The 144,179-nt window shown below is 39.0% G+C and overlaps 1 protein-coding gene across 3 annotated transcripts; it reads left to right on the forward strand.

Moving 5' to 3' along the window:
• Window positions 1-42,273: 42,273 nt before the first annotated feature.
• CTSC (cathepsin C) lies at window positions 42,274-83,476 on the forward strand. Of its 3 annotated transcripts, XM_082628473.1 has the most exons (7): window positions 42,274-42,476; window positions 44,709-44,854; window positions 62,501-62,667; window positions 65,933-66,088; window positions 68,564-68,679; window positions 75,222-75,353; window positions 82,523-83,476. In XM_082628473.1, the coding sequence occupies exons 1-7, from the start codon at window positions 42,305-42,307 to the stop codon at window positions 83,023-83,025; spliced, it is 1,392 nt and encodes a 463-aa protein (XP_082484599.1). In that variant the 5' UTR covers window positions 42,274-42,304; the 3' UTR covers window positions 83,026-83,476. The 3 variants fall into 3 exon arrangements, with proteins under 3 accessions (XP_082484599.1, XP_082484601.1, XP_082484600.1); XM_082628475.1 differs by lacking the exons at window positions 62,501-62,667; window positions 65,933-66,088; window positions 68,564-68,679; window positions 75,222-75,353; window positions 82,523-83,476 and adding exons at window positions 50,045-50,129; window positions 51,809-51,834 and having other exon boundaries at window positions 42,300-42,476; XM_082628474.1 differs by lacking the exons at window positions 62,501-62,667; window positions 65,933-66,088; window positions 68,564-68,679; window positions 75,222-75,353; window positions 82,523-83,476 and adding an exon at window positions 50,045-50,158 and having other exon boundaries at window positions 42,300-42,476.
• Window positions 83,477-144,179: the final 60,703 nt, after the last annotated feature.

Below are 144,179 nucleotides of genomic sequence, written 5' to 3' on the forward strand. Positions count from 1 at the left end.
AAAATGAGAAGACAGAAAAACACACAGCAGGAGAAGGAGCAAGATAAAAACCCACCAGACCTAACAAATGAAGAGGTAATAGGCAGTCTACCTGAAAAAGAATTCAGAATAATGATGGTAAAGATGATCCAAGATTCTATTTCCCAGATCCAAAATCTTGGAAATAGAATAGACAAAATGCAAGAAACAGTTAACAAGGACCTAGAAGAACTAAAGATGAATCAAACATCGATTAAAAACACAATACATGAAATAAAAAATACTCTAGATGGGATCAATAGCAGAATAACTGAGGCAGAAGAATGGATAAGTGAGGTGGAAGATAAAATAGTGGAAATAACTGCTGCAGAGCAAAATAAAGAAAAAAGAATGAAAAGAACAGAGGACAGTCTCAGAGACCTCTGGGACAACATTAAACGCACCAACATTCGAATTATAGGGGTTCCAGAAGAAGAAGAGAAAAAGAAAGGGACTGAGAAAATATTTGAAGAGATTATAGTTGAAAACTTCCCTAATATGGGAAAAGAAATAGTTAATCAAGTCCAGGAGGCACAGAGAGTCCCATACAGAATAAATCCAAGGAGAAATACGCCAAGACACATATTAATCAAACTGTCAAAAATTAAACACAAAGAAATCATATTAAAAGCAGCAAGGCAAAAACAACAAATAACACACAAGGGAATCCCCATCAGGATAACAGCTGATCTCTCAGCAGAAACTCTACAAGCCAGAAGGGAGTGGCAGGACATACTTAAAGTGATGAAGGAGAAAAACCTGCAACCAAGATTACTCTACCCAGCAAGGATCTCATTCAGATTTGATGGAGAAATTAAAACGTTTACAGACAAGCAAAAGCTGAGAGAGTTCAGCACCACCAAACCAGCTTTACAACAAATGCTAAAGGAACTTCTCTAGGCAAGAAACACAACAGAAGTAAAAGACCTACAATAATGAACCCAAAACAATTAAGAAAATGGGAATAGGAACATACATATCGATAATTACCTTAAATGTAAATGGACTAAATGCTCCCACCAAAAGACACAGAGTGGCTGAATGGATACAAAAACAAGACCCATATATATGCTGTCTACAAGAGACCCACTTCAGACCTAGAGACACATACAGACTGAAAGTAAGGGGATGGAAAAAGATATTCCATGCAAATGGAAACCAAAAGAAAGCTGGAGTAGCAATTCTCATATCAGACAAAATAGACTTTAAAATAAGGACTACTAGAAGAGACAAAGAAGGACACTACATAATGATCAAGGGATCGATCCAAGAAGAAGATATAACAATTGTAAATATTTATGCACCAAACATAGGAGCACCTCAATACATAAGGCAAATACTAACAGCCATAAAAGGAGAAATCGACAGTAACACAATCATAGTAGGGGACTTTAACACCCCACTTTCACCAATGGACAGATCATCCAAAATGAAAATAAATAAGGAAACACAAGCTTTAAATGATACATTAAACAAGATGGACTTAATTGATATTTATAGGACATTCCATCCAAAAACAACAGAATACACATTTTTCTCAAGTGCTCATGGAACATTCTCCAGGATAGATCATATCTTGGGTCACAAAGCAAGCCTTGGTAAATTTAAGAAAATTGAAATTGTATCAAGTATCTTTTCCGACCACAATGCTATGAGACTAGATATCAATTACAGGAAAAGAGCTGTAAAAAATACAAACACATGGAGGCTAAACAATACACTACTTAATAACGAAGTGATCACTGAAGAAATCAAAGAGGAAATTAAAAAATACCTAGAAACAAATGACAATGGAGACACGACGACCCAAAACCTATGGGATGCAGCAAAAGCAGTTCTAAGAGGGAAGTTTATAGCAATACAATCCCACCTTAAGAAACAGGAAACATCTCGAATAAACAACCTAACCTTGCACCTAAAGCAATTAGAGAAAGAAGAACAAAAACATCCCAAAGTTAGCAGAAGGAAAGAAATCATAAAAATCAGATCAGAAATAAATGAAAAAGAAATGAAGGAAACGATAGCAAAGATCAATAAAACTAAAAGCTGGTTCTTTGAGAAGATAAACAAAATTGATAAACCATTAGCCAGACTCATCAAGAAAAAAAGGGAGAAGACTCAAATCAATAGAATTAGAAATGAAAAAGGAGAAGTAACAACTGACACTGCAGAAATACAAAAGATCATGAGAGATTACTATAAGCAACTCTATGCCAACAAAATGGACAACCTGGAAGAAATGGACAAATTCTTAGAAATGCACAACCTGCCGAGACTGAATCAGGAAGAAATAGAAAATATGAACAGACCAATCACAAGCACTGAAATTGAAACTGTGATAAAAAATCTTCCAACAAACAAAAGCCCAGGACCAGATGGCTTCACAGGCGAATTCTATCAAGCATTTAGAGAAGAGCTAACACCTATCCTTCTGAAACTCTTCCAAAATATAGCAGAGGGAGGAACACTCCCAAACTCATTCTACGAGGCCACCATCACCTTGATACCAAAACCAGGCAAGGATGTCACAAAGAAAGAAAACTACAGGCCAATATCACTGATGAACATAGATGCAAAAATCCTCAACAAAATACTAGCAAACAGAATCCAACAGCACATTAAAAGGATCATACACCATGATCAAGTGGGGTTTATTCCAGGAATGCAAGGATTCTTCAATATACGCAAATCAATCAACGTGATACACCATATTAACAAATTGAAGGAGAAAAACCATATGATCATCTCAATAGATGCAGAGAAAGCTTTCGACAAAATTCAACACCCATTTATGATAAAAACCCTGCAGAAAGTAGGCATAGAGGGAACTTTCCTCAACATAATAAAGGCCATATATGACAAACCCACAGCCAGCATCGTCCTCAATGGTGAAAAACTGAAACCATTTCCACTAAGATCAGGAACAAGACAAGGTTGCCCACTCTCACCACTCTTATTCAACCTAGTTTTGGAAGTTTTAGCCACAGCAATCAGAGAAGAAAAGGAAATAAAAGGAATCCAAATTGGAAAAGAAGAAGTAAAGCTGTCACTGTTTGCAGATGACATGATACTATACATAGAGAATCCTAAAGATGCTACCAGAAAACTACTAGAGTTAATCAATGAATTTGGTAAAGTTGCAGGATACAAAATTAATGCACAGAAATCTCTGGCATTCCTATATACTGATGATGAAAAATCTGAAAGTGAAATCAAGGAAACACTCCCATTTACCATTGCAACAAAAAGAATAAAATATCTAGGAATAAACCTACCTAAGGAGACAAAAGACCTGTATGCAGAAAATTATAAGACACTGATGAAAGAAATTAAAGATGATACAAATAGATGGAGAGATGTACCATGTTCTTGGATTGGAAGAATCAACATTGTGAAAATGACTCTACTACCCAAAGCAATCTACAGGTTCAATGCAATCCCTATCAAACTACCACTGGCATTTTTCACAGAACTAGAACAAAAAATTTCACAATTTGTATGGAAACACAAAAGACCCCGAATAGCCAAAGCAATCTTGAGAACGAAAAATGGAGCTGGAGGAATCAGGCTCCCTGACTTCAGACTATACTACAAAGCTACAGTAATCAAGACAGTATGGTACTGGCACAAAAACAGAAAGATAGATCAATGGAACAGGATAGAAAGCCCAGAGTTAAACCCACGGACATATGGTCACCTTATCTTTGATAAAGGAGGCAGGAATGTTCAGTGGAGAAAGGACAGTCTCTTCAATAAGTGGTGCTGGGAAAACTGGTTAGGGACATGTAAAGTATGAGATTAGATCACTCCCTAACACCATACACAAAAATAAGCTCAAAATGGATTAAAGACCTAAATGTAAGGCCAGACACTATCAAACTCTTAGAGGAAAACATAGGCAGAACACTCTATGACATAAATCATAGCAAGATCCTTTTTGACCCACCTCCTAGAGAAATGGAAATAAAGACAAAAATAAACACATGGGACCTAATGAAACTTAAAAGCTTTTGCACAGCAAAGGAAACCATAAACAAGACCAAAAGACAACCCTCAGAATGGGAGAAAATATTTGCAAATGAAGCAACTGACAAAGGATTAATCTCCAAAATTTATAAGCAGCTCATGCAGCTCAATAACAAAAAAACAAACAACCCAATCCAAAAATGGGCAGAAGACCTAAATAGACATTTCTCCACAGAAGATATACAGACTGCCAACAAACACATGAAAGGATGCTCAACATCTTTACTCATTAGAGAAATGCAAATCAAAACTACAATGAGATATCATCTCACACCAGTCAGAATGGCCATCATCAAAAAATCTAGAAACAATAAATGCTGGAGAGGGTGTGGAAAAAAGGGAACACTCTTGCACTGCTGGTGGGAATGCGAATTGGTACAGCCGCTATGGAGAACGGTATGGAGGTTCCTTAAAAAACTACAAATAGAACTACCATATGACCCAGCAATCCCACTACTGGGCATATACCCTGAGAAAACCATAATTCAAAAAGAGACATGTACCAAAATGTTCATAGCAGCCCTATTTACAATAGCCCGGAGATGGAAACAACCTAAGTGTCCATCATCGGATGAATGGATAAAGAAGATGTGGCACATATATACAATGGAATATTACTCAGCCATAAAAAGAAATGAAATTGAGCTATTTGTAATGAGGTGGATAGACCTAGAGTCTGTCATACAGAGTGAAGTAAGTCAGAAAGAGAAAGACAAATACTGTATGCTAACACATATATATGGAATTTAAGAAAAAAAAATGTCATGAAGAACATAGGGGTAAGACAGGAATAAAGACACAGACCTACTAGAGAATGGACTTGAGGATATGGGGAGGGGGAAGGGTAAGCTGTGACAAAGTGAAAGAGCGGCATGGACATATATACACTACCAAACGTGAGGTAGATAGCTAGTGGGAAGCAGCCGCATAGCACAGGGAGATCAGCTCGGTACTTTGTGACCGCCTGGAGGGGTGGGATAGGGAGGGTGGGAGGGAGACGCAAAAGGGAGGGGATATGGAAACATATGTATATGTATAACTGATTAAATTTGTTATAAAGCAAAAAAATAAAATAAGTTTAAAAAAAATAAAAAAATAAAAAAATAAAAAAATAAAAAAAATAAAAAAAAAGAAATCACTGTACCAAAAAAAAAAAAAAAAAAAAAAAACAAAAATCACATATATACTGGCCTCCCACTTCACCTCTTTGGTGTTACAGTCCTCAGAGCTTTATGAAAGACTGCTTTCCAGGTTATAATCCTCAGGTTGGTGCAAATAAAATTTTCCATTTCTTTCTTAGGTGCTATTGATTAAATTTTCATCAACATTCTCATTCTCCCACCTCTCTCAATATCCCTGACCGTTTTTTTCTACCTAATTCATATCCATTCTTTGAGTGTCAGTCTAAATATCATTTCCTCAAGGAAATGTTCCTTAGCTCATCTGATAAAGTTAGAGTCCCTTTTTGTAAGCAGTCATAACACCCTGCTTCTACATAGCAGATATCAAATTTTAATTACATAATCTTTACTTAATGTTTATTTTTTCTGCTATATTCTAAAGCTTCATGAGGGCAGGAATAATTTTTGTTTTACTTCTGTATATCCAGGGCCTAGTAAACTGTCTTGTTCATAATGGAGGTTCAATAAACAGTTCTGTAACAAATGAGCAAATTAAATGAAGATATAAAGACAATAAGCAATGTGATAAGCTAAAAGCAGAGAAGATAAAAACTTTTAGGATTCATAAAAGTATAGGTATATATATATAGGTATATATATATATATATATATATATATATATATATATATATATATATATATATATAATGTGATAGTACAGTTTTCAGCCAGGGCTTAGCTGTTAGATAAGTCTTTAAACTACGTGCTATAAGGAATTCACTAATTTGAGCAAAATCAATTAAACACCAAATCTGTAATATACATTTGAGAAGGTACTAAAAGTGTAAGAAACAAAATAATAGTTCCATATATCAAGAGCTTACTGCTTATCAGGTTATCCATGCATTACCTTATACAGAGATGAATAAGACATGATACCAGCCTGAAAGGAGAAATGGTAATGGGCAACGCAAATAATTATCTCTAAATTAATGTGTAAACATTATCTCTAATTTAGGATAGAAGTAATTACAGTGAGTTTTAGAAAACAGAGAGCATGGGAGAGATTAGTTCTGTCTGGTAGGAACAAGGAGAGATTCAAAGAGGTGGTATTAAGCTAGGCCTTGAGTTCAGAGGGTAGATAAGACAGAGAGTATAATTAAGGGTATTTTTGAGAAAAGTTGCCTGAAAAAAAGCATGAAGGTTTGAGAGTGGTTGGCATATTTCAGGAATGAATGAGTAGTCTGTTGCAAAAGGAAAGAGAATGGGGAAATGTTACAAGATAAAGGAGGAAAAATAAAATTGGGGTCAGATTATGGAAGTCTTAGCATATGCTGCTAAAGAGTATGGACTTAGGGCTTCCCTGGTGGCACAGTGGTTAAGAATCTGCCTGCCAATGCAGGGGACACGGGTTCAAGCCCTGGTCCGGGAAGAGCTCACATACCACAGAGCAACTAAGCCCATTAGCCACAACTACTGAACCCATGTGCCTAGAGCCCAGCTCCGCAACAACAGAAGCCACTGCAATGAGAAGCCTGTGCACCACAATGAAGAGTAGCCCCCACTTGCCACAAATAGAGAAAGCCCACGCACAGCAAGGAAGACCCAACACAGCCAAAAATAAATAAATAAATAATAAAAATAAATAAATAAAAAGAGAGTATGGACTTGACAACATTCCATAAACTGTGTGGAGACTTCTAAAGTTTCTTTAAGTGAAAGACTGAGTGAGATCAAATTTACGTTTTAGAAAGAGCTTCTTCCCCTTTGATCCAAGTCCTTGTGATGACTAAAAGCTTAAGAGGAGATCCCAATCAGAAAAAGGCTGGAATTGGTTAGGAACCACCACGGGTTTATATGCATGATAAATATCACATGATTTTGGCATTCGAAGACAGCTAATTCCACACTAATCTTTCACTCACATATCTGCACAAAGATCACGACTACCCTCAGCAATACTACCTCCACAAATCAAGAGTAAATATACAGTCATATATCCTCTCCCTTTCTCATATTGAAGAAGTCAGTATTCCAAGGTTCACAACTGTTAATAAATGTATTATTTTTCATGTCTATATTCCCTATAGAATTGTAAAATCTTAAAAGATAGAATACAAATTTTGCATAATTTGAGCACATAAAATGAAATTAATATTTTCTCCTTAGATTTTTTGTTTTTAAAAAAAAAACATGTTTTTAAAATATTCAAGCAACCCGTTAGTTGCTTACCCCACTCGCCATTGAAAAGTAACAATGACACTTGCTTTAATGTATTATCATATTTTTTTATGCATAGACAGACATACCCACATATTTTCTTTGAGAAATAAGTTTGCCAGATCATGCATATTTTTAGCAATCTAACCATTTTTTAATTCAACAGACTATCATGGATAGTCAAGTTAATATTTGTAAATCTGACATATACTTCTATAAATAACTATAAAATTATACAGTTTAAACATATAAATATACTATATAAATATAAACAAACTATTTTTCAATTAATGGACATCGAACTGGGTTTCTAACTATTAACTTAAAAATTACACTGCAATAAATATTATTTGACTATATTTGCACACTTTCAAGTATTCACTCACATGCTCATAATCACTACTCTTAGCATTGTGTCTGCCTTTTAAATTTTGATTTTTCCAAATCACTCTTCAAAACAGGTATATATCACTACCACAAAAGGTTTAATGGACTGCCCATATTGCTACCTGTGCTGTCCCACATGGGAGCCACTAGCCACATGTAGTTGCTTAAATTTAAATTAAATAGAATTAAAACTTCAATTCTAAGTCACACTAGCCATTTTAAGTGATCAATAACCATTTGTGGTAATTGGCTGCCATATCAGACATCACAGATGGAGACCATTTCAATCATCACAGAAGGTTCTATTGGATAGTGCCACTCAAAACAGTTAACATTGGATATTATAGATCTTTATATTTTGGGCAATATAATAAATTTAATAAGGTCTCATTTTTAATTTTATGTTTTTATTCAAATTACAAGCATTTAAAATGTGTTAATGATTATATTTCTTTTAGTAAGTGGCTGTTCATAGTCTTTCTCCATTTTCCTATAGGATTATTTGACTTTTATTATTAATATGCAAGATAGTTACTAAATAACAATATATCAGAGCAAGAATAATTTAAATAATATTACAGTGACATTATTTGACCCATAAAAAGGTTTTTGCTCCATAATAAGTGATAAATTATATATCTATTCATCAAAATAATTTTCTAAAGATCTTACATCAAGCCTTGATTAATAAACTTGTGATTATAAACAGAAACAAAACTGCTTTTCTTAAAGGATTAAATACATCTTAAATAAGCTTAACTAGTTTTCCATAACTAGGAAGGCTTTATTGAATTGAAAGACAGAGAGGCTATATAAGTCCTCAAATATCTGGAAAAGGACCCTACAATAAAGATAATGTTGTACAACCCTCTCCCTCAAAATATAAGTAAATGTGTACCTCTGTCTGGTGTAGATGTAGAAGTGTAGAAAAAAATCAAAACATGAATAGGATTTTAATGCTTTAGTTTTGTTTTTGTTTGCTTTTTTTTTGGCTGTGCCACGAGGCATGTGGGATCTTAGTTCCCTGACCAGGGATCAAACCCGCACCCCCTGTGTTGGAAGCGCAGTCTTAGTCTTAACCACTGGACCGCCAGGGAAGTCCCAATGCTTTAGTTTTTTTCTTTTTTTAAATTTTCCTCTTACTACATTTATATTTTTATTAAAAAAATTTATTTATATTTTATTGCATATATATAATATACAATATTTATGTTATATATTTATAGTGTATATATATATACAACAAAATTTACTGTTTTAACCATTTTTAAGTGTACAGTTTTGTGGCATTAGGTACCAATGTTTTAGTTTTAATAATCAGAATTTTGTGCTAAGAGTTACTAACAGCTGGGTGGAAAACAAACAATAACAATTTCAACATTTCTACAGCACTTTATAATTTTCAAAGAATTTCACATAAATCACTCTTGAGCCAGAATAGACTAAATACAACAATTAAAGTTTTGGGAAAGCTTGAAAGTGCAGAGTTAGAAGGTTGAAAATTTAAGTTACAGAAAACAGAAAAGACTTTCTTGGAATCTTATCCTGGCCAACATGCAAGAAACAGAGGCTTGTTCTGATTGGTCCTAATAGCACTCAACAGAGGCAATGCCATCCAGGATGTCAAGGAGCAACTGAGCCTTCTAGTTCTGAAGGCTAGAAAAGCACCAGAAGCACTGGGGGTACTTCCCAAGGAAGTCAGGGGAGATGAGAAACGAGTCACAGTTTAAAAGAAAAGTTCAAGCCTGGGATCAGAAAGAATGGACAGTATAACCCAACATGGAAGCTATAAAGGTTTTTAGACCTGTAAAATAATAATGATGGTGATGATGATAATGATGATGATGACAGCCCCCTATGCTAGGTAGCCACACTTAATATTCACAACAATTTTATGAAAAATATAATAGCTTTGTCATTTTACAGAACTAGCTCAGAGGTGTAATACATTGCCAAAATCTAATCAGGAGCAGACCAGTGATTGTAATTAAAATCTTTTAACTTGAAGTTCTATGCCCATAACCACCACTCTCCTGCCTCTGGAGGAGTAAAGTAGGTTGGCATAACTTAATATTAACTTAATATCCTCAGGCACAACTGAAATGAGTGACAAGCCTGTCCTTTAATAAGTGAATATGCACAGTTTGAACTCCAAGATTCCGGATGCTGTTGGGAAGCAGTTTGAACCCTCTTCGGTGGACGTAAAAAAAACCCCATGGGTTCTGCAGAAGAGACGAGAAAGACCACACAGTCTAGGCTGTGGCCTCTGGCGGGGAGAAACCTGTTCTTCATTTAGGTGTTTTTCACGGGCAGAATGTGTGGCGCTTTGTGTAAGGAATGGAAGCTTCTATTTAGGGGTGATCTCAGCCTCTCCATTAAACTCATGCCTCCTCTTTGCCTTTGCTCCCCTCACATCAAGTACCTCATCAGTGCCTGGTCCTGTGTTCTTTTCATCCTTCTTGTTTCCACCAAAATGTAAAGGGAAATTTGGGGACATATGAGGGAAGAAGAATAACTTGATCCTACCTAAGGAGAACCAACTGAGGATGTCCAGGGTTGCGGTAACAACAATCAAGGAAAACTTGCAACACAGAGTTCATCCTCACTTGACTCCCGTACTTGGGTGGGGATGCATCTACTATCACAGTGAGATGGCATCACTCACTAGTGTTGCTTGACACCCTTGTTAACAGCCTGTCAAGTGAGTCCCAGATGTGAACCTAAGGCTTTATTTTCTCTGAATTTCCTCAAATATAAATTTGAGATATGTATCTAGCTGGAGATTTTGGAGGATTAAACATAATGATTATGTAATAATTATTCAAGTTCCTGAATTGAAAGAGGCAATTTAGAGTTCTTTTTTTTTTAAGTAGTAGTGAATCATATCCTCCTTATAAAATCTCTCTGAACTTACCTTTCTCGTTGGTAATATAAGGATACTAATACTGTAGTGTTATTGTGAGAATGAAAGTAGGTGTATATGCAAAGTGCTTGGTTAGTAGGAGATACACCAGAAGTAAAAGGTATCCATGTAACTGCCTTCTAGAGTAGACCATTCACTGAGAAAGGGTACATATATCCTAAATGCTCACCTATAGGGCAATAATTATGTCCATTTGAGACTTCTTTTTGATGGAATATTCAAAATAATAATTATTAAATTAGGTAATAAAATATGTTAGGGAAAATAATAGCAGATATGAGCTTTATGTAAGAGTGAAGAAAAACATGTGTGCAGACAGTCTGTTAGCTCCATGAGAGCAGAGATGTGTGTGTGTGTGTGTGTGTGTGTGTGTGTGTATAAGCAGAGATGTGTGTATTTGCACATATACTGTAGTTGTTTGGCAAAGTTCATGGCGTAGATAAAGTATTCAAATAATATATGTGGGGGGAATAAAGAAACATAGAGAAATTTTAAAAATTACTTTAAATGCATTAAGGTTGCAATTTTGCTTTAAATGTTTTCTTTGAGCTTACAATATAAAAGTTCAGGTGATAAAACCCATTGCCTCATAGAGTACTAGAGATAGTCCTCATTTAGAAGATTGCGGTGCATGCATCTCAGCTTCCCCTACCCTCCACCTCAAAGCAACGATTTTAAGAGCTTTCTGGTTATCTCAGACAGACAATTTATTTCTTTGTATATACAAACCTGAAATTACACATATTATTTTATCAGGTAACTTTTCATATCATGCATTATATCCACCTTTCCATGTCTATATGTAAAGCTCTATCTTATTCTTTTTTGAACAGCTCCAAAAATATCCATAGTACCCATTTTCCTTAATTTACTTAACCACTCTTCTATTACTCACCATTTCACTATTATAAGCAATGCTATAGTGAACCCATAACCCATGGAAGTGCAGTGTCAGAGCACTACATGTACTTAAAATTTTTATCAATATCGTCAATTGCTCTTAAGAAAGGCTATGTCCATTGTTGTGCCCATCAATAATGCAGCAAGGTACCTATTTTCCAACACCTTAACCCAAAGTGGATATGATCAGTCTCTTTATTACAATTTTATCACCTTTATAAGCAAAAATTGATCTCATTTTAATATGCATTTTGAATTAACTGGTAAAAATTAAACTATTTTTATTTCACTTAAACTGCTTATTCATATCTGTGGTTCATTTTTCTATTGGATTTTCTTTCATTATTAATGAAGAATATATATCTGTTCAAAAGGAAGATTGAAATGAAATCACTAAAGAGCCCTGTTAAATGTAAGTCTTTTCCCGGGAGAAATAAATCATTTACAGCTGGGGAGTAAAGAAAAGTCCAAAGGGGAGCAGACAAGATTCAATTTGACAATTATAGCAAGGGCTAGCTTTGCGCTTATTCCTTTCCTAAAAGCAGAGAAGCCCTCCTGTGCTTGAAAACAAGCAGAAAGCTGAGGATTGGACTGGGCTCTCAGTTTTCTACTGGGGAAGGAAGCTTCTACCAATGTTTCAGGTACTTCAGGTTGAAGAGATGTCAGTTCATCCACTCATTAGGTAATTGCTAGTTAATAGGGATACTACAGGACAAAACAGCTGTGACTTAGTCCTCAAAAGCTGGGGAGAAAGATAATTAGAATTCTTCTTTCCCTTTTTCCTTTTCTTCAGTAGAGGTTGGGGCATAAGGGCAGGTGGATGAATGAAGAGGAAAGGTGGACAGGGCTAAACATACAGACTGATAAATTTTGGGAAACTTGTCAGAGTGGGGAGGGACAAGATACAGAGCTGGTGAACATGTTTGGGTTATTAGCAAACATAACAATGGTAAAATGGTTTCTAAACTATAATTCTTTTATCTAGTTATTTTTAATTATTAATTACTTAGCAAAGTGATTCGAAAACAGTTCCTGAATTGTTTTTCTCTTATCTGGTTACATTTTCTTTGGGTTAAACATCCATGTTTTCCTCATCTCCATTCCAAAGATGCTGATGTTTGCATTCAAGAAGTAGACAACTCTTAAAACAGTATTAATCTACGTGGATGAATTAATTTGTCAGAAAAAAAACAATCGATGCTTGGTGCTTTCCATGCTTGGAAGAAATAAGCCTGTTTCTGTCTATCCCTAAAAATGTAAAATGTTTTAAAATGTCTTATAAATTACTAACATAAAATAAATTACTAAATTTAAAACTGTGATTTCAGCATACCAAAACTAAAAGAATAAACTTAGTCCAATTCTCTACTTTTAGAGAGAAGAAAGCAAGACACGAAAATTTAAAATCTTTTCCCATATAAAAACATCCTACTTCTTTCTTTCAAACCCTTCATTTGTACAAGAAAAGGTGAAGCAAAAGAAAAGAAATAAGTTAAAGGGAAATTCACATTGGGTTTGGGTGGCATGTATATTTTGATTGGGCACGTGAGAGTTTTGTCAGCATCTACAGAAACCATTTCCTCTTTTCTTTTTTTTTTTTTTTTTTTTTTTTTTCTTTTTGCGGTATGCGGGCCTCTCACTGTTGTGGCCTCTCCCGTTGCGGAGCACAGGCTCCGGATGCGCAGGCCCAGCGGCCATGGCTCACGGGCCCAGCCGCTCCGCGGCATATGGGATCCTCCCAGACCGGGGCACGAACCCGTATCCCCTGCATCGGCAGGCGGACTCTCAACCACTGCGCCACCAGGGAAGCCCCTCCTCTTTTCTTAAAGCCACTCCAGTGTCAGTTTACTCTTCCCCTGGATCACTACCCCACCTTCCAGAGCTGCTCAGCCCCTCTCACAGCCACAGTACACCCCTGTGAGCTTATGGGATCTACTGAGGTGGTACTTGCTCTCATTTCACAACAAAGAAAGTTAAAAATGACTCCACTCACCAAAAGGTGAGAGATCTTGCAGTTTTGGGAGCACTGCGAGACTGATTTTGAAGTTTTCCCTATGAAAGAGATACTTGTTAAATAACAGAAATATTTCTTAAACTGTTACAGATTCTCAAGGGATAATATGCAGAGAAATAGAAGCTCACAATAATGTTAGATAATGTTAGATTTTTCAGGTCTTGGAGGATAGGAAAGTTTAATTTCATTTTTATACAATAAAAATTTGGGTGCATAAGGCATGTGGTATAATGAAAGAGCATGAGAATTGGACACTGACCTGGATTGAATGCTTACCACTACTTACAAGCTAGGGGCTGTCTGCAAGGTGGTAACGTGTATATTGTTACACTTACTTCAGGTTTTTATGAGGACTGCATCTTTTAAAAATTAATACAAAATATCTGAATTAGCAGGTACTATCCTATTTGTGCTGAGACTCAAATAACAAAATTTCAAATGGCTGGAATTTTGTTAAGTCTTTATACAGGGAATTATCATTCCTAAATCTAATTCAGAGACTTTCATGATTACAAAATACTCTTTCCTGATTATCCTAAGCCACATCTGACTCACACAGAACAGTTAAGTCAAGGCAGACCCAGTGAAGCAGGGTGACTTAGCCAAGATCGCCAGCTAGATAGTAGTTAAGTTGGGCCTGAAATCTGGCTTTTTGCACTCCTGAGCAGAGAATACCAAAAGCTGCTTCTCAAAGATGGTATGCAATAGTCCTTTGAACCTTTTCAAATATAAAATAAACACTTTAAATAATTTTTAAAATGTCACTGACAACCTCCATTTCACCTCTATCTTATTAGCTGTACCTTTAGAGTTACTTGCTAAAGAACATACATTTTGGGACTTCCCTGGTGGTGCAGTGGTTAAGAATCCGCCTTCCAGTGCAGGAGACGTTGGGTTCGAGCCCTGGTCCAGGAAGATCCCACATGCCATGGAGCAACTAAGCCTGTGCGCCACAACTACTGAGCCTGTGCACCACAACTACTGAGGCTGCGCTCTAGAGCCTGCAAGCCACAACTACTGAAGCCCATGCGCCCTAGAATCCATGTGCCGCAACTACTGAGCCCACACACCACAACTACTGAAGCCTGTGTGCTCTAAGGCCTGTGTGCCACAACTACTGAGCCCGCATGCTGCAACTACTGAAGCCCACGCACCTAGAGCCTGTGCTCTGCAACAAGAGAAGCCACCACAATGAGAAGCCCATGCATTGCAACAAAGAGTAGCCCCCGCTTGCCGCAACTAGAGAAAGCCCACAGCAATGAAGACCCAACACAGCCAAAAAAGAAAAAACAAAACATTTTGACTAAACATTTCTATAAATTGCCTCAAAATTTGTATCTTATTAATCACAACAGGATCTATTAATACATACATATGAAAAAGAGCCATGCACATGAATATGTGACATATTACCTTTTCACATACATATTGATGCATTTTGCTCCCTACATCCCATCAAATAACTTCATATGATTTGTATTCGGAAATTATGGTAATACAGTTCTTCTTTTTTTTTTTTTTTTAAAGAACATGAGTTTGTTGCAGGCACAAAGGGCAGATTCTTGGAAGAAATATGAGGAAGGTCGATGCTGTTTATTTTGCTCCACTTCCCCTTTCCTCCTGTCTTGAGGGCTCCACACTTGAGGGCTCCACACTTGAGGGCTCTCCTGCTATGATGCTCTCTCTGCACTTTACCCAACTCTGAATCCCCTTTTCATCCCTTTTCCTAGTATCACTAAGGGGTTGTATAGGAAAAATAATCTTAGTCAACAGTGAAATTAGAAGTGATTTTAACATTTTTTTTGGTGGAGAGATTATGATTTAGGCATGTTTTGTTGTAGTTTTCAGAAATGTTTGCATATTAACCAGGGACAGTTCAATTCAATAGCCCTTTATTAAAACCTAGTCCAAGCCTGTATAGTACTAGTTATGGGTGTCCCTCCCCATATATGGAATAATAACATGACAGAATTTAAAGTAGACAAGAGATTAGATAGCCGACTAGTCTTGAACTGTCATTTAATAGAAACCGGAGCCCAGAGAAGTTGTTAGAACTAATTAGTGGCAGAAACTTCCCTAGATTGGCTAACACTTAAGGGTCACTATGTAGCCAACTTTCCATTTTTCACACTACTATGAGTATTATGTTCTTGTTATAATAATCTTTGCTGAAACAACACTAAGAGTTATTATCAGTTAAAATGATAAAAATAATGAAAATAACAGCTTTGAGGAGACAATTCTCCATGGCATTTCTATACATCTTGTGATAGATTACCTTTTCAAGATGGTTCTCTTGGCAAAAAGCCTTGGAAGCTAGAAATACTGTCTCCCTAGAGGCCGAAGAACAGACTTGTTTGCTGGCCAGGATAGTAAAGATGAGATGATTCCCTCTTCTTCCTGGAGACATTCCAGACAATAAAGATAATATCTTTCTTTGGAGGAGAGGTGAAGCTGATTTGCCAGTAACCCTACAAAAGATCAGGATATCCTCATCTGAGAGTCCCTCAGCTGTGATCCAGATCCACGGTGTGAGCAGTATTTACCTGGACCCACCCCTGCCCTGCCCCTGCTTCTTTTAGTACTACAAAATAAATTATAACAATTTAAAAATTATTATTACAAACTCTTCATAAACAGACTTTTATTAACTGTATGTATTTCCTAATAGCACACACTATACTTCTGCTCATCTCTGTATAGGCATTTTTTCCCTGATTTTCCTGTTACAGATGCACTTTAATATCTTTGTTCTTAATTTTTTCTGTATTTTGTAAGATTTTTGGCAGGATAGATATCCAGATATGAAACTGTTGAATCAAAGGCTAGAAATATTTTTTGAGATTCTTATTTCATGTTACCAAAACACTTTCCAAAATGTTTGAATCAATTTACATTCTCACTAGCCATGTCACACTGTGTTTTCATAACTACTTATCTTTCACTTCTTCCCCATCACTCATCATGATAGCTATTCTGAACTTTTCATACTTCCTCAAATTCTTCCTGCCTTTCTATATGTTTTCCCTATTACATAGAACGTTGCTGACATATACAACTCTTACCCTGGCGATCTCAGCTTATGTGTCATTTTCTCAGAGAATTCTTTCCTGACTCCCAAACTACCATGTACTACCATTACATCTGATACTTCCCTTTGTGATATGTATCCACATGTAGCTGTTTAATTTTTTCTTTCTTGGCTTGAATTTAAGCTCCAGGAAAGCAGCAGTCTCATTTGGCATGTTCTCCACTGAAGCCCTGGTGTTAGAACAGAGCTTGACACACAGTAAGCACTTAATAAATATTTCTTGAATCAATCTTTTCAAACTTCATAACAATCCAGTGAAGTTTCAAGGGAAGAATCACAGAGATAGTTTGAATTGATCTCCTCAAGATCACCACGTGAGGGGCTTCCCTGGTGGCGCAGCGGTTAAGAATCTGCCTGCCAATGCAGCAGACATGGGTTCGAGTCCTGGTCCAGGAAGATCCCACATGCCGCGGAGCAACTAAGCCTGTGTGCCACAACTACTGAGCCTGCACTCTAGAGCCCGCATGCCACAACTACTGAGCCCATGTGCCACAACTACTGAAGACCACGTGCCTAGAGCCTGTGCTCCACAACGAGAAGCCACCACAATGAGAAGCCTGCGCACCGCAACGAAGAGTAGCCCCCACTCGCCACAGCTAGAGAAAGCCCGCACATAGCAACGAAGACCCAACACAGCCAAAAATAAAATAAATAAATTTATTTAAAAAAAAAAAGATCACAACGTTGAGTTAGTGGCACAGATATAATCATAACCCAGCTTTCCTAGCTTCTGGCAGATATAGGAAATACAATCAATGCTTCAGGAAATTTCTGAATATTTTTATCATTAAAAATAACATATCTCAGGCTTCCCTGGTGGCGCAGTGGTTAAGAGTCCACCTGCCGATGCAGGGGACACAGGTTTGTGCCCCGGTCCGGGAAGATCCCACATGCCGCGGAGCGGCTAGGCCCGTGAGCCATGGCCACTGAGTCTGCGCGTCTGGACCCTGTGCTCCGCAACAGAAGAGGCCACAACAGTGAGAGGCCCGCATACCGCAAAAAAAAAAAACCAAAAACCAAAAACCAAAAAAAAACCATATCTCATGCAAATTGAGATCTTAATTAGAGATAATCATAGAGATTCTCTAAATATATTACTGTCTCTGTAGAGATGTTATCATAATACCTCTGAATCAATTATTTCCCTGTTAATGGATTCAGCTGAACCAAATCATGAATTATATATAGAGGGAACAATTGTTTTCCTGGTCTTCTAGGGAGCCAGAATGTTGAACTTAACATTGTACAGGAAATGAAATTATACTTTCTTTTTGACTTCGAGACATGTCATGTGAATCATGTGCAAATGACCTTTTTTTTATTAGCTCTTGCAATTATGCAACAGGTCTGCTGTTTATAGCCTAAGTTTTTCAAAGAAAAATCAATAAAGAAATTCAAACATGGCACAATAATTCCTGTTTATTCCTACTTATTCAGGTTCTAAGCAACTAGAAAGTTCAAAGTGTGGTAATGCATCTGCTTCCTTTTATAAGGATATGCAAATGATAGCTTGATATGAGAAATTTATTTTTTAAGGCAACTCTCAGCATGTGCCACATTGTGGTATAATGGAACAGGACAGGTTCAAGATACTACTCAATCTATATCTTAGAACCACAAAATATGAGCCAATGCTTGTAGTAATGTCCATCAGGAATGGCCATGCTGCAGTCTCAGGTAGCTCTCAGTTCTCTAGAGGGTTTCAGGACTGTCAACTCCAGGTTTCTGATCAGTTTTGCAAAGAGCTGGGGTCTCTGCCCTGAACCCAAGAAACAGAACACCAATTTGGCATGTGGTCCTGGAAGGAGAAGCTAAAATTGGTTCTGACTTGGGGATGGTTGATGCAAAAACTCATTCTTCAAATTTTAGACACTCAAAATTTCCTCTTCCTCGCTTTCAACATAGTATTAACTTGCTTGGTCCTCCTTCTGATTCTCTTAATTTTTCCTTCATGAACTCCTGTTCTTTAGCTTAGCCCTTACATTTTTGCTAATTGTTAAACTGTCTCCAGCCTCTTCCCTCCACTTTCTCCTGTGTTCTACGGGCTTGCTTTGGGTGACCTCTACTCCCACATCAACTCTCATTTATTTGGTGAGGACTAATAAAAACTGTATTCAGCCAATACCTAAAGTAGTCTGAATACCCCTGCAGCTATTCTCATTGTCTGTCTATGCCATGAATAGAGTAGATGCTCAATAAATATCTGTTTTATTGATCTGAATGACTGAATGACCCCTTCCCAGAGTAAGCAATATTTCCAGCTTATCACTAGATATCTCCATTCTGACATCCCACAGGTACTTGAAATACTTGTCTCCATGTGTCTTTACTCTCTTCCCAAAACACCTACTCTACCATCATTTCCTCTTACTTCATGGCTGCAACACTAGTACCATGTTGAATATATATTTATTAAATAAATACAGTTTCTATAGTTAAAGAAGTATTATGGTTTTTATTTATGGACTATTTATTCAGAATATCCCCTCAAGTCTGCATATAAGTAAGGTTGTGTGGTACAGTGGGAAGAACTGGGCACTGGGACTCAGACATACTTTGGGAATCAGCCAAGCTTTCTAGCTCAGCCACTTAACATGTATGACATTTACCATGATACTTAATCTCTCTTTTCTAAATACCTTTTCATTTCTAAAATGAAGTGAATAATACCTACCTTATGTGCAGCTGTAGGGAACAGACAGTGTGAACATGTACATAGTGTCTACACATAGTAGACATTCAATAAATGGTAACTTATCATAACAAGTAATTACATCTGCACATTTTGCCTCTCTCCATGTCCTCACTTTTCATTAGTTCACTACTAATACTTGTCAGTATTCTGTATTTACACTGTTGAGAAGGTCTGTTAAAATCATAAAAATCAGGGAGGAAAAAATATATTAAATGAAAAGCCTAAAGCACCTAATAGCAGTGTGAATTTGCATTTCAAGCATTCTCTCCCTCTAAACTTAATCTTAACTAGGTCTTGGAACAAGACAACACCCAGAGAGGCAAGTAGGAAAAGGTACTTTTGAGGTTGCAGGCCTAAGTAGAATTTCTAGAGGACAAGGCTATTGTGGGACATCTATGAATAGGCAAAAAGCATAGGTTTCAAAGTAGATAAAATATGCTTACATGGAAATGTACCAAATAACAATGCAATTAAAATATTAAGAACAAAACAGATAAATGAGAAGTTTATTAGAATAAAGTTACCTTGAGATATTTCAATTGATCTTTTAGAATTGAAAGATGTAATAGACAAAAAATTAAGCATGGTCATAGAGCAACTTAATCACTTTGAATGTATATCAAAGTTCTTTTGAGTAGAGAAAATGTAATTTTTAAATGTTTCTTTTATAAAACTCAGCCATGCATTAAGCCAGAAAGACATTATTAATAAAATTTTAAATGCTGATATTATACATGCCATATTCTTCAAACATAATCTAATAAAAAGAAGAAAACAAACTAATATAACTAGGTAAAATAAGAAATGAACCCCTAAATAACCTATGGAATCAACTGGAAATCAAACCTAAATTATAAACTCTTTAACTTACAAAGATAAAAAAAAAGTATGTCATGTAATAACTTCTGGGATACAGTTAAAGCTTGCCTTAGAAGAAAACTGTGAGGCTAATACACCTTTATTATTAAAGGAAAAGACTGAAAAGTAGGTGCTAAGTACTCATACTAACAAAATTAAGAAAAGAAAAATAAAATGAACCAGATAAAGTAGGATCAAAAAGTTTTTCCAAATAAAAGATGAAATCAGTTAAACAATAAACAAAGATGTTCCGATGGATGAATATATCCAAAATTGGTTACTTGAAAGTAATATCCGAAATTTAATTTCACTGAATGCTCCATTAAGTTAAAAAAATAGTAGAGAGGAGATTGGTTCAAGATGTCAGAGTAGAAGGACATGTACTCACTCCCTCTTGCGAGAGAACTGGAATCACAAATAACTGCTGAACGATCATCAACAGGAAGACACTGGAACTCACCAAAAAAGATACCCCACATCCAAAGACAAAGGAGAAGCCACAGCGAGATGGTAGGAGGGGTGCAATCACAATAAAATCAAATCCCATGACTGCTGGGTGGGTGACTCACAAACTGGAGAACACTTATACCACAGAAGTCTACCCACTGGAGTGAAGACCCACGTCAGGCTTCCCAACCTGGGGGTCTGGCAACGGAAGGAGGAATCCCCAGAGAATCAGACTTTGAAGCCCAGTGGGATTTGATTGCGAGACTTCAACAGGACTGGGGGAAACAGAGACGCCACTCTTGGAGGGCACACACAAAGTCTTGTGTGCACCAGGACCCAGGGGGAAGGAGCAGTGACCCCATAGGAGACTGAACCAGACCTACCTGCCAGTGTTGGAGGGTCTCCTGCAGAGGCAGGGGGTGGCTGTGGCTCACCATGGGGACAAGGACACTGGCAGCAGCAGTTCTGGGAAGTATTCCTTGGCGTGAGCTCTCCTGGAGTCTGCCATTAGCCCCACCAAAGAGCCTGTAGGCTGCAGTGCTGGGTCACGTCAGGCTAAACAACCAACAAGGAGGGAAGACAGCCCCACCCATCAGCAGACAAGAGGATTAAAGTTTTACTGAGCTCTGCCCACCAGAGCAATACCCACCAATCCCTCCCATCAGGAAGCTTGCACAACCCTCTTAGGTAGCCTCAACCACCAGAGGGCAGACAGCAGAAGCAAGAAGTACTACAATCTTGCAGCCTGCAGCATGAAAACCACAATCACAGAAAGATATACAAAATGAAAAGGCAGACGATTATGTCCCACATGAAGGAACAAGATAAAACCCCAGAAAAACAACTAAATGAAGTGGAGATAGGCAACTTTCCAGAAAAAGAATTCAGAATAATGATAGTGAAGATGATCCAGGACCCTGGAAAAAGAATGGAGGCTAAGATCAAGAAGATGCAAGAAATGTTTAACAAAGACCTAGAAGGATTAAAGAACAAACAAACAGAGACGAACAATACAATAACTGAAATGCAAACTACACTAGAAGGAATCAATAGCAGAATAACTGAGGCAGAAGAACGGATAAGTGACCTGTAAGACAGAATGGTGGAAATCACTATCGCAGAACAGAATAAAAAAAAAAAGAATGAAAAGAAATGAAGACAGTCTCAGAGACCTCTGGGACAAAATTAAACACAACAACATTCGCATTATAGGAGTCCCAGCAGGAGAAGAGAGAGAGAAAGGACCCAAGAAAATATTTGAAGAGATTATAGTCAAAAACTTCCCTAACATGGGAAAGGAAATAGCCACCCAAGTCCAGGAAGCACAGAGAGTCCCAGGCAGGATAAACCCAAGGAGAAACAGGCCAAGATACATAGTAATCAAATTGACAAAAATTAAAGAAAAATTATTGAAAGCAACAAGGGAAAAATGACAAATGACATACAAGGGAACCCCCATAAGGTTAACAGCTGATCTTTCAGCAGAAACTCTGCAAGCCAGAAGGGCGTGGCATGATATATTTAAAGCAATGAAAGGGAAGAACCTGCAACCAAGAATACTCTACCCAGCAAGGCTCTCATTCAGATTTAACAGAGAAATGAAAAGCTTTACAGGCAAGCAAAAGCTAAGAGAATTCAGCACTAGCAGACAAGCCTTGCAACAAATGCTAAAGGAACTCCTCTAGGCAGGAAAGAGACTAGCAACTTAAAACAACCTTGTACATATATAGATTGCTATATCGAAACCTCATGGGAAAAGCAAACCCCAAAACTACAAAAGATACACACACAAAAAAGAAAAAGCAACCCAAACACAACACTAAAGATGGTCATCAAACCACAAGAGAAGAGAACAAAAGAAGAAGGAAAGAAAAAAGATCTAAAAAAAAAAAAAACCCAAAGCAATTAAGAAAATGGCAATAGGAACACACATATTGATAATTACCTTAAATGTAAATGGATTAAATGCGTCAACCAAAAGACACAGACTGGCTGAATGGATACGAAGACAAGACCCATATATATGCTGTCTACAAGAAACCCACCTCAGACCTAGGGACACATACAAACTGAAAGTGAGGGGATGGAAGAAGGTATTCCATGCAAATGGAAATCAAAAGAAAGCTGGAGTAGCATAGTCATATCAGAAAAAAACAGACTTAAAAATAAAGACTGTTACAGGAGACAAAGAAGGACACTACATAATAATCAAGGGACCAATCCAAGCAGAAGATATAACAATTGTAAACATAATATGCACCCAACACAGGAGCACCTCAGTACATAAGGCAAACACTAACAGGCATAAACGGAGAAATCTACAGTAACACAATGACAGTGGGGGACTTTAACACCCCACTTTCATCAATGGACAGATCAGCCAGCCAGAAAATCAATAAGGAAGCACAGGCCTTAGATGACACATTAGACCAGATGGACTTAATTGATATTTATAGAGCACTCCATCCAAAAGCAGAATACACATTCTTCTCAAGTGCACACGGAATGTTCTCCAAGACTGACCACATCCTGGGCCACAAAGCAAGCCTCAGTAAATTTAAGAAAATTGAAGTAATATCAAGCATCTTTTCCAACCACAATGCTATGAGATTAGAAATAAACTACAAGAAAAAAAACTGTAAAAAATGCAAACAAGTGGAGGATAAACAATATGCTACTAAATAACCAATGGATCACTGAAGAAATCAAAGAGGAAGTCAAAAAATACCTGGAGACAAATGAAAATGAAAGCACAACAATCCAAAACCTATGTAATACAGCAAAAGCAGTTCTAAGATGAAAGTTTATAGCAATACAATCTTACCTCAGGAAACAAGAAAAACCTCAAATAAACAACCTAACCTTACACCTAAAGCAACTAGAGAACAAAGAACAAATAAAAACTAAAGTTAGTAGAAGGAAAGAAATCATAAAGATCAGAGCAGAAATAAATGAAATAGAGACAAAGAAGACAATAGCAAAGATCAATGAAACTAAAAGCTGGTTCTTTGAAAAGATAAATAAAATTGATAAACCTTTAACCAGACTCATCAAGAAAAAAAGGGAGAGGACTCAAATCAATAAAATTAGAAATGAAAAAGGAGAAGTTACAACTGACACCACAGAAATACAAAGGATCATAAGAGACTACTATATGCAAATGTATGCCAATAAAATGGACAACCTGAAAGAAAAGAACATGTTCTTAGAAAGGTACAGTCTCCTAAGACTGAACCAAGAAGAATTAGAAAATATGAAGAGACTAATCACAAGCACCGAAATTGAAACTGAAATTTTAAAACTCCCAACAAACAAAAGTCCAGGACATGATGGCTTCACAGGTGAATTCTATCAAACATTTAGAGAAGAGCTAACACCCATCCTTCTGAAACTGTTCCAAAATTTGCAGAGGAAGGAAAACTCCCAAGCTCATTCTATGAGGCCACCATCATCCTGATACAAAAACCAGACAATAATACCACAAAAAAAATTACAGACCAATATCACTGATGAACATAGACACAAAAATCCTCAACAAAATACTAGCAATTCAAATCCAGTAATTCATTAAAAGGATCATACACCATGATCAACTGGGATTTATCCCAGAGATGCAGGGATTTTTCAATATCTGCAAATCAATCAGTGTGATACATCACATCAACAACTTGAAGAATAAAACCATATGGTCGTCTCAATAGATGCACAAAAAGCTTTTGACAAAATTCAACACCCATTGATGATAAAAACTCTCCAGAAAGTGGGCACAGAGGGAACCTACCTCAACATAATAAAGGCCATATACAACAAACCTACAGCTAGCATCATACTCAACAGTGAACAGTTGAAAGCATTTCCTCTAAGATCAGGAACAAGACAAGGATGCCCACTCCCACCACTTTTATTCAACATAGTTTTGGAAGTCCTAGCTATGGCAATCAGAGAAGAAAAAGAAATAAAAGGAATCCAAATTGGAAAAGAAGTAAAACTGTCACTGTTTGCAGATGACATGATACTATATATCGAAAATTGTAAAGACACTACCAGAAAACTACCAGAGCTCATCAATGGATTTGGTAAAGTTGCAGGCTACAAAACTAATACACAGAAATCTGTTGCATTAGGGGGACTTCTGGGTAAGATGGCGGAAGAGTAAGACGCGGAGATCACCTTCCTCCCCACGGATACACCAGAAATACAGCTACACGTGGAACAACTCCTACAGAACACCTACTGAACGCTGGCATAAGACCCCAGACCTCCCAAAAGGCAAGAAACTCCCCCACATACCTGGGTAGGGCAAAGCGGAGAGATCCCCACACAGAGGATCGGTGCCGAGCGGCACTCACCAGCCCGAGAGGCTTGTCTGCTCGCCCGCCGGGGCGCGCAGTGCTGGAAGCTGAGGCTCGGGCTTCGGTCAGAGCGCAGAGAGAGGGCTGGGGCTGGCGGCGAGAACTCAGCGTGAAGGGGGCTAATGTGCCACAGCTAGCCGGCAGGGAGTCCGGGAAAACTCTGGAGCTGCCGAAGAGGCAAGAGACTTTTTCTTCCCTCTTGGTTTCCTGGTGCGCGAGGAGAGGGGATTAAGAGCGCTGCTTAAAGGGGCTCCACAGACGGGCGCGAGTCGCGACTGAAAGCGCGGAGCCCAGTGACGGGCGTGGGACGCTGGGGCTGCTGCTGCTGCTGCCAAGAAGCCTGTGTGCGAGCGCAGGTCACTGCCCACACCGCCCTTCCGGGAGCCTGTGCAGCCCGCCACTGCCGGGGTCCCGGGATCCAGGGGCGGCTTCCCTGGGAGAACGCACGGCGCGCCTCGGGCTGGTGCAACGTCACGTCGACCTCTGCCGCTGCAGGCTCGCCCCGCACTCCATGCCCCTCCCTCCCGCCCGGCCTGAGTGAGCAAGAGTCCCCGAAGCGGCTGCTCCTTTAACCCTGTCCTGTCTGAGCGAAGAACAGACGCCCTCCGGCGACCTACACGCAGAGGCGGGGCCAAATCCAAAGCTGAGACCCAGGAGCTGTGAGAACAAAGAAGAGAAAGGGAAACCTCTCCCAGCAGCCTCAGAAGCAGCGGATTAAAGCTCCACAATCAACTTGATGTACCCTGCATCTGTGGAATACATGAATAGACAACACATTATCCCAAATTGAGGAGCCAGGAGTCAGTGCTGTGCCTCTGAGGTGGGAGAGCCAACTTCAGGACACTGGTCCACAAGAGACCTCCCAGCTCCACATAATATCAAACGGCAAAAATCTTCCAGAGATCTCCATCTCAACACCAGCACCCAGCTTCACTCAACGACCAGCAAGCTACAGTGCTGGACACCCTATGCCAAACAACTAGCAAGACAGGAACACAACGCCACCCATTAGCAGAGAGGTGGCCTAAAATCATAAAAAGTCCGCAGACACCCCAAAACACACCACCAGACGTGGACCTGCCCACCAGAAAGACAAGATCCAGCCTCATCCACCAGAACACAGGCACTAGTCCCCTCCACCAGGAAGCCTACACAACCCACTGAACCAACCTTAGCCACTGGGGACAGACACCAAAAACAACAGGAACTACGAACTGGCAGCCTGCAAAAAGGAGACCCCAAACACAGTAACATAAGCAAAATGAGAAGACAGAAAAACACACATCAGGAGAAGGAGCAAGATAAAAACCCACCAGATCTAACAAATGAAGAGGTAATAGGCAGTCTACCTGAAAAAGAATTCAGAATAATGATGGTAAAGATGATCCAAGATTCTATTTCCCAGATCCAAAATCTTGGAAATAGAATAGACAAAATGCAAGAAACAGTTAACAAGGACCTAGAAGAACTAAAGATGAATCAAGCATCGATTAAAAACACAATACATGAAATAAAAAATACTCTAGACGGGATCAATAGCAGAATAACTGAGGCAGAAGAACGGATAAGTGAGGTGGAAGATAAAATAGTGGAAATAACTGCTGCAGAGCAAAATAAAGAAAAAAGAATGAAAAGAACAGAGGACAGTCTCAGAGACCTCTGGGACAACATTAAACGCACCAACATTCGAATTATAGGGGTTCCAGAAGAAGAAGAGAAAAAGAAAGGGACTGAGAAAATATTTGAAGAGATTATAGTTGAAAACTTCCCTAATATGGGAAAGGAAATAGTTAATCAAGTCCAGGAGGCACAGAGAGTCCCATACAGAATAAATCCAAGGAGAAATACACCAAGACACATATTAATCAAACTGTCAAAAATTAAACACAAAGAAATCATATTAAAAGCAACAAGGGAAAAACAACAAATAACACACAAGGGAATCCCCATCAGGATAACAGCTGATCTCTCAGCAGAAACTCTACAAGCCACAAGGGAGTGGCAGGACATAATTAAAGTGATGAAGGAGAAAAACCTGCAACCAAGATTACTCTACCCAGCAAGGATCTCATTCAGATTTGATGGAGAAATTAAAACGTTTACAGACAAGCAAAAGCTGAGAGAGTTCAGCACCACCAAACCAGCTTTACAACAAATGCTAAAGGAACTTCTCTAGGCAAGAAACACAACAGAAGTAAAAGACCTACAATAACGACCCAAAACAATTAAGAAAATGGGAATAGGAACATACATATCGATAATTACCTTAATTGTAAATGGACTAAATGCTCCCACCAAAAGACACAGATTGGCTGAATGGATACAAAAACAAGACCCATATATATGCTGTCTACAAGAGACCCACTTCAGACCTAGAGACACATACAGACTGAAAGTGAGGGGATGGAAAAAGATATTCCATGCAAATGGAAACCAAAAGAAAGCTGGAGTAGCAATTCTCATATCAGACAAAATAGACTTTAAAATAAAGACTACTATAAGAGACAAAGAAGGACACTACCTAATGATCAAGGGATTGATCCAAGAAGAAGATATAACAATTGTAAATATTTATGCACCCAACATAGGAGCACCTCAATACATAAGGCAAATACTAACAGCCATAAAAGGAGAAATCGACAGTAACACAATCATAGTAGGGGACTTTAACACCCCACTTTCACCAATGGACAGATCATCCAAAATGAAAATAAATAAGGAAACACAAGCTTTAAATGATACATTAAACAAGATGGACTTAATTGATATTTATAGGACATTCCATCCAAAAACAACAGAATACACATTTTTCTCAAGTGCTCATGGAACATTCTCCAGGATAGATCATATCTTGGGTCACAAATCAAGCCTTGGTAAATTTAAGAAAATTGAAATTGTATCAAGTATCTTTTCCGACCACAATGCTATGAGACTAGATATCAATTACAGGAAAAGAGCTGTAAAAAATACAAACACATGGGGGCTAAACAATACACTACTTAATAACGAAGTGATCACTGAAGAAATCAAAGAGGAAATTAAAAAATACCTAGAAACAAATGACAATGGAGACACGACGACCCAAAACCTATGGGATGCAGCAAAGGCAGTTCTAAGAGGGAAGTTTATAGCAATACAATCCCACCTTAAGAAACAGGAAACATCTTGAATAAACAACCTAACCTTGCACCTAAAGCAATTAGAGAAAGAAGAACAAAAACATCCCAAAGTTAGCAGAAGGAAAGAAATCATAAAAATCAGATCAGAAATAAATGAAAAAGAAATGAAGGAAACGATAGCAAAGATCAATAAATCTAAAAGCTGGTTCTTTGAGAAGATAAACAAAATTGATAAACCATTAGCCAGACTCATCAAGAAAAAAAGGGAGAAGACTCAAATCAATAGAATTAGAAATGAAAAAGGAGAAGTAACAACTGACACTGCAGAAATACAAAAGATCATGAGAGATTACTATAAGCAACTCTATGCCAATAAAATGGAAAACCTGGAAGAAATGGACAAATTCTTAGAAATGCACAACCTGCCAAGACTGACTCAGGAAGAAATAGAAAATATGAACAGACCAATCACAAGCACTGAAATTGAAACTGTGATAAAAAATCTTCCAACAAACAAAAGCCCAGGACCAGATGGCTTCACAGGCGAATTCTATCAAGCTTTTAGAGAAGAGCTAATACCTATCCTTCTGAAACTCTTCCAAAATATAGCAGAGGGAGGAACACTCCCAAACTCATTCTATGAGGCCACCATCACCTTGATACCAAAACCAGACAAGGATGTCACAAAGAAAGAAAACTACAGGGCAATATCACTGATGAACATAGATGCAAAAATCCTCAACAAAATACTAGCAAACAGAATCCAACAGCACATTAAAAGGATCATACACCATGATCAAGTGGGGTTTATTCCAGGAATGCAAGGATTCTTCAATATACGCAAATCAATCAACGTGATACACCATATTAACAAATTGAAGGAGAAAAACCATATGATCATCTCAATAGATGCAGAGAAAGCTTTCGACAAAATTCAACACCCATTTATGATAAAAACCCTGCAGAAAGTAGGCATAGAGGGAACTTTCCTCAACATAATAAAGGCCATATATGACAAACCCACAGCCAGCATCGTCCTCAATGGTGAAAAACTGAAACCATTTCCACTAAGATCAGGAACTAGACAAGGTTGCCCACTCTCACCACTCTTATTCAACCTAGTTTTGGAAGTTTTAGCCACAGCAATCAGAGAAGAAAAGGAAATAAAAGGAATCCAAATTGGAAAAGAAGAAGTAAAGCTGTCACTGTTTGCAGATGACATGATACTATACATAGAGAATCCTAAAGATGCTACCAGAAAACTACTAGAGCTAATCAATGAATTTGGTAAAGTAGCAGGATACAAAATTAATGCACAGAAATCTCTGGCATTCCTATATACTAATGATGAAAAATCTGAAAGTGAAATCAAGGAAACACTCCCATTTACCATTGCAACAAAAAGAATAAAATATCTAGGAATAAACCTACCTAAGGAGACAAAAGACCTGTATGCAGAAAATTGTAAGACACTGATGAAAGAAATTAAAGATGATACAAATAGATGGAGAGATGTACCATGTTCTTGGATTGGAAGAATCAACATTGTTAAAATGACTCTACTACCCAAAGCAATCTACAGATTCAATGCAATCCCTATCAAACTACCACTGGCATTTTTCACAGAACTAGAACAAAAAATTTCACAATTTGTATGGAAACACAAAAGACCCCGAATAGCCAAAGCAATCTTGAGAACGAAAAATGGAGCTGGAGGAATCAGGCTCCCTGACTTCAGACTATACTACAAAGCTACAGTAATCAAGACAGTATGGTACTGGCACAAAAACAGAAAGATAGATCAATGGAACAGGATAGAAAGCCCAGAGATAAACCCACACACATATGGTCACCTTATCTTTGATAAAGGAGGCAGGAATGTACAGTGGAGAAAGGACAGTCTCTTCAATAAGTGGTGCTGGGAAAACTGGATAGGGACATGTAAAAGTATGAGATTAGATCACTCCCTAACACCATACACAAAAATAAGCTCAAAATGGATTAAAGACCTAAATGTAAGGCCAGACACTATCGAACTCTTAGAGGAAAACATAGGCAGAACACTCTATGACATAAATCACAGCAAGATCCTTTTTGACCCACCTCCTAGAGAAATGGAAATAAAGACAAAAATAAACACATGGGACCTAATGAGACTTAAAAGCTTTTGCACATCAAAGGAAACCATAAAGAAGACCAAAAGACAACCCTCAGAATGGGAGAAAATATTTGCAAATGAAACAACTGACAAAGGATTAATCTCCAAAATTTATAAGCAGCTCATGCAGCTCAATAGCAAAAAAACAAACAACCCAATCCAAAAATGGGCAGAAGACCTAAATAGACATTTCTCCACAGAACATATACAGACTGCCAACAAACACATGAAAGGATGCTCAACATCTTTACTCATTAGACAAATGCAAATCAAAACTACAATGAGATATCATCTCACACCAGTCAGAATGGCCATCATCAAAAGATCTAGAAACAATAAATGCTGGAGAGGGTGTGGAGAAAAGGGAACACTCTTGCACTGCTGGTGGGAATGTGAATTGGTACAGCCGCTATGGAGAACGGTATGGAGGTTCTTTAAAAAACTACAAATAGAACTACCATATGACCCAGCAATCCCACTACTAGGCATATACCCTGAGAAAACCATAATTCAAAAAGAGACATGTACCAAAATGTTCATAGCAGCCCTATTTACAATAGCCCGGAGATGGAAACAACCTAAGTGTCCATCATCGGATGAATGGATAAAGAAGATGTGGCACATATATACAATGGAATATTACTCAGCCATAAAAAGAAATGAAATTGAGCTATTTGTAATGAGGTGGATAGACCTAGAGTCTGTCATACAGAGTGAAGTAAGTCAGAAAGAGAAAGACAAATACTGTATGCTAACACATATATATGGAATTTAAGAAAAAAAAAATGTCATGAAGAACATAGGGGTAAGACAGGAATAAAGACACAGACCTACTAGAGAATGGACTTGAGGATATGGGGAGGGGGAAGGGTAAGCTGTGACAAAGTGAAAGAGTGGCATGGACATATATACACTACCAAACGTAAGGTAGATAGCTAGTGGGAAGCAGCCGCATAGCACAGGGAGATCAGCTCGGTGCTTTGTGACCGCCTGGAGGGGTGGGATAGGGAGGGTGGGAGGGAGAAGCAAAAGGGAGGGGATATGGAAACATATGTATATGTAAAACTGATTAAATTTGTTATAAAGCAAAAAATAAAAAAAAAAAATCTGTTGCATTACTATACACTAACAATGAAAGATCAGCAAGAGAAATTCAAGAAACAATCCCATTTACCACTGCATCAAAAAGAATAAAATACCTAGGAATAAACCTACTTAAGGAGACAAAAGACACGTACCCCGAAAAGTATAAGACGCTGATGAAAGAAATTGAAGAAGACACAAACAGATGGAAATATATACCATGTTCTTGGATTGGAAGAATAAATATTGTCAAAATGACTATACTACCCAAGGCAATCTACAGATTCAATGCAATTCCTATCAAATTACTAATGGCATTATTTACAGAACTAGAACAAAAAATCTTAAATTTGTATGGAGACACAAAAGACCCCGAATATCCAAAGCAATCTGGTGAAAGAAAAATGGACCTGGAGGAATCAGGCTCCCTGACTTCAGACTATACTACAAAGCTATAGTCATCAAAAGAGTATGGTACTGGCACAAAAATAGAACTATAGGTCAATGGGACAGGATAGAAAGCCCAGAAATAAACCCATGTACCAATGGTCAATTAATCTACGACAAAGTAGCAAGACTATACAATGGTGGAAAGATAGTCCCTTCAACAAATGGTGCTAGGAAAACTAGACAGCTACATGTAAAAAAACGAAATTAGATCATTCTTTAACACCATACACAAAAATAAGCTCAAAATGGATTAAAGACCTTAAATGTGAGACCAGACACTATAAACCTTCTAGAGGAAAACACAGGTAGAACACTCACTGACATAAATTGCAACAATATCTTTTCCAATCTGTCTCTCAGAGTAATGGAAATAAAAAAAAATAAACAAATGGAACCTAATTAAACTCAAAAGTTTTTGCACAGCAACGGAAACCATAAACAAAATGAAAAGACAACCCACAAATTGGGAGAAAATATTTGCAAATGATGTGACCGACAAGGGATTAGTCTCCAAAATTTATAAACAGCTCACGAGGGTTAATATCATCAAAACAAACAAACCAATCAAACAATGGGCAGAAGACCTAAATAGACATTTTTCCAAGGAAGACATAAGAATGGCCAAGAAGCACATGAAAAGATATTCAACATTGCTAATGATTAGAGAAATGCAAATCAAAACTACGAGATATCACCTCACACCAGTCAAAATGGCTATCATCAAAAAATCCACAAACAATAAATGCTGGAGAGAAGGGAACCCTCCTACACTGTTGCTGGGAATGTAAATTGGTACAGCCACTATGGAGAACAGATGGAGGTTCCTTAAAAAACTAAAAATAGAGCTATCATATGACACTGCAATCCCACTCCTGGGCATATGTCTGGAGAAAAACATGGTCTGAAAAGTTACATGCACCCCAATATTCATTGCATCACTGTTTACAATAGGCAAGACATGGAAGCAACCTAAATGTCTGTCGACAGAGGAATGGATAAAGAAGATGTGGTACATATATACAATGGTATATTACTCAGCCATAAAAAAAGAATGAAATAATACCATTTGCAGCAACATGGGTGAACCTAGAGATTGTCATACTGAGTGAAGTAAGTCAGACAGAGAAAGAGAAATATCATATGATATCACTTATATGTGGAATCTTTAATGATACAAATGAACGTATTTACAAAATAGAAATGGACTCACATACTTAGAGAATGGACTTATGATTACTAGGGGGGCAAGGGTGGAGAAAAGGGATAGTTAGAGAGTTTGGGACTGACATGTACACCCTGCTATATTTAAAAAGGATAACCAACAAGGACCTACTGTATAGCACAGGGAACTCTCCTCAGTGTTATGTGGCAGCCTGGCTAGGAGGGGAGTCTAGGGGAGAATGGACACATGTATATGTATGGTTGAGTTACTTTGCTGTGCACCTGAAACTATCACAACATTGTTAATCAGCTATACCCCAATATAAAATAAAAAGTTAAAAAAAATAGTAGAGGGGTAGCCAAAACATACAATTTTAAATTGATACAGTGGGAGCTGAGAAAAATATGAAAAAGAAGAACAGGAAGCAAACTTACTTTAAAATCAATCAGTAAAACAAAACAAAACAAAATATTCCAGTACTTACAGGAACTGAATATATTCAAATTTGGTGTTTAAATTTAGAGGGAAAATAAGGTTTATTTTATAAACAGCACTGCTACCATTGCCTAAATAAAAAGACCTGTATGATACCATATACAAAAGCAGACCTTAGGTGTTTCCAAGATACAAATTTAAAATTAAATGACAGTTATTTAAAACATTTCAACCAATTTAAAACAACTTAAAATATCAAAATTTAAATTTACAACAATTTAAAAGATTTAAAACAACTCAGGAAAGAAAGTAAGCTTATAAGGAAGGGACATGGTTGTCACTTTCCTATGGAAAGAAAAGCAGCTGTAAAAAGGATGTATATTCAAAAATTCTTACTGCAATATTGTTTGCAATGGCAAAAAATAATAATGCTAAAATACTTGGAAACAACCCAAATGCCCATTTAATAATACTCAGATTTGTCACATGCCTTAAGTATTGTTTAAAAACAAAATTCAACCTGTTAGGGAACTGTTGACAGAAATCACCTGCCTTGGCCAGGCCTGCTTGCCTGAGTTGTCTCAGGATAGGAGGTCCGGATAAGGAACACAGTGCTGTCGCTGAAAACTAATGGGAGAATTTGGGAGGGGCCAAAAGAGGGAGGAGATGACCAACCTCCCAGAGTCCTTCTCACTGGAATCCGTCTTGGCTGAGAGTTGCGCATGCCACCAGGTAGGACCCTGAGTCAAGCCAAATATAGGCCAAGCAAGATGACTGGCCAGAGACAACCCGGAAACTAACCCCATTACCATAACATCTGACTTCGAGTCATGTAGCAGAGCAGTTCTCTTGGGTTTCCTTATCCTGCTGCTCTGCGACGAGCCCCTTTCCAATAAAGTCTCTTGCTTTGTCAGCACATTTGTATCCTTGGACAATTCATTTCCCAGTGTTAGACAAAAGCCCACTCCTGAGCTCTGGAAGCAGTCCCCCTTCCTACAACAAACTGAGTAAATTTGAAGACCTGATTGGATTTAAGGATTCATGAATCTGGCAGCATCACATCTAGTAAATAGAAGAGAGCTCTGATAAGTGGCATAAAATGGAAGGCTTTTATAGAAAGGAGGGTCAGGCAAGAAAGTCACTAGCAAAAAAACACACACAAAAAAGGTTCAGGACTTCCCTGGTGGCACAGTGGTTGACAGTCTGCCTGCTGATGCAGGGGACGGGTTCGTGCCCCGGTCCGGGAAGATCCCACATGCCATGGAGCGGCTGGGCCCGTGAGCCATGGCCGCTGAGCCTGCGCGTCCGGAGCCTGTGCTCTGCAACGGGAGAGGCCACGACAGTGAGAGGCCCGCGTACAGAAAAAAAAAAAAAAAAAAAAAAAAAAGGTTCTTTTGCGCCAGGACATCTTTTTTGGAGGGCAGTGACTGGCAAGGGTTTTATCATGCAGATTGCCTCTTCTTCCTCTGAGGAGTAGGCTGGAGAGGGCTGAGATTACCTCATTGGTTCTAACCAGAAAATTCCAAACTGGTTGATTAAGATTACATTTGGGGGGAAAATCAAAACTGCAATTGTTAGGTATTAAATCTAGGTTTTGGTATCATGGACTTTTAGCCCATGTGATGCCAGTTCGGACTTGTGTTGTTTTTTTTTAGCAGTACCATGCAGCTATTTTCCTTAAAATGAATTCAATTTCTTGATGTGAAGAAACCTCTGTTATGTGTTTTTAAGAATGAATTTCATTAAGAATAAAATAAGGTTGACGAGAATGAAAGAATGGAAACTAGGTGACAGCACTATTCTAAGCATTTCACATTTTAACTCAGTCAAAACTTCACTACAACCCTATGAGGTAGGTACTATTATTATCCCAGTTTTGCTAACAAGGAAACTTGAGTCAGAGAAAATAAATAGCTTTTCTAAAGTCACACAGGTGGTAAGAAGTGGTATCAGGATTCAAACCATGGCATTCTGGATCTAGACATTATGTGCCCTGCTCTTTATGCATATTTTAAGTGGCTGGGTAATTTTAGTAAAAAATTTATAAGTATACACACCAGGAAGGGAACATAGGTTGCCTTGCTTGGCAGGGTATAGATGGAAAGAAAAAGGGGGGGGTAGGGGAAAAAATCTGTAGCACAATGGCAAAATATATTTAATGTAATTTATTGAATATTATTATCTCATCATATAATAAAAATATAAATACATCCTTTTAAAAAAAGGACTAGGAACAAATGAAAATGATGATAAATTTGAAGGCTTTTTTACTCAATTTGTTACCTTAATTGTATATGAACTAAATTTATTTATTTATATATTGAACTATTTTTAAATTCTAAGGGTTGTTTAAAAAATGAGAGAAATGGGGCTTCCCTGGTGGCGCAGTGTTTGAGAGTCCACCTGCTGATGCAGGGGACACGGGTTCGTGCCCCGGTCCGGGAAGATCCCACATGCCACGGAGCGGCTGGGCCTGTGAGCCATGGCCGCTGAGCCTGCGCGTCCAGAGCCTGTGCTCCGCAACGGGAGAGGCCACAACAGTGAGAGGCCGCGTACAGCAAAAAAAAAAAAAAAAAGAAAAAAAGAAAAAAAAGAGAGAAATGCATAAATCAGTGTGATCTTGTCAATTAAATAAGTAAAAAGTAATAATAAATAGTAAGTCAGCTTATTTTCAACTTATTAAAATGAAATATTTTAAATATTCCCATACCATTACTTGGGTAAGTAATGTGATTCTTGGAAAAGGAATGCCCTTTCTCAACTTGGAGAAACTGATAGTCTTGATCTTTAAATCAGTCACCCTGTTCTGGTTTTGTTCTCTTCATGCCAAGACTCTCTACAGTTTGCTATTTTAGAATTTACCTTGCTTGACTTCATATTTCCCTTTCAGCAATAACCTAGAGAAAGAAGGGATGTCAAATTGAACTGCAAAACTTTGAAACTAAAATGCTAAGACATGGTTTAGCTTTCCTATTATCCAACATGTGTTTATAACTTGACTTCCTGATAGCATACGAAGTAGTTTTAGGTCAACTTCTACAACTTACAAACTAATCCACACAGGCATATAAACTTAAAATTCCAGATGTTGCTGGGGCTGAAAAGTTGGTCCCTGTACTAGTTGAATATCTCTTAAAGTGAACAGTATGAGATGAGAAGTATAAAATTTATCTAGTGACTTAACAGTTGCCCCGTGAAAATTTGCTCCCAATAAACCTGATTCTTAAAGTTGGAGAGTAAGGAGTTTCAATCAACATTTAATAAATATTTATTGAGCATCTACTATGTCCTGGTAATACAGTGGTGAACAAGACAGACAAGGCCCAAACTTCATGGAGCTTCTGTTCCAGTGTGGCAGATACATAATAAACAAGAAAGTGCAATAATTATAGGCATTTATAATTTTTACATAGAAATAAACAGAGTACTAATAAAATGAATAGCTAGAGAAGGCCACTTCAGATAGCATGGCTAGAGGAGATAAAATATTTTTCAGTGAGAATGTCATACAGTGAGAATGAGCAGTCATGGGAAAAACAGCAAATGATTTCAGGCAAAGAGAAGAGCAAAGTGCAAAGGTAATGGAGACAGAAGGAATCTAGAGGGTTTGAGGACCAACAGAAGGCAAGGGTTTCTGGGACAACTGGGAGGATGAAGGGATAAGTTGGGCATATTGTGCAGGGTCTTGCAGAATTTTATTCAAAGATGATACAAAAGGTAACCTATTGGGAAGTATTCCACTTGTCAATATTGGGAGTACCTTGAAATGGTTTACATTTAAATAAAAAATAACAATGGTGAGAGTAGACTCAGTATGATACATTGGCTGATCAGCTTGGGGTGGGGTGGGGCCTGGGGGAAGGAAGAGTCAAGGATGACACTTAGGTTACTGGCTTTTACATTGAATTCAAGAAAAAGTGGATGAAATTAGAAGGTAATTTTGGTTGACTAGCAAGAAATGATACCCTATTGGACCAGAGTAGTGTTGGTGAAGAAAGAGCAAAATAGAGACATTCATTAAGTTCATTGGTTCTTTAGGGTTGCTCTTACTCTGTGTGACCTATAGGATAATCCTGGTGTGTCAGTAAAAAGTAATGCTTCTCAAAATTTTCATTTTAAAAACATGGTTTATTTATTTTTTAAATACACATTTCTTCTTTTATTTATTTATTTATTTATTTTATTTTATTTTTGGCTGCGCTGGGTCTTCGTTGCTGCGTGCAGGCTTTCTCTAGTTGCGGAGAGTGGGGGTTACTCTTCGCAGTGCGTGGGCTTCTCTTGTTGTGGAGCACAGGCTCTAGGTGCGTGGGCTTCAGTAGTTGCAGCACACGGGCTCAGTAGTTGCAGCACGTGGGTCCTAGAGCACGTGAGCTTCAGTAGTTGCGGCATGAGGGTTCAGTAGTTGCAGTGTGCGGGCTCTAGGGCATGCAGGCTTCAGTAGTTGTGGCGCGTGGGCTCAGTAGTTGTGGTGCACGGGCTCCAGAGCACAGGCTCAGTAGTTGCGGTGCAAGGGCTTAGTTGTTCCGTGGCATGTGGGATCTTCCCGGACCAGGGATCAAACCCGTGTCCCCTGCATTAGCAGGCAGATTCTTAACCGCTGTGCCACCAGAGAAGTCCTCATGGTTCATTTAACAGAAGGAAATAATGAAATGAGAAAGGGATCAAAGAGTAGAGATTATCTCAGTAATTCCTAGTTTCACAGCTGCCTCAACATGTATCTTCTGTAGAACTTTTCTTTCTCTTAATTTTATATCTGACTCGGTCAAGAAGCAGACAAAGCTTCACTTGCTTAATTCCATTCAAACAATCTAACTTAAAAACAGAAGCCTTTTTTGGTTATCCGATCTATACTTACTAGCAGTTTGACCATGGAAAAATCACTTATCCTTTCTGAGCTCCAGTTTTCTTATCTGTAAAATGGGAGTAATACTATCTGGGAGATTACTATCAAATGGACATAATATGTGAATGTACTATGCAAATGATGATGAGCTTCCTTCCCACTTATCTTCCCACCTTCCTTCCTTTCTTTCATAAATTTTATTCAGAGGATGAATGAATAAATATTGGCTATTGTCCAACTCTGACAAAAACCTTGAGGTACAAAAATAATATAGTCCTGCTGTCGAGAAGCATGGACTCTAGTGGAAAAGGCAATCAATCAATAATTACAGTGAATTGTGAACTCAGGAACATGAGGTCACAGGAGAGAGAGTTTTGACATCTGCCTAGGAGATCAGAAGGACAGAAACAAAGTACAGTACTTGGGGCATCACAAGACCTGAACAAGTGGTGCTCTCTTTCTCACACAATTGTGTAATAATCAAATGAGATGATATATGTGAATTACCTTGGTAAAATGTAAAGCCCTAAATAAATGAAATTATTATGGTTGTTATTTTGACTACCAATGACAGAGGTGTATACAATACCAAATGGCATTCTACACTGATATGCCAAATTTTTTTTCTATTTCTTTGATCCTTCTTTGTTTTGATATACATTCCTGAACAGTGGCTTTCAAACTTATTCACAAGGTAGGGAATATGGGAATCATGATGCTCTTTGCCAAACACCATGAAATACAGAAGTATTTATGTCCATGATACTATTCATTCATTCAACGGATATATGAGAACTTACTGTGTGCCAGAAATTATTCAGGGTGCTAGGATTACAAAGGAGAACAGGATTTGGAATCTACTGTCTAACTAATAAGGATAGTTTTCTAGTAGAAAGATACACAATAATAAATGTAGTTAGTCAGTTCTCTGTAGAATCTGTATGAACTCATTTAGTCTTCTCAAAACTGGAGGAGGTAGTCATAGGTCTATAACAATTATACACGTTACAGATGAGAAAACCAAGGCACAAAAAGAAGTAAAATAACTTCCTCCAGATCAAATAGCTGGTGAGTAGCAAAGCCATGCTTCAAACTTAGGCAGTGTGATACAAGTCCTTGCTGTTCATCTCCAAGCCAGTGATTCTCAAGCTGTAGCTGTGTCAGGATCCTCTGAAAGGGGATTGTTAAAACATAGATTGCAGGGACCTGATTCAGTAGGTATGGGGTGGGGGTCAGGAATTTGCATTTCTAGCAAATTCCAAGGAGAGGCATATGCTGCTGGTCCTTTTGGTCCTGGGACCACAGTTTGAGAACGACTGCTAAGCAATGCTGCTTCTCTATAAACCTACTTATAATGATCTGAGACTAGTACCAAAATCTGGTTCACATATAAACTGATTTTTATATCATTTTAAATATATCAAATTTTTAGGAATGCAACTTCTAGATAAATCAACAGGAAGGTAATTTGTTCTGCTGGAAACTTGACCAAGAGTTTTCTAGCATGAATAATGGAGGTATGATACTTGAATGACCATTTGATAAGGAAACTGTGACATTCATCAAATTATTATTATCTCTGGATCTTCATTTCTCAATAGTAAAATGAATCCATTATATTAAGGGATATTTGAGTTATAACTCAGTGAAAGAATTTCTGTTCTCAGAAAAATGGTACCTGTCAATTTTATTGATTCTACAATTTTACATAGAGACATAAAGTGCAAGTATCTGAATGTCTCATTCTATTTTCCAGTACATTCATACATGAGCATTTTAGATAATGAAATACATGCGTTTGTATTAGAACTTTATCTAAAATACCTTTTCTTCTTACTTTTCATGATCTTATCAGTGAGGTTTTTTTGTTTTTATTTTTTTTGAATATCTTTTTATTTGTCTTTTGTATTATTTGGTATTTTCTTTCTATTTTTAAGCAAGTAACTTGTATATGAATTTCATTTCAAAATACCAAAAGGTCTCTGTAAAATATTTGTTATAAAAAAATAAAACTTTCAGTCTGATCAATTTGAGAATCACTAATTCTTCTCCCTGCTAATGGAGAGAGGGCTAGTAATAGTTTGGGAATTATTAGATTAGTGGAAATAAACTAAAATGAAATTCAAAGTACCTGAGGTTTATTCCTAAATCTCAGTAACTGGCAATGTGACGTTCATCAAGTTATTACATTATCTCTGGATCTTCATTTCCGAATAGTAAAATGAATCTATTAGATTAAGAGGCCTCCAAGATCCTTTTCGATTATATTTATTCACTGAATAGAGATGTTTTCAACTTTCTTCACAATTGTCTGTGCTACTTTGATCGTGCCGTCAAAGAAACTTCCAACTTGACTGTTCAGCTCTTCAAAATTGATGATCTAGTGAAAGTTTTAACGTTTTAACAACCAATGACACATTTTCCCAGAGATTAGGAAGGCAATGTTACTCTGTCAGTTTATCTCTAAACAGTAAATGTGCCAGTGTAATGATATGCTTCAGCTTTCCATCCTAAGTAACGGGGAATAAAACCTAGACGTAGGGTGTTGGCTCCACCCTTGCCTTTGCAGTTTGTGACTACATTAGAGAGTATTTTCATTTATGAGCTTTCAAGGGAAACTCCTTTTGCCAAATCAAAATTGGCTTTCGGGCCTAGAAACCAAGATAAGGCTATTAAGTACATTTATTTTAACACCCCAGGACACTTCCTAAGTATTTTCAAGCCATAATTTGGAAGACAAAGGTGAATAATGTCGACTTGCTCCCTTCAAATGCTTACAATCTGGTGGAGAAGGTGGACATCCAAGTATTTATTTGTAACCAGTGTTTTGAGGGCAAAATGCACGTGCCCTAGAGAGCAGGGGCACAGAAAAGTCTGTCTTGTTCATCACTTGTCCTTGGTGTTGCACAGGGCCTGACACCTAAAAGGCTCTGTGCACAAAAGGAGCCCCAACTTCCAACAACAGCCAGGAAAGACAGAGGAGCTCTCACAGAAAAGGATGATAATTAAACTGAACGAGGAGGCACCTGGAAATAGTGCTACCTTATAATTACTGGCGATCAGACTGGCACCCTGGAACCTGCTCATAAGACCAGCATTCTCCCACCAGCTCCCTTCCTCACCCTGGGCGACTTGCTTCCTCTCTCTGGGCCGCCTGCTTTTCAGCTGCAAAACATGGGCTTTAGTGCCTGTGCGTGTTTGTGTGCGCGCGTGCACGCAACTAAATCCTATAACAGCGGGCGGAAAAAAATCCTAATACACAAAAACTGCAAGTTTGCACTACAACTGAATTCCCCTGTGGATAACAGGCAAACAACATTAAAGGAAACCGACAAAACCCAGCAAACAAAAGGAACTTAAAGTTTTGGAAAACGGAAGGAAGAGCAGTTCTCAAACAGCTGGGCTGGCTCGGGGTCGCACGTAAAATAGTTCTGAGGATAAAAGTTAACCGAGTGAGGACGAAGTGGGAAAGACAAGCAAGTAAAAGAAAGCTCCACTAGTTAGGTCGCCCTCTCTGGGCCTTTTTCCCACCTTCAGTCCTCCCCGCCTCCCTCACCGCGCTTCTCTCGGTCTCTCTCTGACATTTAGCCTCCCCTCCCCCTCACCTCTCTGTCTCTCTCTCTTCCTCTCTCTTTTTCTCTTAGTCTCTCTCTCTGTTACTTCTCAAGGAGCGAAGGAGCGCCGTCTGGGGCGCGCACAGACCAGCTGTGGCTCTGCAGTCCTCTTTGGAGGTGTCCGTTGGCAACTGAACCTGGTGCTGGGCTCTCTGGGCCTGAGGTCCGACGGCCGCCAGGTGACGGGCGCGCTTTCCAGAGGGCCCCACCTAAGGGGCGGTGCCACTGGCAGGCGCCCAGCCCCCGCGGCCCCGAGACCCCGCCCCCCGCCGGGTTGCCGGTTTCCAGCGCCTCTATTTTAAGGCAAGAGCACAGCAGCGGTGGCCTCAGTGCCCGCCTGCAGCGCTTTGGCTCGCGTCCCTTCCCCACTTCTAAGGGCCTTGCCAGCATGGGTCCCTGGCCCGGCTCGCCGCTCGCCGCCCTCCTGCTGCTCCTCTTCCGCGCTGGAAACGTGCACTGCGACACTCCTGCCAACTGCACCTACCCGGACCTGCTGGGCACCTGGGTCTTCCACGTGGGCCGCAGCGGTTCTCAGCGCGAGGTCAACTGCTCGGTTATGGGTAAGCCGCCGGCGCCCTTGGACCCGCTTTCTTCCTGTGCCTACCCGGGGCTCCTTCCCTTCGGTCCCTGAGCCCTTTTTCCTGCAGCGCCCCCGCTAGGGGGAAGCCGGGAGGTCCTGGCTGGACTTGGGGTCCATGGGGGGCGTGCCCTCTACCGCTCCAGGGCAGCGACGTCAACGTGGAGCTGCTGAGAACGTCTCACTTCGCTCGGTCTTGGTTATTCCCGGGCCCCCAACACTTTTTGCAAGAACTTTTTTTTCCCCCCTTGATTTCCGTTTCTTGTTTTTGGGTTTGTTTGGCTTGTAAGAGAGTTGAGACCGTGCAATCTTATCTCCCCATCCCATCTGCAGTATTTTATTGTGCCAGTGACAAATGAGCTCAAAGACTCTTGAGAATCCATTTAAGTTTCCTTTTATTAGGTTGTGGGAAAGAGACCTTAAGCCCAGAGATTTTGATGTGGACCTGAGAAAGCTTCTGGTACCACTACACAGTTTCATGTACTGCGGCGGGGGGGGGGTAGTGATACCCACCAGGGTTCTTGGCCTTCGCTAATCAGAAATTGACTACAGGCTAGACAAGAAATTCAGGCAAGGCTTTATTGGGCCCTTGCTGCAGCAGGGCTAGTGAGAACAAGTAACAAGCTTGTTCCTTATATGGGGTGAGGGTAGGGGTGTGTCCAGTGGTGGCAGGGAGGGCTGGCTTGGCTGGTTTGCCCACCCCTCTGGGGGTTTGAGTGCAGGGGGCATGCGCAACACCCAGTGTTTGCTCCGGACACCCAGTTTTTGCTCAGGGCCCTTCAGAAGTGGCAGTTAAGTTTTTTGCTTTTTTGTATCTTTTTGTCCATAATGGGGCCCAACTGTGCATGCACGCAGTTATTTTGAGTCCCATATAGTTTCTTTGTATTTTGTTGCTGGAGGAGGTTTGTCCAGGTGCAAGCATTGCAGCACTTCAGCAAAGGGTCCCAGGCCCCAGCCTGCCTCAGTAGTATATAAAAGTTGTTTTTTTTTTAATACCTCTTTGGCCAATAATTATATTTTGAAATGCCCAGAGCCAGGCACAGTGCCAGGGCTCATGGAAGGCTCTCAATAAATATCTAGTGTTTGAACACCCTGGAACATTCCATATGCCCTCAGATAACATGGCTCTATCCCAAGGACAAAGAATTTAGTGAAGGGAGAAGAAAAAACACACAGTCTTGGGTCAGGAGAGGCACTCTCGTTCTGCCCAAACCTTTACCACACTGTGGCTTGTGCAGAATGAGTGAAGCTCTCAACTGCAATTTCCTTGTTAACAGAACAGAGATTGCCAGGTCATCTGTCACTAAGCAGACTTACTCAATTACTCAACTGTCCAACTCCAAATGACTGTGTGGCATTTCATAGTACTGGGCATTATAACCATTTTCTCTTTAAAAGTTGAACTTGGAGAGCCAAAGCAGAAGGGCGATCAGGATTTGCAGTGTTCTGTCACGTGGAATCTCCTATTTCTGAGCATTAATCTGAAACATGGAAAAATTGTCCAAAGTGTGGAAGCCTCCAGAATGGACACAGCAGAACCCTTTTCAGGCAGCCTCTCTGCCTATATTCCATACCTTTGACCTTAATCTAATCAATTAAAGACACCCACAGATCTGAGTCCCCATTTTCTGAAGGTTAAAAGTTTAGTTCCATTCGGCACAAATTAGCTGTATAGGATAAAAACCTTGAGTTTGCTGAATACTTTGAAAGGATTCAGATTCCGAGGTTCTGAACTGTACAGCCATTTAGAAGAAAGATATCCATCCCATTTCTTCTCTGAAGAGATCATTTCCTTTGTTCTTATGATCTGGTAGCAAGTCTTTTTATATTTCCACTTTTTGATTACCATTTTGTCTTCTCATTTCTGCTGGTCATTTTCAACATACCCCATTTCTCCTTTTCTTCAGTGGAAAAATTTCTTCAGTGTTTGGATGCTCTGGGAAGGTAGTGACTGTACTTTTTGGGGTCTCTCTGCCTGCTGGGATACTTGACATATCTTTTGAGCCTTTGCTTCACATTCTTGCCTGAGACCCCTCTGGGATTATACAGAGGGAGGCAGCAAAACGGGGACTCTGATATATTCACAAGCCAGATCCACCCACATTCAGTAGCACGAAAGGAAAGGAGCTTAAAAATAATGGAAATTATAAAGGAGCTTTTACCTCCCATTGAAGCCCACATAATTTTCCTTTGTTGTGCATTTTCTTTTCTTTAGGACCACCAGAAAAAAAAGTAGTGGTGCACCTTAAGAAGTTGGATACGGCATATGATAACTTGGGCAATTCTGGCCATTTCACCATCATCTACAATCAAGGCTTTGAGATTGTGTTGAATGACTACAAGTGGTTTGCCTTTTTTAAGGTTAGTTTTGTTGGAATACACATTCATATTTTCAATGATTTGATAACTGAAGCTTCTTCTAATGAGGAGACCCTCAGTATTTTAATTTTAGATTAAGAAGATAACCAGAATTGATAGCAATTTTCTGAAGAGAAATTAGATGGTATAATTTTGCCACTTTATTTAAAATTATAACTTCAGTAGGTTTAAAAAAACACACACATGATCTATATTTGAGTATGTATGATCCCTCTCTATTTAAATTTACATTTTGGTAAGTATGACTAAATTCTTTATTTTCTTTATTACTACACCTTTATTTCTAATTGTTGCCTTCGTCACTTGGCTTTGTACTGAATCTGTTGGAAAGATAGGGTTTTTATTATTATCTTGAGGTTATTATACTGTCCCTCTTATCATCATTTGTTAGCTTTGAGAAATTGACCTAAATGACTCATTGAAGTAGTATAATGTACTAAATATATTAATGTGAATAATTTATTTGACTAAAGTGGGACAGAGATGGAGAGCCTTGGAGTTACTCCTTGGGCTAATTAAAGCAGAAGGTAGCCTAGCCAGCCCAGCTTGTTTTCTTCTCTCACTAGGGAAGAACTGTTGTCCATTCTAATGCTCTTACACATTGCTTCTAATTGCAGACACACTCTAAGGTAAAATAGTTGAGCACAAATTGCAGTCCATCCCAGATATCCTTCTGAAGTTGGAACGTTTCCTATTAGCAGGGTATTAAATGGTTTAACTAAATGGAACACGCAAACCTGAGACTAGCTATTTCTTATTCTAAATAAAGTATAAGTAAAGACAGTTTTTCATGGGTTAGTGTCGGTAGCCTTTAAAATATCTGGTAAGAGTTGACCAACTACAGGAATTTGTGGGAAGGTGAGGGAATGATTCTGTTAAAGATGATGAAAGACAAAGCACCAGCAAAAGACTAATATCTAAATTTATTGTGTTTACTCATGTGGGTTGTGGCTTAATCACTAACTAGGATATGTTGTTAACATCTGAGCCAACCAAATTTCTAAGAATAGTAATGCCCAGTTTTTTTTTTTTTTAAACTATGAGGACCCCTTCTTAATTGAAAAAAGAAAAGAGAGACGGGAAAAGTTGTCTCCCCTCACCTGGATTGGTTGTCTGATATTCAGCTGGTGGGAACCAGTCCATCCATGCTGGCCATTGAGGGCCAGCAGTCTGTATTATTAGTTGAAGCCCATGCTTGAACAGTTATTAAATATTTTTAAATATCACGCCTAGATACTATGTATTTTTAAAAATCATAGCAGTATCTGTATGAGTTTTAAAAATTGTAGTGTGTATGCAATAAATGTGATTCCGTCTGAATATAATTCTTGGTCTGCATATTGATGAGCCTAGGGCTTTGTAGACCTCTTGTAGGTACTCTGTTACAGTCCTTCAAAAGTTCTTTGCCTTCAGGTGGAGAGTGAATTGCCTATAGAATTGAGGCACAAGGAAAGAAATATTCAAGACAGTTGTTACCATGTACCTTACTCCTTCCTCCACTTCTTCCTCTTGCCCCTCCTTTTTCCCAACTCTCCCTTCCGCTTCTCCTTTTGTTGATACAAAATAGGTAATCGATATTTATTTAAAACATGAAAATGAAGTAGAATTCAGTTGAGAAATAGGTTGCATAAATTACTTAAGTACAAGATAGGGTGTAGTATATAAATAGATGAGTGAATAGTTTTACCCATTGGCTTAGAAGACTTTTCATTCTTCACTTCTGTAGAATTGGAGGAACTGGTGGTGGAACTTCTAATGACACCATTACTTACCTGAGACATAATCAGAAACAGGCAAGGGCAGTTTCCCTGTGGTAATATTTTCCCATCAGTCTGTCTGCTCTCAGCTTGAATAGGAGTCCGGAGATGGTGGGGACAGAGGGAATGGCTGGTAGCTGAATGAGGAATCGGAACACTTCTTTTTTTTTTTTTTTTTTTGCGGTACGCGGGCCTCTCACCGCTGTGGCCTCTCCTGCCGCGGAGCGCAGGCTCCGGACGCACAGGCCCAGCGGCCATGGCTCACGGGACCAGCCGCTCCGCGGCACGTGGGATCCTCCCGGACCGGGGCACGAACCCGTGTCCCCTGCATCGGCAGGCGGACTCCCAACCACTGCGCCACCAGGGAAGCCCTCTGCGCCACCAGGGAAGCCCTCGGAACACTTCTTTGTACCGTTGACCCTTGAACAACACAGGTTTGAACTGCGTAGGTCCACTTATACAGAGATTTTTTTTTCAATAGTAAATACTATAGTAAATATATACACAATCTGAGGTTAGTTGAATCTGCAAATGGGGATCCAAGGTTGGTTGATTCCTTAGATGTGGAAACCCGTATATTGAGGGTTGACTATAAGTTATAGGTGGGTTTTCAACTACTTGGAGGGTTGGTGCCCCAAACGCTGCGTTGTTCCTTTGTTCAAGAGTCAACTCTATTTCTCTTTAAGTCACAGTATAAGCAAATTTGGTATTTTTCTGTAGCCTCAGAACATTAGTTGCAGATCAATAAAGGCTTTTTAAAGCCAAATGAAGTTGTAAGTGTTCTCAACCATATGTGGGAAGAGTCAGTGTATACACTGTTGTAGGGTAGAACCCTACCTGGTCATATGCTTCTGGACAGCATTCTCTTATTAGGAATAAAAGTAGAAGAGTGTTTTTCTGGTACTGATTTCAGTGTATTTTTTAAAGTGTCCATTTGACCAGAACCATTATCAGGTCCATGTTTTCTTCTCCTCCTAAAAAAATCAGCCATTCTGGTCAGTAGTTAGATCATGTGATAAGGATCATAATTTCAATAAGCAGAGCAGAACATACACAAGATACTTGATTTTAAAATTTCTCTTAACACAATCAAGTAGTTCCAGATAAACATATTTTGCAGAGTGATAAAATGCCATGTTCTTTTAGCAAATCCAACTGAAAAAGTAATGGGGAGTAGCAGAGTTCAACAAATTTAAGAAAAATGATAAAGTGGAGTTGACTTTACATAATAGGGCAGTCAAACACTTTTGGAGTGATACTTGTTAACATAAAAGGCTTGCTGGATTTTACCATAAGCCTTGGGGTATTTCCTACAGTGGTGCTGGGAAATCCATGCTGGGTGTGTAACTCAAGAAAGCTCGCCTATTTAATGAATAAAGCATGTGAGAATTTTTTTCTACAGATTTTAGAAGTATCTTTTAAATGAAAAATAATTTATTTTTAAAAAAGAAAAATTATCAAAATATAAGCAGTGTTTTACTATTCAAGTTTAGGTGCCTTATGTAAACTACACCATAATCCACTCAACCTACTGCTTTGCAGAAATATCTGATAAATTTTTGCCATTTATATCCTCCACTGTTATTCTACAAATCAGTTGGATTTCCAGGAGTCTCTCTTAACTCATAGCAGACCCTACCACTTGTTTCCTTTTGCCCTTTTCAGATAGGCTTTCATGAGGTTGTTTCTTAGAGTTGTTCCTGCTAGTTTGCTGAGCGGGTGTTACATGCAAGGTATTCATTCTATTAGGTTCCTGCTCCGCCTTCTGTTCCCCCAGATCAGCCTGCAGCTCAACAGAACAGACAGCTTCCACATCATTCTCCCTGCATGCCAACTTTGGAGCAGTTGTGACACCACTTTTATTGCTAGGAACTTGCTTTTATTAAGTTCTACTTATTCAGGCCTCACCTGGAAAATAAGCAGAATTTTTCATGAGTTGAGGTTCTTCGACCTTTTTATCCTTGGTTTTAACTGCTTAAGAAATTGGGAGTGGAGTGGGGATGTTTTTTTTTTTTTTTTACATAGGACTTCAAGCTAGATAAAAGCTTGGAAAGAAATCTTGACACTAGAAATTTATACATAGTTTGAGTTAGGCAGGAAGCACTAGGTTTATATTTTTAAAAGACATTTTTTTTCTACTCAACTTCCAGCATAGATTCAGTTATCAGAAAACTTAGGCGGGGTTACAAACTCACATGAATTTAGGGCTCACCCAGGCAAATACCTAAGCGTTTAAAACAACTTTTGTAAAACAATAAGGAGTTATTCAACCTATGGCAAAATGGAAATTTTCCTAGAGACATTCAGATTCAGTTTTCCTTTAAAATAATGCGCTTGCCAAAATAAAAGACCATCTGCACAAGCCAGTTTCTAAGACTATCAGATTTTAATAGCATTACCATTTGATTATAATTGGCACACTCCAATAAATTTGCACCCTTTAAAAGTACCTGCAGATGAAAAACAACCAACCTCTTATATAGAAACACGCAGTGTAACAAAACAATGTAAAGGATGTTTGATTATGGCTGATTTTGTGGTGGGTGGGTAAGCGATTGTTTTTTTATTCTTTACACTTCTGTAGAATTTGTTCATTTTTTACCATGAGCATGTATAAAGCTCTTCTACACCATCCTCTACCGAATTGCCAAGGAAGGAAGTGGTATGACACAAACTCAGTTTCAAAGAATACCCTCAAGTTGAATAAGCTTTCTAACCTTTTACTGTTTCTCACTTTACTTTCTCTGAGGCTGTAAAAGGGGGCAGTAGCGAATGAACTCAGATTTTATTTTGAACATTAAGCTACTCAAGGGCTGAAGAAGATGCATAGAAGGGAAACTAGACTCATTAGGCTGAAAACTGAATTTGGGGATAGTTAAGCAGACTTCACTGATTTCTAATTGAGTTTTTGTTTGAGACCTATCAGTCTTCGTAGAACTATAAGCTAAAAACACTACCGTGAGTATTTCTAAAGCAGGTTGGTACTCAAATCAAGAACAGTATGTTGGGAAATCCATACCAGAGGATTTATTTACCCATTTTGTGTGCTAGTGACTTACAAATTTCAAGCTTGTCACAGCAGTTAGAAATGTGAATTATGTGTTTCTACAGTAAAGGATTTGGGAGTCTCGTGCGATTTTTCTGTTGTGCCTTCTGGGTTCATTTTTAAGATATAACAAACTTTCAGAATATTTGTTATTGGGATAGATTTACCTGTTTTAATGCAGATTCAACACACGAAGATGAGTTTGTCTTTTTTAAAAAAAATAACTTGATGTTTACTTTTAAAAGTGTTTAAATTGAGGAAAAGAATCAGAAGTTAAGCACTTAACACATGTCTAGCTCTTTGTTTTCTTTCATGATATTGCTTAATCTCAACATAATGACTCAGTTTTCCATTGTAAACCCTTCGTAGGATGTCACTGATTTTATCAGTCAGTTTTTCATGCAACTGGGAACTGTGGGGATATATGATATGCCACATCTGAGGAACAAACTGGGTGAGCTCCATTGAAATATTTTTAACTTTCTTACTAAAAGCAAGCTTCCCTCCTCCTTGGTGGCTTATGAAAATTAATGTTTATTTACTCATCAGGGAGAGGAAGATGGAGAACAGAGAGATTATGGTTTTCTTATAGATTTCTTGCTTGAGCCTGCTTATTTGCTACTTCTTATCTGCCTGCACTATTTATTTTCGTGTTAGTATGTTCTGTTTGCACACATCAAATTAGCTTTCTCAAGCATGATGCTCATAACGTAAGTGGACATGAAACCAAAAAGATAAAGACCCAGTTAAGGAAAGGTTGGTTCAAATTCAGTTCACATCCTTGAAGTAGCTATGCTGCCTGAGGTTGCTCATTCTTTTCTAAAAAGACTCAAGAGGGACCCATGTGAACCATGGCATTTTAGTTGTCTTCCAGTAGAGAAGGTGGCTCTTCCAGAGGAACTGACGTACCTGTCAGTCATCCCTTTGAGACATCACCTATCTTCTTTTAAACTGGTTCCTTCTCAGAACAGACTATTGACTAGGGAGAAGAGGATCTTTTTCACTCTGTACATTCTCTTCACACTTTCAGAATAGATGTTTTAATCATTGCTCTCTCTGGATCCATAAATTTAGATGTCTAAAATTTTGATGGAAAAATGGGTGGTTAGAGAGAAAAAGTTGATAGGGACTTACCCTCCCTTACATTTCATATAACAGATTTTCCCCTTTCCCTTCCTCTTTTACTTAGCTCTTAAGTAAGGAAGTGAGATATGAAAAAGGGAACTGGGGCAAGTGTTGAAAGCACCGTAGCCTTATCCTGTATCAGCGTTTTTCAAACTGTTTAATGGGCCAGCGGTGGCCCACACATGTGCCAGGAAGGAATTGCTCATAAGTTGTATCACTTCATCTTGTTAAGCTTTAAAGGTTGTTCTAGACAGCCACTAATAACACATCAAAGTGAAAATTAGAGCTGAAACCAATAAGCTCTTTCTTCTGAATTTATTTCTGATAGTTGCATAAGTGTAGACTGCCTTAAATAGTTTCTTTTCAGAACTTCTCAGAATCTTTAATATACTGTATGGTGGTAGCTGAGGAGGGAGATATAATAGGAAGGTTTTCTAAAATAAGTTTACCATTATTTCCTCACAAAAATTTAAGGTATTCTCAGAATGCAGTTTACAAAATTCTTTGTAAAAAGAAATTTGTAAAAAAAATTCTTCATTCTTTCTCCTTATTAGGGAGATGCTTCTCCCAGCAGAAGAGATTGACCCTAGTATTTGCTCTGTAAATGGGATAAATAGCCTTGTACCTAAAAATATTGATCAAAGTAGCATTAAGCCTACATTTAGAATTTGTAAGGTGTATATGTTATTATGTCTTGGTTGCTAGATTAGCCTCTTTCTTAACTACATTTCAAAACTATGTTAGGCTTATTTGGTAGCATTTAATTTAAAATGCATCTGCATGTGCTTCTTGAGCATGTTGGCTGCATGCACAATATGTATTGCTTAAGCATTCAGCTTTTGAGAATGGCAGCTTTTTGTGAATGTCTTAAATAGCATTTAAAAATACCAGCATCTGAAATACTAAATACTAGTATTTTTTTTCACTTAAAGAAATTAATATGTTTAAATTTTTAAGAGACAGTATGATCCTTGTTGGCTTGTAACTCTAGTTTTTATTGTCTTTTAGTTATTAAATAGAGCATCTGTTGAGGGGCTCTTTTAAAACCACAGCCAAAAACAGACTTTGGGGCTAAGAGGCAAGAGGCAGAGCAGCATGCGGCAGTGGACCTACCTACCTCTAACAGCTAGCAGAGGCCTCTAGCAGCTACAGTCCCTTCTGGAGTCTTTATGTGCATGTAACATACAAAGGAGTCCTGGTAAACTACCTCCAAGGCAGCTGCCCTCCTGAACACTTCCTTGGAAAGCAGCAACTGCCATTTTGGAATGTGAACAGCCAAAGACCAAGCAGGAAAAAGAAACAAAATCTGGAAGTCTTAGGTGGCTTCACCATTCAGCCTTTGAATAAAAGAAACAATATGCAACATACATTTCTTGCTTATTTTCTCTTTTGAAAACTCTTCTGTTGAAATGATTTTTTCAGACTGCTTTTAGGACGTGACTTATTTGTTTTATTTTGTTAACAGTGCAAATTTTACTCACAGTTAAATGAACTTCCCAAGTGCCTTCTCTTTCTCTAATTACCTTGAGGAGCCCCAACACCTATTATAAGAATAAAATTAGGCTTCAGAATATCTTGAGATGCACAGATACATTATGCGTGGGAAGATGGTCCCAGGGGGACATGTTTGGGGAAGGAGGCTTTCTGAGATAAACCAAACCGCTGAAGGGTCCCTTTTATAGATCATAGATCTGCAGTACCCCTGTCCAGAAAGATGGTATGATTAATACATTTTTTTTGGTGTTTTTTAAAATTAGGTGCCAGCCTTGTGCTAAGAACTTGACATGCTTTACCTTACAAAAATCCCATGAAGTAGATATTACTAGCTTCAATTTTCAGATAGGGGAAATTAGTCTAATACAGTGTTTAAACTCACACAGCTTCTAATTGTAGAATGATATGGGCTGTTTGTCAAGTTTGTTTCACAAAGAAGTATTGGTACTTGAAGTCACATTTTGGGCAGGTTTTCTGGTGAATCCTAGTCTGTAAGCATCACAAATGTTAGTTCAGTGCACTGTATTGGCTCTTGTTGAAATTTTAGGAGAAGAATTGGCTTGAACCTTAGATTTCCTTACCAAATGAGGCTACTGACTTTCCTTCCTAAGCCCAGATCCCTTATTCAAGACAAAAATTTACCTTCTCCTTCTCTTTATGGTTCTCCAAATTGAAGGAGAGTTTTGTCAACTTCAAGTTAAGTATGCTTGCTAAGTTTACTTCTCTTAAATACACTGTTGTTCAAACTGATTGCTGTCTTTTAGGTCTTTCCTGCTAATAAACAATGGACTAGTCTCCTCCTCATTTATTTAGAGCTGATTAAACATCAGCCTTGGCAAACCAAAAATGTGGGGCTACACCTAATTCTTATTGTCTGGGAGGACTTTTCTGCATCCCTTGAATTGCTTCTTGAGTGGAGGAGTCTTTCTCTAGATAGTAGGTTGTCATCATTATTTTATTGGATCAGATAATTATATCACTTGAGAGGCACTGGTCTGCTGTTCTGGGAAGGTTATATCTTATAAAAACTAAATAAGAGTACATCCGACTGCCACCTGGATACTTTCTTCTATCCTGATGATTCTTTATCACTCAGGATCTTGATTCCACCTCTGTGAAATTCCCCAGCTTTCTCCCTTACTGGGAGGAATGTCATTATTTTGGTTCCAATTGTACTTTGCAGGTGTCTCTGCCCTGGTAGTACTAACTCTGCTGTAAATGGAATGACTTGATAGCGTGTCATCTTCTTCCAGACTGAAGATCTGTGTATCTTCAGCACCTAATGCATGTAGAACTTTATCTTGGAACTTTAGTTTGGAAAATTATCCACATTTCTCTTGTCTTTTCAAAGACTTCAGAAATAATGCCAGCTTACAAAGAATTAATTCTATAGGGTTCTAGAAGCTCAAATCAGGAACGGTGCTATGTTTATATTTTTGGTCCTCTGTTCTCAAAAAAATATTAGGTTACATACTTACAGGGTTCTGTAAGAGTTGTGTATTTTCAAACTGATTGTCCGGATGTAAATACTGACAAAGCAACCAATGTGTATAAGAATATATTTAGCAAGGCATCTAAAATCACCCCTACTAAAGTGTTTTCTTCCCCCCTGTTTCTTTGAGTATCTTTGCATCTAAATGTTTGTTTTGATTATGGAAGAGAAAACTTGGGTACAAAATTGCAGGTATTTGTGTTAGTAGGCCCCATAATAGATTACTGTTTAGCATTCTCTGTTGTAATTGCCTGTTTGTCCTTTCCTCTGGCCTTTAAACTCCTTGAGGGCAATGATCAATGCTGTATTAATGGCCATTTTATTCCTTATGTGTAGTTCAATATGTGATAAATAATAGTCCTTCAATAAATATTTGTAAGAGAAAGAAAATTGAATAATATACCATTGTGTTCTGTTGTTTTATTATTGCGTTTCTGAAAGTATTTTTACCTTTGTGTCCTTAGAGGCTATGGTGGACCCTCAGGCCATAGTTGTTGAATGACTGTAGAAAACAGATGAGACTCTAACATTTTATTCTGCTTATATATTATATTTTAATTTTTGTGTGAGACTGTAGAGGCTAAGATAAACCTCAGAGTTAAAAATAGTAAAGTTCTAACTTTCAGAATTACTAAAAAGTAAATTAGCTGTCAGGGGAAATAGTGAGCTTTATCTGTGACTGCAGTGGTTCCCCAAAGCCTGGATAACCAAGAACTGAAACTAGCCTAGGGTGCTGTGGGCTGTGCCCCCCTCCCCCCCTTAAGAAGCACCAGCTAAAGGTTAGAGTCGATGAACTCTAAGATTTCTTCCAACCTTACAGTTTAAGAGATTATGAGCAAGTAAATGAGGAATGAGCCAAGGGACTTTGTCTACCTTGCTGGGTGTCAAATTGCTGTTTTCTTAACTAGTTCTGGAACGTATGTTTTGGTTTAACTGGAACATCTTTTCAGCCCTGGAAATAAATTTATGGTCCTCCATTTTCGTATGTAAATCTTATTGCCACTTCCTTCAGTAAAATGCTGGAGGTTATTTGGTTGCAACCACTGCAGCAATTTCCTGGCAGTTTCACAACTCATTAAAATTCAACTTTTTAAATAAATGGTTAAGTCTGGTTAGTGGGCAGAAAAGGAAAGCTAATCCTTGAAACTGACAGGGAAGTTTATTTCTGAGGTAAGATGTGACACTCTTGGTTGGGTTGGAAAAATATCAATTTAGGAAAATATGCCTTGTTCTCCTTTGTTGCCAAGGTGTTCTTTTCTGAAATGGTGAATGATATTGATGGATTAGACCTAGATGTCCAAATTTTTAATAGGTATTCCACAGTATGTATACATACATTTAAAAAATTATATACGTGCACTACTATACTAACATGTTTGCTATCAAACATGAAATAATATTAAATGATTAAATATTTGATTTATTTATTGTCACAAAAACATGTCCTGCCAAAATATATCTCATTATGATATTCTCTGGAAACAATGTAAAACTATGTTTCATTATCATGATTTTGTTGCCGAAAAAAGCAATGTAAGGATTTCTGTTACCGATCATTTTTATTACTGCCAATTTTCAACATTTGGAAACAATTTTCTAGTTAAAATGTTTTAAGTAAAGAATTTTAATTTTGACACATTTTGTTAAAAGTATGAAAGTGTCACTGGTAGAGTTTAGAAGAATTACTGTTTGGTATTTAAATGATGTTTGGTGTTAAATGATGACAATTTAATGGGCAAATTTTAAAACGGAGACATTTGCTTTATTGATAAAATATTAAAAAGTGAATACCGCAATGCTGGAACCATTTCAAAACATGTTTTCAAAAACTCATACCAGGAATAGGGCAAATGAAGCTTTGTTATTTTCTTATGTTTTCTTATATTTACATCATTAGTATTTGCAAATCCTGGTTTCTTTGCAAGTATTATTTTAAGCCACTTGTTCATTTTGTGCGAGTTAGCTTAATTACATCAGATGTACATAAGTGAGTTTAAGCAGGCACATGTAAAAGGGAATGTGCTGTGTCCTAACCATCTTTAGGCAGCATACTGCATATAACAGGTGAACATCTGACACTGGAACTGAGTGGGGTTATCAGTGTTGCTTTGTATATTAAATAATAGTGGAGGTTGGTTTTCAATTTTATTTCTATGCTACAAATAGAAATAGAAATTATAAGATTTTTCTTTCTAATATTTTAATGGATTGTCTTCTCATTTTGGAAAATCACTGGTTGACAGGATAAAACCTGTATCAACTGCTCAGTTGACAGTTTGGACTAGAGTATAAGTTCTTTGACAGCATGAGTAAAGTCTTAAATGGCTTTGTGTCCCATGTGGTAACAGTTGGTAGTATTTATATTGTTACTTGTTTAGTGTTTTATAATTTTTTAAACTCTTCAAACTTCAGTGTCATCCTTATCCTCAATAGGAATCCAGTGAAGTAGATATCATTCCCATTATCAGCTGAAGAAACTGAGGCTCCTTAGTTGTGACTTGCTCAAGGTTACATAAATGATAAGTGGCAGAACAGGGATTTAAAGGGCAAAGTCCTTTTTCACTAAAGTACATTTTTTCTCATAGCTAGTGCATTACATAAAGGAAGTATTCAAATATTTGCTAAGTGTAATCAGGAAAACAGTGGAACAAAAGGTATAAGTGATCTTCCCCCTCTTAGTGTCAAAAAGCAGTTGAGAAAGAGATCCAGGATAAATAACTTAAGTTCTAAAATATCCCAACCTTTTCTTTTTCAATTGGTTAACATTAGTAGGTAATTGGATGGAATTGGAGAATTGATAAAGTGAATGGGAAATTGAAGAAAGGTGGTTTCAAGAATGTTTGGCAACCCAGTGTTAATCTTGAAGAAGCAAATGGAGAGTTATTGAATCCTAGTAGTTTTCTAAACTCAAGTGCTAAGGTTTGGAATTTCTTCAAATTTTATGCAATTATCTATTTGTTGCAATAGAAATTGGCATAAATGAATAGAAATTTAAATTATGCCATCTGTGCAAGGCAGTATTCAGAGACTGATGTTTATATAAATAAAATAAATGAAAACCCTTAGAAAAAAAATTAAGCTACATTTCAAGCTGGATAGTGTGGCCAAAACTTCAACTTCTTAATTGGTAATAATGTCAGAAATCACAAAAGATGTATTTTACAATAGCAGGGAAAATGACAAACATTGAGAACATTCAAATCAAGAAAATAACGGGGGCACAGTGTGTGGTCCTCTCAAATTAAGGTACTCAGTACTTGGCTTCTGGGGGGGTTAAATATCTCTTTTCTACTAAATTGTAGCTGTCCTGCACAGTGATATCACAGTCCTGTCCTACCTTTCATACAGTAATTTCAGATTCTAAAAGAAGACCAAATTATTTTAGACTGGGAAAACTACAGAATAAAATAAAATAAAAATTTTAAATGGAAAATAATTCCATCAATTTAATGTATAAGAAGTGGTACATAAATGGATAGCATCTCTTAGTAATTTGCTTAAGTAAAAACAGTTGTAGTGTTTTAGGATTATTTAGGGTTACTTAGAATGTATAAATATTCTATGTAAGTAAGGAGTATGTCTAAATTATTTACCTGGCTTTGTGAATAATAAATAAGAAATCCACAGATGTAAGGACTGTGTAGTTAGGAAACTTGAAGGGATATTTTGGAACTTTCAGGTCAACTTAAATTTACAAGTAGGGAAGCTGAGGTTTGGGGAGGAAAACTAACATTTCTGAAGTAATACAAGAAGTCAGAACTTGGGTCTCTGTGACCCACTTCTTTTAATTATAAATTTCTTTTAATTATAAAAGTGTCACTCTTCTTTTAATTATAAATTTTTCTAAGTTTCTTGTGTTATTGTTTAAATAGGACTTGGCATTTGTTGTTCTATTATTCATTTATTTATTCACTCATTCAATAACTAATTGCTTTCTAGTGCCAGTGTCCTAGTTAATGAATAAACAAAAAATCCTCTTCTCACAGTGGTTATGTGGAAAGAACAACCCTCACAGGCTGTTAGGAAAATTAAATGGGTTAGTATATATAAAATACAACCTATGAGGTTGAGTCTGTTATCATCATCCTGATTTTATAGATGAGGACATTGAAAGTACAGAGAGGGTAAGTAACTTGTTCAGGATCACACAGCCAGTAAGTGGCAGAGCTGGATCCAGTCCAGGTAGTCGAGCCTGCAGACCACATCCTTTACCTCTGGCCTGTATCAAAAGCCCTTGACAGAAAGGGTAAAAAGACTGGACTAGCCAGGACAACATAAACACCTGAATAGTGGGAAATCACCATTAGGGCTACTGGAGAATTTAGGTGACCCCTAAAAAGGGTCTTGGGCAACAATCTGGATCTGACTCATGAGAGCCAATTAATTTCCAGCTTTGTTTTTTAAAGGAAATAATGAATAAAGCAATGATTCTTGTAACCTTTAAACTCATATTTTAATTCTCTCTTCTCTAACTTTGCAAAGTCACTTTTTTTTCCCATGAAAAACATAATGCTTATTATCCCAAAAGATCATTGTGAGGCTCACATGATATAGATGAAAACCCTTTGCAAATTGCTTAAGCCTTTCCTGCATGGTTTCTAGGTATCTCCTCTCCGTGTTTTTGGCAATTGACCTGTATGTTTATTTCTCTAGCACTTTGTGAGAAGACAAAGTGTATGAAGAAATGTTGCATGGTATTTGGGAAGAATGTTTGGTTATAAATTCTAGTTCAACCATCTCTTTTAGGTCTCTTTTTTTGTCCCCCGAGACTGTATTATCTTTATGTTCTCTTGAACCTCTAAGATTTCTGAGTAATCTGTAAAATGTTTATAAAGTATGATGTGATAGGTAAATGTTAAGGTCCTATAGTTCTGTAATATTGATGGTGAAGGGTATAGAGTTGTTGAACAAATATGAATGGTAAGGATTTTTAGCACAATTGATCATGCTTCAGTGATATTTTTCCCCCTCCAATCAAAATAACAAATCAGCCTTTCCCTCACAGGGGAAGTTCATTTGGTGTTAGCCATCATGCTTATAAGTTGTGCCAACTAGGTGAACAAAAACCACACTGATGAGAAACATGGGGCCCATTTCTTCTAACTTGAATGCCCCTGACTCTTTTGGTACATTGGGAAAGTCATTTCATCTGTGATCTAAATTTTCTGCCTAGGTGGGGAAATTTCCCAGGCTTTTTCAAGCATGGTTAACTTGCTGGACCACATGATTTGGGTTCAAATAAATAACCACGTTATTTACATGTTTGTTTATTTTGTTGAATTCCCAGCCTCTTAAGGTCTGGGGCTGCATCAATACATATGTGCATGTGTGCCTAGCACCTAGCACCTAGCATGATGCCTGGGAAATATTATGTGACCAATAAGCATTTGATAAATAAGTGAAAGAACTTAGAAAAATACAAAATAGGTTATATAAATCATGATTTTTTTCAGGAAGTGTAATCATAATCCTAGACAGGTCAGAGTTAGTCTCTAGCAACATCTGGACCATCCTTCATAGGTGTCCTCTTCTAGGGCTTTGTAGGCTGTTTCTTATCCTTAGGAAACAGGAATACTTTTTAAAGTGATTAATTTCATGAAATGTGTATAACTATCTTCATTTGTAAATAACCAAGAAAATCCCACCCAAAGACCATTTTCACCTTTCATTTTTTAAAAATCCTATTTCATAAAAATTTTACTTATTTGCACTCCACTTAAGTACTATCTTATAGTTTTTTCCTCTTAATACACCATAGGTTATTTTTCTTTCTTTCTTTCTTTCTTTTTTTTTTTTTTTTTTTTTTTTTGGCTGCACTGCACAGCTTGTGGGGTTTTAGTTCCCCAAACAGGGATCAAACCTGGGCCTATGGCTGTGAGAGCGTGGAGTCCTAACCACTGGATCACCAGGGAATTCCCAGGTTTTCTTTTTTTTTTATTGTTCTATACAGAGAGGTCAGCAAACTCTTTCTTAACAGGGTCAGATAGTAAATGTTTTAGGCTTTGTGAGCCTTATGGTCTCTGTGGGAGCTCCCCAGTCCTGCTGCTGTAGCACCAAAGCAGCCAGAGATAAGATATTCAATACTATAAACAAGTGGGTCTGGCTGTGTTCCAATAACACCATATTTATAAAAGGAAGCAGCCTTCCCTAGCCTCTTCTACTGTAATGAACATCTTCCTGTGTTTAGCCTTTTTTTTTCATTTATGTGTATTTGACAATTTCTACAAGTTAGCTCTGAAAAACTCTTAAAGCCTTGTCAGACTGCTTTCTAATAACAGCACTGGTTGCGGGGAGCAGTGGCCTACCCAGCTGGCCTGTCTGCATCATACGAGGTTGCCAATATAGAACAGTTTTTTTTTGTTTTTTTTTTTTGCAGTACGCGGGCCTCTCACTGTTGTGGCCTCTCCCGTTGCGGAGCACAGGCTCCGGACGCACAGACTCAGAGGCCATGGCTCACGGGCCCAGCCGCTCCGCGGCACATGGGATCCTCCCGGACTGGGGCACGAACCCATGTCGCCTGCATCGGCAGGCGGACTGTCAACCACTGCGCCACCAGGGAAGCCCTCGAACAGTTTTTGATTATAAAAATAGTAGTTACAGATAGTTCAGCATAATAAATATAAACTTTATTAACCTTTTCACGCAACATACCCTCCAGTGTTGCAGCCTGGTCATGTCCTAGGCCTTTATTTCTGTGTTCCTGTATCCTGAGTTGCGGCTTTAGCAGGGAAATGAGGAGTGGTGAGCCAAACTCATGCTAGTGGAGATATTCTTAGCCAGAAGTAGGGAGACTGGCTTCACAGTGTTATGAACCACCAAGGAAGAAGCAAAATATACATATGAATAGCCCAAAGTAACTTATCTTGTGTAGCTTAGTGGCAGTGAATCCCAGGATTCAGACCTAGCTCTTTTGAATTCTAAGGCCATACATTTTTAACTCTATGCCTCAATATGATTTGAATTCAGAGTCAGATGCAGTAAGGTAGTTTTACCTTTAAGAGTAGTTTAGCCTACACATTCCTTTAAACTTGCGGTTTGCAAACTATAAGTCTGTTTTTGTAAATGAAGTTTTATTGGAACACAGTGTAGTTCATTCACTTATGCATTTCCTGTGTACCTTTCACACTGCAGTGGTAGAGTTGAGTGATGATGACAGAGGACTGATAACCTGCATTTACTGTTTGGCCCTTAAAAAGAAGTTTGCCACCCCCTCAGCATAGGTAAAGTAGCATCCATTATATTAGATTCAGTCCACAAACTACCTCCTGAGGGCCAAAACCAACCGTGTACTTTTTTTTTTTTTTTTTTTTTTTTTGCGGTACGTGGGCCTCTCACTGTTGTGGCCTCTCCCATTGCGGAGCACAGGCTCCGGAACCGCAGGCTCAGCGGCCATGGCTCACAGGCCCAGCCGCTCCACGGCATGTGGGATCTTCCTGGACTGGGGCACGAACCCGTGTCCCCTGCATCGGCAGGCGGACTCTCAACCACTGCGCCACCAGGGAAGCCCCCAACCGCGTACTTTTGTAAAGAAAAGCATTGAAACACAGCTGCTTGCCGTGCTGATTTGTTTGTGTTGCCTTTGACTGCTTTTGTGCTTCTGTTCCATTAAATTAAGTCAATGCCTGAAATTGTCTGTATCCAAGTCCCTTCATAAAGAAATTTAGCGTGCATTGTTTTCCTTTCTTCCTCCCATGCTCTCTGCTCTCATTCTGGATTATATATCCTTCCTCCATGAGGACATGTTATAACATGAGGGTTTTTAGGCTCTGGAGCCAAAGCATCTGAGTTCAGATACTAGATCTATCACTATATACAGTTGACCCTTGAACAACATGCGTTTGAACTACGCGGGTCCACTTCTATGCAGATTTTTTTTCCATAAATACGTACTTCAGTACTACATGAGCCGAGGCTGGTTGATTCCTTGGAAGCAGAGCCCAGGATGGGAATGGCTGACTATAAAGTAATATGTGGATTTTTGACTGTGGAGAGTCGGTGCCCCTGCGCTATTCAAGGGTCAACTGCAGTTATTTTTCAGTGTTAACATCGACATAAGACAACGGGCCATATTAGTGAAATAAAGTGGAGAGAATATTTAATAATCAGGTTACTTTAACTCCCTCATGATTAGAATATGCTAATAAATTGGGAGGTTAACAGAAGAAAAAATTTTAATTTTTTGGAAAATTTTCACCATATGTTCTTGTATTTTGCTGGAATATATCTTCTCTGAGTGGAAAAGTATAGTCTGACAAACTGAGCAGAATTTTGTTTCTGCCACTTCACAGCTCTGTTACCTTAGGTAGGGGCTGCTTACCCTCTCTGAGCTGAACCTCCACTTACTCACTGGTAAAATGGGATTATTGGTGCCTGTCTCCTCATAGGCTTAATGAGGTAACTTTTGTAAAATGCCTGGAATGGGGCAGATGCTCTAAAAATGTTAGTTTCTTTCCCTGCCTTTCGTTCCCCAGAAGTGTTTGTTGTGTAAATTTTGCTTGGTAATCAGTGATGCTAATCGTAGAAAAGTTTATTTCTCTTCCTTTTCTAGAATAGTTCGCAAACTGAAACCTCTCAGTTTTTGTTTTGGTTGGCAGTGGCTGGTCCCTAGGATGAAACGAAAAAGGGGCATCTTTACTGTGAATGAGAGACAAGGAAACAGACCTGAGAGAGGAACACAGATTCACTTGGCTTTTCCTTTTCTTATTTGATTGCAGTATAAAGAAGAGGGTGGCAAGGTAACTAGTTACTGCCACGAAACCATGACTGGCTGGGTGCATGATGTGCTGGGCAGGAACTGGGCTTGTTTCACAGGAAAGAAGGAGGGAAATACCTCTGAGAATGTGAACGTGAACACAGCACACCTTGAGAATCTCCAGGAAAAGTGAGTTGCCGTAAATGAAAGATACATATAGTTTTTTATAATATGTATGTCTGTCTTAATTCTTGGAAAATATAATTTGATTATATAAAATTTATTTGACTTAGAAAACATAAGCCATGTTATGTACAACTTTCCTGGAAAAATACATTGAGTGATAGAGAAGAAAGTAGTTTTTCAAAGTACTTCAAAAGTAATGGACCAATGATAGCTTTAAAGAATATTTATATAAAGGACCACAGAATTGCAGTGAGTTATACAGAAAAGTCATTTTATTATTGCCATGTAATAATATGTTGCATAATACTTGTAGATACCTATGTTTATGTTGCAACAAATATAGGTGATGCTAATTGAACATAAGTTTTTTTTTGTTGTTTTTTTTACAACTTTATTGGAGTATAATTGCTTCACAATGGTGTTAGTTTCTGCTTTATAACAAAGTGAATCAGTTATACATATACATATGTTCCCATATCCCTTCCCTCTTGCGTCTCCCTCCCTCCCACCCTCCCTATCCCACGCCTCCAGGCGGTCACAAAGCACCGATCTGATCTCCCTGTGCTTCTGATCTCCCTGTGCTATGCGGCTGCTTCCCACTAGCTATCTACCTTACGTTTGGTAGTGTATATATGAACATAAGTTTTAAACAAGGAAATAAATAACTGAAATTAAAGTTCTTAGTATTTATGTAGCGTATTAGTTTCCTGGGGCTGCCATAACAGAGTACCACCGACTGAATGGTTTAAGCAACAGAAACTTATTTTCTCACAATTCTGGAGGCTATAAGTCCAAGATAAGGTGTCAGCAGGTTTAGTTTCCTCTGAGGCCTCTGTCCCTGGCTTGCAGATGGCTGCTCACTGTTGTCCTACATGGTCATCCTGTCTGTGTCCTAATCTCCATTTCTTAAAAGTACACCAGTCATATTGGATTAGGGCCCACCCATACGGCCTCATGTAACCTTAATGTCCTCTTTAAAGGCCCTGTCTCTGAATACAGTCACATTCTGATGTACTGGAGGTTGGAACTTGAACACATGAATTTGAGGAGGACACACTTCAGTGTATAACTTTTAAGTTTTTGTTGAGTTGGGTCCAGTTTAAGTAACTATGAACCACACAAGAGATTTCAGACTTTTATTAGTTTGGAAGGAAAAGATAAATATTAGCAGTAGCAAATTTTCTGTTTTGTTTGGTTGTGAAATCCACTGAAAGTGTACATGAACAAATCATCCAAAGCCAGACCACACTGGCAGTGAATGGCTCTGCAGCAGAGAAGGTGGGGGGACATGAGTTCAAAGAGGACACATTGCACTTGTCTGGGGAAGTGCTCCCCAAGATTTAGACTCATTCATCACCTCCATTTTGGACTTAGCTTTTTAATTGCTTTGTTTGGATTGATCCTTGAGCAACACATTTCCTATGAAGCTGTTCACTTTTCACCCTACTACTTAGGACATACTGTGTACTATGTACTGTTCTGACATTTCAAACATTGCCTCATTTAGTGAAGAAGCTACTAACCGGAGTGCTCGGAATCTATGTTGCCTCACTTGTAAAGTAAGCATTTAGGACTAAATTACCATCAAGGTCTCTTTCAGCTCTTAATGATCTGATTTCAAGATAGACATTTACAATTTAAAATATATTCCTGTGTCTTAAGAAACAACAACTGTAACTGGCTTTTGTTGTGTTGTCAGAAATAGAATACAGGCAGCTTTATAATCTATTTCATAAAGGTACCTCTCTGGTTTCACATTTTTCAACAAATAGGAAAGGATTTTGATAAAAACATTAAAACATTATCAATGTGGTTGCACATTTTTCTTATTATTTTCAGTGCTTCCAGGTTTTTTGACTATATCAAAATACTCTCTGTGAACATCTAAATTAAAAGAGAAAGAAAAGTTCAAAGTATGCCTAACATGTTACTCAGGTTACGTATATCTTGCTTTGCATAATTGAATGTTAATGAAAGTCTTGGGTAGTGAGTCACACTTAAGTTACAGAATGTTATGTATGTATGTATGTATGTATGTATGTATGGCTGCGTTGGGTCTTTGTTACTGTGCTCTGGCTTTCTCTAGTTGTGGTGAACGGGGGCTACTCTTTGTTGCGGTGCATGGGCTTCTCATTGCAGTGGCTTCTCTTGCTGCAGAGCACGGGCTCTAGGTGCACGGGCTTCAGTAGTTGTGGCTCATGGGCTTAGCTGCTCCACGGCCAGAATCTTTTTTAGTAGAAATAACATGGTGAATTCTGTTAATTCCTAGCACCTGGCACATACGTGTGATTACATGTTTAAGTTAAATGAATAATCAACTCCCTCAGTTTTTTTGCTTTGTAAACATGCTCTTTGTGTGTTAGACTTGTTTACATCTGTATCCAAGCATTTGGCATCAGGTAAACCAGTGCCTTTCAGATTTTAATGTTGCGGTGAATCATCTGGGGATCTTGTTAAAAAAAAATGTAGATTCTGATTCAGGTGGCCTGGGTTGGATACTTAGAGTCTGCATTTCTAGCAAGCTTCCAGGTGCTTCTGCTGATACTGGCTCAAGAACCAAATTTGAGTAACAAGGATATAAACCAAATGTCCCTATGGAACCATTTTTTTCCCATCATGTGGTTATAATGCTTGCCATACTATATATATATTGTATACAGTTTTGCTGTCCTCCCCCCTGCCTTTTTTTTTATTATTACAAAGTTTAAAAGGTACATTGTAGAAATTGTAGAGGGTGAGGGAAAGGTGATGATCCTATGTCACCACTCACAGATAACCATGGTTGTATGTACTTACGGTATAAATATAAATGTACACTTTCACAAAAATTGATTAATTCTGTATAAACTTCTTTGATATTCTGCTTTTTGTTTAATATAGTGTGAAGTCTTCCATATCACTAAATAATCTTCCAGACATTTTTACTGAATAAACTATATAGCAAATGAAGTACCATTATTTATTTAACCCATCCCTTACCTTAGAATATTTATGTCTATAATCTAGCACTAGTATAAAAATGTTTCACTGAACATCCTTATACATACATCTTAGTTCACTTGAACTTTTATTTTCATAGGACACATTCCAATTCTAGGCTATCGATACAGATATAGATGTAGAGATATAGACATTGACATATCCAGTTGCCTTCCTGAAAGATTATACCACTTTCCACTCAGGCCCACAGTATAAGAGTGCCTATTTTAACGGGATCTATTTACATCAGTAAAGAGTGTATCTGAAGCTGTCTTACTTTTGCTGGCAGGTATTCTAATAGGCTCTACAAATATAACCACAACTTTGTGAAAGCTATCAATGCCATTCAGAAGTCTTGGACTGCGACCGCATACATGGAATATGAGACTCTTACACTGAAAGAGATGATTAGGAGAGGTGGTGGCCACAGCCAGAGAATTCCAAGGTAATAAAGCACATGTCTTTATCACTAATAAAGATATTTGTATCAATTGATATCCTCCTCCCTGGGCTGTTCATCATTTTATTGGTCATCCTAACTTAGACTTTTTATGTTATCTTTTCTCTGACCATCTCCCTTTCCTATTCATACATACTCGGATGTTCTCCAAGCCCTATTTATGGGTTTTGCTTTCACAGCATCTTCCATTTCCTTTACTCTCTTTCCATTTTCTACACTTTGGCTTAGGGCTTTGTCATCTCTATCCTGTATAATGGATCAGCTTCCTGCCTTCTCTCTCTTTGGTTTCTACCCCTCCCTGTCCCCACTCTTAGCCATTCTATGAAATACTGCCTGTTACATCTTCTTACACCCAGCTATGATTGGGTTACTACCTATTGTCTAATGAATAAATTTAGCCTGGTAATCAAAGCCATCTAAATTTGCCCATAACTGTATTGACTACCTTGACCTGCTTTCAAATAATATGATAGAAAATTCCTGAAAACTTTCATCTACCTCCATTCATGCCACTCCCTTTGCCTCAGATACCCCTGAACTTACCTATAGAAACTGTCAAATTTGCCACCTGTAAAAATCTCAAAATCCTTTCTCTGTTTTTATGTCCAGCAAAAAATATTCCATATTTATTGATATACCTCTTCTACCTTCAGCCAGAAGTGGCATTTCCCATCTTTAGTTTATATACCCCATGGTGTATTTCTTATGGAAAATTATATCGTTCTTTGAATTTATACAGTGAGGAATTTGGTAGATTTATTCCCTCAAAACTATAGCTGGATTTAGCAGACTATGTAGTTTCTCTCACAGTTCTACCCATATCTGAAAAGAATCTTATACAGTGTTTCTCAAAGTGTATTCTGAGGAATGACTAGTCTGTGAGATGCTCTGGTTAGTCAAAATTGGGAATGGGAGCATATTGTATTCCTTCTCAGATTCACTAAAGTGAAAGAGCCATCTTGTATCTGTGTGAGACGAGAAGTTGAGACCTGTTCAGTAACAAGCCAAAGGAGAACCCGGAGGAGGTGGGGTCAGCACTGGAGCCTAGGGAGACTGGGACTCCTGTCTGGAAGACTGAGCCTCAGACCCAACTGCTTTGCCATGTGTCAGGTGCCATGTTTCTGAAGAACTCTTGTAGAAAAACATATTGTTTATGGACATCTGAGTCCAGAGCTCTCTGCAGATTCTTAAAAGAATCTGGACCCAAATGATTGAGAGCCAATAATGTATAGTGTGCCTGTGATGTTTGTAATTCTCACTTCTCCATCTCCCTAATTTCTCTTTCACTGTCTTCATTTTCACTCCACTGAGCTTTGTTGTCACATTGCTTTTGTTTTATCTGTGTGTGCACTGATGGGTAAACACTCTGCCTTATAGGATGTTAGGAAGAAGGAAGTTAACAATTGCCTGTTTTGTGCCAGATAGCCACCTAAATGTATCAGCAGCATGTTTAGTCTTAATGACATAGATGATGATGATGGTGGTGGTGATCATCATAATAGCTTAATAATTTAGTAAGGACTTATCAGAGACAAGGCCATGTTTTAAGTACTTGTTAATCATTATTACATTGAATTTTCATAACAGTCCTTTGCAGTAGGCATGATTATACCCATCTTTTTTTTTGTTGTTGTTGTTTTGGGGTTTTTTTGTTTGTTTTTGTGGTACGCGGGCCTCTCACTGTTGTGGCCTCTCCCGTTGCGGAGCACAGGCTCCGGACGCGCAGGCTCAGCAGCCATGTCTCATGGGCCTAGCCACTCCGCGGCATGTGGGATCCTCCCGGACTGGGGCACAAACCCGTGTCCCCTGCATCGGCAGGCAGACTCTCAACCACTGCACCACCAGGGAAGCCCCTATTATACCCATCTTAATAAGAGGTGATCATAGTTTTGTGATGTTAAGGTCTTTGACGAATATTACACAGCTAGTAAGTGGTAAAGCCATTTGTGGCCATCTTTGTGTCTTACTTTCATCTGTTTATGGAGCTAGTCTGCCTGCTTCTACTTAGATCTTTTATTTCCATGCCTTCACTTCTTTTACAGCTACCATCACCACCATCTCCAGAGTCAAACATCAGTAATTCCTCTATTTTCTCTAAATCCTTTGTAGGCCATCTTCAATTTCTCACATCTGCTTTCTTGGTCAAAATGTATTAAAAGTAAGAGAATGCAGCTATTTAGGCATACTAAAATTAGCAATGGCAATATACGAAACCAACATTATTTCACCAGGGAAAATTACTAGATCCTGAAAAAGAAATGGGTAATTTATACAACTTAGTTATATAATTGACACATTGTATAATAGATACATTTTTGTATAATAGACACATTGAAACACTGATAGACAAGTGCTCTTTGGATCTGAATCTACATTCTAGCCAGCCAGGTGGTTGAAATCATGGAATCATCCTCAAAGGAAAGAATATATATTGACATCAAATGTCTGTTTCCATCCTAGGCCCAAACCTGCACCAATAACTGCTGAAATACAGAAAGAGATTTTGCATTTGCCAGCATCCTGGGACTGGAGAAATGTTCATGGTACCAATTTTGTTACTCCTGTTCGAAACCAAGGTAAAAAAAAAAAAAAAGTCCGATTTTTTTTTCCATTAATTCATTCTGAAATATTTATTGAACATTTACTATGTGCCAGGCTCTCAGATTTGGGGGATACAGAAGTGAATAGGTTATGATCCACTTTAGTAAAGAAATGGAAAATATATAACTAATGAATACTCACTTCTTTTTGTGTCCGTGACAGACTTTGGTAGTAGATAATCTCTCCAGCAGAGCTTAGCATTTCTTCAGTATCCTTCTCAGTGTGTTCCAGGTAGCTAATGAAATTAGAGTGATATGTAAGCCAAACTCATTTGCCCTCCTAGTCACTTGTGTAGAAACAAAGAATTGCATGCAGCCAAAATTGGTCTTCCTTCTGCAAGTGGTTTGCTGGAATCCTTTTTTTTTTTTTAAATTGAAGTATAATAGATTGACAATGTTGTATTAGTTTCAGGTGTACAGCAAAGTGATTCAGTTTATATATATATATATTCCTTTTCAGATTCTTTTCCATTATAGTTTATTAAAAGACACTGAATATAGTTCCCTGTGCTATACAGTAGGTCCTTGTTGTTTATCTATTTTATATATAGTAGTGTGTATCTGTTAATCCCAAACTCCTAATTTATCCCTCCCCTTTCCCCTTTGGTAACCAGTTTTTTTTCTATATCTGTGAGTCTGTTTCTGTTTTGTAAATAAGTTCATTTGTATCATTTTTTAGATTCTACATGTAAGTGATATATGATATTTGTCTTTGATTTACTTTACTTAGTATGATAATCTCTAGGACCATCATGTTGCTGCAAATGGCAATATTTCATTCTTTTTTATGGCTGAGTAATATTCCATTGTGTATATATACCACATCTTCTTTATGCTGGAATCCTTCTTTACTACCTGTCTGCCCACTCTACCCCTTTGTCCTCCCCCATCATTTAGTCTTTAATTACTATAGGAGCCCAGAAAATGTATCCTTAAATTTTTTTCTGGTAAAGTAGATTTTTTGAGCTGTGTAAAGACCTTTCAATTAACTTTACCCCAGGATGAGACATATAATGGTAAGTATTAACTCAGCTTCCTGAATGGTGGGCTGGAGGCAGAGCCCAGGTTTACCAAAATTATCACTGTAATTGCATTTTATCAGTTATTTTTGGAAATTGGATACAGGATGAGTAGGTTTAATAACTTTTCCTCTAATAGCACTTGAGAGCAAATTATCTTATCCTAAATTTTAACCAACAATGATTGGAGAATCATTTATATAATACTCAGGTTTATTACTTCTAAGCTCATTTTGAAGATAATTACAGTACACATGACTGCTTTGTTACTATAAAATGGGTGTAGTATTTACTGTCTGGAAACATTCTGATTAGTGTCTCCTGAGAGAGGATTATAAATTTATAACACCCAAAGATAAATTGTCCTTCCCCTTTCTTAAAATTCAATGCTAATCAGCCTCTCCTACTTCTCAACATTCACCACCAACCCTTCAGTTCATCCTCACTGAATTTTTGCAAAGTGTTCTGAATATATGGAGCTTTGAGCAGGTCTTACAGCAGCAGTGTTCCTGTCCTTCATCTGACACCAGAGGTCTCATCTCTTTGTCTTTCCTTTGTACCAATTATTCTGGGACTCTTTGGCTCTAGAGAAAGTGTGGGTCCTGAAATCCATCCCTACCTTTTCTGGAGACAGCTTCCTTGGAAAGGAGGGATTGGAAATGAGAGAAATTTGAAGGTAATTGAGAAATGAATGGAAAGTTGATTAAAGGTTTGAGATTAAGAGAGGATTAAAATTTATTCTGTAATCAAACAGGTTTCCTATCCTTATTGGAGAGGATGAAGTAAATACTGCATGTCAAGTGTTGGTTATTGAGGGCTTGGCACATGGTTGTTTCCACTGTGTTGCAGTGTTTATAGAGTAATATGTTAGGAATTTTTTTGGCTGTGTTGGGTCTTTGCTGCTATGCGTGGATTTTCTTTAGTTGTGACGAGCGGGGGCTACTCTTCGTTGCAATGTGCGGGCTTTTCATTGCGGTGGCTTGTCTTGTTGTGTAGCACCGGCTCTAGGCACATGGGCTTCAGTAGTTGCAGCACGCAGGCTCAGTAGTTGCAGCACGCAGGCCCTAGAGCGTGTGGGCTCAGTAGTTGTGGTGCACGGGCTTAGTTGCTCTGCACATGTGGGATCTTCCTGGACCAGGGATTGAACCCGTATCCCCTGCTTCTTAACCACTGTGCCACCAGGGAAGTCCAGGAATTTTTGTTTAATGGCTGAGGATATAAAGACCAATATGACATGGTCCTCATCCTAGAAACTACAGTTTAGCAAGACCTGCAAGCAAAACATTAAAATACAATATGATAACTGCTTTAACAGGGCGTTTTAAAAATTCTTTAGGAAAAGTTTGAAAGAAATATTTAGTTCCACTCACTTCACAAAATATATGATTGACTACTGATGAGATAATAACTCAGGGGAAGGAAGTTAGACTCTCTAAAGCTAGATCCTTTGACAATGGCTTTCCTGTGGCTTGGTAAAAGGTATTGTCATCTCTAATATTCCATATTCTTTGAGTGTTATAAATATGGTTTGTACAGACATGGGCAATTTAAAAACAGAGGGCTTTGACAGATTAATTGCTTTTAAATTGATCCCTCATCTGTAGTATCTTGTTAGGTGTCTGAGAAAATAATGTACTTAGTTGTTCCTCTTTTGATTTCTTTTTGGTTTTCTGTACTTTAGGTTGGGAAAAAATTATTTTCTATTCCTACTAACTGGGCTACTTGGAAATTTCCATTAACTTAAATACGCCAGTGTTCTATATAACCTAGAATTCAAATTACCCACAGTTAAGGGAATTCACAACTTTTCTCTATTCGGAGAGCAAATCAAGATTAATGAAAGAAAAATATGGCGTGGGGCGGGGTGCAAATTCTTACCTTTACACGTGTTAACATCTCCAAGCACTAGCCATGTAGCCAGGATTTACTTTGATGTGTGAGAGGGAAGAGAGCTAGGAAGTTGCAAGAGATGGACTTTCTTTGTTCTTCTCCCAGCAGTGCTGTCTTTATTTATTATTGCATCTTCAAGAGAGAAGGGGAGTGTCTTTCAGGTCACATTAATTAGGAAATGCAGAGGGTTTTCCTAACTTTAAAATCTAGTTCATTTAAGTCTTGTTCTAACTACTGTTTATATTAAAGCTGGAAGGCAGGGGCCTTAAACTGCTCCACCCTATTCCTTTTACATACAAATAAAAAGAAATGCCAGAAAGGTCAAGTGACTTGCCCAGAGTCACACAGCTGAGTGACAGGGTGGGAGGGAAGGGAAAAAAAGAATCCTGGCTCTTTACTCCCATTTCAGTGTTCTCTCCACTGTTAGAAGTTACAGCTGAATATAGTTAAACCATCTGACAATCACATATCTATTTGAGATTGTGGAAATATGATTACTGTAGAGCTCTGTCTGGATCATCTCCCCTTCTTCTTTATTGCCCTGTAGTCTTCTTAAGAGAAAATGGTCCTTTTATTTTTATTGTTTATTTATTTACTTGTTTGTTTATTGAAGTATAGTTGATTTACAGAATCTAGACTCTGGCCCTGACTTCTGAAGAGGCATTAATTACCTTGGCAGCTGACCTTCTGGGAACATCAAGGGCTTGAGGAAGGTTATCTCCTTTCCTCATTCCTGTGATTTCTCTGTTAACAGAGCACATTCTGAGCCCTTGAATGTACATGTGGCCTGTCCCTCCCATGATGCTGGCTGGTCAGATGATGAGGGTTTAATAGTTAATACCAAGAGAGATTATTTCTGTGGCTGCCCTGGGCCAAGACTGCTAAATGGCCAAATTGGGGCCATTTCTAGACTCTTGTGATGTTATTTATTGAAAGATCCTGATGTCTCAAGAAAAGAACACTGGCCTTGGCCATTTACTGTCACTCATCTAGTTCTTTGACATTCTGTCATTTGAAAGAGGAGTCCTAAGGATAGTATTATTTGGATGGTTTTGAAAACAAAATATGCATATTAATTTCATTCTATCTAGTAACTAGAAGACAGGGAAAGGAAATTTGAAAATTCTTTAAAGTAGATACTGATCTATAAATGGAAAAAGACAATACTCTGCATTAGGAGACATTTAGATGCTAGCACCTGCCACCCTTTAGTTTTGTGACTTTGGACAGGTCAGTGCTTCTTTTTGAATCTCAGTGTATGTATTATTGAGTAGGTTGTACACTAGATGAATCCCAAGGCCCCTTTCCAAATGTTTCTCTTCTAATCTTCATAATTTAGGTGATCCCTCAGTGGCAAAAGCAGTATGGATAAATCTGAGATGTTTATGGGGAGAATTTTGGGGACCATCAGAATGGTAGCAGTTACAGGGTGATAGGGCTCTAATGGACTAAAAGTAAATATTAACTGTTTCCATTGAAATAACCTTCTCTCCTCGATATAAATATGTATCCACTTATTCATAATTTGACTTTTCTTTCTACAAAGATGCACTGAATTCCTTCATTGCATCAGGCATCAAGGTGAAGAAAACAGATTTCCTGTAAACACTCAAAGAAATTCACAATTTAGTTTGAGGAAAATGGTATTAAGTAATTCAAGTAGGCTTAAGAATGTTGGAGGCTGAGCATAGAGTATCCTGGCTTTCCTTTGTACTCAGGGAGGGACATGAATGAACGGTTACCTGGAGAAGAGAAAAACAGTGCCCCTCATATTTTTAATGGACAGTGTTCTTCTTAATACTTTTCGGAGGAAGACATTCACTAACTAAATTCAGACTTATTAAAGAGAACAAAGGCAGCATTCTCTTTATGTAGAATGAATGTTTTGAATTGTAATATTGTCTGTTCGTTTGTCTTACTTTACGTGTACAAGGGAGTGCTTACCATTCAAGTAATTTGGTAACTAATTAATATTAGTAACTTGAATAACATGTCAACTTCGTTTAATACCAGTGTCTCAGGTTTGGTACAAGCATATCTCCATGTAGAATTTGTATCAGTGGCAGAGGTGAAAGAGGCTGTATCATAATGGGGATATTAAGTTATGCTCATTTCTTTCTAGAATTGCAACAAGTGGAAATCCCAGTTTTGTTACATACATTCCATATTTTATTCTGTGTATTTATTTCTTCTACTCACACATATTGAAGAAACAGATAAAAATATTTTTATATAAATTACCTCATAATACAATATTTTTTCTTCTCTTGAAGCAGCAACTATGTTCCTAGCATATGCTTCTTAAGTAAATTTATTTTGTCTTGCAAGAAGAGCATTTACATATTAAATAAAGCTGCTTTCTTTTCCCTTCTCCCCTACCTCCATACAGCTACTTTTCAATTTATTTTCCATTTCACTACCTCCAACTGCTTTATATCTTTACTTCCTTATTGTCCACCTTAAATACCATATCCATCATTATAATTACTCTCTTACCTCCTTGGACTTTGTTGTATTTTGCCTCCTTGACCCTGGTTGAATCCAACTCTCTACTATAATACACCCATACCTGAGCCATTATTAGGGTTAATTCCACCCAACAGGGGCTTTAGAAAATGCCTCTCTGGAGATATTTAAAAGCTTAGCTTATATGTATCCCTCCATTATTTTCTCTCAAGTTGATGGCTCAGAATGTTGCAAATGTAAATCATTTCTGCATTATTAAGAATACTGCCAAATGGAAGCAACCTAAGTGTCCATCAACAGATTAATGGATAAAGAAGATGTGGCACATATATACAGTGGAATATTACTCAGCCATAAAAAGAAACGAAATTGAGTTATTTGTAGTGAGGTGGATGGACCTAGAGACTGTCATACAAAGTGAAGTAAGTCAGAAAGAGAAAAATAAATACTGTATGCTAACGCATATATATGGAATATTTAAAAAAAGGTTCTGAAGAACCCAGGGGCAGGACAGGAATAAAGATGCAGATGTAGAGGATGGACTTGAGGACACAGGGAGGGGGAAGGGTAAGCTGGGAGGAAGTGAGAGAGTGGCATGGACATATATACACTACCAAATGTAAAATAGATAGCCGGTGGGAAGCAGCCGCATAGCACAGGGAGATGAGCTGGGTGCTTTGTGACCACCTAGAGGGGTGGGATAGGGAGGGTGGGAGGGAGACGCAAGAGGGAGGAGATACGGGGATATATGTATATGTATAGCTGATTCACTTTGTTATAGAGCAGAAACTAACACACCATTGTAAAGCAATTATATGCCAATAAAGATGTTAAAAAAAAAAAAAAGAATATTGTCAAATGCTTTGCAGAAGTTAGGAGGTTTTTTTCTCCCAAAGTATTTTCAAGAAAAGCCCCGTATAGTAATGTTTGCCTTTTGGTGAAAAAACTAAAATCTTAATGTTTGCCTGTAACCTCAGTAGCATTCTTTGATTGAATCTTCTATATTGTGCTGATCCTTATGAACAAAAACCGCAACACTCAGTATAAATATATTAATGTATGTAATGCATTTAAGGTTTCTATGATTCTTTTTGAGTGCGTCAAAGGTCTCTTGGGTTATATATCCTTCTTTTCTATCACCAGGGTCTTGTGGAAGCTGCTACTCATTTGCTTCTATAGGGATGATGGAAGCAAGAATCCGTATACTAACCAACAATACCCAGACCCCAATCTTGAGTCCTCAGGAGGTTGTGTCTTGCAGCCAGTATGCTCAAGGTATGTGTTGTATTTCAGGCACTGTTTACCTGTGTGTAGTTTGCCATTGTTGGCAAAGCCGTAAGGATGGGATAGTACAGAGATCATAATGTCTTCTGTCAGAAAACCTGGGTGCGATTCATAGAAAGATAGACAACATGAAAAGGCAGAAGGCTATGTACCAGATGAAGGAACAAGATAAAACCCCAGAAAAATAACTAAATGAAGTGGAGATAGGCAACCTTCCAGAAAAGGATTCAGAATAATCAGGGTGAAGATGATCCAGGACCTCGGAAAAAGAATAGAGACAAAGATCGAGAAGATGCAAGAAATGTTTAAAAAACACGTAGAAGAATTAAAGAACAAACAAACAGAGATGAACAATACAATAACTGAAATGAAAACTACACTAGAAGGAATCAATAGCAGAATAACTGAGTCAGAAGAGCTGATAAGTGACCTGGAAAACAGAATGGTGGAATTCACTGCTGTGGAACAGAACAAAGAAAAAAGAATGAAAAGAAATGAAGACAGCCTAAGAGACCGTGGGGACAACATTAAATGCAACAACATTCGCATTGCAGGGGTCCCAGAAGGAGAAGAGAGAGAGAAAGGACCTGAGAAAATATTTGAAGAGATTATAGTCGAAAACTTCCCTAACATGGGAAAGGAAACAGCCACCCAAGTCCAGGAAGCACAGAGTCCCATACAGGAGAAACCCAAGGAGAAACACACTGAGACACATAGTAATCAAACTGGCAAAAACTAAACACAAAGAAAAATTATTGAAAGCAGCAAGGGAAAAATGACAAATAACATACAAGGGAACTCCCATAAGGTTAACAGCTGATTTCTCAGCAGAAACTCTACAAGCCAGAAGGGAGTGCCATGATATACTTAAAGTGATGAAAGGGAAGAACCTACAACCAAGATTACTCTACCCAGCAAGGATCTCATTCAGACTCGATGGAGAAATCAAAAGCTTTACAGACAAGAGAAGCTAAGAGAATTCAGCACCACCAAACCAGCTCTACAACAAATGCTAAAGGAACTTCTCTACACAAGCAAAGATAAGGACCTACAAAAACAAACCCAAAACAATTAAGAAAATGGTCATAGGAACATACGTATCGATAATTACCTTAAACGTGAATGGATTAAATGCTCCAACCAAAAGACACAGGCTTGCTGAATGGATACAAAAATAAGACCTATATATATGCTGTCTACAGGTGACCCACTTCAGACCTAGGGACACATACAGACTGAAAGTGAGGGGATGGAAAAAGATATTCCATACAAATGGAAATTAGAAGAAAGCCGGAGTAGCAACACTCATATCAGATAAAATAGACTTTAAAATAAAGAATGTTACAAGAGACAAGGAAGGACACTACATAATGATCAAGGGAACAATCCAAGAAGAAGATATAACAATTATAAATATATATGCACCCAAGATAGGAGTACCACAATATATAGGCAACTGCTAACAGCTATAAAAGAGGATATTGACAGTAACACAATAATAGTGGGGGACTTTTAACACCTCACTTACACCAATGGACAGATCATCCAAACAGAAAATTAATAAGGAAACAGAAGCTTTAAATGACACAATAGACCAGATAGATTTAATCGATATTTATAGGACATTCCATCCAAAAACAGCAGATTACACTTTCTTCTCAAGTGCGCATGGAACATTCTCCAGGATAGATCACATCTTGGGTCACAAATCAAGCCTCAGTAAATTTAAGAAAATTGAAATTGTATCATGCATCTTTTCTGATCACAATGCTATGAGATTAGAAATGAATTACAGCAAACACTTGGAGGCTAAACAGTACATTACTAAATAACAAAGAGATCACTGAAGAAATCAAAGAGGAAATCAAAACCTACCTAGAGACAAATGACAATGAAGCAACTATCCAAAACCTATGGGATGCAGCAAAAGCAGTTCTAAGAGGGAAGTTTATAGCTATACAAGCCTACCTCAAGAAACAAGAAAAGGGGCTTCCCTGGTGGCGCAGTGGTTGAGAGTCTGCCTGCCGATGCAGGGGACATGGGTTCGTGCCCCAGTCCGGGAAGATCCCACATGCCGCGGAGCGGCTGGGCCCGTGGGCCATGGCCATTGAGCCTGCGCATCCGGAGCCTGTGCTCCACAATGGGAGAGGCCACAACAGTGAGAGGCCCACATACTGCAAAAAAAAAAAGAAACAAGAAAAATCTCAAATAAACAATCTTACCTTACACCTAAAAGAACTAGAGAAAGAAGAACGAACAAAACCCAAAGTTAGCAGAAGGAAAGAAATCATAGAGATCAGAGCAGAAATAAATGAAGTAGAAACAAAGAAGACAATAGCAAAGTTCAATAAAACTAAGAGCTGGTTCTTTGAGAAGATAAACCATATTGATAAACCATTAGCCAGGCTCATCAAGAAAAAGAGGGAGAGGACTCAAATCAATAAAATTAGAAATGGAAAAGGGGAAGTTGCAACAGACACCTCAGAAATACAAAGCATCCTAAGAGACTACTACAGGCAGCTCTATGCCAATAAAATGGACAACCTGGAAGAAATGGACAAATTCTTAGAAAGGTATAACCTTCCAAGACTGAACCAGGAAGAAATAGAAAATATGAACAGACCAATCACAAGTAATGAAATTGAAACTGTGATTAAAAATCTTCCAACAAACAAAGTCCAGGACCAGATGGCTTCACAGGTGAATTCTATCAAACATTTAGAGAAGAGCAAACACCTATCCTTCTCAAATGCTTCCAAAATATTGCAGAGGAAGGAACACTCCCAAACTCATTCTATGAGGCCACCATCACTCTGACACCAGAACCAGACAGATGCTACAATGAAAGAAAATTACAGACCAATATCACTGATGAATATAGATGCAAAAATCCTCAACAAAATACTAGCAAACAGAATCCAACAACATTAAAAGGATCATACACTATGATCAACTGGGATTTATCCCAGGGATGCAAGGATTCTTCAGTATACACAAATCAACCAATGTGATGCACTATATTAACAAACTGAAGAATAAAAACCATATGATCATCTCAATAGATTCAGAAAAAGCTTTTGAAAAAATTCAATACCCATTTATGATCAAAACTCTCAAGAAACTGGGCATAGAGGGAACCTACCTCAACATAATAAAGGCCATATATGACAAACCCACAGCAAACATCATTCTCAATGGTGAAAAACTGAAAGCATTTCCTCTAAGATCAGGAAGAAGACAAGGATGTCCACTCTCACCACTATTATTCAACATAGTTTTGGAAGTCCTAGCACAGCAATCTGAGAAGGAAAAGAAATAAAAGGAATACAAATCAGGAAAGAAGAAGTAAAACTGTTAGTGTTTGCAGAAGACATGATACTATACATAGAGAATCCTAAAGATGCCACCAGTAAACTACTAGCTAATCACTGAATTTGGTAAAGTTGCAGGATACAAAATTAATGCACAGAAATCTCTTGCATTCCTGTATACTAATGATGAAAAATCTGAAAGAGAAATTAAGGAAACACTCCCACTTACCATTGCAACAAAAAGAGTAAAATACCTAGGAATAAACCTACCTAGGGAGAGAAAAGACCTGTAAGCAGCAAACTATAAGACACTGATGAAAGAAATTAAAGATGATACCAACAGATGGAGAGAGATACCATGTTCTTGTATTGGAAGAATCAATATTGTAAAAATGACTATACTACCCAAAGCAATCTACAGATTCAATGCAATCCCTATCAAATTCCCAATGGCATTTTTCACAGAACTATAACAAAAAACCTTAAAATTTGTATGGAGACACAAAAGACCCTGAATACCCAAAGCAGTCTCGAGGGAAAAAAGCAGAGCTGGAGGAATCAGGCTCCCTGACTTCAGACTATACTACAAAGCTACAGTAATCAAGACAATATGGTACTGCCACAAAAACAGAAATATAGATCAATGGAACAAGATAGAAAGCCCAGAGATAAACCCACGCACTTATGGTCAACTAACCTATGACAAAGGAGGCAAGGATATACAATGGAGAAAAGACAGTCTCTTCAATAAGTGGTGCTGGGAAAAGTGGACAGCTACATGTAAAAGAATGAAATTAGAACACTCCCTAACACCATACACAAAAATAAACTCAAAATGGATTAGAGACCTAAATGTAAGACTGGACACTATAAAACTCTTAGAGGAAAACAGGAAGAACACTCTGACATAAATCACAGCAGGATCTGTTTTGATCCACCTCCTAGAGTAATAGAAATAAAAACAAAAATAAACAAATGGGACCTGATGAAACTTAAAAGCTTTTGCACAGCAAAGGAAACCATAAACAAGACGAAAAAATAATCCTCAGAGTGGGAGAAAATATTTGCAAATGAATCAACAGACAAAGGATTAATCTCCAATATATATAAACAGCTCATGCAGCTCAATATTAAAACACTAAATAACCCAGTCAAAAAATGGGCAGAAGACCTAAATAGTCATTTCTCCAAAGAAGGCATACAGATGGCCAAGAGGCACATGAAAAGCTGCTCAATATCACTAATTATCAGAGAAATGCAAATCAAAACTACAGTGAGCTATCACCTCACACCCATTAGAATGGGCATCATCAGAAAATCTACAAACAACAAATGCTGGAGAGGGTGTGGAGAAAAGGGAACCCGCTTGCACTGTTGGTGGGAATGTAAATTGATACAGCCACTATGGAGAACAGTATGGAGGTTCCTTAAAAAAGTAAAATTAGAACTACCATATGATCCAGCAGTCCCACTACTGGGCATATACCCAGAGAAAACCATAATTCAAAAAGATACATGCACCCCAATGTTCTTTGCAGCAGTATTTACAATAGCCAGGTCATGGAAGCAACCAAAATGCCCACTGACACATGAATGGACAAAGAAGATGTGGTACATATATACAATGGAATATTACTCAGACATAAAAAGGAACGAAATTGGGTCATTTGTTGAGACGTGGGTGTATCTAGAGACTATCATACAGAGTGAAGTAAGTCAGAAAGAGAAAAACAAATATTGTATATTAACGCATATATTTGGAACCTAGAAAAGTGGTATAGATGAACTGGTTTGCAGGGCAGAAATTGAGACACAGATGTAGAGAACAAACGTATGGACACCAAGGGGGGAAAGTGGTGGGGGAGGTGGGGGTGGTGGTGTGATGAATTGGGCGATTGGGATTGGCATGTATACACTGATATGTATAAAACTGATGACTAATAAGAACCTGCTGTATACAAAAATAAATAAAATTCAGAAATTCAGAAAAAAAAGAACAAACCTGGGTGCAAGTTCTGGTCCTATCACTTATTATCGAGTGGTTTCTCATGGAATTCACTGCACCATCCAGCAAGATGTCAATAATTGCTATATTTTGAGTAAGCACTGGCTCTTAGGAGCCTCTTACATGCATTATCCAACAGTGCTCAAACCCTGAAAGAGTAGCTGTTATCCTATTTATAGACAAGGAACAGACATGAAGTTGTTCTATAGTATTTTGAAGGCCACTCAGCTTCTAAGCATGAATTTCAGTCCCAAATAAGGTCTAATTCTGAAACCTAATTCTTATTAAAATCATACGAAACTGGTTTCTCTCCAGAAGGATTTAAAAATTGTGTACGTAGGCTTCTAGAACAGGCTATACGTAAAGTGTGTAGAAATCCCGGCTGCCATTGATTCAGGGAGAAACATTCTCATTTTAAAGTTTTCTGCTGTCAACCCCAGGTTTGGCTACTAGAGACTTTCTCAGTTCACCAGTGAAACTGCTGGTGAATGATTGTCAGTGAGCCTTTCCTTCTTTCTGAAATACTTATTAAACTCTGACATTGTGACTTTTGGGCCCTGGGGACTCTGAAGTATCAAGAGAGTCCTTACAGGCTTCCCTGGTGACGCAGTGGTTGGGAGTCTGCCTGCCGATGCAGGGGACACGGGTTCGTGCCCCGGTCCGGGAAGATCCCACATGCCACAGAGCGGCTGGGCCCGTGAGCCATGGCCGCTGAGCCTGCGCGTCCGGAGCCTGTGCTCCGCAACGGGAGAGGCCACAACAGTGAAAAGCCCACGTACCGCAAAAAAAAAAAAAAAGAGAGAGTCCTTACCCTCATGAAGCTTACAGTTAAGTGAGGAAAATAGAAATTAAATAATTATAAGAACAATGAAGAAAAAGGGTTCTGGATGTGTATACAGGCATACCTCATTTTATTGTGCTTCTCAGATACAGCATGGGTTTTGTTTGTTTGTTTGTTTTACAAATTGAAGGTTCGTGGCAACCCTGCATCGAGCGAGACTGTCAGTGCCATTTTTGCAACAGGATTTGCTCACTTCATGTCTCGTTATCATATTTTGGTAATTCTTGAAATATTTCCAACCCTCTGCCAGCAAAAAGATTATAACTCATTGAATGCTCTGGTGATGGTTAGCAGGGTTTTTTTTAGCAATAAAGCATTTTAAAATTAAGGTGTGTGTACTGTTTTCTGGACAAAATGCACACTTAATAGACTACAGTAGACTGTAAACATAACTTTTATATGCACTAGGAAACCAAAACATTTGTGTGACTTTATTGTGATATTTGCTTTATTTTGGTAGTCTGGAACTGAACCTGCAGTGTCTCTGAGATATGCTTGTAATACGGCCAGGACTGGAGGAAGGATATGGGGACCTAATTTAGACTTTTCTGCAAGAGGTGGTCAGAGAAGACTTCATTGAGGAAGTGTCTGGCTATTTAATAATGACAATAATAGCGAACTTTTATTGCTTTTACATGAAGTAATTTATTTAATCCTACAAGGAAGGTGCTATTGCTATCTATATTTTACAGATAAGTAAACAGAGGTACAGAGAAATTATCAATTCTTAACCCAGTTTTGGATTGAGCCTATATAGTCAGGCTTCAGAGCCTCCCACTTAACCACGAAGCTACCTTCCATATCAGGTGCCGAATAAATGTCTGTCAAATAGATGGCTGATGGATGGATGAATGAAGTGGTATTTAAGCTAAGAAACAACTTCTAGGGGTGACATAAAGAATAATTAATGGCATAGAAAAGAAAAAATATGAAATGGGACAGTTTCTTTTGTACCCCTTTCTAATAGAGGGTAATAATAACTCTGTGTGTTCTTCATCCTCAGGCTGTGAAGGTGGCTTCCCATATCTCATCGCGGGAAAGTATGCCCAAGATTTTGGGCTGGTGGAAGAGGCCTGCTTCCCCTACACAGGCACAGATTCTCCATGCAAACTCAAAGAGGACTGCTTCCATTACTACTCCTCCGACTACCACTATGTGGGAGGTTTCTATGGGGGCTGCAATGAAGCCCTGATGAGGCTTGAGCTGGTCCATCATGGGCCCGTGGCAGCTGCCTTTGAAGTCTATGATGACTTCTTCCACTACCACAAGGGGATCTACCACCACACTGGTCTGAGAGACCCTTTCAACCCCTTTGAGCTGACCAATCATGCTATCCTGCTGGTGGGCTATGGCACTGACTTGGCCTCTGGACTGGATTACTGGATTGTTAAAAACAGCTGGGGCCCTGGCTGGGGTGAGGATGGTTACTTCCGGATCCGCAGAGGAACCGATGAGTGTTCAATTGAAAGCATAGCACTGGCGGCCACACCAATTCCTAAATTGTAGGGTGTACCTCCCAGCGTTTCATACTGACCACCATCAGTCATGAAAGGAAACTGACTTATTCACAGACTAGAGACTTTTACCGTATTGCTACTGCAATGTCAAAAGCTTACAAATAGATTCCTATGAAGATTTGTGCCTTTAAAATTAAAACTGCCCTTGACGGTAATATACTTTCCCATTGAACACCAGCCTGCTTTTCCCTAAGTATTCAGTGAAATGAGGTTTTTATAGATGATGGTGAACTATGAAGTAATGGATTTTGCTAATCATTTGTGATTCAAACAGATGCTGTATTTTTAAAAGTCTATGTGAATGCACAGGCTTACTTTTAACTTGTATAAATCATGAGAAAATATGGCAATGATTATTAAATTTAAAAATTTTTTGTAAATATTCAGTTGATATGTATTTTGAAATTTATGTATGTACTTAAGAGAATTTTTAATCTTGACTCCTTCAGTTGTATTTACTTCTCTCACTTATGTAAATACTTTAAAAAGGAAAATCAGGGTATTTCAACTAAAAACAACAAAATTATGAACATTTACAATAAGGGGTATACTCAGTTAATGGCTAGTGAACCCTGAAATTATCTCCTGGATATTTGATGAGACAGAGATTATAAAGAAAAGATGCAGGAGTTTTGATAAGAGTCTGGTTATTGGTTAAACCTTCTTATGGTGTATCTTGCATTTGGAAGTATTGGTTAGCCTTCATTGGCTGAGCAGTAATAGCCTAATTAGTGGAATATTAGCAGTTTATATTTGGTCAGATCTTTGGGATCTCCAAGGGATATTTCACAGTGATATGAAATCTCCACACTGTGTAAACAGATAGGATCCATTAGAAATAATAGATCTGGCAAAATTAGGCAAATTAGAGCTCTAAACCATAAACAAGAACTATAAGGCTTTTAGAGCTGAAAGGGACCCTGGAGATGGTTCAATGTAACTTCCTGTTAACCAGAAAAAGACACTGAGGCTTATACAGAGGGCAAGTGGCTCATCCAAGGTCACACAGCTGGTAAATAATGAGTCTAGATTAGAACCTAGGTTTTCTAAATCTGGTTCTCCTTGAGTGACTTAGACACTGAATCTCTGTGCTTTCCACCAGAGTATCCAAAATCACCAGGGATACTAGATGCATAGTTGGAAATTTCACATTGACATGTTAAGTCTCAGTTTTGTCTTAAGCCTCATGTACTTTTTGTATTGCAGTTCACTACAATGACATTTTTAATCTTCTTAAACTGAAGGGTTATTCCAGGAGTTTGCCTCATATTTAAAGTGTGGCTTCTTGGGCCTCCTGGTACATGGCCACATACCTTTGACCTTTTTACCACATGATGACAAAGAAGCAGACACTCTGAATGGCAGGCATAGCCAGAGCCATTACGTGGAAGGCCTCCAAGGAGGTATATTTTCCTTGTTACTGTTACTGGTGGAATGTAATAATTATAAACCTAATTTATGCCTAGCCTTATTGCTACATGAAAGTGTAAATAGACTTTGAAATCAAGCAGGAATTTATTTTTCACTAAAATTTATAAAGATATACCACCTGTCAGCTTAATAGCTAAGATTTTCTTTAACCCATTAAGTGTGAGCTCATCCTCTAGTTTTTACTTGGACAGCAGTCAGTTGACACATGTGAGAGCAAGTCCTGAAGGTGAAGAGCACCCATGCTTTTGCACCATTTCATGGGGGCCCTGGCTGGGCTCTGAAGGAAAATCGTTGCTCATATAATTCTTTAAATAATCTAGGAAATATTGAAGGACTAAATGATTGTTGTGAACTTAACTGGCAATGGGAAGCAGGTCTCGCAAGCATGATTAGTGGAGGACAAGCAATGGCTTGAAAAGGCCCTAAGTTTTCAGAGGTGCACGCAGGGTTGCCCAGAGAGCTCAAGTTACGCTGCCCTTCAACTTGCATTTTCTGCTGTGGGAGGTCTGCTTTTCCTATTGCTCTACAAGAGAAAGATCACCATTTCATCCACAGTGGTGGAATTCATTCAAGACGTTGACTGAATCATGGTTCCATCATGGTTCCTTAAGCCATGTAATTAAACTGTTAAGCTATACAAAAAGCAAGTTTCATTATCTGAAACTTGTTTGTATTGGTGCTAACAGAACATATCATCAAAGTCTGTTGAGCAAGTGAGCTCTGGAAAAAAATGGGTTGGGAACTCTGGCTAACCTCCCCAAACACATGCCCAGAAAAGCTACAGTAGTGATGTGTGTGGATGACACCACTGGCCACAAAGCAAAAAGTAAGTTTAGCTGGGCCATCTAGCACAAGCATGGTCCTGACCCTGGTGTCTTAGTGCCTGGGTAAGATTTCTTGCTCTGCCACACGAGCCATGAGAACTTGGGCAGTTTACGTAACCTACCAGTGCTTCCGTTTCCTCATCTGTAAACTGGGGATAATGGGATAAATATCTATCACTGTCTGAACTCTCCCTAAACCCTTGCTATTATAATAAAGGAACCAAAAGGGTTTACACTTTTGAATGACATTTATTTGGTTTAAGGTCAGGCCTTACCCCATCCCAAGTGGGTAAACTAACGTAAATTCAGACAATGAAGTTTCCCTGGCCATTCAAACTTGCTCACTGAACTCTGACTTCTAAACACCTCAGGAACTGAATAGATTTGGATAGTAAGGGATATGTGTATCTATTTCACAGAGCTCTGAGGGTTAAACGCCTTCATATATGGAAAGTAGGTACACCAGTGCTTGGAACGTAGTAAGGAGTATATAAATATTAGTTACTGTTCAAGTCATCTTTTTCCCAATTCAAATTGTAATCTTTTGCTATGAGGAAGCAGCTCGGATGTATTCTATTAATAAACAAGCTCTACTGTGAGAGGGTACAGGAGGGGCTTTGGAAATTTTTTTTAAAGGGAGAAAAAACCAACAGAGGAACATGGCGCAAAGAAACCCACGGAGAAAAACCTTCAAAAACGTTATGAATTAGGGAGATGATTTTGATTTTCTGGTACAGAGGTTTTTACAACCCACACCACATCATTGCCTCTGCTGCTGCCTGTGTGGAAAGAATAAGTGTGAGAGGCGATCAGGTTTAGACTGCTACAGCAGAGATGAGAATCATGACCCAGCTGAGAGCAAGTAACTTTGAAGCAAAAAAAAACTAAAGGTTAAGCTAAGGTGGTAACAATTTGATTTTCCTAATCAGGATTTTCCTATCAGGATAAGCATAGCAGATTCACATAACAATAGAGCTGGAAGGTCATCTAGTCCACCTCTGTCATTAAAATAAAAATGGGTTCAGCGAGGTGAAATAACATGCGTGGGGTTCCGGCTAATAAAGATAAATCTAGACTCAGTGTGTCAAGAACTTTCTACTGTACCTGCTGCCTCCCAATTAAGAAAAATGGAGAAAGAAATATAAATGTTATGAGACAACCTGACCTCGTACTGTAAAATCATTTCTAAGATCCTTTCCAGTTCTCAGAAATCCTATTCTGAACTCTTGGTGGCAAGTGCTCTGGTTTCGGAGGTTTAATCTAACAGTTTTCCTCTAAATATAGTGATGTTAATATTTATATTTCTTAACTGTAATAAAGATTTATTTTTGGCCTAAAGTTAATAGAGACTTCCTGACCAGGACAGGAGAGCTTTAGACATAACAAATTCTTCAGCTCTGATGGGAAGTGCATGGACTGGAAATTGTACGTTGGTTGTGCATTAGTTAGCCATTAGGCCTTAATTTCATTAGCTATAAAATACTGACTTCATTGAATTGTAGTTCTGATTGAAAGTGGATTTGCCTAAAATCGCCTGGACTGTAAAATAATTGAATCCTCAGAAGACATTAGGGCTGCCCTGCACACTGTCCTTTTGATGACAGCAGACCAAAATTGCAGGAGATAAACTAGCCCTTGGACAGAACATGCAACACATGCCTTTGTTGGTGTCTTCATTTCTCCTTTCAGAAGTCCATTTATCAAGATCCCTTTCCCCTACATGCCTTTGAAGAGCTAGCAGAAGTAAGAAATTTAACCTCTCCTTCGATTTTGAGGATGTGAGGCTGATACACTTTGATTTTGAACTTTTGGTCCTAAAAGGCAATTTATAGAATTGAAATTCAATTCTATAGGTAGTTAAATAAGGAAAGACTGTGATAAACGGCAAACCCCCCAAGTTGAGGGGAAAAAAGCAGACTTGTTTCTTCCCCTAATGCAAAAGGCCTAAAGAGACTGAAATCCTAGCAAATCAATTGAAAAGAAATAACTTGCAGAAATAGCCTTCCCCTGGGGAAATGAGGGAAATGCCAGGAAGCTAAGGCTGTGCATTAAAGTAATGATTGAGATGATTTGTTTTTTTCTTGTAATGTATTATTTTCTGCAGCTTCAAAAGTATTGAATAGTTTCAAGTGAAGTATAAGATAAATGATAGAAAATGAATACTTTTAGTATCAGATTTTTATACCCCCCATTCTCTCATTTTTGGGGTTTCTGGAGAGCTAAAAGAAAAGCCTGTTTTCCCTGTAGATAACTATTCCTATGCCCTCATAAGAAATGCACAGTATTCCCAAGAGACACAATCCCAGTTCTGCAGACTAAAATTCAGTGGAGTAAAAAGGATGGGTCTATGGAGAGAAAGTAAATAAAATAGCGCTGAAGATATCATGAACTCAGATATTTTTGATCCTCCAGTGTTTGTTATTTAGACCTTAGTCCAGTTATTAAACATAGATCTCTAGTCTTCGGGGTTCACTTGTTAAAAGGTGATGCCAAGGGCAGCATGGCCAAAGCTGGAGACATGGACACGGCTAGAGTGGGGTGCCCATGTTGGGAGGCGAGTGGTGGCCGAGGTCTGTCTACGGATTTTGAGCATCTGAGGGTGACCTCTGAATTTAAGCATTCCTTGCTGCTCCCTCACACTTAAGAAAAAAAAAAAAAGTTTCAAAGAAGCCATGAGTGTTTATATATTACCTGCCTTGTAAAACAAAGGTTTACAATGGTAAAGGCACAGTACAAAATAATTTAGAAATAAGTGAGCAAACTGAAGCAAAAAGAAGAAAAAGGTAAAAAATAGGATGTGGCCATGAATAAAGTCTGCACAGAGTCTAGCACATTACCTGATACATGAAGACCATGCTTCAACAGTGGGTCTGAACCAGAAGTGATTTTTGTCCCAAATGTCTACAAACATTGCCAGACATCTGCAATGCTTGTAGACATTTGGGTTGTCACACTGGGGGAGGAGACACACTCCACAATGAAGAATTATCCAGCGCCAAATGTCAACAGTGCCAAGGTGGAGAAAGTCTGCACTACGACATGCCAACTCCTTTATGCCTTCTTCCCCACCACCAAATGAATGTGATGGACTTTGGAGGAGGGAGAGAATTCTGAGAGTATCTCGGAAGCTTCCAGAACTTGAGCTGAACTTTGAAGAATCAAGAGGAGTAGTAAAAGGCAGGGAAGACCCAGGGAGTGGGGGCACATTGAAGTTGTGAGACAAGATAAGAGCACTGCCCCTCAGTTTCAAGACAACAGGCTGAGCCCCTTCTGTAGTAGCCCCACCCAACAGGAATCCAGTGGTAAGTTCCAATAGGAACTTATTACATATATAGTCTTAACTTACAATAAGAATGGGGCTCATTGATGGATCAGAAATTGGATGAATTCTTATTTTTAAAAAGGAGGAGGGCAGCAAATGGGAAGGTAGGATCATAATTGGAGGCCCACATGTGTGAGAAAATTCTGCCACAGAAGATGAACACACCATCTCAACCCACCAAACATTTGATCAAGATAAGGATAAAAAGAAGAGAGGTTGTAGTATTTTTGCTTACAAGAGCATTTACTTGGGATTTGAACCCAGGTCTCTATGTTGTAGAACCACAGCTCTTAACTACTCTATACTTCCTCCCTCAAGATGTCCTTCCTGTGTTTCTCCTTGTGGTGTGTTCATTTTTCAGGTCCTGGTCCGTTTTATTCTTCTTTGTCATTTTGTAGGTAAATATTATACTTGCTCAAGCCCTGAGAGATGCCTTCATCTTAAACCATGATGAATAAATGAAGGGTGGTCTCAGAGATAGAGGTTAAGTCAGGAGAGGAACAGTGAGAAAGGAATGACATAACTCTATCTTAAACATGTTGCATTTCAGCTGACCACTGCAAAAGCAGGGAAAGCTTTTCTTTCAACAAGTATCTCACCAGAAATGTGATAGCTATTCTCAGGAAGGATTTGGCAAACCTAATATTTAGCAGATTTGCAACAATAACTCTAAGCTCAAATGGAAGATATTTTCTGGCAGTGCATCCAGCCCTCCAAGGGAGAGTGGATTCTTTTACTTGGAGTGATATGGCAAGGAAGGTATTAAGGACAGTAACTTCTTTCCAATATAAAATTAATTAATTAATTAATTAAAGAAGAAAGATGACTGAGGTCTTCTCTGCTGTATTCCATGTGTACCTCGGTATGTTGGTAGAAAAGGTATCAATGCAGGATGGGTTCACAGAACACATCTGGGTTCACAGAAAGTTTCAAGTTAATCTGGGCACTCAAGGATTTCTTTCTATATATTTGAACTGTCTGCCTGTTGGGATTTTAAAGTTTGGGATAATAAAAAAAAAAATTAAAAAAGAAATGGCTCCTGCAATTTTTGCATAATTTTTTACTGAATTCAGCTCAGAGTCCTTCAGCATGAAGAGTGCTGGCTTTGGCAATCATCCAGAAAACACCTCTTAGGAGGAGCCTCTCTGTTTTTGTTTTGTAGCAACTTTGCACAATTAATGACAGCATTATTTACAGTTATAAGAAGTTGGAAACAACCTAGTGGTCCAATAAATAGGAAATATGTCATTTATAGTACACAAGCTTGACAATATATTATACAGTATTAAAAAGAACTGTGCCTCCAATACAACAACATTAAGAAATGTTTATGTTATAATACATAGAAAAATGATACCATGTTCTGTTACATAAAAAGCAAATGGACATGTAAGCACCTTCAAAAGGGCAGGAGGATTATGAATGGATAAAGTTATTTCCTTTATTGGTTTTGTTATAACAGCTATGTTATAAATAACAGAAGATGTAATCAAAATTTGCATGGCCAAGAAGCCCTCATCACATAAATATGCTCAAGTCTCTCTCCCCTCATAAAAAGCCACCAACTTTTCATCCTACAGCAAATATCACATTATCTTTTCCTTCTTTCAACAGCTAAGCTTCTTTAAGGAAGCTTTTTTTTACCTTCTCTCTTTGTGTTTTCTCCTTAATGTCATGAAATCTGCCTTCCACCAGGTCACTTCATTGAAGTTGTTCACATCAAGGTAAGCAAAAAACCACCTTGTTACTAACAGCAGTTTTCAGTCTTTTTTTCAGCATTTGATATTTGTTCATGCCTTCCTTAAACTTGCACCTCTCAGCTTTCAGATCTCTATTTCTTTGCAGTTCCCTTTTCAGACTCCTGGTCCTCCACCCATTCCCTAATTTTACTATTCCTCCAGCTTCTATACAATCCTCTTTCCCCATCACTATATATTATCTCAAGTTGAGCTTTTTCACAGTCAGTATATATTAACTATGTGCTGGTGAATCCCAAATCTAGCCTCCATCTCCAGAGCTCATGTATTAGTTATCTAATTGTGGCATAACACAATACCCAAAGACCCAGTGGTTTAAACTAACACACATTTGTTATCTTATAATTGCTGTGGCTCTGGAATTCAGGTGCAGTTTCACTGGATTCTGTGCTTCATGGGCCTCTCACAAGGCTGCAATCAAGGTGTCAGCCTATGGTCTTCAGTCTCATCTGAAGGTTCACCTGGGGAAGGCTCACCCAGAAATTGTAGGCAGTATTCAGTTCCTTGCAGATTCTTGGATTAAAGCCCTCAGTTTCTTGCTGGCTGCTGACCAGAGGCTACCCTCAGTGCCTTGCCATATGGGCCTCTCCAATATGATAGCTTGTTCATCTAAGTGTGCAAGCTATGATAGCAATAGAGAGAGTGTACTAACAAGATTCAAAATCTTTGTAACCTAATCATGGAAGAGACATTCCATGAGATATCCTCAATGTTCCCACATTCTATTGGTCAGAAGCAAATTACTCAAGAACAGAGTATTACAGAAAGACTGAAGACCAAGAGATGGAGATCATTGGGGCCATGATAATGATGCCTACCATAACTTTAAACCAGATATCTCCCTTCCTACTTGTACCTAGATTTACAAGTCCCATTAGCCAGTGCAAAATGCACAAATCTGAGTACATCATCTTTGTCCCATCCCTGAAGCAAGCTCATTTCCATTCTTTTAGTTATTGGCACCCTCATTCACCCAGTTTCCAAAATCAGAAACCTAGGTATTTCATTGATTTATTCCTCTTCCTCACCCACGATGTTCAATTAGTCGTGACCTCTTACCAATTCTAATTTCTAAATACCTGTTAAGTCTGTCTCTCCACACATCTGCCTTAAACTATTCTGCCTTAAACTATCATGATCTGTAAATTGTGTCACTGGTATATCCTCCTAACATACCTTTCTACTTCCAGCCTTGTTTTCTCCAATCCTCACCACAGCAAAGTTGATGATGTCACATCTCTGTTTAAAATCTTTAATGGCTTCCCATAGCTCAGGAATATTTCAAGGTGGACAGGCTAGTAACATAAAAATGGACATTCAATAAACCTGTGGTTTTCATAATGCAGACTACAGAAATTTAAACTCAGCAAAATCTTCTAGGCTGGTAGGGATACACAGGAGTTGAGTGACAAATATTATGAGGAAAATAGTTTTCTATTTGAAACTCCTAAGTAGGATGCAAGTGGTTTAGTGTGGTATATCAAATATGGGAGATGTAAGGTCAAAACAGTTGTATCTGTCTGTAGTAACTGCCATCAATTTTTCTTTAAAATGTTATCTTTTTGGAAGCCAGAATTCCTTGAAGATATTTTCTATCAAATAACAAAGTTCAACCATATAACTTTCCAGGTATTTTCATTTATTAAAAGTTTCATAACAGTTCTCAGAAACTCAGACCTATTTATTCCAACATTTTAATCTCTCAGAGTCTTTGCTAGCTCACAGGATGACAAGATAAGAACAGGAAAATGTTCCTGTACAGTCTTGGCAAAGGCAAGGACCTGCACATACAAGATCAGAAGTCTAATTCCTCCCCAGACCATATTCGATTACAGTTGCTTGGAATTCAGCAATATTGCTGTCTGCTTTTAGTAAACCTCCCTATTTTTCTACTCTGGCCATGCGGCTGGGATGACCAAGAGTGAAAATGGCATTTCCTGATCAGTTATAACATGACTGGTTGTTAAATATTTTCCTAATTGTTGTCCCCAGGAGACACTGATGCCAGGTCTGGAATGTTTATCTTGGAGTTGTCTATGCAGAAGCAGACCTGATGTGCCAGCTATAAACTGGAGGCCAAACACCTGTGCTTATTTTAATCTGTGCTGTCCCTATCCTCGAGACATAACTCACGGGATTCCCTAAAATACTCCTCAACCTTAAATTCAGTTAAACTGCATCAATTTCCCAGACCTGGGAAACAGTTGATACTTGTATTCCTGACAGCCCCGTTCAAAAATGAGATAAGAAAAATAACATTTTCATAGAGAAATATAGGAAAGAACTATACAAACCCCGAAGACTTCGTTTGGCAGAAATATTTTCCCATGCAAAAATGAGTAGTGTTTCTGGCACTTGCTGTAGTACTTTGTAGCTGGCAGCTGAATTATCTTGGTCTCTGCTCAAAACTCTGGTCTCAAAAGCTGATCTTCAACTCTCCTGTGTTAAAAAGGATTTAAAACACTTAATGACCATTTACATGTCAAAACTGAAACATTATGTTGACCTAATTATGAGTCACTGTGCCTGTCCAAGTGGCCATAATAATAGACACAATAATTACCTTTTGAATGGAAGTATACTGTTTATATTGTTCTTCAAATAATCTCTGAGATAGATAGGAAAAGTTTTAACAGTCCATTTTACAGATATAAAACTGAAGTTCTGTGAGACCAAAAGCCTGGCTCACAGTATTTGTCAGAACCAGTACTTGAGCCCATAGCTTTAGACTTAAGCCTACTCTCTATCTTGCCACATTCTTTTCAATGTTTATTTTCTGAAATGCAACGTATCGGGCATTAAGTTAGTAATTCTTCCTTTAACTGTACCTGACAGAAAATTATACACCAGCCTTAGTCAATAATGACTCGGAGAATTATTTATGCTTTCCTTAGCATTAGTATTTTTATGCTATTTTTGAAGGTAATTATCCTGACTGATGTATTATTATAAAACAAGTATGGGCTTGGTTGCCTACAAACGTGCCCATAAATAAATATGTCCTGTTGCCAAAATTAGGATCACCCATGTTCTTTTTTCCTAGAAAATTTATTTTAACCAGGATTCCCTGCCTCTGTAAATTAACCATCCTCTAACCCATATCTCATATCATTTAATGCTTTGGGACCTCCAAATGGGGTGTCTGTTATGAGACAAGGACATAGCCTGTCTTCCCTACATTAAAAGCCAATAGAAGAGGAGACGTCCGGGGAAGATGGTGTAAGAGTAAGACGCGGAGATCACCTTCCTCCCCACAGATACACCAGAAATACAGCTACACGTGGAACAACTCCAACAGAACACCTACTGAACGCTGGCAGAAGACCTCAGACCTCCCAAAAGGCAAGAAACTCCCCCGCGTACCTGGGTAGGGCAAAGCGGAGAAATTCCCACACAGAGGATTGGTGCCAACCGGCACTCACCAGCCCGAGGCTTGTCTGCTCACCTGCTGGGGCGGGCAGCGCTGGGAGCTGAGGCTCGGGCTTCAGTCAGAGCACAGGGAGAGGACTGGGGCTGGCGGCGTGAACACAGCCTGAAGGGGCTAATGTGCCACAGCTAGCCAGGAGGGAGTCCGGGAAAAAGTCTGGACCTGCCAAAGAGGCAAGAGATTTTTCTTCCCTCATTGTTTCCTGGTGCGTGAGGAGAGGGGATTAAGAGTGCAGCTTAAAGGAGCTCCAGAGACGGGCGCGAGCCGCAGCTAAAAGCGCGGACCCCAGAGACACACGTGGGACGCTGGGGCTGCTGTCGCCGCCACGAGGCCTGTGTGCGAGCGCAGATCACTGTCCACGCCCCCCTTCCGGGGAGCCTGTGCAGCCCGTCACTGCCGGGGTCCCGGGATCCAGGGACGGCTTCACTGGGAGAACGCACGGCATGCCTCGGGCTGGTGCAACGTCACGCCGGCCTCTGCCGCTGCAGGCTCGCCCCGCACTCCGTGCCCCTCCCTACCCCCCGGCCTGAGTGAGCCAGAGTCCCTGAAGTGGCTGCTCCTTTAACCCTGTCCTGTCTGAGCGAAGAACAGACGCCCTCTGGCGACCTACACAGAGAGGTGGGGCCAAATCCAAAGCTGAGACCCGGGAGCTGTGAGAACAAAGAAGAGAAAGGGAAATCTCTCCCAGCAGCCTCAGAAGCAGCGGATTAAAGCTCCACAATCAACTTGATGTACCCTGCATCTGTGGAATACATGAATAGACAACGAATCATCCCAAATTGAGGAGCCAGGAGTCAGTGCTGTGCCTCTGAGGTGGGAGAGCCAACTTCAGGACACTGGTCCACAAGAGACCTCCCAGCTCCACATAATATCAAACGGCGAAAATCTTCCAGAGATCTCCATCTCAACACCAGCACCCAGCTTCACTCAACGACAAGCAAGCTACAGTGCTGGACACCCTATGCCAAACAACTAGCAAGACAGGAATGCAATGCCACCCATTAGCAGAGAGGCTGCCTAAAATCATACAAAGTCCACAGACACCCCAAAACACAACACCAGATGTGGACCTGCGCACCAGAAACACAAGATCCAGCCTCATCCACCAGAACACAGGCACTAGTCCCCTCCACCAGGAAGGCTACACAACCCACTGAAACAACCTTAGCCACTGGGGACAGACACCAAAAACAACAGGAACTACAAACCTGCAGCCTGCAAAAAGGAGACCCCAAACACAGTAAGATAAGCAAAATGAGAAGACAGAAAAACACACAGCAGGAGAAGGAGCAAGATAAAAACCCACCAGACCTAACAAATGAAGAGGAAATAGGCAGTCTACCTGAAAAACAATTCAGAATAATGATAGTAAAGATGATCCAAAATCTTGGAAATAGAATAGACAAAATGCAAGAAACAGTTAACAAGGACCTAGAAGAACTAAAGATGCATCAAGCAACAGTTAAAAACACAATAAATGAAATGAAAAATACTCTAGATGGGATCAATAGCAGAATAACTGAGGCAGAAGAACAGATAAGTGATGTGGAAGATAAAATAGGGGAAATAACTGATGCAGAGCAGAAGAAAGAAAAAAGAATGAAAAGAACTGAGGACAGTCTCAGAGACCTCTGGGACAACATTAAACACACCAACATTTGAATTATAGGGGTTCCAGAAGAAGAAGAGAAAAAGAAAGGGACTGAGAAAATATTTGAAGAGATTATAGTTGAAAACTTCCCTAATATGGGAAAGGAAATAGTCAGTCAAATCCAGGAGGCACAGAGAGTCCCATACAGGATAAATCCAAGGAGAAATACACCAAGACACATATTAATCAAACTGTCAAAAATGAAACACAAAGAAATCATATTAAAAGCAGCAAGGGAAAAACAACAAATAACACACAAGGGAATCCCCATCAGGTTAACAGCTGATCTTTCAGCAGAAACTCTGCAAGCCAGAAGGGACTGGCAGGACATATTTAAAGTGATGAAGGAGAAAAACCTGCAACCAAGATTACTCTACCCAGCAAGGATCTCATTCAGATTTGATGGAGAAATTAAAACGTTTACAGACAAGCAAAAGCTGAGAGAGTTCAGCACCACCAAACCAGCTCTACAACAAATGCTAAAGGAACTTCTCTAGGCAAGAAACACAACAGAAGGAAAAGACCTACAATAACGAACCCAAAACAATTAAGAAAATGGGAATAGGAACATACATATCGATAATTACCTTAATTGTAAATGGACTAAATGCTCCCACCAAAAGACACAGATTGGCTGAATGGATACAAAAACAAGACCCATATATATGCTGTCTACAAGAGACCCACTTCAGACCTAGAGACACATACAGACTGAAAGTAAGGGGATGGAAAAAGATATTCCATGCAAATGGAAACCAAAAGAAAGCTGGAGTAGCAATTCTCATATCAGACAAAATAGACTTTAAAATAAAGACTACTAGAAGAGACAAAGAAGGACACTACCTAATGATCAAGGGATTGATCCAAGAAGAAGATATAACAATTGTAAATATTTATGCACCCAACATAGGAGCACCTCAATACATAAGTCAACTACTAACAGCCATAAAAGGGGAAATCGACAGTAACACAATCATAGTAGGGGACTTTAACACCCCACTTTCACCAATGGACAGATCATCCAAAATGAAAATAAATAAGGAAACACAAGCTTTAAATGATACATTAAACAAGATGGACTTAATTGATATTTATAGGACATTCCATCCAAAAACAACAGAATACACATTTCTCTCAAGTGCTCATGGAACATTCTCCAGGATAGATCATATCTTGGGTCACAAATCAAGCCTTGGTAAATTTAAGAAAATTGAAATTGTATCAAGTATCTTTTCCGACCACAATGCTATGAGACTAGATATCAATTACAGGAACAGAGCTGTAAAAAATACAAACACATGGGGGCTAAAAAATACACTACTTAATAACGAAGTGATCACTGAAGAAATCAAAGAGGAAATTAAAAAATACCTAGAAACAAATGACAATGGAGACACGACGACCCAAAACTTATGGGATGCAGCAAAAGCAGTTCTAAGAGGGAAGTTTATAGCAATACAATCCCACCTTAAGAAACAGGAAACATCTTGAATAAACAACCTAACCTTGCACCTAAAGCAATTAGAGAAAGAAGAACAAAAACATCCCAAAGTTAGCAGAAGGAAAGAAATCATAAATATCCGATCAGAAATAAATGAAAACGAAATGAAGGAAACGATAGCAAAGATCAATAAAACTAAAAGCTGGTTCTTTGAGAAGATAAACAAAATTGATAAACCATTAGCCAGACTCATCAAGAAAAAAGGGAGAAGACTCAAATCAATAGAATTAGAAGTGAAAAAGGAGAAGTAACAACTGACACTGCAGAAATACAAAAGATCATGAGAGATTACTACAAGCAACTCTAGGCCAATAAAATGGACAACCTGGAAGAAATGGACAAATTCTTAGAAATGCACAACCTGCCAAGACTGAAGAAGGAAGAAATAGAAAATATGAACAGACCAATCACAAGCACTGAAATTGAAACTGTGATAAAAAATCTTCCAACAAACAAAAGCCCAGGACCAGATAGCTTCACAGGCGAATTCTATCAAACATTTAGAGAAGAGCTAACACCTATCCTTCTCAAACTCTTCCAAAATATAGCAGAGGGAGGAACACTCCCAAACTCATTCTATGAGGCCACCATCACCTTGATACCAAAACCAGACAAGGATGTCACAAAGAAAGAAAACTACAGGCCAATATCACTGATGAACATAGATGCAAAAATCCTCAACAAAATACTAGCAAACAGAATCCAACAGCACATTAAAAGGATCATATACCATGATCAAGTGGGGTTTATTCCAGGAATGCAAGGATTCTTCAATATATACAAATCAATCAAGTGATACACCATATTAACAAATTGAAGGAGAAAAACCATATGATCATCTCAATAGATGCAGAGAAAGCTTTCGACAAAATTCAACACCCATTTATGATAAAAACCCTGCAGAAAGTAGGCATAGAGGGAACTTTCCTCAACGTAATAAAGGCCATATACGACAAACCCACAGCCAACATCATCCTCAGTGATGAAAAACTGAAACCATTTCCACTAACATCAGGAACAAGACAAGGTTGCCCACTCTCACCACTCCTATTCAACATAGTTTTGGAAGTTTTAGCCACAGCAATCAGAGAAAAAAAGGAAATAAAAGAATCCAAATTGGAAAAGAAGAAGTAAAGCTGTCACTGTTTGCAGATGACATGATACTATACAAAGAGAATCCTAAAGATGCTACCAGAAAACTACTAGAGCTAATCAATGAATTTGGTAAAGTAGCAGGATACAAAATTAATGCACAGAAATCTCTGGCATTCCTATATACTAATGATGAAAAATCTGAAAGTGAAATCAAGGAAACACTGCCATTTACCATTGCAACAAAAAGAATAAAATATCTAGGAATAAACCTACCTAAGGAGACAAAAGACGTGTATGCAGAAAATTATAAGACACTGATGAATGAAGTTAAAGATGATACAAATAGATGGAGAGATATACCATGTTCTTGGATTGGAAGAATCAACATTGTGAAAATGAATCTACTACCCAAAGCAATCTACAGATTCAATGCAATCCCTATCAAACTATCACTGGCATTTTTCACAGAACTAGAACAAAAAATTTCACAATTTGTATGGAAACACAAAAGACCCCGAATAGCCAAAGCAATCTTGAGAACGAAAAATGGAGCTGGAGGAATCAGGCTCCCTGACTTCAGACTATACTACAAAGCTACAGTATTCAAGACAGTATGGTACTGGCACAAAAATGAAAGATAGATCAATGGAACAGGATAGAAAGCCCAGAGATAAACCCACACACATATGGTCACCTTATCTTTGATAAAGGAGGCAGGAATGTACAGTGGAGAAAGGACAGCCTCTTCAATAAGTGGTGCTGGGAAAACTGGATAGGGACATGTAAAACTATGAGATTAGATCACTCCCTAACACCATACACAAAAATAAACTCAAAATGGATTAAAGACCTAAATGTAAGGCCAGACACTATCAAACTCTTAGAGGAAAACATAGGCAGAACACTCTATGACATAAATCACAGCAAGATCCTTTTTGACCCACCTCCTAGAGAAATGGAAATAAAGACAAAAATAAACACATGGGACCTAATGAAACTTAAAAGCTTTTGCACAGCAAAGGAAACCATAAACAAGATGAAAAGACAACCCTTAGAATGGGAGAAAATATTTGCAAATGAAGCAACTGACAAAGGATTAATCTCCAAAATTTATAAGCAGCTTATGCAGCTCAATAACAAAAAAACAAACAACCCAATCCAAAAATGGGCAGAAGACCTAAATAGACATTTCTCCACAGAACATATACAGACTGCCAACAAACACATGAAAGGATGCTCAACATCTTTACTCATTAGAGAAATGCAACTCAAAGCTACAATGAGATATCATCTCACACCATTTAGATTGGGCATGATCAAAAAATCTAGAAACAATAAATGCTGGAGAGGGTGTGGAGAAAAGGGAACACTCTTGCACTGCTGGTGGGAATGTGAATTGGTACAGCCACTATGGAGAATGGTATGGAGGTTCTTTAAAAAACTACAAATAGAACTACCATATGACCCAGCAATCCCACTACTGGGCATATACCCTGAGAAAACCATAATTCAAAAAGAGTCATGTACCAAAATGTTCATAGCAGCCCTATTTACAATAGCCCGGAGATGGAAACAACCTAAGTGTCCATCATCGGATGAATGGATAAAGAAGATGTGGCACATATATACAATGGAATATTACTCAGCCATAAAAAGAAACGAAATTGAGCTATCTGTAATGAGGTGGATGGACCTAAAGTCTGTCATACAGAGTGAAGTAAGTCAGAAAGAGATAGACAAATACTGTATGCTGACACATATATATGGAATTTAAGAAAAAAAATGTCATGAAGAACATAGGGGTAAGACAGGAATAAAGACACAGACCTACTAGAGAATGGACTTGAGGATATGCAGAGGGGGATGGGTAAGCTGTGACAAAGCGAAAGAGAGGCATGGACATATATACACTACCAAACGTAAGGTAGATAGATAGTGGGAAGCAGCCGCATAGCACAGGGAGATCAGCTCGGTGCTTTGTGACAGCCTGGTGGGGTGGGATAGGGAAGGTGGGAGGGAGATGCAAGAGGGAGGGGATATAGGAACATATTTATATGTATAACTGATTCATTTCATTATAAAGCAGAAACTAACACACCATTGTTAAGCAATTATACTCCAATAAAGATGTAAAAAAAATTAAAAAAAAAGAAACGAAGACCCAACACAGCCAAAAATAAATAAATCGATAAATTTATTTTAAAAAAAATAATAATGCTGCAATGAGCATTGGGGTGCATGCCGCAGAGCGGCTGGGCCCGTGAGCCATGGCCGCTGAGCCTGTGCTCCGCAGCGGGAGGGGCCACGGCAGTGAGAGCCCTGTGTACCGCAAAAAAAAAAAAAAAAGAGAGAGAAGACACCACAATGCGAAGCCCACATATCGCAATGACAAGAAGAGCCTGTGCGCAGCAGTGAAGGCCCTACGCAGCCAAAAATAAATAAATAAAATTTAAAAAAAGAAAAAAAAAGCCAATAGAAGAGAAAGAGATACATCACATGATATCGCTTATATGCGGAATTTAAAAAGAAATGATACAAATGAGCATATTTACGAAACAGAAACAGACTCACAGACTTAGAGAATGAGCTTATGGTTACCAGATGTGGAAGGGTGAAAGGAAGGGATAGTTAGCGAGTTTGGGAAAAGAAAAAAAAAAAAAGCCAATAGCATTAATTCACTGTCTTCCAATTTGATAATTGAAATTCTGGCTTATTTCTATCTTGTGCCTATTGCTTACCACCCTCTGTTCTTTTTCTTGGAGAAGGAAGATTAGAAGTTGATGAGGGAAGAGTCAAAGGGAACAGTGTGATAAACCTATGCTTGTAAAGCAATCTAGGACCTCAGAGGTGGGTTGGTGTGAAATAAAGGGAAGCAAGAGTCCAATATATAAATTCCAATGAAACATGGTGATGTGATCTAGGCAGCATTGATATTTAAGGGGACATCCTAAACAGTTGATGGAACATGGTGGCAGGAGCCTCCTGGGCACAAATGGGAGCCGTAACATGGTTTAAATTTTGGCAAAAGATTCCCAGTTAGTGCCTGGATGCAGTAGATAGGCATAGTGTCAGGACCCAATAAAATAATAGACAAGCAGGATATCTGGACACAGGAAAAGGAGCCAGAGCTCCAGGAGGGATGTGTGGGGGGAGGGGAGGGCTGGAGTACAATCTACGAGAGTGTTCAAGGTTCTGGAGAGGAAGAAAGCCTGCAGCTTTGGGCCTGGGTTTCGTTCCACATACGCTGGGTCTTAACAATACTAAATAGACCCACCTGCTGGTGAGGATAGGGTCAGCGGGGGAAAAAGATTTTGAGCAGGGAAAGAATATAATTAGATCTTTACTTTGATAATATTTTTACCTGTTGTTAAGGAAAGTTTGAGAGGAACGAAAAACTAGAAACAAGGAGACCAATTAGAGGGCCGTGGATATCTTCAAATAATGATCTGCCTCAGCTTCATCTTTGTCAGACTTCTTTTTCCAAATATCTGTACCTTACCAAATCATCTAACACTTATTATCTGTCTCTGTATTATGAGCTTGTGAACTGTGAGGTATTTGATGAATTTAGATGTTTCATGACATTACGTTTATAACAAACAATCAGAAAAATACATGGGTACTGTTCAGTGAAAAATAGAAAGTGTGGCAAATAAAGTATGGCATGAGCAGAGAAAAGGAGGTTTAAGATGTTTTATTCAGGGATACAGATATGTCAAAAGGGAAAGGTTGATTGATTCTTATAGCAACGTGTTATCAGGTGGGCAAACATTTTGCATCACAAGTCAACGCAACTTCATTATGTTTGAAGAATATATTATTTTATATATTTTTCATTTAACTTGTGTTTTTATGTGTTACTTGTAAACAATATATAGTTGGGTCATTTTATTTATTTATTACTTTTTAAAAAATCTTTATCAGAGTATAACTGCTTTAAAATGGTGTGTTAGTTTCTGCTCTATAACAAAGTGAATCAGCTATACATATACATACAGCTCCTCCCTCCCATGCCTCCCTCCCACCCTCCCTATCCCACCCCTCTAATGGTCACAAAGCACCTAGCTGATCTCCCTGTGCTATGTGGCTACTTCCCACTAGCTATCTATTTTACGTTTGGTAGTATATATCAGTCCATGCCACTCTCTCACTTTGTCCCAGCTTACCTTTCCCCCTCCCCATGTCCTCAGGTCCATTCTCTACATCTGCATCTTTATTCCTGTCCTGCCCCTAGGTACTTCATAACTTTTTTTTTTTTTTTACATTCCAGATATATGTGTTAGCATACGGTATTTGCTTTTCTCTTTCTGACTTAATTCACTCTGTATGACAGACTCCAAGTCCACCCACCTCACCACAAAGAACTCAATTTTGTATCTTTTTATGGCTGAGTAATATTCCATTGTGTATATGTGCCACATCTTCTTTATCCATTCATCTGTCGATGGACACTTCAGTTGCCTCCAGGCCCTGGCTATTGTAAATAGAGCTGCAATGAACATTGTGGTACATGATTCTTTTTGAATTATGGTTTTCTCAGGGTATATGCCCAGTAGTGGGATTGCTGGGTCGTATAGTAGTTCTAGTCTTAGATTTTAAGGAACCTCCATACTGTTCTCCATAGTGGCTGTATCAGTTTACATTCCCATCATCAATGCAAGAGGGTTCCCTTTCCTCCACACCCTCTTCAGCATTTATTGTTTCTAGATTTTCTGATCATGCCCATTCTAAATGGTGTGAGGTGATACCTCATTGTAGTTTTATTTGCATTTCCCTAATAATTAGTGATGTTGAGCAGCTTTTCATGTGTTTGCTGGCAATCTGCATATCTTCTTTGGAGAAATGTCTATTCAGGTCTTCTGCCCATGTTTGGATGGGGTTGTTTGTTTTTTTGCTATTGAGCTGCATGAGCTGCTTGTATATTTGGGAGATTGATCCTTTGTTGCTTGCTTCATTTGCAAATATTTTCTCCCATTCTGAGGGTTGTCTTTTCATCTTGTTTATGGTTTCCTGTGCAGTGCAAAAGCTTTTAAGTTTCCTTAGACCCATTTGTTTATTTTTGTTTTTATTTCCATTTCTCTAGGAGGTGGGTAAAGAAGGATCTTGCTGTGATTTCTGTCATAGAGTGTTCTGCCTATGTTTTCCTCTAAGAGTTTGATAGTGTCTGGCCTTACATTTAGGTCTTTAATCCATTTTGAGTTTATTTTTGTGTATGGTGTTAGGGAGTGATCTAATCTCATAGTTTTACATGTCCCTGTCCAGTTTTCCCAGCACCACTTATTGAAGAGACTGTCTTTTCTCCATTGTATATTCTTGCCTCCTTTATCAAAAATTAAGTGACCATATGTGTGTGGGTTTATCTCTGGACTTTCTATCCTGTTCCATTGATCTATATTTCTGTTTTTGTCCCTGTACCATATGCCTTGATTACTGTAGCTTTGTAGTATAGTCTGAAGTCAGGGAGCCTGATTCCTCCAGTTCCGTTTTTCTTTCTCAAGATTGCTTTGGCTATTTAGGGTCTTTTGTGTTTCCATACAAATTGTGAAATTTTTAGTTCTAGTTCTGTGAAAAATGCCATTGGTAGATTGATAGGGATTGCATTGAATCTGTAGATTGCTTTGGGTAGTATAGTCATTTTCACAGTGTTGACTCCTCCAATCCAACAACATGGTATATCTCTCCATCTGTTTGTATTATCTTTAATTTCTTTCCTCAGTGTCTTATAGTTTTCTGCATACAGGTCTTTTGTCTCCTTAGGTAGGTTTACTCCTAGGTATTACTCCTAGGTATTTTATTCTTTTTCTTGCAATGGTAAATGGGAGTGTTTCTTTAATTTCTCTTTCAGATTTTTCATCACTAGGATAGGAATGCAAGAGATTTCTGTGCATTAGTTTTGTATCCTGCTACTTTACCAAATTCATTGAATAGCTCTAGTCATTTTCTGGTATCATCTTTTGGATTCTCTACGTATTCTACCTTGTCATCGGTAAAAACAGTGACAGCTTTACTTCTTCTTTCCCGATTTGTATTCCTTTTATTTCTTTTTCTTCTCTGATTGCTGTGGCTAAAACTTCCAAAATTATGTTGAATAATAGTGGTGAGAGTGGGCAACCTTGTCTTGTTCCTGATCTTAGAGGAAATGGTTTCAGTTTTTTGCCATTGAGAACGATGTTGGCTACGGATTTGTCATAAATGGCCTTTATTATGTTGAGGTAAGTTCCCTCTATGCCTACTTTCTGGAGGGTTTTTATCATAAATGGGTGTTGAATTTTGTCAAAAGTGTTTTCTGCATCTATTGAGATGATCATATGGTTTTTATCCTTCAATTTGTTATTATGGTGTATCAAATTGATTGATTTGTGTATATTGAAGAATCCTTGCATTCCTGGAATAAACCCCACTTGATCATGGTGTATGATCCTTTTAATGTGCTGTTGGATTTGTCTGCCAGTATCTTGTTGAGGATTTTTGCATCTATGTTCATCAGTGATATTGGCCTGTAGTTTTCTTTCTTTGTGACATCTTTCTCTGGCTTTGGTATCAGGGTGATGGTGGCCTGGTAAAATGAGTTGGGGAATGTTCCTCCCTCTGTTATATTTTGGAAGTGTTTGAGAAGAATAGGTGTTAGCTCTTCTGTAAACGTTTGATAGAATTCGCCTGTGAAGCCATCTGGTCCTGGACTTTTGTTTGTTGGAAGATTTTTAATCACAGTCTCAATTTCAGTGCTTGTGATTGGTCTGTTTATATTTTCTTTTTCTTCCTGGTTCAGTCTCAGAGGGTTGTGTTTTTCTAGGAATTTGTCCATTTCTTCCAGGTTGTCCATTTTATTGACATATAGTTGCTTGTAGTAATCGCTCATGATCCTTTGTATTTCTGCAGTGTCAGTTGTTACTTCTCCGTTTTAATTTCTAATTCTATTGATCTGAGTCTTCTCCCTTTTTTTCTTGATGAGTCTGGCTAATGGTTTATCAATTTTGTTTATCTTCTCAAAGAACCAGCTTTTAGTTTTATTGATCTTTGCTATTGTTTCCTTCATTTCTTTTTCATTTATTTCTGATCGGATATTTATGATTTCTTTCCTTCTGCTGACTTTGGGGGTTTTTTTGTTCTTCTTTCTCTAATTGCTTTAGGTGTAAGGTTAGATTGTTTATTTGAGATGGTTCTTGTTTCTTGAGGTACGATTGTATTGCTGTAAACCTCCCTCTTAGAACTCCTTTTGCTGCATCCCATAGGTTTTGGGTCGTTGTGTTTTCATTGTCATTTTTTTCTAGGTATTTTTTGATTTCTTCTTTGATTTCTTCAGTGATCTCTTGGGTATTAAGTAGTGTAGTGTTTAGCATCCATGTGTTTTTATTTTTTACTGATTTTTTCCTGGAATTGACATCTAGTCTCAAATCGCTGTGGTTGGAAAAGATACTTGATACGATTTCAATTTTCTTAAATTTCCCAAGGCTTGATATGTGACCCAAGCTATGATGTATCCTGGAGAATGTTCCATGAGCACTTGAGAAGAAAGCATATTCTGTTGTTTTTGGATGCAATGTCCTATAAATATCAATTAAGTCCATCTTGTTTAATGTATCATTTAAAGCTTCTGTTTCCTTACTTATTTTCATTTTGGAGAATCTGTTTGTGAAAGTGGGGTGTTAAAGTCCCCTACTGTGATTGTTTTACTTTCAATTTCCCCTTTTATGGCTGCTAGCATTTGCCTTATGTATTGAGGTGCTCCTGTGTTGGGTGCATAAATATTTACAACTGTTATATCTTGTTCTTGGATTGATCCCTTGATCATTATGTAGTGTCCTTCTTTGTCTCTTGTAATAATCTTTATTTTAAACTATTTTATCTGATGTGAGAATTGCTACTCCAGCTTTCTTTTGATTTCCATTTTGCATGGAATAACTTCTTCCATCCCCTCATGTTCATTCTGGTGTTTCCCTAGGTCTGAAGTGGGTTTCTTGTAGACAGCATATATATTGGTCTTGTTTTTGTATCCATTCAGCCAGTCTGTGTCTTTTGGTTGGAGCATTTAATCCATTTACATTTAAGGTAGTTATCGATATGTATGTTCCTATTACCATTTTCTTAATAGTCTTGCATTTGTTATTGTAGGTCTTTTCCTTCTCTTGTGTTTCCTGCCTAGAGAAGTTCCTTTAGCATTTGCTGTAAACCTGGTTTGTTGGTGCTGAATTCTCTTAGCTTTCACTTGTCCGTAAGGGTTTTAATTTCTCCATTGAATCTGAGTGAGATCCTTGCTGGGTAGAGTAATCTTCATTGTAGGTTCTTCCCTTTCATCACTTTAAATATGTCCTGCCACCCCCTTCTGTCTTGCATTGTTTCTGCTGAAATATCAGCTCTTAACCTTATGGGGATTCCATATGTTATTTGTTGTTTTTCCCTTGATGCTTTTAATATTTTTTCTTTGTATTTAATTTTTGATAGTTTGATTAATATGTGTCTTGGTGTGTTTCTCCTTGGATTTATCCTATATGGGATTCTCTGAGCTTCCTGGACTTGATTGACCATTTCCTTTTCCATATTAGGGAAGTTTTCAACTATAATCTATTCCAATATTTTCTCCGACTGTTTCTTTTTCTCTTCTTCTTCTGGGACCCCTATAATTCAAATGTTGGTGTGTATAATGTTGTCCAAGAGGTCTCTGAGAATGTCCTCAATTCTTTTCATTCTTTTTTCTTTATTCTACTCTGCAGTAGTTATCTCCACTATTTTATCTTCCAGGTTACCTATCCGTTCTTCTGCCTCAGTTATTCTGCCATTGATTCCTTCTAAAGAATTTTAAATTTCATTTATTGTGTTGTTCATCATTGTTTGTTTGCTCTTTAGTTCTTCTAGGTCCTTATTAAACGTTTCTTGTATTTTCTCCATTCTATTTCCAAGATTTTTGGATCATCTTTACTATCATTACTCTGAATTCTTTTTCAGGTAGACTGCCTATTTCCTCTTCATTTGTTAGGTCTGGCAGGTTTTTGCTTTGCTCCTTCATCTGCTATGTGTTTCTCTCTCTTCTCATTTTGCTTAACTTACTGTGTTTGGAGTCTCCTTTTTGCAGGCTGCAGGTTCGTAGTTCTCATTGTTTCTGGTGTCTGTCCCCAGTGCCTAAGGTTGTTTCAGTGGGTTGTGTAGGCTTCCTGGTGGAGGGGACTAGTGCCTGTGTTCTGGTGGATGAGGCTGGATCTTGTCTTTCTGGTGGGCAGGACCGCATCTGGTGGTGTGTGTTGGAGTGTCTGTGACCTTATTATGATTTTAAGCAGCCTCCCTGCTAATGGGTGGGGTTGTGTTCCTGTCTTGCTAGTTGTTTGGCATAGGGTATCCAGCACTGTATCTTGCTGGTCATTGAGTGGAGCTGGGTCTTAGCGTTGAGATGGAGATCTCTGGGAGAGCTTTTGCCATTTAATATTATGTTGAGCCTGGAGGTCTCTGGTGGACCAATGTCCTGAACTCAGCTCTCCCACCTCAGAGGCACAGGCCTGATACCTGGCCGGAGCAACAAGACCCTGTCAGCCACACCGCTCAGAAGAAAAGGGAGAAAAAAAGAAAGGAAGAAAGAAAAGAAGGAAAGAAAGGCAAAGAAAGAAAGAAAGGAAGGAAGGGAGGAAGAAAGAAAGAAAGAAAGGATAAAAAATAAAGTTATTAAAATAAAAACTAAAAAGTAATTATTAAAAATTTAAAAAATTAAAAATAAAAAAACAAAAGAAAACAAACAGAAAAAAATGGACAGACAAAACCCTAGAACAAATGGTAAAAGCAAAACTATACAGACAAAATCACACAAAGAAGCATACACATAGAGACTCACAAAAAGAGAAAAAGGAAAAAAATATATATATATCTTTGCTCCCAAAGTCCACCACCTCAATTTTGGGATGATTTGTTGTCTTTCCAGGTGTTCCATGGATGCAGGGTACATCAAGTTGACTGTGGAGATTTAATCTGCTGCTCCTGAGGCTGCTGGGAGAAACTTCCCTTTCTCTTCTTTGTTCACACAGCTCCTGGGGTTCAGCTTTGGATTTCGCCCCGCCTCTGTGTGTAGGTCACCTGAGGGCATCTGTTCTTCACTCAGACAGGATGGGGTTAAAGGAACAGCTGATTAGGGGGCCCTGGCTCACTCAGGCCAGGGGGAGGGAGGGGTATGGAATGCAGGGTGAACCTGTGGCGGCAGAGACCAGCGTGATGTTGCAACAGCATGAGGTGCAGCATGTGTTTTCCTGGAGAAGTTGTCCCTGGATCACGGGACCCTGGCAGTGGTGGGCTCAACAGGCTCCCAGGAGGGGAGGTGTGGAGAGTGACCTGCGTTTGCACACAGGTTTCTTGGTGGCTGCAGCAGCAGCCTTAGCATCTCATGCCCATCTCTGGGGTCCGCGCTGATAGCTGCGGCTTGCGCCCATCTCTGGAGCTCGTTTAGGCGGTGCTCTGAATCCCCTCTCCTCGCGCACCCTGAAACAATGGTTTCTTGCCTCTTAGGCAGGTCCAGACTCTTTCCAGGACTTCCTCCCAGCTAGCTGTCATGCACTAGCCCCCCTCAGGCTGTGTTCATGCAGCCAACCCCAGTCCTCTCCCTGGGATGTGAACTCTGAAGCCCGTGCCTCAGCTCCTAGCCCCCATCCGCCCCGGCCGGTGGGTGTGCAGACAACCCTCTCAGGCTGGTGAGTGCTGGTCATTACCAATCCTCTATGCGTGAATCTCTCCACTTTGCCCTCTGCACCCCTGTTGCTGCTCTCTCCTCCGTGGCTCTGAACCTCCCCCCCCCCCCCGCCACCGCCACTCCTGTCTCCACCATTGAAGGAGCTTTCTAATGTGTGGAAACTTTTCCTCCTTCCCAGCTCCCTCACAGAGGTGCAGGTCCCGTCCCTATTCTTTTGTCTCTGTTTTTTCTTTTGCCCTACCCAGGTATGTGGGGAGTTTCTTGCCTTTTGGGAAGTCTGAGGTCTTCTGTCAGTATTCAGTAGGTGTCCTGTAGGAGTGGTTCCACATGTAGATGTATTTTTGATGTATTTGTGGGGAGGAAGGCTATCTCCATGTCTCACTCCTCCGTCATCTTGAAGGTCTCTCTCAGTTGGGTCATTTTAAAATCCAGCCTGACAGTCCTTGCATTTTTGTTAGTGTGTTGAATCCATTTACACATAATATAGTTATTGAAATGGTTGGATTTAAGTCTCCCAAGTCTACTATCTTTTTGTTTAGTTTCTATTTGTCCCATCTGCTGTATATCCCCCTGTTCCCTCTTAGCTGCCTGCTTTGGGTGACCTAGGCTTTATTATTGCTTTAGCTATATTATAGGCACTACAGTCTTCAAATTCCACAGGAGTAGAGTGATGTTCCTTCATAATTAGTATGAAGCCTGGAGTGCTGGACAGTTTCTGGCTCTTCTCCTGTAGACTTAGGTATGCCCTATGTACCTATCTCTTAGGAGGGGTGAACTCTTGCAGAACTCTTGCAGTCCTTCCTCCAGTGATTGATAGAATGTCACCTCCCAGATCTCAGCGCCTGGGATGCAGAAGCCTTCCCTCAATTGTCTTTCTTCACCCTCAGACCTATGTAGCCATGCACACTTGCACCACAGAGAGTCTCCTTTATATCCTCTTCTCTGTCCCCAATGTTTCTTGTGAGCTCTCAGTGAAGACCTGAGAGAAAGAGCTGGTGAGTGGTTGTGGAGATCTTTGTGCCTCTGCATTTAAAAATTAATTAAAATTCCATCTACTTTCTTCTTACCCCTACCTATGGCAGCTTCCTCTTCCTCTCACTGCCCTGCCAAAGGCAACTGCTTTCTCTCATCAGAGAGGCTTGTCACCTTTTGCATTTCAGTTCAAGGCTAACTTGTCCCCTCAGTTCTCTAATAGACTAAAGAACTTTTATAGTTTTGTATGTTATCCAGCTAGGTTTCATTATTAGAGTGGAAGCAACATTCTCCCCAACTTTCTACATCCTAAGAAAATGTAGAACTCAGATGATACATTTTCCATACTTAACAGAATTGTTGGCACATAATTGATGCTCAAAAATATTTGTTGGTTGAATAATATGAATAGTTTCATCTACTAATTATATGTCTTCAAATTATTGTTTAATTTCACCTGTGCTTAAATCCAAATATTGTTTTGGAGAGAAACAGTGAAAGAAACTAAAAAATCACTCTGTCATATCATGTCCTTGAATATGAAGGGGAAACAGAGAATTCTTTTGTTGTGCCGGCTATTAGTAAATAAGGGCAAAGAAGGAGAACCTTCTACATGGCAGCTCTTTATGATAATCAAAGATACTCTGGGATGATTTGTTCCAAATATGACTATGAAATCTAATAAAGAGCAAAAATGCTAGTATCTCCATAGTTCCTTTGTCGTGGGTAATACATCTCTCCACCTTGCCTCATGTACACACACATAAAGTGCCTTAGTCATGCTTTATTTCTGGGTCTTGGTAGTGAATCTGTGGGGAATAATTGCTATGTAACCTCATGTTGAGCTCTGATAACTACACAGACATTCCAAAGTATGAAGGTTTGGGATATATTTAGAGGTCATCTAGAGGTTATGTAATATTCCACATAATAACATCTGGAAGTGCAGTCAGGGGAAGTGATCAAATCACAGCCTTACCTCTGAAAAATAGGCTGGTTGCCAAGGAGGGAGAAGATGGACTTCTTTTGTCTTGTGACCAGAACAACAATGCCTTCATGTCCTATAAAAGCAAAGACAGCCTGAAATATTATGAAACACACCTGGGTTACTAGAAATAAAAAGGCTATTATTTCTTATTGTTCTGAATTTACTACTTATAGAGGTAGATCCTGAGCAGACTTACACAGTATATCAAAGGAAAATCACTAAAGTATGCATGTATGTGTATTTAGATATATGCACATGTGTATATGTACATGTATGTATATACACATGTGTGTATGTGTGTGTGTGAGAAAGAGAGAGAAGAGAAATTGAGAAGTAAAGGCCAATTGCCAAGATAAATTTGAAGTTTTTATCATCAACTTACAAACGGAAACTGGGGCTGTGCCTGATAGGAAGATGAAACATTTTGAGTTGATGAGGCTTTCCTCCGGTTACCATTGTTAGGGTGTTAGAATTTGCAGCATGTGGATCCTTCCTTTGCATGCCTGTGCTTTGGAGATATTTAAATCAGTCCTCATGCATCCTGCTGGAGCTGCCTTGCAATCTGATCCTGGAAATGCCGGATACCTGACTGATCTCTCTGTTAGTCTGAAGCTGTTTTATCTCAAGGCTTGACATGCCATCTGTAACTCAAAAGTTCTTAGTCCTGCCATTTGAAAAATCGACATGTAGGTTGACATTGGTTGAATTCTTTAAAATCGTCAAGTGGTTTCAGGGCTGTTATATATTCATCTGGGTTATTTTGAGCCTCATCTATTTCTATTATTTATTTATTTATTTTGCACAGTAAAGTTTATTCTTAACTTTACTAGCAACACTAAGAGCTAAACTTTGCATCATGAAGTATTTATTTTATCATCTGAGTGATCCTTATAAAAACCAAATCTGGGGCTTCCCTAGTGGCACAGTGGTTGAGAGTCCGCCTGCCGATGCAGGGGACACGGGTTTGTGCCCCAGTCCGGGAAGATCCCACATGCCGCAGAGCGGCTGGGCCCCTGAGCCATGGCCGCTGAGCCTGCGCGTCCGGAGCCTGTGCTCCGCAACGTGAGAGGCCACAACAGTGAGAGGCCCGCATACCGCAAAACAAAAACAAAAACAAAAACAAAAAACCCCACCAAATCTGTCTCAAATTATTTCTAAAATTGCATTGGTTAAAACCTTCACAAGATTACCACTGTCTTTGGGTTAAAATTCAAGCTGAGAGCATAACAGAGGTTAAGAGTCCAAACCCTCACGTCAGACTGGCTAGCTTCAATTCTAGGTTCTACATACTTACTCACCTGTCTGTATTTCAGTTCCCTCATCTGGAAAATGAGGATAATGATAGCATCCACCTCATACATTTGTTGAGTATTAAAGAAGCTAATTTAGGGCTTCCCTGGTGGCGCAGCGGTTGAGAATCCGCCTGCCGAAGCAGGGAACACGGGTTCGTGCCCCGGACCGGGAAGATCCCACATGCCGCAGAGCAGCTGGGCCCGTGAGCCATGGCCGCTGAGCCTGCGCGTCCGGAGCCTGTGCTCCGCAACGGGAGAGGCCACAACAGTGAAAGGCCCGCGTCCCGCAAAAAAAAAAAAAAAAAAAAAAAAAAAAAAGAATCTAATTTACCTAAACCTGTTCAAAAAGTGCCTGGCACACAAGAAGTGTTTAATGAATGGTAACTAATTTTAACATTGACACAGAACAAAATGTGGTTGGACCCTTACTTGACTTTTAATTTAGTATGTGTCAGGGACTGTTCTGCATTTCCCCATACATAATTTTGTCCAGTATTCATAACAATCCTATGGAGAGGTATATCTGATTTTCAGACAGTAAAAAATAGGTACTTCATCATCATAAACATCATCATTATCATCATAATCCTATTCTTCTTCATCATGTATTATTCCAATTCTATAGAGCAAGTAATCCCTTCACATGAACTTGATAATGTAAACATAGGACATCAAGCTGGAGAGAGAAAGAGAGAGAGAATGAGAATGAGGATATCTGTTAATAGGAGTTGAGATAAGAGACAGGCCATTTAGTTTTCTAATCTTGGTTCCAATATCTTCTAGAGACACAGCAGTACTAAAATTTCTCTTAATTTACCCTGTGTCCTTGTAATGTATTCCCTCTTTGTTTAACGTAACTTTTTCCATGTAAATTACAAAGTCCTAACTGCTACTGCAGTTAGAATGGGCGAATTAGGAGGATTAAAGTCTCAGAGTTGGTGTGACAGATGGTCTTTGAACAAAGAATTAGTTTTGTTGTGGGGAAGACAAGAGACAGATGCCAGCTCTGCATACCAAAGGGTACTTAAAGGGACAGCCTATTTGAACCTCAAGAGATGCTATTCATCTTTCATCACTTAATTCAATGGATGATAGAGGTCTGATCACTTTATATTTACACATCTAGCAGTTGCTACTGAAAAAAATTCTACCCAGAATATTGAAAACTTACTCCAAGTGGACTTGCAGCCTCCACTTCTAGACATGAAGTTTTATTTCTATCTCCCTGGAATATTTTGCTACATGACTAATTCACATGCCTATTAGGTGGGCCACATGCTGTTGAGATAGATAAATGCTGAGATGAATACACAGAATTGATAAGGTCTCAGAGAGAATCATACTAATGCTTGAAGAAGCCCAGGGTACCCAGGGCACTGAGGCTATTCTCCAGGTTGGCTGGGATAATAAGTGTTGTAACTGTAAATGTTCTGTCCGTATTTACCAAACTCACATTCCTCATCCGCTAATTCCCATTATAAACCCTTGTTCTGCTTGGTCCCATACAAAGTATTCTCAAATGTTATGTCAGGGAAAGAATCAAGATCTACACTTCTGTATGGAAAGCCATACTCTAAACTGGATACTAGTTTCTTCAATAATTGTTGGTGGCTCAAAACGAAGTCAAGCTCTTTTGATCTTTCCCTTTTCTCTCATGTCACCTGTTTTGTTTTATCTCTTCCCTTTTTCTAGTTTTCTTTTCTTTGCATATATATGTAAAACTCCAAATGAACAAAATTGATTCAATGTGAGTTTTGAATTCTGAATGTAAAAAGTCTTACTCTTAAACTCTGTGATATGGAAAAATGTGAGGTTATTTAGTTATATAGATACAAATAGGCTAACAGAGTCAGTTAAGAAAACACTTAATGTAAGCTTATTTTTAATGCAGCACACACATATATGGTTTGCATTAAAAATACATAGATAAAAAGTGCAACACAACTTCATCCCTAGCTATAATTCCTTCATACATAAAACTATGCATAGATATTTTCAAGCATCTCAGATTTCAGGAAATATAAAATCTATGAGTTATTATTGTAAAAAAAAAGAATCTACTTGATAATGAGATCTAGAGTATCTACAGCTGTATTTTAAATAAAAATCTCAGAAATGAAAAAAAATGGGGTAAAAAGGCTAGCACTGGGGCTTCCCTGTTGGCGCAGTGGCTGAGAGTCCGCCTGCCGATGCAGGGGACACGGGTTCGTGCCCCAGTCCGGGAAGGTCCCACATGTTGTGGAGCGGCTGGGCCCGTGAGCCATGGCCGCTGAGCCTGCGCGTCCGGAGCCTGTGCTCCGTGGCGGGAGAGGCCACAGCAGTGAGGGGCCCGCGTACCGCAAAAAAAAAAAAAAAAAAAAAAAGGCTAGCACTGAATTATTTAAATACAGAACTAAAGTTAAACATCTGTAGCAGTTATTGTTATAGGACAGAACTTATATACTATAAACATAAAATATTTTAAACATAATGATATAGGTATCAAATGGGGCAGAAGAAAGAAAGAAGGAATAATATATAATTGTACTAATTTCTCACCTATCACAGATGGCAATTAATACAAATTCTGAAGTTGAAAAAATACTTTATAAACCATGACTCTAACATCTCAACTTTAAGTGTACATGTAATAAATAGAAATATATTTTAGGAAATATCTCTCATGATATAAAAAGACTTTTAAAGTACAATAATTCCCTTGGTGCACTTCATTTTTAAAAATAACCTTTTCCTGGGCTTCCCTGGTGGCGCAGTGGTTGAGAGTCCGCCTGCCGACGCAGGGGACACGGGTTCGTGCCCCTGTCTGGGAAGATCCCACATGCCATAGAGCGGCTGGGCCCGTGAGCTATGGCCACTGAGCCTGCGCGCCCAGAGCCTGTGCTCCACAACGGGAGAGGCCACAACAGTGAGAGGCCCGCGTACCGCAAAAAAAAATAAAAATAAAAATAAATAAATAACCTTTTCCCTTTAGAATAGCTATAGATTTACAGAAAAATAGTGAAGATAATGCAGAGTTCTCATCTACCCACACAGCCAATTCCCCCTATTATTATCATCTTATATTGGTATGGTTCATTTGTCAATATTGATAATTGTTAATAACTAAAGTTCATACTTTGATTCCTGAGTTAAAATTCCTTAACTTTCACCCAATGTCTTATTTTACTACAGGATATCACGTTACATTTAGTGAGCATGTCTCCTTAGGCCCGCGTTGGCTCTGACAGTTTCTCAGACTTCCCTTGTTTTTGATGACCTTGACAGTTTTGATGAGTACAGGTCAGGTATTTCATAGAATGTCCCTCAGCTGGGATTTATTTAATGTATTTTCATGGTTGAACTGGGGTTATGGGTCTTGGGGTGGAAGATCACAAGGGTAAAGTGCCATTTTCATCACATTATATCAAGGGTCCATACTGTCAACATGATTTATCACTGTTAACTTTAATCACCTGGCTGAGGTCATGGTTGTCAGGTTTCTCCACTGTGAAGTTATTATTTTTACCACTTCTCACTTTACTTTTCAAAGGGGAGAGCAAACATAAGAGTTGGGAGTTATGTTTCACCTTTTTGAGGGTGAAGTATCTACATACATTATTTAGAATTCTTCTGCAGAGGAGATTTGTTTGTTCTCCTTATCTATCAGTCATCTATTTCTCTATGTAAATCAGCATGGGGAATGGTATTTATTTTACAGTTTGGGTTATAATCCAATACAACTTTACTTATTTTGTTGCTTAAATCATTTCAGCTTTGGCCACTGGAACACTTTCAGTTGGCTAATGTATCCCCTTGATATACCCCCATCATTGTGGGGGTTTTGGGGGGGAACACTTTCTTACTTTCTGGCACTACAAAATGCTCCTGGATCATCTTGGATATTTCCTGCCCTGGACCTAAAATCAGTCATTCCTCTGAAGAGCCGTGGTTCCTTTTATTAGAGAATGGCTTTAGAAACCAAGATGTGGACATAAGCTTGTTGCAACATGTGCTTGTTGCAACTGTAACATCTTTGCTTCTAGGCCTTCTCAGCTGACAGCACAAGGAAATATTTGTGTGTATACTTTGTGTGTATATTTTGCCTTATTTCATTTTTTTCTGTTAAAGTAAAAATAAATTTAATATATTAAATTAAGGAAAATATGCATAACTCAACTCACATACCTTAGCATTTTAAATTTATCTTTATTGATCCCTTTATCTGTACATATATATATAGATAATTCTGGAATGGTATACTCCTAATATTACTGATCATTATTTTTGAGTGATAAGATGTTGTGTTTTATTTTACTTTCTTCTTTATAATTTTATATATGCATTAAATTTTTAAGGATGTGGAGATATTAAAAATAAAGTCACTTTTTAAAAAAGGAAGAAGGAAGGAAGGAGAGAGGGAGGCAAGGAAGGAGGGAAAGAAAAGAAAGGAAGGAAAGGAAAAAGAAAAGAAAGTTTAGAAAGATTTCTGGCACTGAAGTCACAGTCATTCACACATGTGACCTGATCAGATCTATCTCTCCTAGCTTTCACTATTTCATTACCTGCCCTGAAAGAGTTGAAAAATCTACTACTTTTTATTTATTGACCTGCATATGACAGGAAAGTGTTAACATTCATAATAACTGTTTTTTCAATACTGCTTCCTACTGTAATATTTTTGAAGGCATATTTAGTAACAATTAGGGTTCCAAATTTTAAAGTTGAAATTTAACCCATGGTATAGTGCAAGTAACTAAACTTAAATGAGTGTCAGATAAAAAGTTATCTCCTGTCACACACACTTCAACTCAGAAGTCACAATTTCAACTCAGATCTGCTTTCTCCAAGAGAGTTCAGTCTGTGTACCTATAGACATGGACAGCTATGTTACAACTTAGGCTAAGCCCTTTTGGCTTTGATTTTGAGAAGTGTCTTGATTTCAGAAACATTAAAATGTGGAGAAGGAATAAGGTGAATCTTAGAATCAAGACACATTGGTATTTATTGTTTTCAGCCAAACATAGAACTAAATTATAAACTAGGGACAGCTGTACAGATTGGAGACTTCTGCCTATGCAGCAAAAACAAACACTTTTTTCCCCTTAGCATAGTGTTCTAATAGCCAGTACTTTCTATTTATTCATTCCCTGTATCTATAATTCATTGATCATCTAAATTCTTCATAGTGACTTAAAAGCAACCTAATAAAAACCCTACAGGATATATCTTGAGAGAACAATTTATCAATTTACTGTTAATATAAGCTTTTGTATTTTAGTTACTTAAAAATTGACAATTCATGTGAACCACATTTGGAAAAATCCCCTCAAAAAAAAGGGTAATCAAAGAAATTGCAGCAAGAAAGTCTTGAAATCAAATAAGTTAAAGTTCTGCCTAAATATTCATACTTCCATTTCTCAAGATAAAGCAACTAAGACTTCAAGAATAATTTTCTACATTCATGGCAAAGTCAGACCTGAAATCCGCATTTCCTGTCTCTCCTAATGTCTTAATCTCACACTTCCTATGTCATCCTAACACAGTGCATCTTATTCCTTGACCTATAACAGATGACTAAAACTCCACAGTAAATAACTCAGCCTGTTACTGAGAGCAGACATTCATACAGTTGGTCAAGAACAGCTTATCATCCATAGGTTAACACATGAGACAGCCAATTTGCCAATAGGCCCCATGATCCCTGCCCCATCCTTCCTGGCTTGTCTCTGAACCTGTCCCCCCACTTAGAGCTACTTCTATGTATACATGTGGACTGGGAAACAGAATAAATTATCTGGTTTAATTAAAACAACAACATTGTACGTATTATCAAGAAAAAATGTTATTTTGACCTAAAAGTTTCCTTCTGGGGGCCTGGGAGAGACTATTATGGAATGTTCTGCATTCTAAAGGCTATGTTTGTTTTCAGTACATTTTAAGTGGAATATTTTTCACCCTTCTGAGTAGGGCAGACAAAGGCTTTAACTAAACAAATGTCACATGGGAACTCTTGCCCCAAAAGCCTTTATTGGTCCTAATTAGCAGATACAGCTGTAGACTCTATCAATATTAGATGGTCTGTTTATTGTGTCCATTTATATCACACTCATCAGGGAGCATGTGGAAAGCACCCCAGAATTATCAGCTTTAATTAAAACTAGTTCAGTTGGTGGAGAAAATATGCCATGCAAAAATGGGTCAGGTAAAAGAGGAAGATTTAAAAAAAAAAAGGAAGAAACAGTCATAGCATACAGGGACTATTATTACCAAGGCTTCTTTAAAAAAACTAAAGCAGGATATTTGATGAGCTGATTCTCAGCAACTGCCTGAGAGAAGCATAGTCATTTCAGGCCAGGCTGAATTACACAGACAGGGGGCCCTGAGTCAGAATGTTTCCTTCCCCTCCCAGGGTCCCTGAGTAACTGCCAAGGCTCCACTATGTTTCTTTCTAAGAAACCTAGAAAGAAAGGAAGGAAGGAGGAGTGGCACATTCATTTAGACATATTCATTGAATTCATCATTGAAGGAATTATATAAAGCTAGATCTAGAATCTCCTAGAAGGTTATTTTATGTATCTCAAATACAATATTTAACAAAATTACTATTACTTATTCAATTTCTGCTGTGCATTTATATTTTATTCTTATCCTAACAACTCAGCACTGGTATTTTGAATTTTCCAGATAAAATATCTGAGGTTCAATAATATTAAGTCCTTTCCAAATGTCATAGAGTTAGTACACAGTAGAACCAGGATCTAAACATCCATCTGATCCCAAAGCTGAGATACCTTTCTCTATATTATAGGACTTCTGTATCAGTCAAAAGAATTTAATATTTTGGCCAATAGCTTATTTACATGGGTAAATGAGCTGTAGCTTTGAAGACCAGCAAAGTTGAGTTTAAACTCTTTCCCATTTTCTTAACTTCTCTAAGCCTTAGTTTCTTCATTCATCAGATCAGGATAATAAATACTTCTTGAAAACTGGATTACAGGGTATAAACTTTGTGAAAAGATTTTTGGCTTGTGGAAAATGCTTGATAAATACTTTTTCACATCTTATTCTCACTTACATTCCACCATGATCCTATTTTGGAAGACACTTTGAGACAGAGGGTTCTTCCTATCATTTTGGAGTGTCACTGGGCTTGCTAACATGCAGCCCCTTTGAAGGATAAGATATATTGTCATTCACTTTTAGTGCTCTACAGAAATAATAAGCCTTCTTTATTTGCTCTATTTCCCAAGGAAACAATTGGTAGAGGTGTCTCTTCAGTATAAAAATTGTGAAATTTGAAAGAATGATCGGCCAATAATGGGAAGACTGTAAAGGTTTAGAGTAGGCTTCTCAAACTTTTCCAGTGAAGCCCCCTTAAAGGCGTGGCAGAATGACCTTGTATCTCTATGTGGTTTGAATGCTCTAATATAGATTCAAATGCTTCTTTACATCTTATTTAAACGATATTGTTTTATCTTTAAAATAGTACAGTTTTGTCATGCTTAATATATATGCTTTTTTAATTGAAAAAATCATAAAATTATTAAGTCTGCTCCCCTCTCTGTCACCTTCTCAAGTCATCCAATCACATCCATGCTCCATAAGATGTGTCTTCTTTATCTTGTGCCTCTTCATGCTTCATGGAAACATCCCTAAGAAGTTCAGGGGAAATTTGATATTCAGTCTAAGAAGTTCAAGTTTAGAAAGTATTTCAACCAAGGCAGAAATAAACCAAATAACAATTTTTGCCTTCTAGGAACTATTTATGAGGTGACTGTCGTGAGAATAAGTTCCTTTTTGCCATTAGACCTAACAGTCTGATAGTAGTCCCTGGGGGGCCAATTATTCCTGGATGAGGACAACAGAGAAGCAAGAGAAAAATAATTCAGGTTCTACGCCAATGATGTATTTTTCTATGAAGTTCATTGTTTATATACAAGAATACTAAACATTAACTGCCTCACCTAACTTACTTTTCAAGTGGAAGCAAGATTTAATGAGCAATAATGACAAGTCATAGTTTGGGGTCTTTCAGTGTTATAGCCTGTTCCATTTCCAGGTTTACTTTTAAAGGTGGATCCTGTGGTCTGTTACTTAGATTCCTCGATTCAGGCCTGAAGCCCTCAGTTCCCCAGTTTCCCCAGCTGCAGTGAGTATTGCCTGGTTAGGGTGCTCACTTAAGTCCCTCTCCAGAAATTCCCCTCTAAGGGTACCACCTGGCCTAAAGTCAGGCCTGATTCCCTTGCCTCTATCCAGAATATCCCTGAAGGGCCATCTCAACTCCCCAGCTCCCCGGCAGACGTTCTATTACTGTTGCAACACAAGTCAACTGTTCTTCTTATCCAGTCCAACTTCCCTCATCCCTTTGCCGGTGCCATTCTTACAAACAAGTCTTTACGCTAGAGTCTGTGTACAGAGGAACCCAGCCTACAACAGCCTCTCACACTAGCAAGTTAACTGCCTTCAATTCTCCGTACACAGTGATTTCCCAAGTTTCATTAGACACCATCTCTGAATTTAAATGTGCAAGTAAAATAACTCTGTGAATCTGAAACATCTCTGGTATGTGGATATGTAACTGTAGTCAACAATGTGATTATTTCTAATTCTACTAGTTTTAGTGAGAGCATCTATTATGCTTCAGACACTAAATTGTTTGAATGTATGTATGGTTTTATTTGATTTTCACAACAACCATAGGGTGTAAGTATTATTCTATCTATTTAGGAAATGAAGAACTGAAATTTATTCACTTGGTTAAAGTCATAGTGTTAGTATATCTTGAAGTCACAATTTCAACTCAGATCTTCTTTCTCCAAGTCTACCTGCAACCAGTCTACCTGCTACCCTTTGTGCTGTTCACAAATATTTCCAGCTCTCTGTCTTCTGAACACAAGGCAGAGTAGACTTCCCTGCCCTCCTGATGTTAGGCTTGCCCATGCCACTTGCTTTGGCTAATGAAATGGGAGGAGAAGAGCTGGTGGCTTTTTGCTTTACTTTCCTCTTCTGCCACAGGGAGCAATGACATTCCAGATGGTAGTGGCTCTGCCACTTTGTGTCCCTGAGTGAAGACAACATGGAACATAACCCCCAGTGCAACTCAAGATGAGCATGGAATATAAGTGAACAGGAATCTGCGTTGTCACTTCTCCCCAGGGGCTGTTCACTATCATGGCATAACCTACCTTACGTGATTAATTCATAAATTATGACTAAAGAACAGATTAAATTTTAACTTAAGAAGTATTAGTAGTAGGGAATCGCCATTTTTGCTAGAACTGAAATATCCTCAACACTCGAATTTATTTTATAATGTAATGTAATTGAAAGAGCTTGGGTTTTGCAACCACATAGATGTATAATTTAATTTGAATCTCTGATCTAACCCATACTTGTTTAGTAACATTGAGTTTTAATTTCTTTTTCAGGTCCCATTTACTCATCTATAAAATGAGGCCAGTAATATTTTCTGTTATAGCACTGATGTGATGGTTTGATAAAATAAGTCCTATAAAGCCTTTAGCAAATTGTCTGACACATAGATGATATCAAATAAGTGTTTTACAGGAAGTGTACCTTTTTGTAACTCCCTGCATCTGAAAGTCATTATTATACATACAGATTCCTGAGGCCCATACCAGACCTATTGAATTAGAATCTCAGGTGTGATCTACATTTTTAACAAACTCCTTTAGCAATTCTTTCCTGAGATTTGAAAACAATCATATTAAAAAATGTTAAATATTTCTGCCATATATATTTATCTCAGAGAGCCAAAAAGCCTCCAGTGAGAACCTTGAAATGATCTTAAAACCATTGACAGAAGTATCACCCACTGCACTATAGATGAATCAAAGCGAGCTCAACAGAGGATTTGGGGGAATGCGATATACACTTCAAAGTAGTAACATCTAAAAGAAAACCCTTTGTGAACTCTTTGTGTCTCTAAGTACCACATGAATGGTAAAGTTTGACTAAAGTAATCTTCGCTGATGAGAAGTGGGGCTAGGGGGCCAGTCTGGGACTGAAAGACTGGCTGAAATCAGATGCCTGTGAAATGAGAGTGACAGCCAGTGAAATCAAGGCAAGGACTATTTTATCAGAAACCCAAATGAGTAAACAATTGTAACTCCTGAAACTTTCTGGTGGAATTCTAGGATGGAAATTTTACTTCTGTTGCTTTTAACCCACTTGATGCCTTTGATACCTGCTGGTGCTGTTTAGTAGTGGTAACTTTGGAGCTGTGTGTTATCCTTCCAACCCCCTTGTCACCAATCCACTTTCCCTACTTCTCCTCTCTTCCTGAGTTTATGTTGATATATATGCCTACTGATAGGCCAAAAAAAGGGAAGTTGAAAATAACCAAGGAAGAAGAGGCTGCTCTAGTTTCAGTGAAGCAATTAGGCTTTCTTGTCCAAAAACAGGAGAGTAAAGAGGACTTTTGACTTTGAGTCTGTGGGTTGGGGGTGCGGATGGGAAACTCATAGCTAGTAGGATCTTGGAGAAAAGGGCAGGAGGGATGCAGGTCAGTTCTGAGCATTGTGACCTAAGACCATTGTGTGAAGAAGCACTGGGGCTCAGTTTAGCTTTGAGGTCCTGGAGTCCCCAAAGAGCGGCCCTCCTGGGCAGAGAGCTGGACAAGGACACTCGGCTACTGCTGGATCAGAAGAGGAAGGGGGTCCAGTACTCCTTCAAGGCATCACACAGCTGCAAGGGGCAAGGACAGCAGAGACAGGCATACAGCGATCTTGCTTTTCCCTGCTCAAGATTGTGATGCCTGGTAGACACCATTTCAGATCCGTATAAGCCCTCCCTCCCACCTGCCCTGCCAGTGTTCTTATATCATACAAGGGAAGAGAGAAAGGGACCCACACCAACAGTCCTCCAAATAACTGATATTGGATTTCCTATGAATCTGGGTAGGTGGGGAAGTCTTTAGTAGATCTTAAATAAAACAGAAACATTTAAACAAATGTGATGTTACTTCCACTTTGAATACTGAGAAGTTGGGACTTCTAAACTTCTAGACCCATCACGCTTGCCTGAATCATACTGGGGTTAGCTGGCAGACCCCCATGCTTTGATTTCTGCCAGACATTGAACTGGAATGTTATATAAAGCAAGGTTGTAGCCTGGTGATTTAGCATTGCTTGGGGGAATAAGTTGCTACAGTCAGCATTTCACTCTTCAGGTGAGATGTGCTTAAGGCCAGAGCTCTCCCTCAATATTCGAGTTTTCCCATCTTTGTTTTGTTTTGTTTGTTTGTTTTTCACAGATAGGTGCTGCATTTATATCTGCTGGTTTAAATTCTGTCATATTTCACTTTTAGGCTTTTAGTGTGGCAAATTATGTTTTGCTTTCAATTAGGCATTGGTAATGGAGTATCTGGTAAGAACTAGGAAATAATTCCGTAATTGAGTTTCATACTCACTACATACGGATCATTCCTCATGTGTAACGTGCCCCAAATGCAGCTTCATTTTCTAGATACCTTGATACAGAATAAAGTTTTTCATCATTAGGTGTGAAAAAAAAATCGTAATGAGGAGAAGTGGAAATCAGTAGCAGATTTGCTTTTACTTCCTTCTTTCTGGTGTCTTTTGGGGAGCCAGATCCAAAACCACAGAGAAGAGTCTTGCATGGCTTTTACCATTCTGGGTGAACTGGATTATCATTTAGAATGATGTCTAGTCATTATAAGCATGTGAGAGTATCAGTTGTGCTTTACTTTTTCATGACCCACCTCCTATAGCAAATGGAGTTGGTTGCCCCATTCATCACCCTCACCCCTCTCTGGCACTCCCCTATCAAATACATGCCTACACAGTTCTACTGAAAACCCTTGCAATTCCCACCTGAAAGTATTCTCTAGGTTCCAGACCCTAATAGCCAGAAGTGCCATGAGATGATGCACCAGGGAATAGCCCTCAGCCACAGAGAGATGGGAATAAGAGGATAAATGTACCTCTTCTTTGCCCATGGGGACGGGGAGGTGAATAACTCTGTGCCATGCCCTTCATTGTCTCCCTGAGTTCCCACTGGGATTAAGCCCTAGTTGCCCTCAACATTTACTTGCTTGATATTGTAAACTTTACTGGTTTTCTTCCACTTCTTGGTTCCTGTCTCCACTTTTCTACTGGTGCTTCCTGAGACCACCTCCCCAATATATTATTTGTCTCAGAGACTACTTCAGGGAGTATCCAACCAAAGACAACTCCTTGGGATAGAAAAGGGAGGTAATGAATAGTTCATGAGTGACTAATATGGAAACTAAAACTAAAAAAATATTCAATATCTAACCTAGCCATAAAGTGATGTTGGGTTGTTCCATCAAAGAAGGCTGTCAGCTAGCCTCTAAAAGCCTCTCTCACTAGGGGGACACTTATTGCCTTGGTGAATTTTCCCCAATCTGAGGCCTTGCTGATCTCGTCAGCGCAAAGAGCAGATTCATCTCTTGGGTAGGGTCATATCGAGTAAGCTCATAGAACAGAGGGATAAAACTTAAATACCAACTGGTGAATTTACCTTAAGAAATAATGGCCACAGGGCCTGGAATACTCAACCTCCAAGTGAGCACTGCATACTGTTGTCAGAGGCTGACCTATATGGGATTCCAAATAAGCATCAGAGGTTGCATGAATGGCATGGAATCAGGACAAAGTGAGCCAGAGGCACCCAAGGTCTAAAGGCATTAGTCTCAGATACCCTGATACCCACATCTGCAAGTAAGGATGACAGTGCCTGTGAAAACAGGAATCTCAGACTCTTTGGCAGAAAATCCCTCCAACCTTTCCACACCGGGGATCCCCTCATGAACAGGACATGGAGATTACTGGCTAAATGCAAAAATCCTCTGGAAAATGTTTACAAGTGGAATGCCTCTGAGATTCTCAACTCCCCCTTCTGAGCCTCACACTCTTCCTTTAAATGTTAATAAATTCAATCAGACACGACCAGTTCTGCTGGACTGTAAATTATTCAGACTCTTTCAATGATGTTGCATATGTCAGCCCCAATTTTAATTTCCAAGGGGCAATCTCGTTTCTGTTGTATTTCGCTTTTTTTTTTTTTTTTTTTTTTTGCGGTATGGGGGCCTCTCACTGCTGTGGCCTCTCCCATTGCGGGGCACAGGCTCCGGACGCACAGGCTCAGCAGTCATGGCTCATGGGCCCAGCTGCTCCACGGCATGTGAGATCTTCCCGGACCAGGGCACGAACCCGTGTCCCCTGCATCAGCAGGCGGACTCTCAACCACTGCGCCACCAGGGAAGCCCTCGTATTTGGTTTTGAGAGGACTAACAAAGTACGGCCCCCGCTTACTAATACCACCTGCCATATCCAGGCTGTATTTCATTTGTTCTCACGTCCAGCCTTTGAAGTCACTGTTAATTATCCTTATTTTATTCACAAGCAAGCGGAAGTTCAGGTCAAGTTCCTTGGCCCAAGGATGGAACTGTAATTCAAGCCCCGGTTTAAGTTTCGAACTCCTGCTCTTTCTGCATCCCACCCACAAGTTACAGTATCAAGCTTCTATTTAGGAGTTGATTTTAAAAAAGGCTTTCAATGCTAGAACAAAGTTTGACAACTCCTAAGGGTCCATTGAGCTCTAAGAGTGTATGATTCTTTACTGCACCTGGCTTTGTTACACCTCAGAATTGAGACATCTTTCTAAATAATTCTGACAAAAATTATTGCTCCTGGTTATTCAGGGACAAGAAACTGTGACTGAGTTATCTTTCTAGATGCCTCAGTTTTTCACACCACTGACCTTGGGGTCATGTTATTCATCCATGTTACTCACCACAGCTCCTTCCTAATGCACATTGCATCTGATATTGGTTCACAAGGAATGAGAGTGACTTTCTAAAGACTGTAAAAGATCTAATTACCTATATTGATCCTGCCCAGAAGCAACCACAAACAATGCTGTAATTAACTGAGTTTGTCTATAAATGGGAGACGTATGGGTGATTTTTTATTACACAAGAAAAAAGGCAAGCTCATAACTTATTTAGCATGCTGAAATATGTGCAATGCTTCTATATCTACCTTTATATCCTTCTTCATTCCTTGCTTCCTCTCTCTCTTCCACTTTTCCTTATTTAAAAAAATGTTTATTTTTCCCATTAAGAAATTAAATCATCAAAGGACATTTTTGAAATTACAGGAATATGAAAAGATTAAAAAAATACCCATTTTTACTATTTAGAAATGACTAAAGATAACCTTGTAATGTGTGTTTCCTTTTTTCGGTGTGTGTGTGTGTGTGTGTGTGTGTGTGTACACACGTAATACAAACTATTTTTTGTTTGTTTGTATGTTTTAAAGAATATCAGTATAGATGCTGTCACCCATATCAGCCTCTATGAGCTAAAGGATCTTTGTCTTGATTTATCTTTGTGTTTGTTTCAAAACCACCTGGTATTTGACAGAGATGTTTTGCAGCTGTTCTTTAAGGGATATGCAGTGGTCAACCGCCCTAACCTGGCTCTGGCTTGACCATAGGAATGCACCTGCTCAGATGAGGCCTGGAGGTGTCTGCAAGTTACCTTTGCCTGACTACCATGCTAAGATCTCTGCTCAAGGTGGGTTTTTGTATTCTGTTAGGCACAATTCGTGCTGTGTGCAAAGAAGACTGGAAGACTGAGCTTGCCCCAGCTGCCCCAGGCTGCTCCTGAAAATCTCCGCCCCTTTCCTAGAGCCCTGATGACAAGGCTGTGTCCTACCCCTTTAAAATTCCCTTTCTCCCCTCCCTTTGGGAACAAGGTGTTTTTAGAGCAGATCTCTCCCTTCTCCATTCCCTGTTCAATGAGTAAAGTTTCTGCTCTGCCATACGGAGCCCAGTTTTGTTTGAGTGGCATTTGCAACTTCGGGCAAAGGACCCATTGAGGGGTCACCTGCCCCTTGGGGATCAGTAACAATGCCCTTTGGAGATTCCAACTATCCCACAGTCTCCTTTTCCCAGAAGAAGTGAGTTTAGAACAGGCCAAGAGGAGACAACCAGGCCAAGAAAGATAAGCATTCAATCAAAGGCTATGAGGAGTGTGAACACAGGGTACTCAGGAGAAAGCAAGCAGTGCAGTAAGCCTGGGGTACCAGATGTGGAAAAGGACTGGTCAGGAGATGAGCATGGCCCAGATAAACATGAGCCCTGAGAGCCATACTAAGGGATGTAAACTCCAACAGGAAGGCCATGAGGAGGAGTTTAAGAGGTGTAGTAACATGATCAGAGCTCTAGAACAGTGCCTGGCATGTAGCCGGAGCTCAGTACATATCTATCCAATGAATAGATGGAGGACTACATGGCAGTTGTATAGAGGCTGGGAGGCAATAAACTGAGCTAGAGGTAGGGAAGCCAGTTAGGAAACTGATTTCCTTAATTACTAAGGGTCTGAACTGAGGTTCTGGAAATGGAGATAACAAAGATAAAATGGATTACAGGGAAATTAAATAAGGTTCCTCCCTCTCACCAAGGGTCCCCCCTTGTCAGACGGGTAGAAAACCTTTGCTTGGTGCCCTAGACTACTCTGCACAAGCCTCTATTATCCCACTTCTCACATTGAATTGAAGCTTTCGGTTTAATTAACTAGTAGATGAATTAGTGATTAAATTAACATGCAGAGCCTGTTGGTGGCTTTAAATGCACATACACATGAGATAAATTTTTACGCCCCAGGCATCTACTCTATTAAATTCCTAGAGATCTGAGTTATCTGCTAAGTCCTTGTTTGAACTAGAAACATTCCTATACAGAAGAATTTTGAAATTCTCAGGGCGCAAAAACTTACTCTTTGTGTAATAGAGATTGTAAGATTGATATAATACACTTCAGGACGTAAGGTTATGTTACTTCCTGTGATTGTTTTAAATGCAGTTAATGAGAGAATTGAGAGCAAGGCCTCAGGGTACAAGCATTTGAAGGAAGAAGCTTGCAATGCAAAAATTCTTTAAGCCATTAGGTGGTACACACCTTTTTTTTGGGGGGGAGGGGCGCGTTCTCTATTATTATGTTTTAGACAAAATATTTATACTCATATGTATTAGAGTAAATTTAACCGGCATAACAAACTTGTGATTTCATGGATGATAAGGCTAAGTAACAACCAACTTAATCAATTAAGAAAATAATAGTACAGACAATACTCAGATATGGCAAAGATTACCAATGTGATTCATGAATGTTAGGAAACAATCAGCTCTCAAATGCAAGGAGTAGGACTGACCCTTCCTGTATTTCTTAGTAAATTCCAGTTAATTTTCTGCAGTGAGTCAAGGTTAATTTGTTATTACTATTATTATTATTACTTTTTAACTCAGGCAATTGGAGTTTTCACCACTAGGATTTAGGTGTGTGCAACCTTTCAAGTCTCCTCCCCATTTAGGGCTCCACTCTACCAAGTACCTCCTATGTATGTACAAGGAGCTGATATGTTATATCATTAGATTATCATATTTAACTTTCACATCAAACCTACAAGAAAGGCATTGGTATTGCTCATTTCCATGAGAAAACTGAGGAGCAAGAATGTTGGGTAAATAATGAAGCTGCGATTTTTACACAAATCTGCTGAATCAAATGTCCATGTTCTTTCCACAACACACTGTGCCTCCTCATCAACTCATCCTGTGGAATTCCTGGCATTCTGAGATGGACATGCTACAGCTGAAGTTAAAAACAAAACAAAACAAAACAAAGCTGACCAGAGGAAAAACCCAGCACTGCATACATAAGAAGAGAAACAACATTTAATAACAGTCCTTTAAATCTGCACCATGCTTCATTGTTCACAAGCCCTCTCAAATACAGCACCTTCTCTTGTTTTTTTTTGTTTTAATTATTATTTTATTCATAAAACAAACATGTTCTGAACAGCTATTTATGTTCCCAGCACAAATAAATACATAGAAAATGTCACACCTGGTAGATAGGTGCTGTGAAGAAACTTAAAGGAGCTAAGGGTAACAGAGTCATGGGGAGCAGGGCAGGACGCTCTGAGAAGGGGGCATTTGAGCAGACACTTCACGAAGTTAAGGTCAGAGCCATCATGATATCTGGAGGAAGAGGGTTCTAAGCAAAGGTAACAGCAAATGCAGAGGTCCTGAGATAGAAGCGTACTTGGCATGTTTAAGGAACAGCAAGGAGACTAGTGTGGCTAAACTGAGGGAACTAGTGGTAGAAAATGATTCTGGAGAGGAGGCCAGATCATGTAGACTTTGTAGGATATGACACAAGTTTTAGACTTTACTCCAAGTGGGATTAAAAGCCAGTCAGAGTTCTAAGCAGAGAAATTCCATGATAAGATTTACATTTAAAAGATCACACTAATGTGATGCACTGTTTAAATATACCTGCCAAAATCAGGGGTCTGCAGACTTCTCCAGTAAAGGATAAATCAGTAAATATTTTAGGCCTTGCAGGCCACACAGTCTCTGTCACAACTATTCAACTCTGCCATAGTAGGGCAAAAGCAGCCAGACAATTTGTAAACAAATGGGCGTGGCTGTGTTCCAATAAAAATTTATTTATAAAAATAGGAGATCAGGTCAGAGTTTACCAGCTTGGCTCCAGACCTAATTTTGGGTTTACAGGAAATATAGGCACATGGGAACAAAGTAAAAAGCACCAAACAGGAGTGTGCAACTTTCTCTAAGAGAGCTAGCCTGGCTCATAAAAAAAAAAAAAAAAAAAGAAAAATCAATGTCCTGGAAGGAAAAAAAAGACAAAAGGGCTGAGTTAGATTAAAATAGGCCAAAGAGACAACATGTATCTTGAATGAATCCTGGTTTGAAACATAACTATTTTTTTTTTTTTGCGGTATGCGGGCCTCTCACTGTTGTGGCGTCTCCCGTTGCGGAGCACAGGCTCCGGACACGCAGGCTCAGCGGCCATGGCTCACGGGCCCAGCCGCTCCGCGGCATGTGGGATCTTCCCGGACCGGGGCACGAACCCGTGTCCCCTGCATCAGCAGGCGGGCTCTTAACCACTGCGCCACCAGGGGAGCCCTGAAACATAACATTTTGAGGACAACTGGGTACATTCAAGTATGGCATGGATATGGAGAGGATATTAGTAAATCTGGAGTGTAAACAATCATCTCAGGTGTGATAATGACACCATGATTCTGTAGGAGAAAATCCTTATCTTAGGAAATGGCTGCTTTAGTGTTAGTGAGGAAAGTGTAGAAAGTATGAACAGAAATTCAAGAGTCAGCATAAAATACAGCCAGATGAGGCAAACATGGCAGATGTTGAGTTGCTGTACAGGGGATCTGGACGTCATTTATTATGCTATTATTTCAACTTTTCTGTAGTCTGAAACAAGGCAGTGGGGTGGAGGAACCTCTCTAGCTGCCCTGGGGATCACCATCTGGGGCAGGCAGGAGAGGCTACTGGGAGCCTAGTGAGCAGGCTGCTGCATCATCTAGGCAAGGACCCGTCACCAGTGTGGCCTCTGTCTGTCCTCCATCCCCACCCCGACTCCCTACTTCTCCCCAGGCTCTGGAGCAGCCTACTGCCTCAGGCCTATGTGGGGCAGGGCAGAGAGGACAGCCAAGAGAGCAGAATGGCCTCTCTCTTGCTGGATTTCTGGCTCACGCCTCCCCTTGGGTAAAGGTCAGAAATCTGGAGTTTGGTCTCAGATCAGACCCAGGGGCAGATTTCTCTCCAGTGGCAGAGGAGTTGCCCTACCCCCCTACCCCCCCCAAGTCTTAGGAAAGGGATTCTTCTCCACACTGAAGGGCATGGTATCTTACTATAATGGAAACCAGAGCAGGTCTCGTCCCTATTAAAAAGCTTTGCCAGCTCCCCACTGCTCCTTTTCCAGGCTTGCAAGCTGTGTGCCAGGTACTGCTGAATCAAGGATTTCCTGTTTATGCCCCCCCTGAATCTTTTAGCAATCCTGTGACGAACGCCAGTTGATTCATGGTTTGCCAAGCCCTGTGGAGATCTCCATCTAGAGTCCAGGCCCTGGCTAAGCTCTCCAGTTTCAAGGCTTCCACTTCCCCTCTTCCAAGATTCCTTGCCCTTTCATTCATTGGTGATGCAGAACCCTCTGTGGTCCCGGGAAGATGAGCTCTCTCAACTCTTGGGCTTTGAATATGCTGGTCCCTTTTCCCAGAGTCACTTTCTCTTTCCTATCTCCGTGGTCAACTCCCACCCACTCTTCAAAACTCAGCTCAACACCCAGGTCCTATGCACTTACAGGTCTCAGTTTGCTTTCAGTGGCAGTCCATGTTTTGGCCCCCAGTTTTCAGCTGAGTAACACCTAGCTGGCTTGAGATGGTAATTGTTTCCCTTGGTGGGGCAAGTATATTTTCAACCTTAGGAAGGTAGGTAACCATAATTACAGTATAGATTATGGCAACACATTTTGTGATATTGTTTTGTATATGGTCTAGAAATGTATTGTCCAAGAGGGCCGCCACTAGCCTTATGTGGCTGCTTAAATGTAAATTAATTAAATAAAATAAAAATTCTATTTCTCAGTCATACTAGCCACATTTCAAATGTTCCACAAGTACATGTGACTAGTGGCTACTCTTTTAGACACCACGGATATTAAGCATTACTATCATGGTAGAAAGTTCTCTTGGATGACACTATTTTAGGGTTCTCCAGCAAGTCAGCTGAATCCTCATCTCACAGACAAGCTAAAGGAGTGTTTCTCAAAGTCAGGTCCAAAGGGACAAGGTGGGGAAAAAATATTCACCACTCATTACAAAGCGTTAAGCTCCCTAATATATAAAGAGCTTTCAAAAATAAATAAGAAAAAGACCAACTACCCAATAGAAAAATAGACAAAGGATATGAGCAGACAGTATAGAAACTGACATGGCCTTTGAACATATGAAAAGACACTCAAACTCACCCACAGAAAAAAAGCCAAAACTACCCTGAGGTGCCATTTCCCACTGATCAGATTGGTAAAAAATCCAACATTTGAAAACAAGGCTGTGAGAACTCTCTTAGACATGGCCTAATAGAGCCATTTCTCAAAATTACAAATGCATATTCCCTGTGACCCAGAAATCCTACATCTAAGAATTCATCTTACAGATTTACTTGCACATATGTCAAATGAAATAAGCACAAGGTATTGGGTTGGGCAAAAAGTTCATTTGGTTTTTTCCATAAGATGGCTCTAGTAGTGCTTAGTTGTCTTTAATGTCATTTGAAACAATTTTGTTAGATTGTATGTGACAGCTGTCACATCAGCATGCATTTAAAAAAAAAAACTTATCAAAATTGGTGAATTTTTGTGTGGCCATTTTAATATTGAAGATGGAAGGAAAAAAGCAACATTTTTGGCATATCATGCTTTATTATTTCAAGAAAGGTAAAAATGCAACTGAAACGCAAAAAAAAAGATTTTTGCAGCATATGGAGAACGTGCTGTGACTGACAGAACATGTCAAAAGTGGTTTGCAAAGTTTCGTGCTGGAGATTTCTTGGTGGACGATGCTCCACGCAAGGTCGGGTAGACAAGTTGAAGTTGATAGCAATCAAATCGAGACATTAATTGAAAACAATCAAAGTTATACCACGCGGGAGATAGCCGACAAACTCAAAATATCCAAATCAAGCACTGAAAATCATTTGCGCCAGCTTGGTTATGTTAATCACTTTGATGTTTGGGTTCCACGTAAGTTAAGCGAAAAAAACCTTCTCGACTGTATTTCCACAGGCTATTCTCTACTGAAATGTAATGAAAACATCCTGTTTTTAAAACAAGCTGTGAGAACGGAAGAGATCATGGGGCAAGCGAAATAAACCACCACCAACCACACCAAAGGCCAGTCTTCATCCAAAGAAGGTGATTATGTATATGGTGGGATTGGAAGGGAGTCCTCTATTATGAGCTCCTTCTGGAAAACCAAACGATTAATTCCAACAAGTACTGCTCCCAATTAGACCAACTGAAAGCAGCACTTAAAGAAAAGCGTCTGGAACGAGTCAATAGAAAACGCATTATCTTTCATCAGGATACCGCAAGACCACATGTTTCTTTGATGATCAGGCAAAAACTGTTACAGCTTGGCTGGGAAGTTCTGATTCATCCGCCATATTCACCAGACATAACACCTTCGGATTTCTATTTATTTCGGTCTTTATAAAATTCTCTTAATGGAAAAAATTTCAATTCCCTGGAAGACTGTAAAAGGCACCTGGAACAGTTCTTTGCTCAAAAAGATAAATTTTGGGAAGATGGAATTATGAAGTTGCCTGAAAAATGGCAGAAGGTAGTGGAACAAAACAGTGAATATGTTGTTCAGTAAAATAATTGGTGAAAATGAAAAATGTGTCTTTAATTTTTACTTAAAAACCAAAGGAACTTTTTGGCCAACCCAATACTTCACTGTGGCATTGTTTGGAAACAACCCCAGTCACCATTAATAAAGAACTGCTAAACAAACTTAGGGGCGTACATGTGCAGCTATTAAAAAGAAAAAATAATGTAGCAGCAGTTCTCTATATATGGAAGCAGAAAGATTCCTCTAGATAACTTAAGTGAAAAAAGCAAGTTCAGAACAGTTTGCATACAATGCAAACCCAAAATGATCTGAATGGATCTGTCCATGTGTGAAGAAGCTCTTCCCAGACACAGAAGAACAGCAGTTAACTCGGGGGTGAGAGAGAGCCTATGAGGCAGAAGTGAGAGCAAAGCTTTCACCAGACACCTCCTCATGCAATTTGTTTTGACCTAAGTGATTCTACATCATCTCTTCTAATTATTAAATAATCTTTTAAAAACTGATTCTCTGGGCAACCTCTCTCAAAATCAATGGAGATGCTCATTAAAAATGCAGCCCCCTGGGCTTCCCTGGTGGCACAGTGGTTGAGAGTCCGCCTGCCGATGCGGGGCCGTGCCCTGGTCCGGGAGGATCCCACATGCTGCAGAGCGGCTGGGCCCGTGAGCCATGGCCGCTGAGCCTGCGCATCCGGAACCTGTGCTCCGCAACAGTGAGAGGCCACAGCAGTGAGAGGCCCGCATACCACACACACACAAAAAAAATTCAGCCCCCTGACCCTCCGCATATCTCCAGACAGGCAGAGGCCCCGCCCCAGTACTGTCAACAAGCTCCACCCAGGATTCCCACGAACCCGCCAGTCTGAGGACGCAGAACCGGGTCAGTGGACTGAGAAGCCCTGCTCCTCCCAGCTCGCGGAAGGGCTGAGACAGTAAACTCCTAATCTGTCCATCTGCGCCCCTTCTCACACTGGGCTTGGAAGCTCTCAAAGGGCGGCCTCGAGGAGGCCCAGACTCACCTCCCTCTGCAGAGTCCACGTGGATGTTCCTCTTGATGACTGTGGTCCACTGCAGGCAGCGTATGACAAAGGTGTTGGGCTCCGTCTCCTGGTCTTCATCAGGGACTTTCTGCGACAAAAAAGTTGTTGAGAGGGGGCAGGGTCTCCTTGGAGGCTCCGGCGCTCCTTCCATCCAGCGAGGAGCCATCACTCCAGGTCTTTATAGATTCACTGCGCTCGTGGAAACAACATTCTGTCACGACAGACACCTAGTCCATGGTGGCAGCGGGACATGTTGTCACCTAGCTTGGGGCAGCTCAGGGCCGCAGGACCTGCAGAAGGCTTGGTGGAGAGAGCACAGTCTGTCGCCCGAGGCTGCCCAAAATCCCCGGCTGGGGTCTACTCCCGCCGACACCGCTCCAGCCACCCTGCGCTCGCTCCAGCTCTTCGTGTTTCCAGACGCACTTCCCTCCCCTGGCCAGGCCCCGGGCTCCAGCACCTTCTTAACACCATAACGTGGAAATAAGTAGACTGAACTTCCTATTTTCATTGTGGATGAAGAAACAATTTTCTCAAGAAAATTACAGAGACTTGCCCAAGATCACAGGCTAATTTAAAGCAGAATTTTGCTTAAGAATTTAAGGCAGGATTCTTCTGAGAAGCAGAATCCAAGATTGCTAGTTTCTGACGCTGTGAGGCTTTCCTGTGCACTTAAGCAACCTCCAGTCTTCCCGTACTTCAGTTAGGGCGGGGCTGCAGGCTCCGTTGGCGCAGCCAACCCGGATGTATTCACAGCGAAGAACAGGACAGAGGGTTTGCGCACGCGCCACCCCAGGCTCCAGAGTAGATTTCTGGTTGGCGGGATTTCAAACATCTTACCTACCGTTGATGTATACCCTTTCATTTATTCATCCGTTCATCCATTCATCATCATCATCATCCTCGCTACTAATATTGAACATTATGTTGTGCTGGGATATGAAGTTATAAAGTCAACCAAGAGTTTCTGCTTTTAAGGATCTCAGAGTACAAAGGAAGAGATAGATATATAAACAAATATTTGTATTATAAAATGGGGGATCTACTGGGATTCTGAAAGTACTGGGCCTTAAAGATGGACACCGAGCAGAGTTTGTATTGCCCCGCACAACCCTCCCTGCCCCCCGCCAGCGATGCCAGACACGGAGACAACAGTCTTTTGCAGGGAGAAAAAGTCTTCATTGCAGGGCGGCCACGCAAGGAGACACGAAGCAGAACTCTCAAATCCGTCTCCCAGATGGCAAGGTGAGGTGGATATTTAAGGATTGGGCTCTGGGGCCGTGAAGAAAAAGGGAGGGTGTTGTGCTTAAAAAGGCTAAGGAAGTGCCAAGTTCCTATGCACAGGCCCAAGCAGGCTTCCTGTCTCTGCATGTACAAATTCCAGGGAGCTGGTATGAAGCAAGAAGTGGCAATTTGGGCTGTGATATTGTTACTAATCAGGGTTCTTGGCCTTCTCAATCAATAGAAATTGATCACATGCCAGACAAGAAATTCAGGCAAGACTTTATTGGGGCCCCTGCTGCAGCAGCGGGGAGCGAGAACAAACAACAGGTTCCCACACTTGCCTGCCTGCTTGTGGGGGTGGGGGGGAGGGGAGGACCGAGAGCTGGTTCCTTATATGGGGTTAGGGTAGGGGTGTGTCCAGGGGTCGGGCTGGAGGGGTGGCCTAGGTGTTTTGCCCACCTCTTAGGTGGTGTTTTGTGCTTCGGACACTCTCAGTACCCTGCTTTTACTCCCAACCCCCTGCTTTTGCTCCCGGCTCTTCAGAAGTGGCAGTTGGTCTTTTTTGGTCTTTTTGTATCTTGTTGTCCATAATTTGGCCCAGCTGCACATGCACAAAGTTATTTTTAGTCCCTTATAGTTTCTCTGTATTTTGTTGCTTGATGAGACAGTTTGTCCAGGTGCAAGCACTGCAGCAAGGTATCCCGGGTTCCAGGTCCTAGGTCCCAGCCTGTCTCAATATCAAAGGGTCACCAATCGGACAAGCAGGTTTATTCTGCCCAAAGTTTGATCAGCCATCTTGGCTCCAACTGGTTTCAGCCAGTCTTGTTGTGTTAGGCGCAGAGGGGATTTCAACAAGTTGTTTCTTTATCTGCTGTTCTGTAAGACAAGCTCAAGAATTAGTGTTCGTTACCAATTTTTTTTTAACCCTAAGGGGCAGGGTCTCACTAGTGGGGAGGGAGAGTGTGATGTAGGGAAGGCTTTAAGGGGGAGAGGTCACCTGAAGAATATGTAATTTGGGATGAGGAAGAAGAAAGGATTTTTCAGAGGGGAGGCATGTAGGAAGGCACAGAGTTACTGAACATGCTGATGTATTTGGAAAAATGTGCATCCAAATGACTGGAATATAAAGTGTGAGGAAAGAAGTGTAGATGTCGAATTATATATAGGATAGATAAACAACAAGGTCCTACTGTATAGCACAGGGAACAATATTCAATATCTTGTGATAAACCATAATGGAAAAGAATATGAAAAAGTGTCTGTATGTGTATAAATGAGTCATTTTGCTGTACAGAGATTGGCACAGCATTGTAAATCAACTATACCTCAATTAAAAAAAAAAAAGTGTAGAAGTCGAGGTGGAGAAGGGTAGGGGAGAGATAGTTCACTGCCAGAACAGATCTCATAGCAAGAGGGAACCCAGGAGGAGGAGAGCTGATTTTAGAAAGTAGGAAATATGGCAATATACCTGTGTGTGTGTGAGTGTGTGTGTGTATGAGATGTTAGAGCACTAGATTCTGAGAACGGAAATAGAGGGAAGAAAAAAGGGTCTCAGACTTACCTGGAGTAGAAAGAAAAGTTGCTGGGTTTTTCAAGATTCTTAGATCCTTTTACACTAACTGCTCTCCAGTCTCTTTAATGCTCTTCCTTTAAAGAAAGTTTTAAAGCAATGTCACTCCATAGGGAAAACAAAACAAGGGAAAGAAGTATATATATGTCACTGCCACTGATCAGTACACATGTCACTGATGATCTTATTCTATGATTACTTTTCAGGTAACAAGTTTGTGTATTTTTTTTCCTGTCTTGTTTTTATATCTGTTGCTAGAAAATTCAAAGCGAGAGAAAAGAAGCCCCAATAATCTACCACTATGAGAGCAATTAATCACTTGGTTCCAAAAAAAAAAAAAAGGGAAAGAGGTAGGGTACAGAGGACCTAGAGGAAATCAGTGGGATCCATTGCTCATCCCTGTTGTTCACTCTCTGTCTCATTGTGGGTCTTCTCCTGGGATTACCCTTTAGAGTGGATATAACTCATAATGGGTGTGATATTACTATTAATTTTTAGGCAATGATTTTACCATATGGAACTTCCTTCTTTACTTGATGTTCTTAAAGGAGAAGCTAACTGGTCAGATTTCAGTGAATCCTTTAAATAAGCAGGGGGTGCACTGCAGCAGTGCTGCCTCTCCAGGGTTCACCTTCCACCTTGTCATCACAGGTAGGGGGGCCTGCTCTTCTCCAGCTTAGGTCCCCATGTAGGGACATCAGAAGCCCAGGCTTTAGTCTTACAAGCATCATTACTTCTAAAACCTACTTATCAAAAACAAGGATATAATTATTATCATCTCACATGCTTGGTGAGACAAAGCTTAGTAATACTAGGAACTAAAACATTCTCATAATTAGAACTTGCTGATCAGAATGAGTTTATTATGTTTACCTTCTTATTCTAGTATATGCCATGCATCAAAAACTTGACATTCGTTCTCTTTTCTTTATCCCTGAAATGGAAATATATACAAGAAATTTTCAAAAAGAATTAGTATAGATTTATATCATACTTTAAAGAAGTTATACAATAAGCATTTTTCATGTTTTTATCTATAAAGATATGGGAGATATATATGTATATAGCCCTTCATAAGTTGCTCTATTTACTATTGTTTTCCACTATATGTACTTTATTTGGCTTTTCACTTTTCACTATTATAAATAAACCTTTATATGCAAGTAGCTTTTTCCATAGTTAATTTTCTTAGCTTTGAGTCCAAGGAAACAAATAATGAACCTAAGTATGTAGTAGTTAGGAGCACAGGTTTTGGAGCCAAACAGACCAAATGCCAAATTCCAACTCTGACATTTACCTGTGACACAATTTATTTTTATTGTTGTCTTGGCATTTTCTTCTGAAATGTTGGGGTAATGCTACCTAACTCACAAATTTGGCTGTGGTAAGCAAAATAATGCTTCTATATAGCAGTTGAAACAGTGCCTGGAATAAGTAAGTGCTTTGTTATTGTCTACATTTTAATTATTGTCTACTAGATTACAAAAATGTTTCTCAAATGTTTTTAGTAATATGGAATGACACTAACAAAGTGTGAGAGCACCAACATGCTTTGCATATTTTTCTCTCTGTAAATGTTATAGGAAGTTTCTAATTTACTTTTTACTTTCAATTTACAAATCTAAAAAATGAAGATACCAGAGCCTAATTAATCCTTACACTTGGAGCTATGAAGCATCTCTAATTAGAGTAGCTATTACACATTATGTGCAAATATTTAACTGACACAAAAGTTCTCTGTCGGAAGACCTGATCTCTTCCGTTATAGAGATAAAAAGATATTCTCACTTTCATTTTTCTTTAATAGTAAACAGATCGGAGAGGAAGGAAGCAGCATAGAAATGGCAACCTTTTTTTTTTTTATTTTTTTATTTTTTATTTTTATTTTTTTTTTTTTTTTTGCGGTATGCGGGCCTCTCACTGTTGTGGCCTCTCCCGTTGCGGAGCACAGGCTCCGGATGCGCAGGCCCAGCGGCCATGGCTCACGGGCCCAGCCGCTCCGCGGCATATGGGATCCTCCCAGACCGGGGCACGAACCCGTATCCCCTGCATCGGCAGGCGGACTCTCAACCACTGCGCCACCAGGGAGGCCCCCTTTTTTTTTTTTTTTTTTTTTTTTTTAACACTGCTGTGTATATGCCAGAGTTTTTGCTAGACATTTGAATCATATTTTTCCTAATGTCATAATCATCCCTATTGTATTATTTCCATTTCTCAGATCACTGTATGTAATTGTGATTTATTTGCTACGTTCCCTTCTAGGACAGAGGCATGATAGAATGAGGACAACTGTGGGAAAAGGGATAGGACTGAAGGGGCAGAGAAGCTACCAGTGACAACCTGTGATGATCAGTTTTGTCCTGTAATCATCTTATCCCAAAGCCCCATAACTTCTTGTTCTGATTGTGCCCATTAGGCAAAGCAGCCTGCACCATTTTCCCCCATGGAAACAGTGGGCAGGAAACTTGCCTCTGAGACCACACCGTTTGTCATTGGAAAAGCTACAGGCAGTCCTTTCCACTCACTCTGCCCAAACCCCTTTCCAGAGTTGAGGCAGAACAGTGACATAAGGTCCCTTAAATTATCCAGTAGAAAGAAGCCTAGATACCTTTGTTCTAATGCACACTGTTGCAGGCACTGACTATGAAGCTCACTCCCTTTGGCTAAAAGTATGTGACTCCAGAACACAAGCTAATTAATGTTATGCCAATATTGCTTTTCTTTGCCACTGAGGAGATTGATTAGGTATGTATCCTGTTTTTATTTAAGCTGTACAGCTTTTCCATTCATAACTTTAGGAGAAAACCATTGCTGTAGCAAATGCAAAGACCCAGGGCAATGCAGACTCTGGGTGCTGATTTGGGGTTTCTACTGCTGTTACCAGCCAGAGCCAGAACCAAGCTCAAGGTCAGCTGCTCATCGCTCAAAAGTCAATGTTTGAGAGACAAGGGTTGGTGGAAAAAGAAAGATGCTTTCTTCAGGAAGCCACCAACCTGGGATAATGGCAGACTGTTGTCTCCCAAAGCATTTCCCTCTTGTTCGTTAGAGGGAAAGGGTTGTATAGGGAAAAGCTGGGAAGTTTCAGGGGTGTGCAGGCAGGGACCATGTGCAGAACAGCACAGTCAGCCCCGACAGTCATTTTGAAACTGGTCATGTGGTGGTCTGGTCAGCATCATCTTGATTGTTTTAAGCACAGTTAGTCTTCAACTCCAGGGTCTCTTTGTTCCCATTTCCTTGAGGCCAGTTCCTGGAATTGTGCAAGCCATAGATTCAGTACTGCTCAAGATGCAGCAGCTTACATTATGGCTATAGTCTGGTCATCTGGCCAGCTTTTTCCCTCTGGTGGTGGTTATAGTATCTGCAAAACAACTCAGGAATGTGCATTAGATACTGTTATCTGTGTCCTTCAGGGAGGAACTACAGATTCTGTGACTCTATTGTCCTAACCATTAATTGCTTGAGCCTTTTGGGACTCAGGGGATGCCTGGGAGACTGCAGCTTTTCTACAAGCAAGAGACAGGGGACACAGAAGGGCTTTCGTAACTGGGAGGGCCTCACAGGGTTCTGCTCGGTTTCACTAATGTGAATGTGTGACCTAGGTTGGTTCTTTTCCTGATTGGCTCCCAGATTCCTCCTCTGTGAAAATAAAGGGGTTGGTTCCTTGCTTTCCTTGCTTGGTCCGTTCCAGTATCAGCATCCTATGGACTAAGTGTTTAATAATGGGCAGGAGATGACCATAGATTTTATGGGGCTCCACCTAGTGGCTTTGCCCTATATTGCAGCTCTAAGTTCTACCCGGTTTTCTTAGGCCTTCAATGAGGTGCGTCAGATAGTTTCGGTTTGCCCATCACACAGTATGTTCGTAATTAGTAGAACAGGGGAGAATGGAGCGGAGTAAGAAGGGGAGAAGGAAAAATACTTATTTTGACTCTCACATTTAGTAAAACCTCAAATTTAGATCAGATTTAGACTTTGCTATTATCTGTAATTGAGATAATATAGACAGCTATTGAGTCTGTAAACGCATATGTTTAAGCATTAATTAATTAAATGTAAACATTAAAATGTGATTCAATTTTTGAAACCATGTATCAGTATCATCATTTAAAATAATTAGAACCTCAAATAATGGAAGAAGTTTAAACTGTTCTTACTTTCAAGAAATTTCATATGTAGAGAACGCAGTCAGTGCATGCCAAGCAAAGTTCTGCTGTGGTAGATTCCTTGAGAGAAAAGTTCTTAGGGGAGGTAAGAAAAGCATGTAAAAATAATTAGTCCTATAAAATAATGAAGGTGTTTTCACCGAGCACCTCCTCTGTCATTATGTTGAACACGGGGCCTAGAAAGATGCAGGAGACATGGTTCCTAATATCCTCAAGAGATTGATAGTTCATTAGGAGAGGCAGATGTTTATAAACATATTCACAATATTATATATAAGTATATAATCTGTAATAGAGAGTTTTTTTGGGTTTTTTTCAGTAACTATAGTGGTAATACAACAGAGACATCTATTTTGTTGAGAGAGTTAAGGAATCCTTCATGGAATCAAAGACACAGAATACTGTAGAAGAATAGAATAGAAAAAAATCCTTCAGAGAATAGAAGCTGGTGCTTAAAGGATAATTCAGTATTTTCTAATAGGATGGGAGGAGCTCTTCAGAGAAATTGAAGAACATATAATGGTGCATGTTAAGTGGAAAATGATTCACAGCACTGATGTCAAATGTGTAAGTGTTTAGAGACTGAGGAAAGTAAATTTATCTTTTTCCTGTTCCATTTGCTTGGACAAAAGCCCTGCCCCTACATGCTTTTTTTTTTTTTTTTCTGAAAGGACTGAAATCAGCATAGTCATGACTACAATGTATGTTTGAAATGAGTGATGATGTGTTTGTAAAGAATATAGGCTTTTGAGGCTACAGACCTTGCTTTGAGTCCTAGCTCTGTGCCTTCTAGCTAATTAAACATGGGCAGCTTTTTAGCTCTTTGAGATTCCTTTACTCCTTTGAAAACGTGATAAATAATAATAATCACTACGTAGAATTGTTATGAAGATTAAATGTGAGCACAAATAATATCAGGAACGAAAGTGAGGGCATTATTATCAGATATGAGAGAAATTAAAATGACAGAATAATGAAAGACATTTGCTAACAAATAGTGAAATTTTGGGGGCTTCCCTGGTGGCACAGTGGTTGAGAGTCCGCCTGCCGATGCAGCGGACACGGGTTCGTGCCCCGGTCCGGGAAGATCTCACATGCCGTGGAGCGGCTGGGCCCGTGAGCCATAGCCACTGAGCCTGCGTGTCCGGAGCCTGTGCTCCGCAACGGGAGAGGCCACAACAGTGAAGAGGCCCGCGAACCGCAAAAAAAAAAAAAAAAAAGTGAAATTTTGATTAAATGAGTAAGTTATTTTATTTATTAAAAATTTTTATTTATTTATTTATTATTTATTTGGTTGCCCCAGGTCTTAGTTTGTGGCAGGCTGGCTCCTTAGTTGCAACTTGCCAGCTCCTTAGTTGTGGCACGTGAACTCTTAGTTGCAGCATGCACATAGGATCTAGTTCCCTGACCAGGGCTCAAACCCGGGCCCCCTGCACTGGGAGCTTGGAGTCTTAACTGCTGTGCCACCAGGGAAGTCCCAAGAGTAAGTTACTTTAAAATGCAATTTATTGTAACATACACAGATGTATTATAAAAATTGAATAGTTCTATATCTAGTAAAGAAATGTGTCTCAAAATAAAAACTTTCCCACAAAGGAAACTCCAGGCACAGATAAGTTTAGTGGTGAATTATTCCAAACATTTAAGGAAAAAAATAACACCAACCTCTGCTAAATTTTATTAGAGAATAGAAAAAAAGGGAACACTTCCAATTTTACTAGGCCAGTATAATCTTGATAACAAAACCTGATATGGACATTATAAGAAATATTACAGGTTAATATCTCTCATAAACATAGATGCAAAAATCCTAAATTGTATTAGCTGATAACTGAATCAAGTGAGATTAAGGTGGGTTTATTTCAGATTGTTTCAATATTCAAAAATCAATATAATTCACTATATTTATAAAATAAAGGAGAAAATCATATGATAATCTCAATAGTTTCAGACAAAAGCATGGATACCTCTCAATATCCATTCATGTTATAAACTTGTAGCAGTCTAGAAATAGAAAGAAACTTCTTTAATATGTTAAAGAACATCGACCAAACCTTCACTGTATACTTCACAATTAATGGTAAAATCTTTGAAGTTTGCACCATGAGATCAGGAACAAGGTTAAGATGCCCACTATCACCTTTTTTGTTTAACAATATACTGGAGATCCAGTTAGAACAAGTGGTGTGACTATTGGAAAGGAAGAAATAACTCATTATTTGTGGACAACATGATTATAGATGTGGAAAATCCGAAAGGATCTCCAGATAATCTATAAGAATTAGCAAGTGAATTTAGTAAATTCAGCATACAAATATGAATTTGCATTTTATATACCAGCAAAAGTGATTAGAAAAAAAATTTTTAACTACATAGCTATTGAATGATGCACAAGGTCTCCCTCTACACAGAACACTATGAAACATTACTGAGAGCTTTTAAACGTACTTGGCTGGATCCAGATCAAAAACAAAAACATTCAAGTTTGCCCATAAAATGTTAGCACTAATTGCACGCAAGCCCCCATTAGGAGACAACCTATTAATTGCTCATCATAGGATGGTTTTAAAAAAAGTTCTGTGAAAACTGTCATTGATTTCAAAGCTTTGTTCATGTCTGGCAGGAAAGGTTGTGGTATGTCTTATGAGTGTCTGGAACATCAGAGGAGCTAAAGAAAGTAATGTTACTAGTGATCTTCAAACTGCAGCTGAGGGAGGGTGAAGAAAATGGAGCGGGCTGGTGGAATAAATTAATTTTTATGTATGTAAAGCTACCATGAGAATCAAAAGGCAAGCAGCAAGTCACCTGACTCAATTTTTCAACTGCAACCAACTTAGTTTTTCAGCCTTAAACAAGGCATTGTAAATATTAACAATAATTTCTGTCTTTTGATTCAAGATTAATGTGTACCCCAGTCTAGCTTTTTTTGTAAAAGTCATTTATAGTCTGTCCTCTAACTGGTGACACTAAGGCCACATGGTGAGAAATAATAGGACAATGG

Source organism: Mesoplodon mirus (genome assembly GCF_964341445.2).
Source record: "Mesoplodon mirus genome assembly, chromosome: 7".
Lineage (NCBI taxonomy): Eukaryota > Metazoa > Chordata > Mammalia > Artiodactyla > Ziphiidae > Mesoplodon > Mesoplodon mirus.

Bases quoted from the DNA above. Each gene is read 5' to 3' on its own strand.
- CTSC (XM_082628473.1), top strand. From the start codon at position 42,305: ATGGGTCCCTGGCCCGGCTCGCCGCTCGCCGCCCTCCTGCTGCTCCTC. The intron at 42,477-44,708 runs GTAAGCCGCCGG...TCTTTTCTTTAG, and splicing joins GGTCAACTGCTCGGTTATGG to GACCACCAGAAAAAAAAGTA. The intron at 66,089-68,563 runs GTAATAAAGCAC...TTTCCATCCTAG, and splicing joins CACAGCCAGAGAATTCCAAG to GCCCAAACCTGCACCAATAA.